This window comes from Microcebus murinus, chromosome 16, assembly GCF_040939455.1.
Source record: "Microcebus murinus isolate Inina chromosome 16, M.murinus_Inina_mat1.0, whole genome shotgun sequence".
Classification (NCBI taxonomy): Eukaryota; Metazoa; Chordata; class Mammalia; order Primates; family Cheirogaleidae; genus Microcebus; species Microcebus murinus.
This window is the reverse complement of record NC_134119.1, coordinates 28,998,495-29,120,390: the sequence shown is the minus strand read 5'-3', so window position 1 is coordinate 29,120,390 and position 121,896 is coordinate 28,998,495. Positions and strand designations below refer to the sequence as shown.

Here is a 121,896-nt window from a genome sequence, read left to right as displayed (position 1 = left end):
ACTTTATCAGTCTTTTCTTCTAATTTCTTTAACATATTTATAATAGTTACTTTAAAGTTATCTTTTAATTCCAACAGTGTGCCATCTTTGAGTCTGCTGCTATAGGTTTATTTTTATTCTTGATTATGGGTCAAATTGTCCTGCTTCTGTGCTTGTTTTGTAATTTTTTAAATTGTATATATGTCAGAAATTGTACTTAAAATAACTGTAAAGTCTAGAATAAATATTATTTTTTCCTCAGGGAGAGAACACTTTTTCCTCTGTTAGGCAGTTGGGACTCTTTGTTAACATACTTCTGCAAACCAAGGCAACAAAGTGCTCTTATTTCTCATGGTGCAAGGAAAGTTTTGGAATTTCAAAGTGATTACTTATTAGGTGATAACGAAAGCACAGAGATTAATAATATAACCAAAACTAATTTGTAAAAGAACCGCAGAGTTACCGAGAACAAACTAAGTTAACCTCTGAAAACGAACATACTTATATCTTAAGCCTCTGGACTTAAAGAATTCTAGAAACACAGGAGTACATAAGCACATATTTTGTTAGCTGCCAGAACTATGATGTCATCATATGTGGATTCCAGAAAATTCCACTATAGACTGTGAGAGAGCGCGATTTAAAAAAGGGCAAATAATGCTTTATTATGCAAACATCCCAAACCCCCTGAAAGGAAGTTCCTGAGAACTGCTGGGCAGACTGGCAGGCAGACACGGGTCATCCAGAGGTGTTTATTGGTAGAGCTCAGGCATCCAGCGGGGTCGGATTCAGGGCAGCTTCATCTGCATTTTCATGGCTTTAAGCTTCAAAGCACCTAAAATGACCAAGGCTTTTCTTTCGGCTGGTACTTGGGCTTCACACAGCACATTTTACTATTTGTGCAGTAAACATAGACCCTTTCCTTCCTGAAGCATTTATGGCGGCATCTGCCATGAAGATTCCAGCATCTTTGGGTGCCACCTGACACGAAGCAGAAAGAAGAAGGGAAACGGTGTCAGACTTAAGAAGAGATGGGCTCTGGGTTGTGAAAGGCTATAAAAGGATTAACACAGATACCATAGAGATCTCCAGTTTCCCTTCCTCTTCTTTCTACCCCTCAATATTTTACCTTTACCCCAGTTTTTTGCTTCCCACCCTACCCATGAATCTAGACTAAGCCACAAACCAGGACACTTTCAAAAGCTACCCTTGAAAGAGCTGTTCTGACTGTCACCAGGATGGGATTGTACCCACCATCCTGAGCAAGAGACAGGACACATGGAAGCAATGCCCAACTATTCCAACTGTAATTTGGCAAGAGTTAGACAAAACCTGCTACTTGAGGCAAACCAAAGGACATGTACCCTTCTTTTCTCTGTAAACACTCCCATCCTGCTTTGGCTGAGAGTGTTGCCTTGGTGGACGTCAGCGGAATGAAGCCTTTAACCTCTATTTGAGTCACTCACTGGTTCCTTCTGCCGGGTCTGAGACAGAGGGCCAAAACAGAGAAAAAGGGGTGGGGCACAGAGAGGGAGAGCTTTGTAGGGGTGATCCTCTCTGGACAACCAATCCTGATCCCTGCCCTCCATGGATGTCCCTCTCAGAGGATCAGGGGTGCATGAACTATTGAAGCTCTGGGAGCCTGGATTTGAAACCTGGCTCTAACAGGGGTCCTCAAACTTTTCAAACAGGGGGCCAGTTCACTGTCCCTCAGACTGTTGGAGGGCCGTTGGAGAGTGCGGCGGTGCACATTCCACACATGCGCACTGTGGGCCCCGGACGAGTTGGCTGCTAAGCAGGACAGGCAGTGGTGGCAAAAACACCCGGCAGGCCAGGCCAGATAAATGTCCTCAGCAGGCCGTAGTTTGAGGACCCCTGCTAGCACATGTAAACTGGGGGATCTTCAGCAAGTTACTTCCTTTCACAGAGCTTCATTTTTCTCTTATATATATATATAAAAAGGCATAAAATCACCTATTTCAGAGAATGATTGTGGATACTTAATAAAATAAAATCTACCAGCATTTAAAAAAATTCAGAAATAGGCCGGGCGCGGTGGCTCACTCCTGTAATCCTAGCTCTCTGGGAGGCCGAGGCGGGCGGATTGCTCGAGGTCAGGAGTTGGAAACCAGCCTGAGCAAGAGCGAGACCCCGTCTCTACTATAAATAGAAAGAAACTAATTGGCCAACTAATATATATAGAAAAAATTAGCCGGGCATGGTGGCGCATGCCTGTAGTCCCAGCTACTCGGGAGGCTGAGGCAGAAGGATTGCTTGAGCCCAGGAGTTTGAGGTTGCTGTGAGCTAGGCTGATGCCATGGCACTCACTCTAGCCTAGGCAACAAAGCGAGACTCTGTCTCAAAAAAAAAAAAAAAATTCAGAAATAAGGGGACAGAAACAATTAGGAATAAAGGAAAAAAATCTTTTCAGAAAAAATCTAACCTGAAAGAAATAATTTCAGTGGACAATGTTTTAAGAGAAATAGAAGATAAAAAAGAGGAAAAAATGTAAAAATTATAAGACACGGGACTTCTTTAGGCTGAGATGGAGTGACAGGGACCATATTTACCCTCTGGCTTTAAACAATAAGATAATAGGACAAAATGTATATGAAACCATGGTTTTCAGATACTGGGCAACACGCAGCACACGACCGTGATCCTTGAGAGAAGGGAAGCAATGGAGTGAGTCCTATGATTGCACCAGTTTACTGCTCAGAAGCAGTTTCTGGGTTATATTGCAAGAAAGGGGAGCCCAAACAGAGTCCAGTGGTCTTGCTGAATGGAGTGAATTGAGGAGATAGAAATTGATGTTCAGGGAGGCCAACTCAGCTAGAATTTGTGGTTCCTCGAGAGAGAGACAGAGAGAGAGAGCGAGCAAGTGAGCATGAATGAGTACCATGGAGATCTGCAGAGAGTATCCTCTAGTCTTTGAGTACTTATTTGTGCATGTGCTAGAGGAAACTATAACACCAAAGGCCTTGGAAAAAAACTGCCAAAAAGACGTTGGTAGAATAATTCCCAGTGACTTCGTAGGGCTGGGAATAGCTTGTTTTTTCACCTGCCTGAGTGGAAATACCTTGTAACATTTGCAGCACTCATTGTTCAGAAGGCTTTTTATTGCCTCAGTAGTGGGCTAAATTAGCCCTAGACAAGGATGCCCTGTACCCATTCTGAAAAAGCTTAAAAGTCAGTCTTGAAAATATTCATCTCATTCCAACTAACCTAATTGTATTACAGAAAAGAAATCCAACACTCTTTAAAGGAATACAACAAAATATGGAACCAAAAATGTAAAATCTGCTGGGTGTGGTGGCTTCCCTGGGAGGCAGAGGAGGGAGGATCACTTGAGCCCAGGAGTTTGAGACCAGCCTGGGCAACATAGTGAGACACTATCTCTACACAAACAAATAAAAAAAATTATCAGGGCATGGTGGTGTACACCTGCAGTCCTAGCTCCTTGGAGGCTGAAGTGGGAGTATTGTTTGAGCCTAGGAGTTCAGGGTTACAGTGAGCTATGGTTGTGCCACTGTACTCCAGTCTGGGTGACAAAGTGGAACTCCATCTCTAAAGCAAAAAACAATAAACAAAAGTAGAAAATCTACAGTGCATGGCATCCAAATATTTTCCAGGCATGCAAAAAAAAAAAAAAAAAAGCAGAAAAATATGGCCTATAATTAGGAGAAAACCAATCAGCTGACCCAGAAATCATAAAGATGATAAAACTGGCAAACAAGGATGTCAAAGCAGCTATGATGAATATGTTCTAAATGCTCAAGAAGGTACAGGGAAACCTGAGAAGGATGAGAAGAAATAAAGATGTAAAATTATTCATGTAGAGGCCGGGCGCGGTGGCTCACGCCTGTAATCCTAGCACTTTGGGAGGCCGAGACGGGCGGATTGCTCAAGGTCAGGAGTTTGAAACCAGCCTGAGTGAGACCCCATCTCTACCAAAAATAGAAAGAAATCAATTGGCCAACTAAAAAAATATATATATACAAAAAATTAGCCGGGCATGGTGGTGCATGCCTGTAGTCCCAGCTACTCGGGAGGCTGAGGCAGTAGGATTGCTGAGCCCAGGAGTTTGAGGTTGCTGTGAGCTAGGCTGACGCCACGGCACTCACTCTAGCCTGGGCAACAAAGTGAGACTCTGTCTCAAAAAAAAAAAAAAAAAAAACATTATTCATCTAGAAATACTTGAGAAGAAACACTAAATATTAAATGAAAAATATAGTGATATTAACAGTAGATTAGAGTGAAAAAGAGAAGGTAAATGAACTTGAAGACATAGCAACAGAAACTATTCAAAATGAAACATGGAAAGAAAAAAGACCGAAAAAAAAAATATAAAAGAACAGAGCATCATTGACCCAAGGGACAATATCAAGCCATCTGACATTTATGTAATTAGAGTATCAAAAGGAGAGGAGTGATGGAGCTCCAGTGGTGCAATCGGTTAGCATGTGGTACTTATATGAAAGGAGAGGATAGGATAGGAACAGAAAAAATATGTGAAGAAATAATGGCCGTAAAATTTTGTTTGATGAAAACTCTAAGCCCATAGAAAGGAGAACCCCAGTGAACTCCAACCAGTTGACTTCCCAGTTGAATAAAACCTAAAAGGAAGCATGCAAAGGCATAATCAAATTGCTAAATATAATGTTTACGAAAAAATCTTAAAACACCCAGAAGAAAAGACACATTACATAGGAAAAAAGATAAAAATAATAGAAGACTTCTTGTCAGAAACTATACACTAGAAGATAGTGGAGAGAAATCTTTAAAGTAATGCAAGGAAAAAAAGTCAGCCCAAGATTTTTTACACAACAAAAATCCCCTAAAAATGGAGAAATAAAGACTTTTTCAGATATTCAAAAACTGAGAAAATTTATCACTGAATGCTTTCACTACATGCAATGTTAAGGGAAGTTATTCAGGCACAAGAAAATGATTCCAGATGGAAATCTGAATGTCTACTTAAAGGAGTAAAGAGAGGCAGACTTGATGAATATGTGGTAAATGTAAACAACTTCCATTCTCCTTTCTTTAAAGGATAAATGCTTAAAGTAAAATAACAGCAATACATGTGGGGTTTATAGCATGGGCAGAAGTGAATGTAAGACAACAGCACAAAGCCTGAGAGAGGCCGGGCCCGGTGGCTCACGCCTGGAATCCTAGCACTCTGGGAGGCTGAGGCGGGTGGATTGCTTGAGGTCAGAAGTTCGAAACCAGCCTGAGCAACAGCGAGACCCAGTCTCTACTATAAATAGAAAGAAATTAATTGGCCAACTAATATATATAGAAAAAATCAGCTGGGCATGGTGGTGCATGCCTGTAGTCCCAGCTACTCGGGAGGCTGAGGCAGGAGGATCGCTTGAGCACAGGAGTTTGAGGTTACTGTGAGCTAGGCTGACGCCATGGCACTCTCTCTAGCTTGGACAACAAAGTGAGACTCTGTCTCAAAAAAAAAAAAAAAAAAAAAAAGCCTGAGAGAGTGAAATGGAAGTACACTATAGTGCTTTAATGTTCTTACACTACCTGTGAACTGGCATACTATAATTGGAAGGTAGACTGTGATAAAGTAAAGATTTCTATTGTAAGCCTTGGAACTAATTCAAGATCTGGCTTAGGAATTGTACAAGATGAGCCTAGACTATCTTGTCAAGATAGCCAGTCCGAAACTGTGAAACTGCTTTTGTTAACTAACAAAAGAACGAAGTGCTGAGAAACGCTCTTTTCTTAAGTCATGACTGTCAGAAACTTTGTATTTGAAGTCATATCAAAAGAAGGGAACATTATATTCTTCCCAGGGAAATGAGTCTTTTAATACAGAAAAGCAGTCTTGATTTCAGAGCCAGGTGCAAAGTGTCAGATAAGGGGTTTTGGGATACAAAATTTCATGTCTCTCTTAATTTTGTACTTTCCACGGAAGTGGGACCTTGAATCCATTTCTCAGCCTCCTCCGGACGTTAACCCCTTATGCACTGCCCTGTGGCCCTGCCTTGCCTTCAAGTCTATCAAACACTGCTTCATTTACACTGTACTTCGTCTCCCCTTCCCCTTACTTCTATAGTAACGCTATTTGTTTCTTCATTTGCTCAGGGAAGTTGCTGGCATTCTAGAGGAATTCTTTTTTTTTTTTTTTTTTTTTGAGACAGAGTCTCACTCCATTGCCAGGCTAGAGTGCCGTGGCGTCAGCCTAGCTCACAGCAACCTCAAACTCCTGGGCTCAAGCGATCCTCCTGCCTCAGCCTCCCGAGTACCATGTTTCCCTGAAAATAAGACTTACCCATAAAATAAGCCCTAGCAGGATTTCTAAGCACTTGTGCAATATAAGTTATACCCCCCAAATAAGACCTAGTGATGGGCGTGGCTACGCAGCGTATCTGCACAACCCATGCATTTCGTCAAGGAGCGGTAAAGAAGATGAGCAGCCCTTCTCATCTGCCCCAAGAGAGCTCTATTGCTCCACATGAGAGATTGGGGCCAATGATTCTAATGGAAATAGAGTCACAAGAAATTCAGGATGGAATTCGGGGTGTGTAGAGTTATGATGATGTTCCAGAATAAGATGACTTAACTATATTTGAATAATTGTAGATTGTTATACCGTACTTAGAAAAAATAACACATCCCCTGAAAGTAAGCCCTAGGGTGTCTTCTTGAGGAAAAATAAATATAAGACCTTATCTTATTTTCGGGGAAACATGGTAACTCGGACTACAAGCATGCACCACCATGCCAGGCTAAATTTTTCTATATATTTTTAGTTGGCCAATTAATTTCTTTTTCTTTTCATTTTTTGTTTTTGTTTTTTTTTTTGAAACAGAGTCTCACTTTGTTGCCCAGGCTAGAGTGAGTGCCGTGGCGTCAGCCTAGCTCACAGCAACCTCAAACTCCTGCACTCAAGCAATCCTTCTGCCTCCGAGTAGCTGGGACTACAGGCATGCACCACCATGCTCAGCTAATTTTTCTATATATATTAGTTGGCCAATTAATTTCTTTCTCTTTATAGTAGAGACTGGGTCTCGCTGTTGCTCAGGCTGGTTTCGAACTCCTGACCTCGAGCAATCCGCCCGCTTTGGCCTCCCAGAGTGCTAGGATTACAGGCATGAGCCACCGCGCCCGGCCAATTTCTTTTTATTTTTGGTAGAGATGGGGTCTCGCTCTTGCTCAGGCTGGTCTCGAACTCCTGACCTTGAGCAATCCACCCGCTTCGGCCTCCCAGAGTGCTAGGATTACAGGCGTGAGCCACCTCGCCCGGCCTTTAGAGGAATTCATATCTTCAGCACGGAGACAGACTATCATGGTGCCACCTGCAAGGGGATGAGAAATGGCTGAGGGAAGCGGCTGAACATCTCTCTCCTGTAGCATAACATAGATCCAGAAGGTCCCCAAGTTTCCTTGTTCCTGAGATAGGAAAACCAGTGACAAAATGCAGAAGCCAGTAAGGGAAGGTGTGAATAGCCTTAATCCAGGAACCAGATGAAAGATTTGGTTGAGATGAAGGGCTGAGTCAGTGGGGCCCTCAACATGGCCAAGAGATTTCATCAGCCATGGGGTCCAGTAGCAAAAGGACAGTTCAGCCACACCCAATGAGGGACATTATCCCAGAAGTCAGTGAGGGCCAGCACAGGGTCCTACCCCACCTCCTTATGTTCCTACCCCAGGGCCTTTGCCCTTGCTGTTCCCTCCAGCTTGGACGTTCTTCCCTCCACATCCACATGGCTTACCCCTTATGCTCCCTCAGGTCACAGTGAGCCATTTCATGAGCACCACCTTAAAAATGGCAAATCATCTCCCCCTGACACTCGCTGTCCTCCTTCCCACCTGTTCTTCTTATTGTATTGGTCAGCATCATGTAGCAGATGTTTCACTTATTTTTAAAATTCTCTGCATCTGGCCAGGTGCGGTGGCTCAGCCAGTAATCCCAGCACTCTGGGAAGCCAAGGCGGCAGGATCGCTCAAGGTCAGGAGTTCGAAACCAACCTGAGCAAGAGTGAGACTCCATCTCTACTAAAAATAGAAAGAAATTAATTGGCCAACTAAAAATATATAGAAAAAATTAGCCAGGCCTGGTTGCACATGCCTGTAGTCCCAGCTACTCAGGAGGCTGAGGCAGGAGGATTGCTTGAGCCCAGGAGTTTGAGGTTGCTGTGAGCTAGGCTGACGCCATGGCACTCACTCTAGCCTGGGCAACAAAGTGAGACTCTGTCTCAAAAAGGAAAAAAAATTGTCTGGATCTTCCAGCAGAATGTAAGCTCCAAGAGGACAGAAATTTTGCTCATCTTGTTTTGTTCTGTTTTGTTCACTGCCCTGCCTCTGGAACATGAAATCAATTCAACCGTATTGACTGAATGAAAAAATTAATTAACTGATGACATATCAACTCGCTTTTCCCTAAACCCAGATGCTTTCCTGGGAAGGAGAAGGGGGGATGGAAGAAAGAAGACATGCTGAAAAACCGAATATTTAGTCAAAAGAGACTGAATTAACTTGGAGATTGTTTTCACCCAGAAAAGACAGATATTTCACTGCTGAGTTTTGGCACAGCCCCTGTGTGCCTTCTCCTGCCCCTCCCTCCACCAACTCTCCCACCTCAGGTTGGAAGCTCCTGGGAAAGTTCAGATGAGTTATAGAAAATATACAAATTACATTGTTTTTTTGCTCACAAAAACTTCAGTGTAGCCAGTATTGTTCCCTTATCCAGATCTTACTACACATTTGATGTTGTCATAGCAGTTGACAAATAAGGAAATTGACACTCTGAGCAGCTGAGCTGCTTGTTGGGGGTCATACAGTTAGGAAATGGGGGATCAGGTTCTAACTGGGTTCTGGGTTTTCCTTTCTGCCCCAGGTGAGTGGTGTTTCAGGGCCACACGCAGACACTAGGACCAAGGCCAGCTAGTTTAGGAAATTCACACATCTGACTCTGTGGAAAGCTTGGTTAACAGCCTTGGGGCAGGCAGAAGCTTCTGCCAGATGAGCAGGATGGGGCAGGTAGCTCAAGCTGGACTGGTGGGATGGGCAGATCTGACCAGGGCCCTTTTCTGCTTAAGCCTTCCCACGGCTGCCTCTCCTGGGGTTCAAGGTCCAAACTTGGACTTCATATGCTCTCTCGGCTTTACCCCTTGCTGCGCCCCTAGCCCACTCCTCCGTTTTGTGCCCCTACCCTGAAGGTGCCATGCTTTCTCCCACGTCTGGACCTTTGCACAAGCTGACCTCTGTGCCTGGGAGGACACCCTTCCTCCTTCCATCTCTTCTCCTTGGCTTTCTACTTTCTACTTACTTCTCAGGACTTGGGGTATCCCTGCAGGAGAACTTGGGTATCCCTCCAGGAGGACTCTCCTGACCCCCAGGCTGGGCTGCTCCCTCCCATGTGCACCCTGCCCCCTGGCTTCCCTCTGTCACAGTGATGTCACCCTGGGTTATAAGCGCTGTTTAACTGTCTCCCCCAGGGCCATGTCATTTATCTCTGTGGTCCTAACTCCCAACACAGAGTCTGGCACAGAGGCAGCGGCAGTAAACATGAGCTTTTCTCTCCCACTAAGGTGGCTGCGATCTTTACAAAGCCTAGACCATTCTGGAGACCGTTCCACAAAAGCGCCACTATTGCCTCTCCTCTTGCCCACCGCTTCCACTCTTCCTCACACTGCAGACCGCCTGCACGTCTCCCTGGAACTGAGCAGGGGGAGGAGGGATGGAGTGCTGAGTGTAGTTGTAGTTGGCACTAACACCTGGCACCTGCTGCTGGTGAGGGCGCCTCCTAAACGTGGCTCGGAATGGTGACCCGCAGCCCGCCCTGCTGAGGTGCCCTGACCAGGCCTCAGTCTCCAAACTGCCCGTTCCCTGGGGGAGGTCCGGGTTACCTGGAGTGAGCTGGGACAAGAGCAGCAGCGTAGCCAAAGTCAGCAAAAGGAGCTTCATGGCTGGAGACCGCTCAAGGCGAAGCCGCAAATCGGATGCGACGACAGGGGCGTGCCTGGCCCTGGCTCCCGCGCCCTGGGATCAGCCGCGCGCGCCCGCGCTCAGCCGCCCCTGCAGCCCCCACGCCCCCGAGCGGACACGCCTCCTTTGGTCCTGTGGGTCAGTAGGGAGAGCGGAGCCAACAAGGTCCAAGGGCCGAGCCTCGGTCTGTCCTTCCGCCCGCCCTCAGCCGCCCGAGCCAAGGCACCGCGAGGGGGCGCCACAGACACGGCCTCCGGAGAGGGGGACCCGCGGGGAACGCGCCAGAGCAGGGTGCAGAAACGGCGTTCCAGGCAGAGGAATGTCGGGACAAAGGTTCATGTTGGTGTTCAAATCCAAAATATGACGTAGCTGCAGCAAACACTGGGAGGAAAATGGCAGTAAGAGATGCCACTCCAAGCGCCCGGCCCTCTGCCGGCACTGACAGCGCAGGGCACTGTGCCCACGGGTCACCCTTCTGGCCCCGGGCTGTGCCCTTTCCTCGGAGACCCGCGAACCCACCACCCAGCGTCCCTCCTCTGAACTCAGGGTTTGAAAACTCATTCCCTTTTCCTTATTTCCCTCGACCCTCGAGGGTGGGGGCTGCATCCTGGAGTTACTAACATCTGTTTCCTCGGGGACCTCTTTTTGTTCTCTCAGCCTTCCAAGAATGTGCACCAATTCCCTCTGTTAAATACCCTCTGCTCTGAATGCCTGTGGGGCGTCTGTTTCCTGGCTGGACCCTGCCGGATTCAGAGGTGGAGGGTGCAAAAGCACACGTAGGGGTACTCCAGGCAAAAATAACAGTGGGAACCAGCTCTGCAGGGGCAGAGAACCTATGGAATGGAGTTGCAAACTGAAAGGTAAGTGAACCAGTGAGGTCAGCAAGTTTAAATAATTCTTTCTGAAACCTTTACAAGGAAGCAAGGAAGAAACAGCATCTAGGAAGGGACTCGGTGCCGAAACCTAGCCACCCACCATTGTTGTGTTCTTCAATAATGTTTAAGGAGGCTCATTTTTTTCCGAACAGGTATTAGTTAAGAATCAAGGAAGCAGGACCACGATCAGTATTATGGAATAAAGAATTTAATGTAAGAATCAGGTACTAATCAATGTTGGGACAGCGAAGACCTGCAAAAGATCAGAGAAAAGTCGCCAGCCAGCCGGGGTGTGGGTGCAGGCGCCCAGGAAGCCGAGCTGTCCAGGCTGTGGTGGGACTGACGAGGAGCGGGAAGCACTGGGAGATTACTGGCTCTTCAAGGCTGCTGCCTGTTTGTTGGGTTCATAGGGAAATGAAGCTGGGCCCTGGGGTCCCTTTGGTCAGCAGGGCTGGCAGCTGAGAAGAAGAGCTGATGTGGAGCAGGGAGTGGAGAGGTGGAGAGGACAGCCCCGAAGCTTCGGGCACCCCGGCGTCTCTTCCCCATGCCCTCTAACCAACCGCACCTTTCAGAACACAAACGCTGCTGCTTCGCTTCTACCTCCCAAACCTCATCAAATTAAAAAAAAGTTTGTGGCAAGCTGTAACTCAATTCCATACGAGGAAGGGAGGGAGGTGCAAAATGTAGTATTATCTTAGTTTGGGTTGTTTGAATACCTGCCAGCCTATACTACAAAACATTGCAAAATGCAATTTTCTAAACTGGGGGCTAGGGGATGGGTGGGGGGTGGGTGGGTAGGATATACATTCTTTCCTAGGAAGAATGTGTGTTTTACTTTTTTTTTTTTTCATCCTTTATTGAGGGAAGATGAATGTGTGTTTTAGAATCTTTTCTCTCTAAAAGAAGAGATTTCTCCCTCACTGCCTAAAGTGCATGGATATATAGAGCTTTTTTTTTTCTTTGAGACAGAGTCTCACTCTGTTGCCCGGGCTAGAGTGAGTGCTGTGGTGTCAGCCTAGCTCACAGCAACCTCAAACTCCTGGGCTCAAGCAATCCTCCTGCCTCAGCCTCCCAAGTAGCTGGGACTACAGGCATGCACCACCATGCCCAGCTAATTTTTTCTATATATTTTTAGTTGGCCAATTAATTTCTTTCTATTTTTAGTAGAGATGGGGTCTGCTCAGGCTGGTTTCAAACTTCTGACCTTGAGTGATCCACCCGCCTCAGCTTCCCAGAGTGCTAGGATTACTGGCTGAGCCACCTCGCCTGGCCTATAGAGGATTTTTGTATTGAGGGTAGAGAGGCAGAGTTGAAACTATTCAGTGATCTAGTCCTTTTTGAGTCTCTACTTGCATCCTCTTGCTAAAGTCTCAGTGGCCTAAGCAGGTCACAAGGCTAGCCGAAATTTAAAGGGTGGGAAAATAGACTCCATCTCCTGATGTGGAGGAGCTGCAAAATATGGGGGACACCTTTGCAATCTATTACAGAAAGTACAAAAAAGTCTTACTTTTAGCTGATCAAATACACGTATAGAGTCAGAAGAATAAGCACAACTATTCTAAACCTCAGCATCAAGCTTCCTACTGCAAATCAGATGGTGCTTATTGACTGGGAATCCAACAGTGAAATTCCAGTGGATGGCTGCTATGGGCTGAATGTTTGTGTTCTCCCTGCCCTCCAAATTCATGTTAAAGCCCTAATTCCTAATGTGATAGTATTGGGAGGTGGGGATTTTGGGAAGTAATTAGGTTCAAATGAGGTCATGAGCCTCCACAATGGGGTTAGTGCCCTTATGAGAAGAGGAAGAGACATCAGAGCATCCTCTTCCTGTTATGTGAGGATAACAAGAAGGTGACCATCTGCATACCAGGAAGAGAGCCCTCACCAGACACCAAATCTACCAGCACCTTGATCTTGGATTTCCTAACCTCCAGAACTGTGAGAATAAATGTCTATTGTTTAAGCTACCCTTTCTGTGCTATTTTGTTATAGCAGGTTGAACTAGAAAATGCCTTTTTCTCAATAGTTCCAGCAAAAGGTTCAATATTTGACAAATTCTCATATTTGAACTCATTACTGAGATTCTAATTAGCTGCACCTGCTCATGTATCCACTGGGTCATGTGCCCACTTTTGAAGCCAGGAAGATGAGGACAGCCTCACCTGAACTCCATGAATTGGAAATGAAAGAAGGAGAGTTCCCCAAAGGAAAATGAAGGGACTGACCCTAGAAGAAGGTGGAATAAATGTTGGGTGAGCAAGGAAAGGAGGTGGCCACTACAGTCTCTAGAAACAGAATTCCTGGATTGCAGAGTGTGCAAATGTTAAGACCTTTGGTTTGCTTTCTTTCAAAAAGTTTACACCAACTTACACTTCTATAAGCAGAGTATGGAAATGCTATTTTCTTGATCCTATGAAATTCTGGGATTATCTTTATAAAAAAGAGCTTCGTGCCAATTGGATAGGTGAAGAATGGTAGTTTGATGTCGCTTTAATTTTTTTTTTTTTAAATTCCTGGTGAGATTTGGCCCTTTGATTCCTAATGCGATGGGCGGGTTGTGGTGTCTGGGGTATGTCCAGACGTACACAGGTGGAACAGGGTCTTCTCTGCCCTCTCATCAGTATCTAATGGATCCCATGCCCAAAACACTCTGGTGTGATGAGACCCATTCAAGGGTTCTGGGTAGAATATTATAACCAGAGCAAATTTTTGTGCTTTGACTATACAAGGAGCAAGCCTAAAAAATGTGGTTTGCAAGGACCATATAGCATATTGGGTGTAATTATCAAGGGAAGAGTAGGTAAAGAGAATTGGAGTCTGATAAGGGCAGCCCCAAGAATCCTTAGGTGTAAGCTTAATTAGCATGACCCGTGTTGGGGATGAAAAACTAGAGTTCAGCAGCGTTCCATTTTCTATGCCTTTTCAGCACCCGGAGAACCATAGTAAATTAATATTCTGTTGATCTCTACACTTCATCTTCTCCAATCTACTTTTTGGTGAGAATGAGGCTCAGAGAGGGGAAGTGACTCTCTCAAAGTCACACAGCCACTAAATGGAACAGCCAGGATAAAGAGCTAAATATTTTCAATTCTGCTGTCTCTCACTCTCAGTACCAAAGTCCTTCCTGAAACTGAGCATTTTGGGCAGCAGCGGGACCTCTTAGACAGAAAATAATCTCACAGACACATTCTCCCTAAGATCTTCTTTATTCCTCAGCTTCCAAATTGGAAAACTGCATTTGAAAACAGGAGTTTGCTTAATTTGCATTAGAACCATGATAATGATGGATGTCTGGAGCAGATAATGTAGGGCATTGAAGGGTATAGCAAAGATTGTGGATTTTTTTCTAGGTGTGATGTGGAGTCTTGAGGGATTTTAAGCTGGGTTTTAAGAAGGGCTGACATATATTTTAAAAGTATCCCTCTGGATGTTGTATAATTTATTCTTGCTGGTCCCTAAAAGGTGAAGGTGGACAAAGGGAGGCGTGTTAGCTCAGGTGTGTGGGGCCCGCACTGGGTGCAGGGGTGTTGGGATGGTGACTGAGCATGAGGAAGGCAGGCTGTCCCAGGGCAGACTGTACCCGTGGGCAGCTGGGGGCATGCGTAGGCAACACAGTTCCCAGTTGATTACAGGGAGCAGAGAGTCCAGAGCTCTCGCCTGTTTCCTGTCACTTTGCCAGACCGGAGACTGCTCTGTGGGCTACTTGAAGTCATGAAACCTTTTTGGCTAACTTTGGCTATGCTGTTGCTCTTGTCTCAGGTCATTCCAGGTAACTTAGACCTTTTCAGAGGAGGGGCCAGAGGTGGAGAGTAGGTCTTGGGCAGGGTATCCCAGGGTGCTCTGGAAAGATGGGCTGACAGGTGGCAATGTGAAATGTTATTTGTCTGGAGGGAAGAGGGAAGAGCCCCCAGATTCTGGATTAGAACCTGCCTCACCATTTGTGAGCTCTGTGATCCCACAGCAAGCCACTTGGTTCCTATGAGTTTCAATTTACTCATTTCTCAATTTGAAATAACAAATTAGGGGCAAGGTTCAACATTGAGGGGTCAACGTTGAACACATTGAAATTTTGATATGGAACAAATATAGCTTCTTTATGCCACGTTTATAATTCGTTTGAATGTTTCCAGGAGCATCCATCCTGCTGGTAGGAAAGAGTTGTAAAGAGCACAGGGGATGTATATAAACTCAGAAGACAATTGTATTCATCTTTTCTGATTTAAAACAGCCCCCTAAATTAATTCATTTTACTTTGGGTAAATGTTTAGTCTTTCAGTATGTCTACTTTCATCCTACACTTTCTCTTTCCTGTGCTGGCAGCTGAATTTAGGGGATAATGGACATGTCAGTTAAATTAAATAATTATTCATTCAATAAGTATTATTGAGTAGATTCCATGTGCCAGGCACTGTGATAGGTGCTGGAGATAAGGCAGTGAATCAACCAACCAACCAACTAACCAAGTAAACAAGTAAAATCCCCATCCTTTTGGAGCTTACAAGTCTCTTGGGCAGGACATGAGCAGAGTAAGCAGGGTGGGTTTGCAATTTTAAAAGTGGTGTTAAGGGAACGCCTCATTGAGAAAGTGACATTGCACAAAGACGTGAAGGGGGTGAGCCATGCAGATATGTGGGGAAGAGCATTCATTTATTAGTTGAGCTACTTCTCAAAGAGATACTTCCCATCATCCACTATTTGGTTACCTTGGGGTTTAGAGAGTTCAGAGAGGAAAAGCAGGATATACACTTGACTTTATCTTTGTTTATCAGTTATTGAGATAATGAATTAGTTTTCTTCCACCTCAGAGGTTGAGCAATAGGTTTTACTTAAATATTATTTATGTATTTATTTAATTTTTAGAGAGGGAATCTTGCTATGTTGTCCAAGCTGGACTGGAACTTCTAGGTTCCCTCCTCAGCCTCCCGAGAATATTATTTACTTTAAGTTCATGGTTCTAAGCCATGAGTTCAATCTATTGCAATTAATATCCTTATTGAAGTACAAATTGTCCTATTCTTGGCCTGTGGGAGCCTCTTCAATTTGGCTCATAAGTCTTCTTGATGTATCCCTATTAGTGTTTGAGAGCTTCCTGGGTATCCGGTACAACAGAAACTTTTTAGAGTCATCTTGTAATTTCCTGTGCAAGAACTGGAATCAGCCATATCTTCAAGAAGCCCTGGTTTATTTTATTTTAATGGCAGATAGTATTTTAAGACTATAATATGAATGCTAAGGATACTAGTTTCTACTGGTTTTGATTTGCATTTCTCGGTCGATTAGTGATGTTGAGAATTTTTTCATATACCTGTTGGCCATTTGTATGTCTTCTTTTGAGAAATGTCTACACATGTCCTTTGCCCCCTTTTTAAGGGGATTATTTGCTTTTTTTAATTGTTGAGCTGTTTGAGTTCCTCATATAATCTGGATATTAGTCCCTTATTGGACAAATAGTTTGCAAATATTTTCTCTCATTGGACAAGTTGTCTCTTCACTCTGTTGATTGTTTCCTTTGCTGTACAGAAGCATTTTAGTTTAATATAGTCCCACTTGTCTATTTTTGTTGTAATTGTTTGTGCTTCTGTGGTCTTAGCCATGAAATCTTTGCCTAGACTGATGTCTTGAAGTGTTTTCCTTAATTTTTTTCTAATAATTTTATAGTTTCACATCTTATGTTTAAGTCTTACATCTTGTGTTGATTTTTGTATATGGGAGAGATAGGGCTCTAGTTTCATTCTTTTGCATATGGATATCCAATTTTCCCAGTACCATTTATTGAAGAGGGTGTCCTTTTCCCAATGTGTGTTCTTGGTGCCTTTATCAAAAATCAGTTGGCTGTAAATCTGTGAATTTATTTCTGGACCCTCTGTTCTGTTCCATTGGTCTACATGTCTGTTTTTATACCAATACCTTGCTATTTTATACCAATACCTGGTTACTATAGCCTTGTGATATATTTCAAAGTTGGGAAGTGTGATGCCTCCAGTTTTGTTCTTTTGATTTTTTTCTTCTTTATTTTTGTTTGCTGTATTATTTTAAAAGACCAGTCTTCAAGTCTGAGATTTTTCCTTTTACATGATCTATTGTTGAAACTTTCAAATGTATTTTGTACCTCATTTAATAAATTCTTCAGTTCCAGAATTTCTGTTTGAGTCTTTGTCTCTGTGGTACATTTGTCATTCATATCCTGAATCGTTTTTCTGATTTCTTTGTATTGTTTTACGGAATTCTCTTGTATCTCTTTGAGCTTCTTTAAAATCAGTATTTTGAATTCTCTAGCTGGGATTTTATGAATATCTTTTTGATTGGGATCTATTGCTGGAGAATTATTGTGTTCCTTTGGAGGTATCATATTTCTTTGCTTTTTCATGTTTCTTGTGTCCTTATATTGATATCTGCACATCTGGTGTAATGGTCACCACTTCTGATTTTTTTGAATTTGCTTTCATAGGTGACTACTTTTCCTGAAGATGTATCTATGGTGTCAGTTAGGTAGGGCACTTTGGCGTTGATTTTGGGCACATGCAGTAGTGTATGCTCTGTATGATTTCTTTGGCTGTAAATGGTGTCGGTGGTATCTATGATTTCCTTGGTGTCTTGGGTGCAGTTATTAGTGGAGGCTGTGGTGAATTTTTGCTGAGGACTGGGATACCAGGTGGGTCAGTCTTGGGGCTCCAATGGTGGCAGTGGTGGGCTGAGCATACCTGCCCTTGAGCCCCAGAGCAGTGTATGCTGGCTCCAGTGTTAGTGGGTCCATGCAGGTGATTCTTGGGCTTCCAGGCAGCTTGTTTGAATGCTGGTAGTAGCAGAGGTTGGCTGGGCATGTGGCCTGGCTCTTGGTCCCTGGGCAGCAGATGTAATGCGGGAGATGGCAATGGCAGTGGTGGGGCAACCCACTGGAACTCAAGTGGTCCAAAATGGTGTGGCAGTGGCTGTGGTGGGTTGGACGGGCCCCTCCCCTGGCCCACAGCTGGCCTGTGTGGGTGGGCGCCAGCTGTGGAGGTATCAGCAGGTTCAGTCAGACTGCCTCAGACCCTAGTAGGCACACTCAGGTGCCAACGGTGTTGTACAGGGCCGGGCAATCCCTAGGGCCCTGGATGGAGTGTTTGAGTACTGGGACAGAACTAGGTGGCAGACTTGTCCTCAGGCCCTCCCATACTGTGTTCAGGCATTGGCTGTGATAGGCAGGGGTGGGGCAGAATGCTGGGGGCGGGGGCAGTGGAAGCTGTGCTGCAGGCTCCTCCCGGGGAGGGCAGAGCTGCTTTCTGCGGGGGAAGTGCAGGCAGGTTGCTGTGGGGTGACCAGTTTGCTGTAGCCCATGTAGCCTGGAGTGGCAGTGGTGGGGTTTGTGCTTGAGGTGTGTGAAAGTGCCCCCCGCTTTTCCTCCTGGCCTGGCAGCAGCAGTGCCAGTGTCAACTCCGGGCCATGATGTCGTCCTTTGGGGGCTGGGCTTTCAGAATGGCCTTCTTTTCATTTATCTCATCTTTCCCTTTTGATTAAAATATCCTCTTTTTCACTCTGTATTTCTGTCTTTTTATGTTTTTTCTTTGAGCCAGGCTCTTGCCTTGTTGCCCAGGCTAGAGTGCCGTGGTGTTAGCCTAGCTCACAGCAACCTCAAACTCCTGGGCTCAAGCGATCCTCTTGCCTCAGCCTCCAGAGTAGCTGGGACTACAGGTGCTTACCACCAATCCCAGCTAATTTTTTCTATTTTTAGTTGCCCAGCTACTCTTTTTTCTTTTGCTATTTTTGGCAGAGATGGGATTTTGCTCTTGCTCAGGCTGGTCTCGAACTCCTAAGCTCAAGTGATCTTCCTGCCTTGGCCTCCCAGAGTGTGCTAGGTTTACAGGCACGAGCCACCGCGCCTGGCCACTGTGTATTTCTCTTAAGCCATTATCAGTTTCATTTGCTCATGTGTTCCTTCTAGTTAAGTTTCTACTTATGAAATGATTTTTAGAATTTGGAGTCCTTTCTGAGGTCTCAATATCACTTCATATCTCAATTTATTTAATGCTAGTGATTTGCTTTTTAATACTATTTCATTTAATACCCACAACAGCTGTCTGAGGCAGGTGTTATAGCTCCTTTTTGGAAAAGAGGAAACTGATCCACTGAGAAATGAAGTAACCTGCTCAGGATCTCATAGTTGGCTTGTGGTGCAGACAGAGTCCAAATCCAAGTCTATGGGTTTCAACAGTCCATGGTCTTAAAAGAAAACAATCATGGAGGGCTTTGGTTGGGATGGAGTGTCAAGAGAGAATGTCAGACTATTTCCCTACCCTAAATATCTAGAGGTGACTCCTCCTTTTTCTACGGCCCCCTTTTTCTGTCTGGCATTCTGTTAGTCTTCTTAATCCAGGACCTGTTTCCCCTCACGACTGATATGGACTCTCTTCTTTTTTCTCTTTGTATTAGGCAGCACTGAATCATGCTGGGATTTTCGTGGCTCCTGCCGTAACAAATGCACCCGTAACGAAAGCGTGTATATTTTCTGCACGAGTGGTAAACTGTGCTGCGTGAAGCCCAAGAACAAGCCACACATAGTCACTAAAAAGAATTAGTGCTTTGAAGTCTGTGGCCACAAAAACAAAGATAAACTTGCCCTGTGTCTGACCTAATTAGTTTCTTGAGCTTTATTAAAATACCTTTCACTGACTTCTGCGCTTGTCTCTTACTATATATACTTAATCAAGCTCAAACAGAAGAGGTGTGGGTAAGGAAGGATTGATATATACAGGAGAGGAAACTGGACCTACTATGTGCTAGGTGTGTTATATCCTTTTCCTTTTTTCAAAAAGGAAATGTCATCTATTCCTTTAACAATTTTTTTTTTACATTTGTATTGAGGTATAACTCACACAAATTGTATATATTTAAGGTGTACAATGTGATGATTTGATATACATATTCATTGTGAGACGATTACTGCAATTGAGTTAATTAACACATCCATCATCTCACATAGTTATCTTTTTTTTTTTTTAACCATTGTGGTGAGAGCACTTAAGATCTACTCTCTTAGTAAATTTCGAGTGTACAAGACAGTGTTGTCAACTGTAGTCACTGCTATGGTTTGTATGTTTTTGTTTCCTCCAAAACTCATGTTGAAACTTCATGCCCAATGCCACAGTATTAAGAGGTGTGGCCTTTAGGAAGTGATTGAGTTGTGAGCGCTCGAGCCTCATGAATGGGATTGGGTGCCCTTATAAAAGGGCATGATATAAGGAGTCCATGTGTTTCAGTCCCTTTCATCCCTGTGCCCTTGAGGACACAATGTTCCTCCCCTCTGGAGGATGCAGCAATTGGGAGACATCTTGGAAGCAGAGAGACTCTGGGCCTTGCCACCCTTGATATTGGACTTCCCAGGCTCCGGGACTATGAGAAATACATTTCTGTTCTTATAAATTACTAAGCCTCAGACATTTTGTTATAGCAGTACAAATGTACTAAGACAGTCACCATACTGTACATTAGATTTCCAGAACTTATTCATCCTATAACTGAACGTTTGTACCCTTTGACTGACATCTCCCCATTTCTCCCATCCCCTATCCTCTGCCAACCACTATTTTACTGTCTGCTTCTGTGAGTCTGACTTTTTTAGATTCCACATATAAGTGAGATCATGCAGTATTTGTCTTTCTGTGACTGGCTTATTTCATTTCAGATAATGTCCTACAGGTTCATCCATGTTGTCACAAATGAGAGGATTTCCTTGTTTTTTTTTTATGGCTGAATAATATTTCGTTGCATGATATACCATGTTCTCATCTATCCATCTATGAGCAGATAATTAGGTCATATCCATATGTTGGCTATTGTGAATAACACTGCAAAGAACATGGGAATGCAGATACCTCTTTGACATAGTGATTTTATTTCCTTTGGTTATAAACCCAGTAGTGGGATTGTTGGAACATGTGGGAATTATATTTTCAATTTTTTTGAGGAAACTCCATACCATTTTTCATAGTGGCTACAGCATTTTACATTCCCATCCAAAGTGTGCAAGGGTTCCCGTCTTCACATCTTCACCAGCACTTGTCTTTTGTTGTTTTGATAACTCTGGCTTTTTGCGTTCTCAACCCATTGTAGAATCATACTTTTGGCCCTCTTGTGGTTGGAGAGGGCCACGTCACTGTGGCAGCCAGTGAGTTATGAGGTGGTTACACTTTACTTCCAAGCTCAGGGCATATAATGGCCCGTTCAAGGCTCTCCAAAGCTTTCTTTTCCTCTGCCATGGTGACCAGCAACAATCAAGTGGCCATTCCGTCAGTCTGGGTTCCACAGTGAGAAGGTGCGAGTAGCGTCCCCAGCCAACCCTCGATGCGCGGCATGAGGGGCAAATAAACCTTTGTTCTTTTAAGCCACCAGGATGCCTGCTTTCTTTCTCTCTCTCTCTCTCTCTCTCTCTCTTTCTCTCTCTTTCTCTCTCTCTCTCTCTCTTTCTTTTCCCTCCCTCCCTCCCTTCCTTCCTTCCTTCCTTCCTTCCTTCCTTCCTTCCTTCCTTCCTTCCTTCCTTCCTTCCTTCCTTCCTTCCTTCCTTCCTTCCTTCCTTCCTTCTTTCTTTCTTTCTTTCTTTCTTTCTTTCTTTCTTTCTTTCTTTCTTTCTTTCTTTCTTTCTTTCTTTCTTTCTTTCTTTCTTTCTTTCTTTCTTTCTTTCTTTCTTTCTTTCTTTCCTGCAGCTTAACCTAGTTTATCCTAATGTATAGTTAGCTATCAGAGGACAGTATCCTACACTCTTCTATATTCCTGGTGCTCAGGAGGGTAACCTGTACATAATAGGTTCTTAATCAAGATTTGACTTATTTAATCAAATAAATTAAAGAGGAAAGAGGTCAACATTTCCAAAACTCAGTGGCTTAAAACAGCACTCCTTTATTATGACTTATGTGTCAGCAGGTGTCTGGGGTTTGGCCGGATTGCTCTGCCCGAGGCTGGAGTGGCTGGGGCAGCTCCGTTTCTCACCGTAGATTTTCGGGTCATTTGTAGTGGCTCCACCCCACGTATCTCTCATCCTCCCTGGGCCACTGGGGTATCTTGTTCTCATGGTTATGGCAGAGGCACAAAAAAGCAAGTGAAAACATTCCTCACCTCTTACAGCTTAGGCTCAGAATTGGCACACTGCCACATCTGTCCCTATGTTGTTGGTCAAAACAAATTATGTGCCAAGACCAAAGTGAAGAGATAGCAAAATACATTCCTCCTAGGATGAAAGCTTGGCAAATGTATGGATTCAAATAGGGTTAAAGCATTGGGGTCAATAATGCAATCTACCACACCTCATAAGAAAGGCCACAATAGTAATAAATGGCTTTTCCTTTGTCCCCTTAGGAGGATGCCACCTGTTCCTATTAAATATGCACTATTGAAAGGAAGGGCTGTGGCTTCCCTGCTCATCTGCTCCATGAATGCTGACACTCTAGTTTCCAGTGGTGATGGCCATGGAGCTATTGGCCAAAATATTTTCCTCTATTCTGTCCTTCCTTTGGTATCTTTACAATGAACCACCAACATATGGGGCATCCTAAGATGTCCTTATTGTTGGAAAGAACCCAAGGCAAACAGAAGTATCAGTCATTTTCTGTCTTACTTGGTCTCTCTCTCTATCTTTTCTTGTTAATTAGAAATGAATTAATAATAACATTTTCCCCTTGTTGGCTCCCTGGTTGTGCTATAAAACTCTTCAAAGGCAAGGTTATATCTTCTCTTTATTAGCATCCCTTCTTCCTCTCCCAGACTCTTTAATCAATGTGGTTGATTACTTGCCCGCCTGTTTGATCTCAAATGACTGTTCCCTTTCTGGTTCACTGATCATGGCTCTCCCAAGCTCCTTGAGGCAATAAATACCAGTCTGGACTGCCCAGAATGGAGTCCTCTCCCCATCTTACCAGTCCAGAAGCCTCCTGTCCCTCCCTGAGCTCCCGTCACTCATGAAGCTCCTTCTCCTGGTTTTGATTGTTACCCTGCTCCCGGTCCAGGTAACCCCAGGTAACCAGGATCTCTCCCAAAGGGATGTGAGTCAGGGAACCTGAGGCACTTTCAGGGAACTCTGGGGGCTCTGACAGCTTGGGCTGGGAAGATGGCCTGGCAGGCTCCATGGAGTCCTTTGAATGATCTCTCTAGTCTAGGGAAAGTTTGAGTTCTCTGGTACCAACTGATCTGTCCTGTGCTCATCACTTGACCTCTCTGAACTTCTCTCTGGTCAGCTGTGGAAAAGTTGGACATGATGACCTGAGGCAAAGAGAGAGACTTGAGCATGGAGTATGGAGGAAATGGGGGCTTTTCCAAAAACATTCCTTGGGAGGATTTGAATTTTGATCTTTTGTTGCCTCTGTGAAAATGGCTTCCAAATTTCTGATTGAGGATTCTTTTTTTTTGAGACAGAGTCTTGCTTTGTTGCCCAGGCTAGTGAGTGCCGTGGCGTCAGCCTAGCTCACAGCAACCTCAAACTCCTGGGCTCAAGTGATCCTCCTGCCTCAGCCTCCTGAGTAGCTGGGACTATAGGCATGCACTACAATGCCCGGCTAATTTTTTGTATATGTATTAGTTGGCCAATTAATTTCTTTCTATTTATAGTAGAGATGGGTCTCCTTGCTTAGGCTGGTTTCGAACTCCTGACCTCGAGCAATCCGCCCGCCTCGGCCTCCCAGAGAGCTAGGATTACAGGTGTGAGCCACGGCGCCCGGCCTGATTGGGGATTCTGATTCCACTTTTTCATGCAACCCCAAATTATCTGGGCTATGTCAGGTTGTAGGTTCCCCAGAGCAGCTGTTCCTAATTCTCTTGGGTGGTTAAGACCAGTGGGAAGTCCTAGGATGTTGTGAAGAAGAAGGCAGTGTGATGTTCTTGAGAGTTTTACAGATGCCCCAGAAGACTCATGGATGTTCAAATGGGTTTATCTGAGATTGCTGTCACCTTTCATTGATATGGCCAGAGAAGGTACCAAAGAACAAAGGGAAAAGCTGGCTAATTGATACTGGGCACCTGGGTACCTTATAATATGGGAGAGATAAAACTTAGGAGAGAAGGGGCAACACTTGCCTCTTCCTAGGAGCTGGCTAATGAGTGGAAGTTGCCCAGAGGGCCCCATGCCACTGAGTGGGGAGGACTTTGGGGGGTCCTTTGGGAGGACTTGACAGTGGACACAGATGGAGAAAGAATGGATAGTGGTCTAGAATTTCCCCTAGACCTAGGGGATAGCTTGCAAGGACTTCTTCCCTGCAGATCTCCTCGTTTCCCTCACTAGCCTCTTCTCTTCTGGGCCTTAGCTTCTCCCTTCCCCAGCCATGTGCCTTCTTTCAAGACTGATTCTGCCTTCTTCTTCCCTTTTGCCTTCAGTCAAGAAGTGTTGGAGTAAGTTAGGCAGGTGCAGAACGACATGTAAACAGAGTGAAGTATTCTACATCCTGTGCCAAACTGAGTTTAAGTGCTGTGTGGAGTCCAAGAACGTACCTGTTAAACCAGAATTACCAAACACAGATGGAAGCCTCACGTCATCTTCTGCAGTCTGACACCTCCCTTCCAACCCTGAGTCTCAACATCATTGGATCCCTATTAAATCATTCCTGGCTGTTCCCTTTTTCTATCTGACAGTTCCACCTGGTTACACTTAGAGACAAGTAAATAAGGAAGGTGTATGTGTGTGTGTAGTGGTGTGTGTGTGTGTGTGTGTGTAGGTGTGTGTGTGTGTTTATGTATGTATGTGTGTTAGGAAGAACAAGTAGGTAGTAATAATCTCAGCCTTGCACAAAGCTCCTAGCCTGCTGGCCCATAGCTGGTCCCAGAGGATATAAAAGAAGGATGTTCATCCTATCCATTTGATCTTATTTTCTTCTAGACCAGCGCCGCCAATGCAACTTTCTGCAACGACGCAAACGTTCCATGTCTGTATTGTCCGCTATGACAGCCGCTAGCCACATATGGGTAATGAGCGCTTGAAATGTGGCTAGTGCCACTGAGGAACTGAGTTTTAAATTAAATTTAGGTTTAAATTTCTATAGCTAAATGTGGCTAGTGGTTATTGTACCAAACAGTATGACTTTAGAGTTTAGAGACATAAGGCTGAGGGGGGCTGTGGGCTCTGGACTCTGGGCATTTCAGGGGAGCCAAGGAGGCAAGCATGAGTCTGTGATGAACACACAAAATCCCATTCTTAGCCCACTGCTTCTCTCTACGTTCACACCACAGGCTTCCTCAATTATACCTGAAGGTCCTGCACTCCAGGGACTCCCAGATTATGCCGCTTGTGTAAGCTTTCCTCACTGTGGAGAGAGCTGGGATCAGGCCCTGTGGGGACCGTTGCTCCATCTCCTTCCATCCTCCCTAGATGGGGCCGTGGGACATTGAACCAATGGCTCATCCTTTTCCCGGATTGATCCAGAACTGAGACAACAGGGATTTTTACCACTTTCAGTGATAGAATGATGTCTACTCCCGAGAAGCCAACCCCTTTGCTTGTCCACATTCCATCTCCCCTGCCCTACTCAAGGACTTGACCTGCAACTATTCTCTTCATTCTCCCTTTCTCTGCCTGACCGTTTCTATCATACAAAGATACTATAGTACCTCTTATCTTAAAACAAAACATCCCTAATCCCATATTCCTGTCTGGACAATGCCCCATTTCTTTGCAGTTCTTAAAAAAACCCCAAAACTTTTCAAAACATTGTCCTCCTTCACTTTATCTGGTTTTAATTTCTTATTCACTTTTCAACTCAACTCAATTTGGCTCTGACCCTGCCATTTAAAACTTCTCTATAGTAAAGATCCCCAATTATCCACAATGTCCAAACCTGATAGAGGCAGCCCTCTTTTCCTCTTATTGACCTCTGAGCAAGTATTTGACATAGGGACCAAGACTTCCTCATTGAAATGCTTCCTTCTCTTGAATTCTAAGACACAAGACTCTCCTGGTTGTCCTCTGATTGCCTGACCATTCCTTTCCAGCCTTCTCTCCTGGCTCCTCCTTCCCTCCCCAAATGCTGGGAATTATTTCCAGGCTCTTTTCTCCACTCTTTTTTCACTAGGTACTTTGAATACCTTCTATGTGCTGATCATTCCCAAGGTCATTTATCCAACCCTGAACTCTCTGTAACCTCTAGACTTGTATATCTGTCCCCTCCAGTGACGTCTCAGCTTGATGCCTAACATATCCAGAAGGGACCTCCTGGCGGGGACCTCACCTCACCAGCCTTTTTACTGCCCTATCACTTCCCTTCTGAGTAAATGGTAATGGCATGTCCCCAGTGGCTCCAAACCTAGAAGTCATCCACCATTCCTCACCTTGCCTCACTTCATTCAATCTGTCAGCAAGTCCTACGGTTCTACCTTCAAAATACGTATCAAAACAATCCGTTTCTTTCCATCTATTGGCATCTTCGTCAAAACTTCTGCAATGGTCTCCTAACTGGTTTCTCTAATTAATTTTCTTCAAAGCAGCCAAAGGGTAAATTATATCCTGACAATGCTCTATCTAACACCAAACGAAGGCTTCCCACTGCACTGAGAATAAAATCCGGACTCCTCACCATAGACTGGGAGCTCCTGTCCGACCAGGCCTTGCTCACCTCTCTGGTCTCTTGCTGTCACACTCAGGTCACCCTGGCTTCCTTTCCGTTCCTTGATGTCCCCAAGCTCTTTCCTATCTTAGGGCCTTGCTGCATGCCATTCCCTGTGCCTCTGATGCTTGTGTGGTTGTTTGTGTCCCATCCTCCAGGCCTAATTTAAATGTCATCCTTAACTATTGTATCTAACAAAGTCCTTTATATCACTCTGTCAATTTATTTCTTAGTACTTCTCAAAAGTCAGTAATTATTTTGTCCATTTACTTGTTTTTTTTTATCTGTCTGCTTAAGAGAATTTGGATTTCATGATAGCAGGGTCCTTATTGGTTTCGCTCCCCATTCTACCCTTGGTGCCTGGTACACAGCAGGAACACTGTAAATATTTGCTACCCATATGAAGAGGGGAACTTCAAGAATGGTCACTTTCCCACTCACACGGGTCTTCCCTCCCAAGTTCTCATGCTTTACTATTGTCTGGGACTCAAGATGTTTTTTCTACCCCCATTTTACTCTCCATGACTTACTTAAAGCTCCTCTTTTCCTGATGTGGATGTTCTGAGGAGAGAGGGGTACCGAGTGAACTCAGGGGCCTTCCTGAAGGAAGGGAGTCTTACATATCCAAGGGCTTCTTTTTAAGATTCAAAATTAAGAAGATTTTTTAAAAATGTGGTTTCAAATGACTCTGATGGAGACCTTGAGGTTGAATATGGTGATAATCCTCCTTAAAAAGTTTTCCATAATGAAAACAGCTGGCCCCTGCTTGTGGTTAGGTGGGTAGGAGCTGGGAATGTGTACCCTGGGCTGGAAGGTGTTTATTCTGGAACTGGTTTCTGATGAACATTAGAATCAAAAGGAAAGGACTTTCCCCAATCTGGGCATTAAGGGATTTGAATACCTTATAGAGTACATCTAGCTATGGGGGTGGGTGGGAAGGGTGGGGTGGAAAATGCTGTTTGCACTCAAACTGGAGTTATCTAAATTCTGGTTACATTTACATTGTTCCGGCAAGTGTTACAGCGATTCACCAGGGAAAGAACCAAGCAGCACACAGAGGGTCAGAGAATCAGCTTTTATTTCGCTGGCGGGCTCTGAGGGGCATACCAACAAATTCTGAGCTCCTCTTCCTTATTTCTCTCCAGTCTTATATATTTCTTGGGTCACACACAACCAATCAACTATGAGCATGCACCACCAAATTATCCAATTAACGGTGGGATTAGTAGAATCTGCCGTAAGCTTCACATGTATCCAATCAGCAGTGGATTTTGCCTCAGGGCCCCCGGGTGGGGGCTTTTCCCTATCAACATTAAGACCTTGTTCTGTATTTGGAATCCACAAAGATCTGTCTGAATACCGGCAGTCTTTCAAGAACTTGACAGCAGCTGTCTACTGACTAGAAACTTACGACACTGGATGCTCTTCTTTTGCATTTGAGGTCTGTTGATTCTTCCTCTGCAGTGTTTTTGTGCAAACCTCACTTTCCTCACTATTTTCAGGGCTGCTCTCTCAGCTCAGTCCCTCGTTAGCAGCCTCCCTCCTCCTTCTCATGGTCCAGGCCTCTACCCTGACTTTTGCTGCTCTTTCTCTAATCTCCCAGCCAGGCCATATCACCCCACACCCTGGCACCCGGTCTCACAAGGCTTCCCTACTGAATAGGGCAACGCTCCCTCAACATATTTGAAGATGAAATGCCTAAATTTATTATTGAATGTAATGTTAGAGTTCATCTGAGAGCAAATAAAACAAACACAAAGGGCATTTCTTGGAAAGAAAACATGTAGCTCATAGAATTTACTGGAAGTCTAGAAACTGGCCTTGCAAGCACCACGGGAGAGTGCTCAGCAGAAACAGACTGCCAAGATCCTACCACCAGTGTAGCCACCAGGGCACCGGGCGTCAGAAACACACCTGGACTCTTCCCACTGCTGCTGCCACTATTAGAATATTTTCTCCATCTTCCCTGGAGCTGGTATTTAGTCCTTTAAGATTCAAAGTCCTTTGTTGGAGCATCTAGTTGGCTGAGCCTGGGTCATGCATCTGTCTGCTAACTCTAAGGTGGCGCGAAAGAACATTTGCCTTTTGTGCTTTCTGTAGAGGGAGGTCAGCCTCCACCAAGATTCAAAGAATAGAGAATAACTCCCACGTCGAAAGGGGCTCAGATGCTCAGTGTCCAAAGATGCAGCAAATAACAACTACCAGGGAATGTCCCCCCCCCCACTGCTATACCTGGAATGTTTTCCCTCCTATTATAACCTTTCTGATTGCCAGGGCCAGGACTAGAGGGAGGAGAGGGAGATGCTTAGCGAGCAACCCACAAGGAGGCACTCACTCTCAGAGTCATGCAAATGCCTCCTTAAATGTCACCCCTTAGTGCCTGTCTCACCTCACGCTGGACCCAGCCCTGCCATGTGCATCCTGCTTTGCAGCAGCACCCAGACACCTGTTCTTAACATTTGTTCAGCATCTGTCTTCATGATAGACTATAATTTCTGTGAAGACAAACAGCACGGCTGATTTATTTTCTGTCCCCAGAACAGAATCTGGCACAAATTGGGTATTCAACCAATATTAGTTGAGCAATGAACCAACTTAATGTGATATACATTTGGTTTAAAATAGACAGCCGAAATGGCCTCACAGTAAAATTTCTTCTTTCTGGTATATATTCCCATTGGAATAGTGTAAGTGTCTGATATTCAATGACCACAGAATGATACTAAACTACATATTGAAATTATAAGACAAGACACTTCACAGGGATGTGTGGTGGTCACATCCATCACTGTGATGGCCACTGGTCGATGCTTCCATTACTAACGAGTGTGAACGGTGTGCTTTGGTAAATCAGGCGACATCTTCTTTCACTGTCTGGTGTTCTTATCCTAAAAGCCAAATTATTATGTATTAATGAGATGAACTATATACATGTATTTAGTATTTTTTTTTTTTTGAGATAGAATCACACTCTATTGCCCGGGCTAGAGTGCCGTGGCCTCAGCCTAGCTCACAACAACCTCAAACTCCTGGGCTCAAGCAATCCTCCTGCCTCAGCCTCCCGAGTAGCTGGGACTACAGGCATGTGCCACCATGCCCGGCTAATTTTTTCTATATACTTTAAGTTGTCCAGTTAATTTCTTTCGACTTTTTAGTAGAGATGGGGGTCTTGCTCTTGCTTAGGCTGCTCTCAAACTCCTGAGCTCAAACAGTCCGCCCGCCTCGGCCTCCCAGAGTGCTAGGATTACAGGCCTGAGCCACCAAGCCTGGCCATATTTAGCATTTTTTTAAACAAACATTTCAGCAGGGTGATGTATCAAAAATTTAATGTAGCAATTACCCGATAACTTTTTTTCTCATTTTACTTTAGCAGGCATCTGCAAAAAGAGCAGCAAAAAGAGCAACAATATAATATTTTTCTACCGTGTTTTCAGAAAGGAAGCCAACACTTTGTGTTCTAAATCCTGGCCTTCCTTTTCTACTGGGAAACTGAGCACATGCATGTGTGCGTGAGTGTGTGTATATGTGTGTGTTTCAGGACCTGACATGCAGACACCCCCTCCCTGCCCCCCCAATTTTCCTTAGGGAGGCCTAGGGACAAGAGGGGAACTATATTGGATTATCTCAGGAGAAGTGGGATGAGGAATTTTTGCTTCAGGGGCAAGAGAGAGAAGCATTGTGGCATCTGGGAATGTTAAATCTCCCCAGAACTGGGAGAGGAGATACGCTTGGTTCCAGGAGTGTGTGATAAAGCACCCCAAGGTAGCAGGTTCAAGGCGACCACTGTAGAGATAGCCACTCTGGCCATGGCCCTGGGAGAAGCAGCAAAGGCCTCGATGGCTGGGCCGGTGGTTGGTGGAGCTAGCCACGGTGAAGAGCAATTCTTTAGCTGCCCAGAACTGCCCGGTGAACCGCCAGCGGAGTTCATCAGCGTACCCTGAGCACAGGAGCAAGGACAATGCAGACCATCATCATGAAACAAGGACTAGATCCTTCCCCATTTCCCAGAACCATGGGGTCCCAGTGGGATCAAGTGGAGGACGGCATGAAACCTTGGTAATAAGTGACACTGGTCATCTCACTAACTTCGGCAAGTGGTGTCTTGGAGCTGGATGTGGAATAAACAAGCAAACACAGCATTCTCTGGGCTTCGGTGTGGTGGAGCAGTGGCAGCTGGTGTGTGCCGATTAGTATTTCAATGCATTATGGGAGAAATACGCTCACTAGCATCTATTTCTTTCATGGGACACTGCTGGACAGAAGAGGCAGTTGGGGGGTCCCGGGGCAGAGGATTTCTCTGGAACCCAGCCCCTCTACAAGAGCCTCTCCACGCTTTGGTGCAACGTGGCCCTCACATTCTTTCTCTGAGTCGCAGGTCCTCACCTGCACACTAGTCCTGGCTTTCGGGGAAAGTGAGGGGATGGTGTGGGGAAGTAAAAGGGGTCCGCAAAACGCTGTGATTTTATGATTTTCATTTCTTTGACCTTCTTGTTGTGCTATTAAACTAACAGAGGTAGGAGTAAATGAGATAAGGTTAATGTGCCTGGCCTCTATGGGACCTTCCTGGGGAAATCATAACTGGTAGTTCTCTCCCCTCCTGACTGTGGGGTGCAGGTGGGAGGGGGTGGGTGGCCTTTCAAGGACTTAAAAATGCAACTGCACAGATTTGAGGGAGTGGGTGGTGCCCGGCCTTCAGAACTGGCCAGGCCGGGCTGTACCCGCGTGGGAGGCGCGTTGCAAAGGCTGAGGCTACAGTTTGTTCCAGGCATGGCGGATCCCAGGAGTTATCACGCAGTGATCACAGGCCGAGTTGGCTCTCCGACCAAGGCTCACCTCACCCCCATTTCCTGGCCTCGTGCCCCCCCACCCCCCGTGGCTTTGGCCAATGGCCACGTCCTTTAGCCTTGGCCCAGATCTCCTGGCTTAGTAGAAGAATCACCATGTAACTGTCCTGTTCCAGAGTCACAGAAGGTAGAGGTCTGAGGGGACAGAGGGACTGAACTGGATGGAGCTCTAGACTACCGCATTTGAAGATCCAAGAACAGACACATATGCACAGAGGTACTAAAAACACAAACACACACTGTTGCACCGATTACACATTTACATGCAAACTACATGAAGTATATATGTATGTATACATATACATTGAAGTGCTGACATATGTAAAATACTTATAAATAGTACATACAAATGAAATATCCATCAAACACACAAAATTTGAGCACACACACCTATGCACAAATTTACACATATACACATAAGCACAAACATAAACCCAGATACCCAAAGATAAAAGCTTCATAGCAATTAAATAATCTTTTTCAATTTCTTCTTATATCAGTCATGCCCATTTTCCTGAATCACCACAGTACTCTCCGGGCAGTCCTGCACATTCAGGGGTTCATAAGGGGGCTTGTGACATATTGGAAAGACCTCTAGTGAGGAAGGGCCTGGAATCTCCAGGTTGGGAACTTCTGGTCTAGTACAATAATAATGGCAGATATCTATATTGCCATCATTAAGTATCAGTAACTATTATTCTAAGAGCTTTATGTGTATTCATTCCTTTAATCCTCACATAAACCCTATGAAGTATTACTACCCCCATTTTACAGATGAGGAAACTGAGGTTCCAAGAGGTTAAGTAACTTTATAAGGTAATACAGCCAGGAGACTAATGCCAGAATATAGAGTCCTCCTTCTATGTTGTCTCATTCAATACTGAGTCCTGCAGAAGTTGAATGACATGCTCAAGGAGAAATGGTAAGTTGCACAGTCTTGGACCGAACTGAACGCCCAGTGTGTTCATCTCATTGCAGGATAACACCCCAACCGCCCAGACTCCCTCTTCCTGGTCAGCTGCAACGCATACCAAGCAAGTCCTTGTGAGTACCTTTAGTGACCTTAAACACCAAGACGTTTACACTGCTGCCCAGTGGAATTCAAAATAAAACAACACTTAACTCTAAAATCAAAGTTTACTCCTTTGAAATAATACAAAACCTTCCAGTACGCTGAAATGAAAAGGAGTTCTTTACGTTTTCTGACTTTATTTTTGGCCCATGCGTTGCGGGTGCCCTGAGCACGTGCTCAGTCTTCCTGTGGGGCCGCCCAGCCTTGCTCACGGTCCCGGCCTAGCAGCTCTGCGTCCAGTGGATCTCTTCCAACCCCCCCGGGTCTTCTCTGGACCGTACCCATTTTCTCCAAGCCCCAATCCCCCCAGCAGAGGAAGCTGGCTTGGCTTTCATGGAGGTAGTAGAGGCCAGACTCGCTCAAGGCTCCTAGTCCCTTATTCCTAACCTCAAAACAAAGACACTGGGACTAACACGTATTGAGCACTTTCCACCTGCGAGGCCAGGCAGTGTGTCAAACACCGGATAGGCACTTTGTATCATTTAAAGGTCACGACAAACCGGGAGCCAGTATCTTATCCCCAAATTGGTTAAACAACTTGCCTGGGGTCACTGCATCAATTACGGTTTTTAGCAAAGGAAATCTTTTGACTGTCTGGCAGTTCAGAGAATGTCCAGGGCCAGGCTTAGCAAATGGGTAGGAAGCAGGGAGGTGGGGAAGGTGGAGCCAGAGGGAAAAGTCGCCTTACAGACTTAGTCCAGACTTAGTCCAGCTGCCACCAAACCCCATTGCTTGGGATCCTGAACTCTACCCCCATTTGCCCGGATTCCCTGTGGTCCCTGGACACTGGATGTCACTAGGGCTCTTTTGCTGAGATAAAATCTCCACTGTTCCTCCTTCTGGGAATCAGAAGTCAATATGGTGGATTAGCAACCAAGATGGAGTTACTTCAACCTCCACCCAGTTGTTCTAGAAAATCCCCTTCCTTTCAAAACAAGATCTCCCTCCTTTGAAGTCTGATGTTTCCATTTAAATCTTTGACTCTGTCCTCTTCTCCTTACCTTGGCTCTTTCTCCATCCACAAACCCCTCTCTCTCTTTTGTCGTTTTCAAAATCTCCAATTACACAGTGTATTTCCCTTCAGCTTAAGAGAGCCCTGGGTTTGAATCCTGATGCTCTTCAGTCACTTCACCTTGTTGAGGTGCGGTTTCCTCCTTTGTCACACCCATCTCCTTGCGGGTATTAATCCCAGAAGATGCTCAATACACAGGTGATGATATTTTTTATAAACCCCAGTTCCAACACGGCTGGGGTGGGAGTGGGCAGTGACTACCAATGGGTATGAGAGATATTTTTGGGGTGATGGAAATGTTCTAAAATTAGACTGTAACTGTAGTTGTACTGTGTACTTACTAAAAATCATAGAATCGCACACTTAATGAGTAGGTTTTATGGTATGTAAATTATACTTCAATAAAGCTGTTATAAAAAAATGAAGGCCACAAGCAAAGATTTCTCCGATGTCACCCCCCACCTTCTCATTGCAGAAACTCCTCAAATTCTTCCAGGCAAAAATCACCAGAGGCTTCTTTCCAGCTGTCCTCCTCTCTTAGCTGGGACCCCTGCTCCCCCAATCAACTTTGAGGACAGAAGAGGAGACAGGTTCGTGGTGAGGAGCATTTGGGAGCCAGCTAGATCTGGGTTTGAATCCCGGAGTGCCCCATATGGTCATTTGGGCAAAATGTTCACCCTTCTGAATTTTAGTTTTCTCATCAGTCCAATCGTGGGGGAAACACTCTTTCCAGTTTTTGTGAGGGTGAAATGTGACAGTGCATGTGAAACACCTGTCACCAGGCCACCAGACCTAGGGGAAAGTGAGTGCTGATGAGCTGAGTCCTGCGATGACTTCCGCAGCCTGCCGGGAAGGGGGCTTCTCTGGGCTTCCAGCCTTCAGTGATGTGTACCTCCCAGGCCTTGTCATGTCTCCTGGGAACTCGAAACAGCCTCCTTACTAACCTTCCCTCTCTTGCCTGTACTGTGGCAATTATCTTCAGCTTGGGCTGTCAGGAAGATGTTTCCAGGCAAAAAAAAAAACTGACCATGTCATCATGGTCCTCTCTAAGAGATCTTCGGATCCCCCACTGCCTAAAGAGTGGATTCCGAGGTCCTGGGCATCACTCCCTTCTCGGCCCTCCCTTCTGTCCCAGACATTTAAAGCCATGACTGTCTCCTGCCCACTCTCCCGACCTTCCCCTGCAGAAATGGAATTTCTCTTTTCTGCTCTTCTCCCCACCTAGCAAGCCCTTGAGCACTTTGCCTGACTACGTCTCAATGTTGTCCTATGTGAGTTGGCAGTTTCTGATTCTCACTTCTCAGGATTGTTCTGAGAATAATAATAATGATAAAAATAAGATCATGACAATAATAACAAGAATTGAAAGTGACAGCAATAGCTAATAATTATCTAGCACCTAATATGTGTCAAGTACTTTGCTAAGCAATTTACAGAAGGTGTCCCATTCAATTTAGAGAGTTATGATTTGTATTTTACCATAGGTGACTCAGACAATTTGCCTTACTCGAGGTCAACAAGTAGCAAGAGTTAAGGCCAACAATCAAATCCAAGCCTATGTGAAACCAGAATTCATCCTTCAAGCTTGGTATGCAGTAGGTGTTCACTGAAGTCTCTTCTTTCTTTGTCTCCCTTCACAGTCTCTTGTTTCAGTCTGTCTGAGGTCAGTCCTTAAGGTTTGGCTGGAGGGGCATAGCCCACATATTCCCTCTACACTCTGGAAGATTTGCATTCCTCCCCACTAGATCACTTCTCATAGACTTACTCAACGTATAAATTATTTGTTACCCATAATTATCTATTAAAATAATATTTATTATTCATTGAGTCTACAAATATTAAATATCACTTAATATTTCATGCCAGGTATGTCAAGGATTGCTAGCTCTCCCCCAGTGTCTGTTCTTCCCTTCCTCTTAGTAAGACAACCCCTGAGTTTTAGCTAGCCATGATTGCTCAGAATAAAGAAAACATTTCCAGCCTCCCTTGCAGCTAGGCGTGGCAGTGTGAATGAGCTCCGGCAATGGACAGGAGTGGAGCAAGCATGTGACTTCTGAGTGGCGTCCTTAAAGGGAAGTGTGTTGCGCTTCCCTTCCTTCTCTTCCCCCATCCCTGATGGCTGGACAGGGACTTGATGGTGGGAACTGGAACAGCTCTTGAATCATCACGTGAAGCTGCCATCGAGGGTGACAGAGCGTCAAGTCACAAGGAACCAAGCTGCCCGCTGAATTGTGAAGCTGCCATACTTAACTGCAGAATCATTGTTGGTCTTTTGGAATCATTATTGTTGGGAGGGATATCTGTTAAAATAAGCTGAATTAATATCTTACTACACCAGGTGACGTTATGAGAACTGGGAGTATAAGCCAAGTTTCTCACATTCTAAAAGGAGGGACAAACATGTAAAATAAATTTCAAAGAACAGATGGATCTATGAACATCATAAAACAAATTTACTGCCATCTAGAGTGACTGTGGTTGGAGTTTCATTATCTAGGGTGACCAGGGAAACCTCTCTAAAGAGACATCTGAGATGAGATGGAAGGATGAGCAGGAGTCATCCATGGGAAGACTGAAGAAAGGGCTTCACACGGGGAACAAATGACACCTGCTAAGGCCCCGGAGTGGGAATAAGATTGGCAAGTTCAAGACTCAGAAAGACATCCACGTGTGTATCCTTCTGTTAGGAAGCTGAGAATAAGTAATTCTTAAATTAAATGTTTCTTGATATATATTTATGTGTTAATAGATTCCTTTGTGAGTCTCAGGAGGCCAAATGGCTTTAATTGGCCTGTGTCCTTACTGGCACGGAGGCCAGCCAGTTTCCCACACTCTCTTCTTGTGCTTTGCTGAGACATCTGCTACATACTGTCCTTTGGCCTGGCTGACCTCACTGCTATCCCCTCCTGTTCCAATTCGCTGCCCACGGCCCTGCCGATAAAAGAAAGGCTCATCCCTGCTGCAGGGAACTCTGCTTCCATCCCCTGCAGCCCAGCCGCCTCCTCTCGGGTCCTGCCAGCCATGAAGCTTCTTTTCCTGTTGCTTGCCCTCCTCCTGGCCACAGAACCAGTGATGTCAGGTAACTTGGGCCTCTCTCAGGGGTCTGGGATTCTGGTCGTGGGTTTCTCCTCTTTCCTCCCCTCTCCCTGTGGGTAGCAGCTGAAGCCTTTCTTCCTTTCATGCAGCTTTGGGAGGTTTGCCCAGAACCATCTCATGTTAACATTTCTCCTCGATTCTTTTTTGCTAAGGTGGTGTGATGACAGATGTTTGGAGCATCTGGCACTTAGGGGCTGGAGTGACATTCTGGTGGGAGCCTGGGAGAGGGCTTAGGGGTGGAGGATTGGGTGTGGGTTGGGGCGTTGTTGAGGACTTTGGGAGATTAGGTTGAAGGCTGGGGTCCAGTTAGGAAGGGGGAGAAAAGCCTTGGGTTGGAGGGATGGAGGAATATTACCACGATGTGGAGGTGAGGACCTGGGCTTCCCCGAAGGCTTGGGGTGGAGTTGGTGAGGAAATGGGATTTTGAGTGGAGCAGAGCTAGGGCTGGGGATTAGGCTGCGAGTTAGTGCCACTTGGTGTTGGGTTGATGGTGGGAACTGAGGTTGGTAACTAGGTTAGATTTGGGTTTGGTTTGGAGTTGGGGCTTGGGGGCAAAGGCTAGGAGTTCTAATTTAGGTTGGACCAGGCTTTAAGTTTGAATTGGGTGAATATGGGGTCAAGGAGGATTGGAGAGTGGGTTGGGTTGTGGCTACAGCTGAGGCTTGCTGGGCTTAAGTTAGACAAGGCCAAACTCTGGAAAGGAGCTGGGTCTGTTTGTTGTAGGGCGAGTGAATCCCTTTGGTTCCCTGACATTACAGGTGTTTGTTGTCCTTTTCCTGTCATTCCCAAGCTTTGCTAGGAGGGTCATTCATTAATGTCAGTTGATCCCAAAGTAAGGAGTAGGAAGTCAGGGGGTGGGAAGATAGAAGGGCAGGAAGTCTGAAGAAGGCTCGCCTGAAAATTCCAGGGTTCCCAGCTGGAATAAATGTTTCAGTTCTCTCCCCTTCTCAGGTCTCTTCTCTCCTTTCCTGGGACTGGGTCCAGCATTATCTACTCAACCTGCTTTCTTCCCTTATTCTCTGTCCTCCTGCTCCTCCTCTGCCTCCTCTTATCCCTCCACTTGAGGAATACTAGTGTCTGCTTAATGGCTGTTCCTATGCCCCCAAGGAGAATGTTGGATGGATGGATACTGCCGGTTGGTGTGCAAAAATGATGAAGACAGCATCTCACGCTGCCGAAATCGTAAACGTTGCTGTGTCCTTAGTCGTTATTTAACAATCCAACCAGTAACAATTGATGGAATCCTTGGCTGGACCACTGCTCACATGCCCACTCCAGCCACAACTAAGAAGACAACATAGGAATCATGTATAGAAATGACTTTGTTTCAGGCTCCTTAGTGTCCACATCCCATTAAACTCACAAATTGCTTTCTCGTGTCTGTTGATCATAAGGAATGATGCCCCAAATGCACTGAGGGTGGGGCAATGGCAGGGTGGGGCTTAAAGCGTAGTGGAGAGCGGTCCCTGGGGCTGGGTCGCAGCAGTGGGGTGGTGATGACTGCAGTCTTGGAGCTGCTTCCCCATTGGCCAGCCCAGGAGAGGCTATCGAGTCAGGAGTGGACTGAGGAGAGCATGGTGGGGCCTGAGAGATTTAAAGACACAGCAGATGCCTAGGGAGGGGGAGAATCCTTGCGCTGGGAGAGTTGGTCCATCTTGGGAGAGAAGGGGCTGGGGACGGATGGAGCTGAATAGAGCCCAAATCCTTGGGTTCCTGGGGAGATCAGGTGACATGCTTTCTGATGGTGAAGGGCCCACAGCCTCAGGGATCAGAAGGTTTCTAAGAACTAAAACAGAGATAAAACACATGAATTTACTCATTTATATATAAATTTGTTCATTATTCATTGTTTACATTCTTTCACTGATTTACCTATTCATCTATTCACCTCAGCTCTGCCACTTGCCACTGGCAGACTCTGCCTATAAACTGCTAAGAAATTCATCTTCCAGCTGGGCACGGTGGCTCACGCCTGTAATCCTAGCACTCTGGGAGGCCGAGGCAGGAGTATCGCTTGAGGTCAGGACTTCAAGACCAGCCTGAGCAAGAGCGAGAGCCTATCTCTACTAAAAATAGAAAAATTAGGTGGGCGTGGTGGCACATGCCTGTAGTCCCAGCTACTCAGGAGGCTGAGGGAGGAGGATCTCCTGAGCCCAGGAGTTTGAGGTTGCTGTGAGCTAGGCTGACACAATGGCACTCTAACCCAGGCAACAGAGCGAGAGTCTGTCTAAAAAAAAAAAAAAAAGAAAGAAATTCATCTTCCCCATCTGTAAGATGATTAGGATAATGGTAGATCTGTCTCAGGATCATGGGATCATGGTAAGAATGAAATGAGATGATGCAGAGCATAGTGCCCAGCACATAGCAAGCCCTCAATAAATGTCAACTGCTGCTATTGTTCATGCATTTCTTCACGCATTTACAGAATATGTGCTGTGTGTCTTTCTTCTGTGTTAGACTCTGAGGGAGACAGAAGTCTGTCTCATTTCAAGTGACAATTTATCCAGGGAGAAGACCAACTCACGGGGAACATGTCAGAATCCTGATTGGAATCCAGGGGACCGGCGTCTTCCCAGGCTTTGTTATCTCAAGTCCCATTCTCAGAGCCTCATTCGTCCAACACAGTCGTTCACCCCTGAACTGTATTCCTGCAGCGAGATCAGGGACCCAGAGTGCTTTGTAAAGCATGGTGCATGACACAGAGACAGACAGAAGGGGTTCACTCTGATCCAGGAAGACAATTTGCTCTCAATTCAATATTTCTGTTCTAAGACTCTGGAAAGAAAAGCACCCTCTTCTGATTGTGGTCTTATTCTGGGCTTCCTCTGGCTAAGTCCCTCCTCATGGGGTGAGGAGTGGCTGGGGGCAAGGGGATCATACCCACCTGGAGCCTCTGCCTGCCCTGCCCCTTGCTGGCCTGTGCTTTGATTAGCTGGCTCCTTGGATTCCCTGCCTAGGGAACCTGTGTCTGCTTCCAGGAACTGCACGGGCCTTTCCCCAAGGCCCACCCTGGAGGGTGGGGCCCGCTGGGTGTGCACCCCTAGGCAGGAGAAGTGCCAGGGGATGCTCCTGATTGCGGGGCTGTGGGCAGAGCAGGGGATGGGTGAGAAGAGAGGGGAACTTTGGGCTGGGCTGGCTCCCCTCCGGCTACCGTGTTCCTGCACGGAGCTCTGTCTCCTTTCCATCAATCCCCCCCCCACACACACACATATTAGATGGAAATCCTTAGGGGCTGAGAATCTCTTATATAAACATCTGTGTGCCTGGTGTTAAGTCTGGTGTTTGGCATGAATGGAATTTTGTGAGCGCTTCTTGGTGGAAGGAATAGATGCGTGATGAATTCAAGAGTGAAAGCATCAACGGATTTGGTGGGGGTACACATAACTGATTCCAGGTTCTGGGAATCTGGGTGGGATCCTTTCTGGGCTGGGGGAGCAGAGGACCACTGCATCAGGCAAACTTGGCAGTGTCAGAAAGGATGCAGAGATGTTCCTGGGTCTTGTTCACATAGGTTCTTATTATTCCTCAGTTATTTTGCTCTTAAAACACACAGGCTTCACAGTGTTGGAGGGAGTCTAGGAGGGTCTAAGGATTCCCCCAATACTTGGGGTTTGGCATTAACCTCTCCACACACAGCCATTCATGTCCCAATTTGAAATGTATTCATTACGAATCATTATCTATTCACTTGGTCAATAACATTTATCAAGAACACTGAGGAAAAGGTTCAGATCTCAACATTGAGCCATGGAGAGTTTCCAGAAGACACTTAAGTCTGTGTCTGAATCTCTGGACTTGGAGTTTGGGAATATGAAATTTTGAAAACGCCTTCAGATTATTCCTTTGGGAGATAAGGTGCCCAATTCCCCTGCCACACTTCCTTCCTTCCTTCATTTTTAAACATTTTTTTGAGACAGGGTCTTGCTCTGTAGCCCAGGCTAAAGTGCAGTGGTGTCATCATAGCTCATTGCAACCTTGAACTCTTGGGCTCAAGAGATCCTCCTTCCTTAGCCTCCCAAGTAGCTGGGACGAGAAGCATGCACCAACACACCTGGCTAATTGTTATTGCCTTTGTAGAGACAGGGTCTCTCTATGTTGTCCAGGCTGACCTGGAACTCTTGGCCTCAAGCGATCCTCCTGTCTCGGCCTGTCAAAGTGCTGGGGTTGCAGGCATGAGCCATCGCACTTGGCCCCACTTCCTTCATTCTTAACCACTGTCAAACTGTGAGACTCTCAGGCAGCCTCTCCCTGTCTTCCCATTTCACAGATGGGGAAATTGAGGCTCAAAGGGGAAAAGTGACCTATGTTCATAAGTATGCTCGAGACAATACCGGGATTAATAAGCAGGAATTCTCTGACTTCTGGTGAGAGGGCTGAGTGAACGTGGAAGATGACAAGAAGTGGATGTGGGTGCTACGTGCCTGGTGGTGCAGAGTGACATGAAACCAACAAGCAGGGGGGTGTTAGGAGCTACAGAGCCCCTAACAAAAGCTTTGGGAGTTAGTTTTGGCACCTTTGAAACCCCTTTCCGGGGCTGCTGTGGCCTCTCTCCAAGGAGAAAGCATGAAGCAGGCTGATCTAACTGCCCACCCTCCCGAATGTACAGTTCTGCCCGCTCTTCTTTGGGATGCAAATTGGCTCTCCTTCTCAAGGAAGATGGAAAAGAACCTTATCTCCCAAGGATGTGACAGAAAGGGTGTGGTTTTTGGTCCAGTAGGCTTCCTCGAATCTCTTGGATCTGACACTGGCTCTGGATAACGGCTGTTCAGAGGCCCCGACCTCCCCTGGCCAAGCCCTAACACGGAGAGAGCAGCGTGGCGCGTGAGAAAGGGCATGGGCTTGGAGTCACACTGAGTGCTGTCTGAGTCCTTGCTCGGCCTCTACTAGTTATGAGGCCTTTGCCAGAACACTGCTCCTCTCTGAGTCTCAGTGTCACAGTGCAAGAAAAGGAAACAAAAACATCTACTCCAGATGGCCCTAGGAAAGGTTCAATTAACGTATACCAGGTGGCTCATACTGGATACTCAGCAAATGGTAATGGGCATTATTTTTATTTTATTTTTTCAGTCAAAGGATCATTTTTGTTTTGGAGACCTCAATCCCAAGGGGAAATAATTATAATGCAAATGGCTAGCATTTCCTGAATGCTTATTTTGGACTGGGGAACATGTCTCCAGTTCCTATGTGTGAACAGCTTCCAAACAAAAACAAAAACAAAACACCTCTGGCTGTCACTGAAGGACTTCCGTCTGCCTAATCTCGTGAGAATAGTCTCAAGCTGTGTTCACAGGTGTAGTCCAGAAATGAATCCTTCAGCAAAGAAACCTTATGTGATAATAAAAGCAACAACAATAATAGTTAACATTTATTTAGTTCTTACTATGTGCCAGTCCCCAATTGCTTTCCATTTATGAAGCCATTAACCCTCACAACTCTAGGCATTAGGTACTATTACAGCCTGCACTGCACAGATGGAAAAGGGTAGAAGAGAGAGGTACAGAAACTTGCCCAAGACCACACAGCAAGTAAAATAGGAGCCAGGATTGGAACCCAGGGTTTCTTGATTTTAGATCCTGTTCTTTTATTCTGTCTATAGCCTCTTAGGTTATTTTATTTATTTATATTTTAACTTTTTATTTTGAAGTAATTATAGATTCACAGGAAGTTGCAAGAAAGAGGTTCTGTGTTCCCTTCATCCAGTTTCCCCCGATGGTTATGTATATATTTACATAACCATACCACAACATAAAAACCAGGAAACTGATATTGGTACAATATATGGATATACTTATTTTAAAAATATTTCTATTTATAATATTTATTACTTTAGTGTTTTATAAAATGTATGACACAAATATATGTGTATATTTCTGTGCCATTTTATCATAAGCAAAGATTTATGTAACCACTACCATGATCAAGATATACAGCTATTCCCTCATTCCATCCACCACAAAGATCTCCCTGCTGGTACTCCTTTAAAGTCATATCAGCTCTCTTCCCTGTCCACACCCTCTGTCACTATGCCTAATCCCTGGCAACCACTAATCTGTTTTCCCATCTCTATAATTTTGTCATTTTAAGAGTGTTGTATAAATGGAATCATGTGAGCTTTTGAGATTGGTTTTTTTCTCACTCAGCAGTATGCTCTTGAGAGCCATGCAAATTGTGTGTATCAATAGTTTGTTCTTGTTAATTCTGAGTATTTCTAGCCAGCTCATTAAGGCAAGAAAAGGAAAAAAATGTGTACATATTAGAAATGAAGAAATAAAACTGTCTCTATTTGCAAATGTCACAATGGTTTCTGTAGAAAATTCCAAAGAATCAACAACAACAACAAAAAAAAACCAGAACAAAAGAAATATAAAAGCAAAACACCTAAAATTAATAAACATACCTTCTTGCTAATACTTTAATGGTATAGATCTGATAATGAGTTCTCTTAGAAACATTACACTTAGTGTTCTCTGTTGCGTTATGTTTGATTTTAGATTGAGCATTAAGGGAATGCATTAATTGAGCATTAAGGGAACTCTGCCAGTACTTTTATCTAGAGGCCTGTTGCCATTTTTGTCTTCTATGAAATTTTCATCCCAAGAAAGGCAGGATTACATTTTTTCCTAACAGATTGAGTTGGTGTAGTGTATTCTTGGTTATCAAAATACTCACATAGCTTTGGGATTTTCGATTGGTAAATATTCATGATGTGTGAAAAAGCATGATGCATACTGTACTATCTCAATCCCATAAAACTGGATGTTGTGTATGTGTCAGGATCTAGAAGGACACGTCCAATTGTGAATTGCTTGTGATTGTGGATGACTTTGTTCTTTGGTTCTTGTGTTTTTCAGTTTCCTATATTGCATATATTAACTTAAAAAAAATAAAGGTTATTTTAAAAACTTGAAAAGAAAAGAAGTTCAGCAAGGTCACAGCATACAATATAAACATACAAAAATCAATTGTATTTCTATATACTAGCAATGAACATGTGGCCACTGAAATTAAAAATACAATATCACTCAGAATCACTCAAAAAAAAAATACCTAGGTGTATATCTAACAGAATATGTGCAGAAATCGTATGCTGAAAAGTATAGACTACTGATAAAAGAAAATAAGATCTAAATAAATGAAGATGCATGCCATGTTTATATTAATATTTTGTAATACTCAACTAGCAAAGACGTTAATTTTCCTCAAATGGATATATACATTTAATATAATTCCTATCAAAATCCCAATATGAGTTTTTAAAGATATGGGTAAGATTATTCTGTCTATACCTTGTCCAAAGAGAAATCTGCAAAGGAAAAGAATAATTAAAAAAAATTGAAAAGGAATGAAGTTGGAAGAATTATTCTACCAGATGTTAAGACATTAAAAAGCAAAAGTAATTGAGACTGCAGTATTAGTGGAGAGATATTAGTAGGTACATAGTTCATGGACCAGAATAGGGCACCCAGAAAAAGCCCTACACAAGTACAGCTAACTGATTTGTGACAAAGGTACAAAAGCAATTTGATGAAAGAAAGATATCCTTTTTATGAAATGATGCTGGAGCAATTGAAAATCTACAAGGGGAGAAAAAAAAGAACCTCCACCTAAACCTCACACCTTACACAAAAACTAACTCAAAGTGGATATAGGCTTAAATGTAAAAAATGTAAAACTATAAAACTTCTAGAAGAAAACATAGGAAAAAACCTTCTAACTAATGGCTTGGCAAAGAGTTTTTAGATATGAAAAGAACAACCTATAAAAGAAATAAAATGGATAAATTGGATTTTCCCCAAATTTAAAACTTTTCACTTTGTGAAAGATCCTGTGAAAAGTATGGTTGAAAAGACAAATCATTACTGGTCAGGGATATTTATAAGCATGTATCTGGCAAAGAACTTATATCTAGAATACAGAGACAACACTTAAAACTCAGCAGTAGAAAACAAACAATCCAATTAGAAAAAGACAAAAGGCATAAAAAAGCATTTCAGTGAAGAGGTTATATAAATAACATATGATAATATGTTCAACATCATTAGCTATTAATATTAGGGAAATGCAAGTTAAGACCAGGATGAAACACTGCTACATATCTATTAGCTAAGATTAAAAATAGTGACTTCCCCAACTTTTTCTGAATTTTGGCCCATCAACTATCCATTATCTTGTTGGCCTTTGATGCCTTCTGACAAATTTTAAAAAATTCGTCCATCTTTCTTCTGCCAGATTTTATCCCAAATTGCTGTTTTATTATTACTGGAAGTAGAAGGATACAAAACATTATTTTGGCCATTGTATTTTAAAATTTTCATATCATTTTATCCAAAAACTTCACCTATTATCACATCGATCCTCTTTAATTTATAAACTATAAGTATTTTCAAAAAGATTTCCTTTTGAGGGGGTTGTTAAATAATGAATCAGATGGTCTAAAACAATAACAAAAACAAAAACCAGAAAACACTGGAAATGTCCAAAATGCCCCTTAATCGGTGAATGGTTAAATAATGAGCGACTACATCTGTGCCATGGAATAGTATTCAGAATCAAAAGGAATGAACTACTGATAGACACGACTGGGATGGATCTCACGTTCTGTTGATGTGTCTTCATTCAAGCTGAGATTTTCCTGGTTCTCAGCATAAGTAAATTTTGCTGGAACCTGGACATTTTGGTATTATGTTATGAGATTCTGGATCTTATTTAAATGATCTTTGTAAGCCTGCCTCCTCTGACTGCTCTGGTGAGGAAAGCACGCATGTTGCCATGCGGGGGTGGAGGTCCAGTTTCTCCACTTGGCTCCCCTTGACCTGGAGGGAGGAGGGGGAGGGCTCCTCATTCTTGCAGGGCCAGGGTGAAAGTCCTCCTCTGCCACCACCCTATCAGGGAGCTGGAGGGATGCCTTCTTTTGCCAGGTAGGGGAAGTCGAGGTCTCCCACTTGGGCTTCTCTGATGTCACCCTGGGAGGTTACACCTCCTTCCTGCTTGCAGAGGGGAGAGGCCTAGACTCCACTCAGCCATTTTGGTGGAGGTGCGAGTTGGGCTGTAGTTGTGTCTGTGGCTTTTGACTGAAAGCAGAGTGGTTATTGTCCAAAATGCTCTGTCTTGCTTGGCTACACCTTTCCTGGTCCTTTGGCTAGAAAGAGCAGACTTTTCCAGGGACCTTTCAGGTATACACTCACTTGTGCTTCCAAATCCCCAGCTTTTCCATCACAAGTTCAAGATATACAAAAAGAAAACCCAGGAAGTTCATGGCTGTTTCATTCCTCAGGTCCCAAGGCCCCTGCTGGGTTTGCCTTCCTTTTCCCCCCACCCTTCAGAGTATTCTTATATTTGTTTCATGTGTTTTGCCTAGGGTTTTAAACCGTACTTAGCAGGACAAATAGAAAAAATACACTTACTCCATTTTTTCTGGAAGTGAAAGTCACTTTCACCCTTGAGGTTTTTACTATGTTCCCTGACTCATCATACCTGTGTCACTGCTAAGTGGAAATTAATTATTTATGTGTTGTTTTTTTTTACCAGCCAGACGTCGTGCTCTTAAATGCATGGGTAACAGTGGAGTCTGTAGAAACTCTTGCAAAAAGGATGAAAGGCCCTACTTCTATTGCAGAGGCTATCAACTATGCTGCCTCCAGTCCTACATGAGGATAAACCTTTCTGGCACAGATGAAAATAAGGACTGGTCCTATGACAAACGATGGCCAAAAGTACCTTGAGTGCTGGTGATCACCATTCTTAAGCTCTCTGGGAACCCAGACCTTCTGTCAAACTACCCACTCCCCCCATTAAAATTCATGCATATCCTACCTGTGTCTGTCTTTCATCCACTGCAAATCACAGTAAGAGATTGGATTTTGCGTGGTGACATCTCTGTCCCATTCTGGATACAGCCCTATGTGAGAGAAAGCTGGAAAACTGGAGTGACAATTAGGGAGATGCTAGACAAGCCAGTGAGGATGGACGGAGAATGTATTTGAACCCAGTGAAGGAGGGTTGAAGGGCTCAGGCAGCGTCATGACTTAATTTGTGCTGTCTTGGACTCAGAGGGGCACCAGAACCAGTGGGATGGGTGCACAGCTGGCAGGTGGAGGTCTTGCAGACAAATTTGGCTTAGTTCATGGAAGAATTTCTATGGCAGAACCAATAGGGCTGTTGTAATGTGGAATAAGCTGTCTTAATTTCAAGTTGTGGGGCTGAGGGTTATGTTTGGTGGTTATTGCCGAAGGAATTCGAATGTTGGATGCTGTTGTTGATTGTTAAGATCCTTGAAAACTTTAAAAACCTAGGAGGCTTCTGCCCCTAATTACAACCAACACTAACTTTTTAAATGTAAAATTCTAATTTTACTTTTTGTGTCTTACCTCCCACTAATATCTTATTTCTTTCTTTATCTTTGGTTCCAAATTTTGTCAAAAGTAGAGTAGCCTCACTTGCGCCCACTAGTTTTCTCTGTTTCTCTGACTCTTCTCAACTCATTACAATTTACTTTTGTGCTTATTATTCTATTGAACTGGCTCTGGTCAAGGTCACCTTTTTGAAAGTTTTAGGATATTGCTCAACTTGTATCTCAATCTGCCTCTGGGCAGCATTTCCCCCATAGTTTATTCCCTCCTTGAAAACCCGAACTTGCTAGGCTTCTGTGACCTCACTCTTCCTCTGTTTTCCTCCTAATGTTCAGGCTGCCCCTCCTCCATCATCTTTTGGGGTCCCTCACTTGTCATTTGTTCCACTGGCTTTCTCTGAGGTCACTCTTCTCTCCTGAGAATAAAAATGCTCCATATTCCCAGGAAAAGGCTGATAGTTCTATAGCCATGCCAACAAGTGAATACCTTGAAAAGTTTTAAACTTTTTTTCATTGATCCATGACAACTTCCTTCAGAGAACACAACTCTGAAAGCAGAAGGACAGCATTAGGCTCTGAAAGCCAGCCAATCAGCTCTCTGGGTTGACTTCCGTGTACAGGCTTCTAAGTTGTCATCAACCCATTCCCACATCTGTAACCAACACAACTCCCCCCAAGCTCTTCTCCCACATGCTATATAAGCTCAACACTTTGCTCTGCTTAATGAGCCTGACCAGCATAGCTATCCTGCTCTTAAGAAAGAATCATTCCAGCATTTTGGTTTTAGATATTGAGCAATGGTTTCATCCGTTGACTTCTTTTCTCTTTCCTTCAATGCTCTTACTCAGCCCAACCACAAAGTTTATGATCTGGAGAAAAGTGTTGGTTCTGGACCTCTGTTTCAGGAAGAATACTGGTCTTAGAAATTAGTCTGACCCTCCCACTGAAAACAACTTTTAAAAACTTAGTTAAAATACACAACAAAGTTTGTTTCTTTTCTTTTTTTTTTTTTTTTTTTTTGAGACTGAGTCTCACTCTTGCCCATGCTAGAGTGCCATATCGTCAGCCTAGCTCACAGCAACCTCAAACTCCTGGGCTCAAGCAATCCTCCTGCCTCAGCCTCCCGAGTGGCTGGGACTACAGGCATGCGCCACCATGCCCAGCTAATTTTTTCTATATATTTTTAGTTGGCCAATTAATTTCTTTCTATTTTTAGTAGAGATTGGGTCTCGCTCTTGCTCAGGCTGGTCTCTCTAACTCCTGAGCTCAAACAATCCACCCGCCTCGGCCTCCCAGAGTGCTAGGATTACAGGCATGAGCCACTGTGCCCAAAGCTTCTTAGTCATCCCTGACCTTGCAAGAAAGTAAGGCCAAGTATATTAAAGCCAAGTGAAAGCAGGCACTCTTCTGAAGGCAGTAACTGAAGCTTGTTTTTGTCTTAAAGGCATTTGTTGAATCAGGTGAACTTGAACTTTGGTTTCCATGGCTTTGGCAGAGGTGGGGGTTGGCAGGAGAGAGGAGATAGTACCTAGGATCTGCAAAAATATGTGTCTGGTAGGAGACCCCCTACATAAATCTCAGTCCTGAACGTGTTATATACCAGATACAATATTCCTTCTGTTTCAACAGATGTTTCCAAGGAAAATTGCCTGGTTTTGAACTTTGGTACTCAGTAAATAGAAAAAAAGTCTCCACTGAGAATTTATAACCTTAAGCTGGACCTCATATAGTCTTTTAGCCTGAATTCACATTACATGGGCAGGAAAATTGCTGCTTTCACCCAAGGTGTTCTATAAAGAAAGCCTTAGTGTCTTAATAGTTACTCTTATGGCTGCAAAGATTTAGAATTTTATTTCGACCACTTATGCTGCCATTAAGAGGCAGGACTAACACAAGGGATGCCTTTGATGTCCCAAGACACCTGTTGGGGAGACAGAAGGACACATCAAAAGATCAGTGTTGGAAGCCGGGCGCGGTGGCTCACGCCTGTAATCCTGGCACTCTGGAAGGCTGAGGCAGGCGGATTGCTCGAGGTCAGGAGTTCAAAACCAGCCTGAGCAAGAGCAAGACCCCGTCTCTACTATAAATAGAAAGAAATTAATTGGCCAACTAATATATATATAAAATTAGCCGGACATGGTGGCGCATGCCTGTAGTCCCAGCTACTTGGGAGGCTGAGGCAGAAGGATTGCTTAAGCCTAGGAGTTTGAGGTTGCTGTGAGCTAGGCTGACGCCACGGCACTCACTCTAGCCTGGTCAACAAGCGAGACTCTGTCTCAAAAAAAAAAGATCAGTGTTGGAATATTTAACTTTAGTGATCAAGGCTGTGCATAGGATACCAGCAAACGAGAAACACTAAAAATGGGTTAAAAATCTGTCGTGGAAATAATTTGACACTTCAAGGAGAGCATTGAAGAGTTTATCATTAGAAACAGTGAAAATCTGAGACTTCTTTACACAACTGTTTCTATCTAGAATTACACATGGGATTGGGGGAGGGTCACTGTGATGTTTTCAGTGCTTTAGCTCTGATTTGGTTCGTCACTCTGAGCTGTGATGAACCTTTGGGTGAGAGATCTCAGTTGCATGGACCTCCTCAGACTGGTTAACTGTGACTTCCTTGCTTGTTACGACAAAGCCGTATGTAGTGGGCACTGGTGTTGAAATCACATCAAATGGTGCTGATGATGGCAAATCATGTGAGAGTGTGGAAGGTGTCTTAGGAACTTGCCGGTCCCTTTTGCTTTCTGGAACGCAGCAGGCTCGATGATTCGTACACTTTTCTTGCATCACTTCTTCATCTATGCATTGTTTCCTGCAGTGCCCAGATTTGTTCCAGCATTTTTTTTCACCACTATAGGCTGGGTAACAAAAAGAAAGATCGCTAATTTCATCGATGCTCTCAATTTTACCAGCATGATTGTATATCTGGCATCCTGTAACCACACTGTGGGTCATAATTAGGCTATGGCTGCACCCCCCCCCCCCCGCGCCCCCACCTCAGGCCTGGTAAATACCATGTTTCTAAAAATATCAGTTTCCAATCTCCTACCTGCCTGTTTTTAACTTTTCTGAAAGTGAGATGAATCTTACCATCAATGAAAGGAAATTTGCTCATCATAAGGCATTGGGGCCGGTTATAATGAAGCTACCTGGGCACGTGTAAAGCTACCCACATAAAGAAAGTTCATCTTGCTGCTACTGTGATTAAGTTATTCGCGTTAGTCATATCCTATGTGATGAAATTTCTTTGACTACCTTCTACTGCAAAACATATATCCCAATGAGTACATGAAATATATTTGTGTAGTTTAAAGACTAATAATAAAATGAGTACCATGTGCCCATGCCCTGATTAAGAAATAGAACATTATTAGAACCTTAGAATAGTGCAGGTATTCTGATGTGATAGGCTTCATTTGCTCAGGTGTTAGGCCAGTGCTTCTTAAACTTTAATGTGCATGTGAATTATGTAGAGGCCTTGTTCAAAGGCAGACTCTGATTCAGTTGGTGGGGCAGTGTCCGTGTTTCTGGTTTTCTAATAAATCTCTAGATGATGCCAAAACTGCTAGACTGTGGACCACACTTTCTGTAGCAAGGTATCAGGCCATAAAAAAAACCTCAATAGGCCAGGCGCGGTGGCTCACGCCTGTAATCCTAGCACTCTGGGAGGCCAAGGTGGGAGGATCGCTCAAGATCAGGAGTTCGAAACCAGACTGAGCAAGAACAGAGACCTTGTCTCTACTAAAAATAGAAAGAAATTAATTGGCCAACTAAAAATATTTAGAAAAAATTAGTCGGGCATGGTGGCGCATGCCTGTAGACCCAGTTACTCGGGAGGCTGAGGCAGAAGGATCACTTGAGCCCAGGAATTTGAGGTTACTGTGAGCTAGGCTGACGCCATGTCACTCTAGCTTGGACAACAGAGTGAGACTCTCAAAAAAAAAAAAAAAAAAAAAGTAGACCATACTTTCTGTTCTTATGAAGTTTTCAGTCTTTTCCGGGGACAATAAATAAGCCAGTAAGAGAAGAAAGTAAATGGAGAGAAATGACTCAGGGAAGTGGGGTAGGAAGTGTGTGATCAGAAGGCAAGTAAAGACCTTATTGAGAAGGAAGGGAAAGGGTGAGCTCGAGACTAAATGGGGGAAGAGCTTACCAGGCAGAGGAGGCAGCAAGTGCAAAGTCCCAGAGGCAGGATCTATCTCTAAGTTTTTGAAAAACAATAAGGTGGCTATGGTAAGTGTAGAATAAATTAAGTGGAGAGTCATTAGAGAAGTATAATGGAGGCTGAGATCACATAGAGTCTTGCAAGTCACTGGAAGGAAGCCATTGATACACTTTGATTACAGGATAATAAAAGAATTGCAGGTTAAAATAGCAGTGTGAGATTATACCCATCCGACTAGTAAAAAGAATGTTGAGTGTTGGAGAGATTACGGTGATAGAAAAATCCTTTGCACTGCTGGTGGGAGGGTATGGTTATCTCCCTGTCCCTATAAATGTCATTGATTTTTATTTTTCTTCCTTAAAATAGGAGGGGCTGTCCAAGATAAAGTGTGAAGACTTTATGCTTCTTTCATCATCTCAATTCTTCCCTCCAATTAACCAATCTTACAAGAACACTCAGACTTGAAACCTCTGAACATGTCAATATTTCCTTCACTCTCCACTTGTCGAGTTTCTATGACTCATGGATTGCTTTTACAAAATCTTTCACATCTGTCTCTTTCCTAGTCTCCATATCTCCGCTAGAACTCAAAGCAGACACAATTGGTTCCATATGGATTACACAGAATTGTTCCCGATTGTGTCTGGAATTCCAACTGGAGAATTACTCAAAAGCCCGGAAGCTGGCAATTTCTGCAATGTCCTGAAAGATACATAAGGGAGGAATTAATGGAATAAATAATTTTAGATGTACCTTTAATTTGGTCATTTGACTTCTAAGAATCTAGCCCATATAAATCCTTGTCCAAATATGTAAATGTAGTTGCACAAGTATGTTCACTGCTGTGTTGTTAGAAAATTAGAAAACGTCCCAAATGACTATACATAAATTATGGTTTATCCTACAATAGAACTATATAACTTTATAAAGAACGAGACAAATCTTCAGATGGTGACATGGAAAGGCAGCCACAAAACATTAGATGAAAGAAGAATGCTGCGTAATTGCATCTAGTGTCTTTATTTTTTTTATAAAATGGAAATATTTAGATTTTATGAGAGTTTGATCATATATTAAAATGCATCTTAAAAGATATACAATAAAGACGAAAACAGGTTCTCTTCGGTAGCAATTTCAACATTCTGGCCATGACTTTAGATATGCTAATATAAAAAGCAGTGATTATTAAAAGCTTAGGCTTTCATTGTAGAAGGGAGAAGAAAAGCCCGTTTTCCCTTCCACATAATAGCTCTGCAGATATTTTCTTTTTCTTTTTTTGAAACAGAGTCTCACTCTGTTGCCTAGACTAGAGTACAGTAGCATCATCATAGCTCACAGCAACCTCAAACTCCTGGGCACAACACCCAGCTAATTTTTAAAAAAATTTTTGTAGAGATGGGCTCTCACTATGTTGCTCAGTCTGGTCTCAAACTCCTGGCCTCAAACAATCCTTCCACTTTGGCTTCCCAAAGTGCTAGGATTATAGGGGTGAGTCACCATGCCTGGCCACTGCAGATATTTTCTGACCTGTTCACCAAATTCTAGAATATTAGAAAACAAAAATAACTTCATTTACAGCTATAATGGGACTTTAGGGCCAAGAACATATCAGGAAGTGGGCTTTGTGAATCATTTTGAAGAGCTGGCACAAGCCAGAAAGGGAATTGAAGTGAGTCAAGCTTTCACCCAATTTCTTACGTGGCAACTTGGATTACAGAACCACGGACAACACTGGCTGTTGGAATTGCCCCTGTCTGTTAAGGATAACCTGTCCCCCCTTAGATTCCACCCCTGCCAGGAACAGAGTCCCAATATTGGAGCTGTGGAGCTGCCCAGGTTGGGGGTTCAGTTACACATTAGAATTTCCATGAGCCAGAGCTCATTATATCTCCATTTTTGCAGCTTACCTGAGTTCTAATTACCTGGGATCACTTGGGGTAGGAGCACAAGGATAGGAAGAGCCAGCAGCAGGAGTCTCATGGTCCTTGGGAAATAGGAGGCAGTAGATCCAGGAGCTTGGAACACTGTGTGCATGCAGTGTGGATCTGAACAAGAGTTTTATTGGCCTATCTGCAGTGGGGGCAGACTGGTGGGTTCTGAACCAGACACATACGTAAAAGCTTATCCATGCGAAACATCAGTCCATTGGCTGGTGACTGAGTGAGCATCTGATGAAGGCGCTGGGAGAGTCTGCAGAGGGCTCTGTCACAAGCTTTGAGGAGGTGTTTGCAGACATGGAGAGGGAGGAGGCACTAGGCCATCTTCCCTGGAATCTAGACCTCTCATCAGGGTCCAACCCTCCCTCGCAGTCCCTCTCCCTTGGGCATAAACCTGCTTTTGAACTGCCTACTTGCCTGTGTCTCCCTGCGCTGGGCTGTGCGATTCCTGAGAGTAGGGACAGTGTCTCTCATTTTTGAACCCCCAAAGCACAAAGCATGTTCTCAGTGAAGGTTTGTGGAACTAAAAGATAATGAACGCATGTCCCTCTATAGGCCAAGTACCTCTCTTACATATGTGCCACCAGGGACAGTGACTTGCCCCGGATAATGGGGCTGACTTGCTGTAGAGTGTGTGGGGAGATCATTTACATTATAATAAGATTCAAAGGAGAGTGTGTGGGGAGATCATTTATATTATAATAAGATTCAAAGGAGACTGCCGCCCAAGGTCGCCAAAAAATGCTCCCTACACAAGGAAGGTCTACAATAACTTTGGATGTTACTTTTGACAAGGGGGCAATGGGGGCCATTGGAGGTCTGAGTGTTGTCTGCAAAGACCTCAACATTTAGATCTGTCTTTGGGATGCAGAACCTAGATTTCACCCTGGAGTCAGCCTGGTTCCTGCCTTGCTTTTGTTGCTTTTTCACCCTGTTTCAACTCTTGCTCCCTCCTGTTTGCTTGGTTCTGAAGTTGTTGATCTTCCTCTTTTGGAGTTGATGGTGTCAGCTGTGAGATAGTCTATAGGAATCAGCAGGGTGGTCATGTGGTTAAACAGATTGTTCTCTTTTGGATGGAACCATGCAGAAAGCCTAGGACGGTGGTGGATGTTTCCACATTTAACTTCAGATTAATACGTTCTAACAGGCTGAACTCCCTTACCATGAAATGGTTTCCTAGACAGGCAGAGGGTGTTCTGCAACTGATTTTTCAAGCTGGGGCTAAGTGATTTAATATGAGGGATTTCTACAGTGTCTTTTCTAATCCCTTCCAGGCATAAAGATCCATGTTCTCAATTTTATGAATGCTGTTTTTTTCCATGCCCTGATGATGAGAGAGATCCTGACCCTTTCTAACCTAAAGAATTTGAGAAAAACCCTTTTTTGTTATGCCACAGAAAAGCAGGAAAATCTGGATTACCCCTCCTCCAATTTGTAGAGCCTGACCTCCAGTCTGAGATGGTGGTGGGGTGGGAATGGAGAATAGTTGTTTATAAAAAAAAAAAATGCCCTGAAGGGGAAGGGCTTATTACAGGGGAGAACATAAGTGGGTACAGTTCATGGTGTCAGAGCTAGTCCCTGGCCCAGGGACTAGCCTTCTTTACCCATCCTTGTTGAGGGATAAATCAAGGCCCTCTCCGTTAAGACATACACCTGAAGGATATTAGTTGTTGTTTATTTACCGGAGTTTTATTTTGCTGAAAGCAATTTACCCATACGCTCCTTTCCCCGCCCCCCTGCTTGATTTCTGATGAATGTTATTTACATTTGTACACATAGGTGTTGATTGATTAGTTCCAATTTAATGGTGAGTACATGTAATGAAGTACTAAATTTACTAAATTTTTATCTGTTGTTTTAAATTCTCCTTTGAGCTAAAGACTCCCATGTCCAATTGTATACTTGTCAAATTCACCTGGATTTGTCAGTTTCCCCCCACCCTATTTTACTTGCTCCCACTCCTGTCTTCTTCCTTTCAGTAAATAGCAAATTGGGAAAATTAGATAGCCATATATAGAAGATGGAAACAGGATCCATATCCCTCACCAATGCCAAAAATTAACTCAAGATGGGTAAAAGACTTATATCTAAGACATGAAACCCTGGAATTCTAGAAGAAAATGTTAGAAAAACTCTTTTAGATATCAGCCTAGGCAAAGAATTTATGAAGAAGACCCCAAGGGCAATCACAGCAACAACAAAAATAAATAAATGGGACTTGTACAGCCAAGGAAATAATCAACAAAGCAATAGACAACCTACAGAATGGGAGAAAATATTCACATGTTATATATTGGATAAAGGGCTAATAACCAGAATCTATAAAGAACTCAAGCAAATCATCAATAAAAATCAAACAACCCCATTAAAAAGTGGGCAAAAGATATGAACAGAAACTTTTCAAAAGAAGACAAACTAATGGCCAAGAAACATATGAAAAAATACTCAACATCACTAATCATCAGAGAAATGCAAATTAAAACCATAATGAGGCTGGGTGCGGTGGCTCACGCCTATAATCCTAGCATTCTGGGAGGCTGGGGTGGGCGGATCGTTTGAGCTCAGGAGTTCCAGACCAGCCTGACCAAGAGCAAGACCCCATCTCTACTAAAAATAGAAAGAAATTAATTGGCCAACTAAAAAAATATACATATAATATATATATTTATATATATATTATATATATAAATTAGCCGGGCATGATGGCGCATGCATGAAGTCCCAGCTACTTGGGAGGCTGAGGCAGGAGGATTGCTTGAGCCCAGGAGTTTGAGGTTACTTGTGAGCTAGGCTGACGCCACGGCACTCTAGCCTGGGCAACAGAGTGAGACTCTGTCTCAAAAAAAAAAACAAAACAAAAAAACCAAAAAACATAATGAAATATCACCTAACCCCAGTGAGAATGGCTTTTATCAAAAAGTCCCAAAACAATAGATGCTGGTCTAGATGTGGAGAGAAAGGAACACTTACACACTGTTGGCGGGACCGCAAACTGGTAAACCTATGTGGAAGATAGTATGGAGATTCCTCAAAGAACTAAAAGTAGACCTACCGTTTGATCCAGCAAGGCTATTGCTGAGTATTTACCCAAAAGACAAAAAGTCATTTTATCAAAAAGACACTTGCACTAGAATGTTTATTGAAGCACAATTCACAATTGCAAAGATGTGGAATACACCCAAGTGCCCATCAGTTCATGAGTGGATTAATAAAATGTGGTATATGTTGGAGTACTACTCAGTCATAAAAAATTGAATTAACACCTTTTGCAACAATCTAGATGGAACTGGAGACCATCCTCCTAAGTGAGGTATTGCAAGAATGGAAAAATAAGCACCACATGTACTGTGTTTCCCTGAAAATAACACAGGGTCTTATATTTATTTTTCCTCAAGAAGACACCCTAGGGCTTATTTTCAGGGGATGTGTTCTTTTTTTTAAGTACGGTACAACAATCTACATTTATTCAAATATAGTTAAGTCGTCTTCTTTTGGAACATCATCATAACTCTACACACCCCGAATTCCATCCTGAATTTCTTGCGACTCTATTTCCTTTAGAACCATTGGCCCCAATCTCTCATTTGGAGCAATAGAGCTCTCGTGGGGCAGATGAGAAGGGCTGCTCATCTTCTTTACCGCTCCTTGATGAAATGCATGGGTTGTGCAGATACGCTGCGTAGCCACGCCCATCACTAGGTCTCATTTTCGGGGGGTAGGGCTTATATTACGCAAATGCTTAGAAATCCTGCTAGGGCTTACTTTATGGGTAGCTCTTATTTTCGAGGAAACACAGTACTCACTATTAATTGAAACTAACCAATCAGCATTCTTACAAACAAATGGAAGTAAAACTCAACAGAAATCATGCAGATGGGAGGGGTGAGGAAGGGATGGGTGAAATCATACCTAACGAGTACAATGTATACTCTCGGGGTGAGGAGCACACTTACAACTTTGACTCAAGCAGTACAAAAGAAATCCATGTGACCAAAACATTTTTACCCCCATAATATTCTGAAATTAAAAAAAAGTAGCATACCCATCCAAGTTGTTATTCAGTCTGAGTCCCTTTCTTGTTCCAATTATAGTAGCAATCACAGCTTATTTATTTTTTATTTGTTTATTTTTTGCTTTCTTTGCTAGATAATCTGCTTCATTAGATCAAGCAACAAGCCTGTCATCTTCAATTTTATAGCCCCGGTGTCAACCACAATGTGTTTCAATATAGTGTTTAGAAAGTATTCTTGAATAAATGAGTGAAATTTTTGCCTGCCTCAGTTTTCTCATCTGTAAAGTGCTGATAATTTCTCTATGTTACAGGTTTTTTTTTTTTTTTTTGAGTGCTGCTATGTTTGAGTAGTGATTTATTCTTGGAATTAAAGTTTAATTGCTGTTGTTAAATCCCCATGAAGGGAAATAAAGCTCCTGATAGTCCAACATCTATAATTTAGAGAAAATCACATCAGCAGGGAGTTCATAATCATTTAGTAACAAAAACTAATCGGATGAGGGCCACTGGGCCAGGAACTTTCTGTTCAGACTGTGGCTAGTACCACTGGGCTTACCTTCACTTGATGTTATAAGCTTTTCCTATTTAGGACAAGATTTTCTTAAAATTTCCCACAACATGAAATCATCCTACACTGAAACCATGAGGGGAAACTCAAGGCTTCCCACCTTACTGAGTCTCCAAGGAGGTGGAGATGTGCAACGATCAAAACCAATACAGAATCCTTGGGGACTTCTAAGTGGCCCTTGGGGATGAACTTCTTAGTAGGGGTAACAAAAAATGTAGAATGGAACTGACATTTAGCTCTTTCCTCCCTAGGGGGCTTATGCTGGAACATTTATTTGAATCTTTTTTTCCTTGTTCTTTTCTGGGTCCTCTTCACTGAACACACACATCCTTAGGAAGATAAGTATTATCATGTAGGGTTCAGCTGCCTTCTCTGTAGGTCCTTGGATTGCCAAACATGATCAGAGCTTGGGTGAAGAAAATAAGCCCATGGAGCCAACAAATCAAGAAGGCTGTCCTTGTTGTCTAGTCTTTAAACAAAGGAAGGAGAAGCATTCCTCAGAGTATATCTCTGGCTCAGCCCCACTCTGGGACAGGACATCAGACAGAAGCTTAGGACCAAAGGTGAGCTAGTAATAAATAGCTGTACTTAACTGAAATGTCTTCTATTTCATAAACAAAATGCTTGGTGTCCTAATTCATAGTCCTAAACTATTGGCAAAAAAAAGAAAATAAAATCAAGGAGGTACTTGTATTGAACTACGAAGCAAATATAACACAAAGAATTTTCCAGAGTCTTCCCAAACCCTTTTTGGAAAGTCGGAGGCACAGATATAGAGAATAGTGCCAGGGACATGGGGCAACCACAAAGGAGGCACAAAAGCAATGGAAAAGTGTTTTTCTTGGGTAAAGTGATGTGATATTCGATGTTTCCAAAAAATTCTTTGAGGACGTTTTCATGGGAAACACTGGAAGTTTTCTAGATTTCCTTCTAACTTTGTTAAGTAGTTCATCATTGTTTTTGTTTAGAATTGAGTATATCTGGCGACAGGACATCATGGTATTTTTAGTGCTTTGGGCACCTCAAGATCTTAATCTATCCCTGTGAGGACAGAGATGAGTGACAGCAGAGAGGAGGTCATGTGCTTTAATGGACGCATGGAAGAGACACCAGAGTTGACAATTCCTTGTCTGAGAAGTCTCCAGTTTTTTCTGCTTCACTGTAAATTCTTATTGCTATTAAGGACTATTACTGGGAAATTTTCGTTTTCTTCTCTCACGTAATCATTAAAAGTTTTGGTAGCTGCTTCGTGTGGTCTGTATGGTTGAGGATATGTCTTGCTTGGAACACAGCAATAGTCACCATTTTTACATGGCTTTTTCACCTGTTCACCAGGTTTGCAGTTTTGCCTGCAATGTCCTTTTAGGATCCAGCAAAATTTTCGGCCCCCGTAGACTGAAAAGAGTAAGGAAAGGTAATTTAGATATCAATGCTCATAGTCTTAACAATTAGAATCACCACATCTGTAATCTTCACAACAACCCTGTGTTCATTAAAAGAATTATATAAGCAAAGTAAGGTTTGGTATATATATTTCCATATTTCTAAGCATCTTACCATCAAAGAAACTTGTTAGCCAGCAGGAACTGGAGTTATTTGGTGAGAAGTTGTGTGATCATGTGAAATTAGCTGTATAAAGTAGGTTAATTTAATCCCACCTAAGCTGAGTTACTTATATTTGCTATACCACAAGTATAGGAATTTCAATTTCAATTGAGTCCACAATTGTCACTCACAATGTCTTAAAAATGATTGCGCTAAGCAGAAGGAAGCTTTTAGAGGGGATAGGTTTATGGCATAGATTGTGGTGATGATGGTTTCATAAGTGTATACTTATCTCCAAACTCATCAAGTTGTATACATTCAATATATATAGCTTTTTGTATTTCAACTGTACCTCAATAAAGCATTTTTGAAAATGATTGTTCTATGAGGTAGCAATGAAACAAAACGAGTGTTTTAGCTAGAGAGCACAGAAACATAGCTGTAGTAGATTATTTATTTGTTCTCACACTTGAACATGCATCACAATCTCCCTTATTGGCTTGTTGAAATGCAGATTGCTGGGTCCCACTGAGAGTTTTGAATTCAGTAGATCTGCAATGGGGTGGGACTTGAAAATTTGCACTCTTAACAGGTTCCCAGATAATGCTGATGCTGCTGGTTGGGAGAACCACACTGAGAACCACTGCACTATAGAGTTTATAACATCTTTGCAAGAATATCCACACAGTAATACATTCTCAAGAAGCAACAACCAATTATTTTTTAAATTTATGAAATTGTGCATATTTATGGGACACAATATGATGTTTAGGTACATGTATAAATTGTGTAATGATCAAACTGGGGAAATTAGCATATCCATCACCTTAACCATTTATTATTTCTTTGTGATGAGAACATTCAAAAACCTCTCTTCTAGCTATTTTGAAACATACATTATTGTTAACTGCAGTCATACTATTGTACAATGTACCACCAGAACCTATTCCTCCTAGCTTTGTACCTGTTGACCAATCTCTCATTTTCTTCCCTGCCTCATAATCTCCCCATCCTCTTGTTACCACTATTCTACTCTGTACTTCCATAAGATCAACTTTTTAGATTCCACATATGAGTGAGATCATGTGGTATTTCTCTTTCCATGCCTAGATTATTTCAACTCAATATAACCTCCAGGTTCATCCATGTTGCTTCAAATGACAGAATTTAATTATTTTTAATGGCTAAATAGTATTCCATTGACCATATACATCACATTTTCTTTATCCATTTATCTGTTGATGAACACTTAGGTTTATTCCATGGTGTTGCTATTGTGAATAGTGCTGCAATAAAAATGGAAGTGCAGATATCTCTTCAACATACTGATTTAATTGCATTTGGATATATACCAAGTGTGGGATTGCTGGATCATAAGGTAATTATATTTAATATTTTTAATTTATTGAGGAACCTCTATACTGTTTTTCATAATGGCTGTACTTTCATTCTAACCTGCAGTCTGTAAGTGGTCCCCATTCTCCACATTCTTGCCAAATAAAACCACTGATCTTTTGGTATTTTAGTAATAGTCATTCTGACTGGAGTGAGGTCATATCCCACTGCAGTTTTGACTTGCATTTCCCTGATAATTAATGCTGTTGATTATTTTTCCATATATCTGCTGGATATTTGCTTGCCTTCTTTTGAGATGTCTGTTCTTATTTTTTGTCCATTTTTCAGATTGAGTTCTTTGTTTTTTTGTTGTTGAGTTGTTTGAATTCCTTATGTATTTTGGATATTAGTTCTTTATCAGATGTATAATTTGCAAATATATTCTCCCATTCTGTAGGTCTCTTTGCTCTTTTCTTCACTGTGCAGAAGCTTTTTAGTTTGAGGTAATCCCATTTGTCTATATTGGCTTTTGTTGCCTGTACTTTTGAGATTTTATCCAAAAAATCATTGCCTGGAGACCAGTGTCATGGAGCTTTTCCCCCATGTTTTCTTCTGGTAGTTTTGTAGTTTTAGGTCTCACATTTAAGTCTTTAATCCATCTTGAGTTAATTTTTGTATATGGGGAGAGACAAGGATCTAGTTTCATTCTTCTGCGTGTGGATATCCAGTTTTCCCAGCACAATTTGTTAAAGAGGCTGTCCTTTTCTCATTGTGTTTACTTGACATCTTTGTCAAAACTCAGTTGGCTGTAGATGTGTGAGTTTATTTCCGGACTTTCTATTTTGTTCCATTAGTCTATGCATCTGTTTTTATGCCAAAACTATGATATTTTGTTACTATAACTTTGTAGTATGCTTTGAAGTCAGCTAGTGTGATGCCACCAGCTTTGTTATTTTTGCTCAAGATTGATTTTGCTATTTGAAGTCTTTTGTGGTTCCATCTGAATTTTAGGATTGTTTAGTTTAAGGATGAAACATCCCACAAATAGACAGAAATCTATTTTTTATTTTTGAAAAATTCTTGTGAAAGTCTTGTTGATCACTTCACAGAAAACATGTAAGTCATAAAATTTACCAAGTCTCTTGGGATTAAGTACAGGTAATTGATAACTTTTACTTTTAGAGGCACCATCACTTAGAGACCCAACCATCTGTCAAAATCTAGCTAGATTTTCTAATGACACATACTTTAATTAAGAAAAAATGAAATAAATAGAGAAGTACCCTTGATATCATTGTCCATTTCATCATACTTTGATGTTGTATTATTAATCTTAAAAGTTTCCAAAAGGTCATAAATAGAGTTTTAAAAAATGCATTTGGGAACTTGATCCAGTGTTTAACTGACAATGGCTGAAATTTGCTACTCTATATTTTAATAACTTCATTGATACCAGATATCATTTTAAATGAAAAAAGGATATTCATGAATTAGGTTGAATGCTGAAAAAAAAGAACAGAAGAAGAACAGCTGAAGGAAATCTATATAAAACTATGTAAAATACAAATCTGGAAGCTATAAGTAACAAGGCCTGGGCTCAAGTAATTCTCCCACCTCAGCCTCCACAACAGCATGTCACTGAGCCTGGATAATTTTTTTTTTTTTTTACTTTTTATAGAGATGGGAATCTTGCTGTGTTGCCTAAGCTGGTCTCGAAGTCCTGGCCTCAAGTGATCCTCCCACCTGGGCCTCCCAAAGTACTGAGATTATAGGCATGAGCCACCATGCCTGGCCATCAATATGTTAATCTTAAGTGTTAAAATTTGGGTTAAAGATCTCCAAATACTATTGTTGACTTAACTATTTTTCTCTAAAATACATTTAGAGATCTATTTTGTTATTTTGCAAATTTGGAGGCTGAAATTATAGGTGCTAATATGTTCTTGTAGCATAATCATTTCTTTGCCAATATATAACCCACCTCTCTGTTAATCATTATACATTTTGTCATGAATCCTTCTATGTTGCACATTAAGATTGCTACTCCAGCTTTCTTTAAGAAACCTATATTTGCTTAGTATGGAACTTCATTATTTTAATTTTTCCATGCCTTTTAATGTCATGTGTGTCTGTGTCTTTTAGACAACATGTTATTTTAACTTTCTTTGTCTCGTTTGAGAGGGTAAGTCTTTATTTATTGAGTTTAACCCATTTACATTTATTGTAATTAAAATTATATTTGGACTTATTTCTGCTATTTTATTTTATATTTTCCACTTATTGATGTTTTTTAATGTATTCCCTCAGCTGATTTAAAAGGTACTCATTTTATTTTTATTCTTATGCTGTAAGCAACATAAAAAAACCCATGTCCATGATAATCTACCTTTATTGATTTTTTTTTTTTTTTTTTGAGACAGAGTCTCGCTTTGTTGCCTAGGCTAGAGTGAGTGCCATGGCGTCAGCCTAGCTCACAGCAACCTCAAACTCCTGGGCTCAAGCGATCCTTCTGTCTCAGCCTCCCAAGTAGCTGGGACTACAGGCATGAGCCACCATGCCCGGCTAATTTTTTCTATATATATTAGTTGGCCAATTAGTTTCTTTCTATTTATAGTAGAGAGGGGGGGGTCTCGCTGGTTTCGAACTCCCGACCTCGAGCAATCCGCCCGCCTCGGCCTCCCAGAGAGCTAGGATTACAGGCGTGAGCCACCGCGCCCGGCCCCTTTATTGATTTTTGAAATTTATCAATAATTATATCTTAACCTCTCAACAAGGTAAGTACTGCAGCAGTACTTTCATACTCCTTAGCTTTTTCTCCACTAAGCTTTGACCATTCCCTCCCTAACCATGTTGATTATCTAAAATTCATGGGCAATTACAGGATGCATTTTCCCTCTCTTTCTAGTCTAGATTTTGTTTGTTTGTTTGAGACAGAGTCTCATTCTGTTGCCCAAGCTAGAGTGCCATGGCATCAGCGTAGCTCACAGCAACCTCAAACTCCTGGGCTCAAGCAATCCTGCTGCCTCAGCCTCTCGAGTACCTGGGACCACAGGCATGTGCCACCGTGCCCGTCTAATTTTTTCTATATAGTTTTAGTTGTCCAGCTAATTTCTTTCTATTTTTAGTAGAGACAGGGTCTCACTCTTGCTCAGGCTGGTCTGGAACTTCTGAGCTCAAACAATCTACCTGCCTTGAGCTCCCAGAGTGCTAGGATTACAGGCATGAGCCACTGCGCCCCACCTCTAGTCTAGTTTTTAAAGTTAACTACAAAATTATAAGTAATTGATAATTCTTACCTTTCATATAATTTCCAACATCCTTATGGATTTTTTTTTTCTCTTTTTACTCGAGTTCTTCCTCCAAGGGCATTTCCAAAGTAGGTCTTTATATGGCAAACATTCTGAGTCCTTCTATGCTTAGGAATATTTCTGTTATGCTCTTATATTTGAATATCGGTGTAGATGGATATAAAATTCTAGGTTCAAAGTTCTTTTCCTTCACTATGTAAAATATTTATTTTTCCTTTCACACCATGTCACATGAGTAGTCACCACAACCCTGATTTCTCTTGGTTTGCATAAAGAATGTTCATTTGGGTTTTCTAAAGTTTTTGTTGTTGTTGTTGTTGTTTTTATGCCCTGGAAGGCAAGTAAATTCTTCCAGCTATGAATGATCCAAAGGAGACTTAGAAAACATGTTCATGAAAAACAAAACTATGAACTTACTCTTACCTAATGAGTTGACTTTTAGGAACTTATTTAGAAATTTTTGTCCAAGTATGTAAAAATATATATGCAAAAAGTTAAGTTGCAGTTTTGTTTGTTTTAGCAAAGATCTGGAAAGATCTCTTTTTAACACCAATAAGAATTAGTTGTATAAATTATGACTTACCCATATGATGGAATAGTATATGACTTCTAGAAGCAATGAAGCAGGTTTATATGTGCTAACAAGGAATGTCTAGGTACTCCAAGGGGAGGCAAAAGAATGGAAAAGAAGGTAAAAATACTGTGGAAGTATATCCACAGAGGATCTGGCTGTCAGGAAGCCTTCCTTGTCCCCCACTTCTACCTCCCACTGGAATGTTGGGGTCTCTGCTCATAGTCCCTCCCAGTCTATTCTAACACTTATCACACTGCATTGGGACCAACTGAGAACTCCTTGTCTAGCATGTATTGCTGAATTAAGAAAATCGGAGTAATGTAAGTTACCTTTTTGGTTAAAAAAGATCTATAGGTATGTACATATTTCTGTGAATTTATATATAATAGAAAAAATATCAGACAGAAGAGGAGAATTGTGCTGTGTCTAAAAATTATTCACGCCCTCATAAGCAGTAGTCTCAAAACTATGACCATTTGTTTGTGAAATCTCATTATAAATTATTAACAAAATCACAGACTTTCATGGTTGGAAAGGAGCAGAAAGCCTTGTACTTTCTTCCACATGACTGCTTTTCAGATACTTTCATGCCAGAGTAGGAGAACAGGGACTTTGTATGAAGTATTGATAGAACTTATGTCTAAGAAAGGCCTCAAGATTCACAATTTGGTAGAAATTGGAAAGACAGCTGAAGGCAAGCAGCTCCTCAGTTGAGTCATTGGGCTACTAATGTAAAGTACCAAGGGATATTTTGGATGCCGGGGTTACAGCTGAATATGGAAAGGAACTTCTCAGAAGACACCCTGCCCTACTCCATGACTCCAGGGACCTTGGCCAGATGCACATGCCCAACATGGGGCCTTGGATTTGTCCTGGGAGGAAAGCATTCTGGTAAGGTCAAACACGTATCACCCACCCCTGAAAAGCCTGTCTCAATGGACAAAAAGGCATTAAACCTTCCACGGGCAGTTCCCCACCCTAGATCTTTTTCCCTTCTTCCTTGGTTCTGTTTACCTGGAAACATCTGGAACAGGACCAAAAATACAGTAAGAGTCAGTAGCAAGAATTTCATGGTCTTTGAGAATGATGTGGCAGATCCAGGAGTTAGAACATTCTGCAATGGGACTCTGGACTCAGGTTTTTATTTGCCTCTGTGGGGTGGAGTCGAGGGGGTGAGTTATGGGTAATGATGCAAAGAGAGGTATAAGGGTATATTGGTCCTTTGGCCAGTAGCATTACCTGATTATTTGGCACTCAGATCCCTGTTCTAGGTCCTCCAAGGGGAGGCAAAAAAATGGAAAAGAAGGTAAGAATACTGTGGAAGTATATACACAGAGGATCTGCATATCAGGAAGCCTTCCTTGTCCCCCACTTCCATATCCCATTGGGAATGTTAGTCCCTCCCAGTCTATCCTAACACTTAACGCACTGCATTGGGATCAACTGAGGACTCCTTGGGGTCAGACATGGTCTCTTTCCTGTTTCCAGGGCCAGAGACTTAAACGTGGGTGACTCAGAAAAGAATATTTTAATAAAATGAATGAACACATTATTTTTTTTGAGGCAGAGTCTCACTCTGTTGCCCAGGCTAGAGTGCCGTGGCATCAGCCTAACTCACAGCAACCTCCAACTCCTAGGCACGGGCAATCCTTCTGCCTCAGCCTCCCAAGTAGCTGGGACTACTGGCATGTGCCACCATGCCTGGCTAATTTTTTCTATATATTTTAAGTTGTCCAGCTAATTTCTTTCTATTTTTTTTTATATTAGAAATGGGGTCTCACTTTTGCTCAGGTTGGTCTTGAACTCCTGAGCTCAAACGATCCACCTGCCTTGGTCTCCCAGAGTGCTGGAATTATAGGTGTGAACCACTGTACCCAGCCATGCACATGTTTTTATATAATGCATAATGTCTTGGGGATTCTTACAATCAGGGTCTTTGGAATCAAGTAGGCCAGACTTCCTTATTTTATACATGGGAACACTGAGGTCAAGAGAGGAGGAGTGAATAGCAGTCAGGAATGTTGGGGTGAGGACTCACAAGAGAGCCTGAAAGCCCTCTTCCCAAAGTAGGTAAAGTATAACAGGGGTGCTGTGCTGCTTCTGATACAGGCATCCTGGTAATGCGCACAGTAACTTCTATGAACACCCGACATACAGAGCTGACTTTGGACTAAGCTGTCACCTTGGATCCACCTCAGGCTTGTCTCTCTGAGGCTTCAGTTTCACCCCGTGTCAGCTCTTGCGGAACGAGTCATATAACCTTATGCCAAAAGGTCTGCTTGGCCACGAACTAATAAAGCTTGAGAGGAGGTGCCTAATGTTCTTGTCTAAATAAATTTCTCACTGTTTTATTTCTTTAGGTCATTTTATTTTTGGTGATAAATTTCCAATCTCGATAGACTATGGTCAGAAACTAGAAATTGGTAGTCTTTAGTCTGGGGCATTTAGTAGTGATTTCTTTTTGCCAAAGAACCTGGTTCTTTGGTGTTATATGGGACAAAGTCCTCTATTAAAGAAAGCTTTTTCGCTCTTTTTATCAATACAAATATTCTTTTTTATTTTTTATTTACTTAAAGTATAAAATACTCAGAGAACTGTATTAAAATCCCCCAAGTGTGATCAAGCATTTAATCAAGTTCTTATATTTCTAATAGTTTTTATGTTACATACTTATTTTGTTGCTTTATTTTATGGCGCATCAATTTTTATGACTGTTAAAGCTTCTCTGTAGATTGTGACATTTATTTTTAGATGATATTCCACCTTGTTTTGCTCTCAAATTCCACTTTAACTTTTTTTTTTTTGAAACAGAGTCTCACTCTGTTGCCTGGGCTAGCATGCCGTGGCGTCAGCCTAGCTCACAGCAACCTCAAACTCCTGGGCTCAAGCGATCCCTCTGCCTCAGTCTCTGGAGTAGCTGGGACTATAGGCACGTGCCACCATGCCTGGCTAATTTTTTCTGTATATTTTTAGTTGGCCAATTAATTTCTTCCTATTTTTAGTAGAGACGGGGTCCCGCTCTTGCTCAGGTTGGTTTCGAACTCCTGAGCTCCAAGGATCCTCCCGCATCGGCCTCCCAGAGTGCTAGGATTACAGGCGTGAGCCACCATGCCCCACCCACTTTAACTTTTGTGTTAACATAGGAATTGTACTCTGACTGTTAATCTGATTCAGCATTTGCAGCTGTTGCACTGCATTTCCTACTTTCAGAATTGCAGATGGGAAGTCTGAAGTTAGTTTGATTCCCTTTCCTTTATTGGTATCTTGTATCTTTTGCCTGGAAGCTTCTGATATTACCTTTTTATGCTAGGGATGTAGATTTCTTAAAAACCAATTTGTGTCTAGATATGTGTTTTTTTTCATAGATATGCCTGGGACTTGGTGAATTCTTATAATCTATAAACTCACGTCTTCTGTTCTGAGAAATTTTCTTCTATTATGTCTCAATTATAACTTCTATTCATTTTCTTTCTAATTCTTGAACTCATTTTTTTTTATACTACAATCCCATTTTTTTTTTTTTTTTTTGAGACAGAGTCTCGCTTTGTTGCCTAGGCTAGAATGAGTGCCGTGGCATCAGCCTAGCTCACAGCAACCTCCAACTTCTGGGCTCAAGCGATCCTCCTGCCTCAGCCTCCCAAGTGGCTGGGACTACAGGCATGCGCCACCATGCCCGGCTAATTTTTTCTATATATATTATTTGGCCAATTAATTTCTTTCTATTTATAGTAGAGACGGGGTCTCGCTCTTGCTCAGGCTGGTTTCGAGCTCCTGACCTCGAGCAATCCGCCCGCCTCGGCCTCCCAGAGAGCTAGGATTACAGGCGTGAGCCACCGCACCCGGCCTACAATCCCATTTTAATAAAAAGAATAGCCATGTATCCAGATACATACATCAAAATGTTGATAGTGGTAGGTCATGGATGATTATTTTATTTTATTGATAACTCTCTGTATTACCTGAATTTTTAAAATAACAGCATTTTTCATTTTCTGATTTAAAAATTATTTCCATTTTGAGAAAAATCTAGATATTAAAATGACCTTTTTTCCATCACAAAACTTTACTTGAACTAATTTTAGCATGCAGTATTTGATTGGACAATATTAGAAAGCACTTGAATTTCTGAATGCAAATCAAAATGTTGGATTATATTCATTTTGATGCTATTTCTGATTAAAGTGGACTTTTAACATAATGGTCATTATAAAATTTTCACTGATGTATAAAATTTATTATTTTATTTTTGATCCATAATTACCCATTAGACTCCTTTCTCCTCTTATCCACATTCTTATTTAGGATATGGAGAATGGAATAGACCTTAATTCCTTATCTTAACCTAATTTTTAGCTGAAGACCAAGAAAGTTTTGTTTTATGTTGTTTTTTGAGACAGAGTCTCGCTTTGTTGCCCAGGCTAGAGTGAGTGCCGTGGTGTCAGCCTAGCTCACAGCAACCTCAAACTCCTGGGCTCAAGCAATCCTCCTGCCTCAGCCTCCTGAGTAGCTGGGACTACAGGCATGCGCCACCAGGCCCGGCTAATTTTTTTCTATATATATTAGTTGGCCAATTAATTTCTTGCTATTTATAGTAGAGATGGGGTCTTGCTCTTGCTCAGGCTGGTTTCGAACTCCTGACCTAGAGCAATCCGCCCGCCTCGGCCTCCCAGAGTGCTAGGATTACAGGCGTGAGCCACTATGCCCGGCCAATCAAGAAAGTTAAAAGGGAGCAGACTTCTGAATATATAAAAAGTCTGCCTGCTACATTTAAAGTTGTTTCCTTATGTGATGGAAATTTGCAAAGGTGAAGTTCTTTCCCAACAAAACACTAAATTATTACCAAAATTCTAAAAGTATATCAATTTTAAACAAACACCTTTAATAGACTGCTTATAAAACTGTAATTGGGCATTTTTAAGATCAGGTTATCATTTTCCCTTTTAAAAGATGTTAATTTACATAAATAAAACATAGATGATATTTCTATACAGAGCTAGAATATACTCCTGGATATCTTAAAAGATAAGTATAATTGCACTTATACGACAATTAACATGATTGTAGGGAAATGGAAAATATTTTTTGTACACAAATTCCTTTTTCCAATTAAGCAGAATTAAAAAGTTTCATTTAGAGTCAGCCAAAACAAAAACAAAAACAGGGCAAATACTGTGTATATATATGCCTATCTGTCTTATTGTAACATTAATTTTGTTATTGTTGCCATTTTCAATCCATTGACACAAAGGCCTCAGCACCATAATGAGAAGTCACACTCTTACCGTGTCTTACCGATTTTGTCACAGAAGTTACACAATCCTTCTGCCTCAGCCTCCCGAGCAGCTAGGACTACAGGCATGCGCCACCATGCCCGGCTAAAATGTGATAGCCCCAGGAGAACAATTACACCATTATTCATTTCCAGTAAAAAGTCTAATAGAATAGGAATAAATATTGTGCCTTAGAACCTTACTCATATAATACAAATCATTGATAATACAAATTATAAAGATAAACGTGCTGGCACAGCTAGACTTTACATACTCTTTGGAAACTCAAAAAGTTCAAGAATAGATTTATCAATCTTCATTTCAGATTTAGTATCATAAGAGCTGGGTTTTCTAAGTAAGATTTCCACAAATTAGAGAAGAGTGACATTGTAGCACCATCAATAACTCTGTGATCAGCTGACCAGCTCACGTTCATTATCTGTGCCTTATACACTTCTCCTTTTTGGTTAAAACGGGGAAGGGCCTTAATTGATCCAAAGGCTCCCATGGCTACTTCAGGTGGCAATATCACTGCTTTGGCATAGGTACCACCAATTGATCCAATGTTGGAAAGATTAAATGTCCCTCCTGTAAGATCGGTGGTGCTGAGCTGACCTGCAGAGCCTAATTTCTGGAGATGATCCAGTTCCATGGCAATCTCAAATACAGAGCAGGCCTAAACGTTTTTCACATTAGGGACGATCAAACCCTGCTCAGTATCCATTGCTACCCCAATGTTATGAGAAGCCTTATATGTTATATTCTGACAGTTTTCATCCACAGAAGCATTAAGGATGGGAAACTGTAGTAATCCCAAGGATGCAGCCTTTAAGAAGGGTATAAAAGTGAGTTTAATTCCACGAGCTAAAGCAATGGGTTTTAATTCTTTTCGTAGCTTAACCAGTTCAGTAAGGTCAACCTCCTCACAATAGCCAAAGTGAGGTATCTTCAGGGCTGCAGACATAGTCTTGACCATTGCTTTTTGAAAGCCTTTTATGGGTTCTGTTTTGTCTTTGCTTGTGAATACCAGAGGTTTTGCCACTGGTATGGAAATAGTCATGTCTTTTGGTTTTGACACAGGTGGTATAATTTCAGCTTTTGGTGAAGGAGGTAATATAGCTCCTGTCTGCTTTTCCACATAGTTGAGAATATCTTCTTTAAGTATTCTGCCATCTTTTCCGGAGCCAACAACTTCACTCAGCTTAATACTGTTGTCCATTGCAAGGCGGCGAACTGCAGGAGTTGCCAGTGTTTTTTGGCCCTTTACCTCCTGGTGTGTGAGTTCACACGTGACACGGTGGGAGTTTCCACATCTTCTTCTGAATCTTTTAAAGCTTCCGTTTCTATGTCTACTAATGGCTTCCCCACATAGGCAGTATCATCTAGATGATAATAGGGCTTTTTAATGACTCCATCATAAAGTGGCTAGTGATGGTAACAGTAACTTTATCACTTTGTACTTCACGGATGCTATCAAACTGAGACACTGTATCTCCTTCTTTTACATACCATTCTTTAACAGTTACTTCTCTAATCCCTTCTCCAATGTCTGACGGTTTGAACTGAACAACTTGTCGGTGTAAGGCAGCAGTTGTTTTCAACAAGTTGATGTGGATGGCTATGCTTGAATGAAGGATAACTGAAGAAACACACATAATTTGGCTTCAAAACATGAACATTACCGAATGCTTGAAAATATCGCACACAAATCAGCTGCCTGGCTTTGCGGCTCCAGGTCCCCAGCGCTCGAGCTGCAGCCATCTTACCCCGGAAAGACCACTCTTGAACTCGTTATTTGTAAAGGTGGCATGGAAGTGTCCTTTAAAATGCTTTTCCTTCTTTGTGTGTGCAGCAGAAGTTTACTCATGAAAGCATAAGGAAAGTGCAGGAGGCATTACGCTGGCTAACAACTTTCTTTTCTTTTCTTTTTTTTCTGAGACAGAGTCTCACTTTGTTGCCCCGGGCTAGAGTGCTGTGGCGTCAGCCTAGCTCACAGTAACCTCAAACTCCTGGGCTCCAGCAATCCTCCTGCCTCAGCCTCCTGAATAACTGAGACTATAGGCGCGCACCACCACACCTGGCTAATTTTTTTCCTCTATTTTTAGTTAACCGGCTATATTTTTTTTTCTGTTTTTAGTAGAGACAGGGTCTTGCTCTTTCTCAGGCTAGTCTTGAACTCCTGACCTCAAGCGATCCTTCCACCTTGGCCTCCCAGAGTGCTAGGATTACAGATATGAGCCACCTTGACCAGCCAACAATTTTCATTTCATTGTATTTTGTTTCTCATTGTGAAATATCTCTTCCATTTAATCTTACAGATCACCAATTTAGTTGCTATTGTGACCATCCTTTATTTATTTTAATATAAGTTTAAACTGAGCATACTGCATTGAGTTCTAGAAGGTCTTTTCTGTGCTTTATTTTTTTCCTTGAAGTCTTCATTATGCCAAAAATTAAAAATTTCATCTGATTATTTTATTAGTTGCATCTCCAAGAGGATGGAGTAGGAGTAAACTGTTTTTGTCTGTACTCCATGACCCTTTGGGGAACTGTCTCTTTGTGGACCTGCCAATCACAGGACTAATAGCCTCATAACTTCTGGTGAGGGCACATGAGCTGTGATGAGTGAATTGATCTTGGAATTAGGATTTTGAGCAGAGAAAACACAGGAACTAGAGAAGGAGATGTGTGCTCTCACTTTGTCTCATATAACATGGAATTACCCAAATATAAGTCAGTGCAGATTTGGGGCATCTAGTACAGATGAATAACTACAATAGTGAATACACATCAGGCAAAAGCCATAAATCCACAATCAACAGCTTTAGCAACAACAAAAACCAAAAACTAAAACAAAACAAACACAACCTTTAAAGAAAAATTCCCAATGACTTTATAGTTTCCTGGGGAAATGTCTCTTTAGAAATGTGGTTGTTTCATACATTTGTAATGCAGTTAGAGTCTTTTGTTATAGTCTTCATTCCATCCTGGGATCCCCTGGCCTCCTAAATAATTTTTTAAAATTTTGCATAGCTAATTTGCATACTTTGTGCTGTAAAGTTCTATAGGTTTTGACTAACGCACGCTGTGTATTCATCATTACAGTGTCATACAGTATAGTTTTACCATCCTCAAAATTCCCTGTTTCACCTATGCAACCCTCCTTCTTCCCCCCAAATTCCTAGCAACCATGGATTTTTTTACTGCTTCTGTAGTCTTTGCCTTTCCCAGAATCACATATAATTGGAATCATACATTATGTAGCCCTTTTATACTGACGTTCACTGGGCAATATTCATTTAGGTTTCCTTCATGTCTTTGGATGGCTTGATAGCTCATTTCTTTAAATTGCTGAATACTATTTTCTTCTCTCTTCTGCCACAATTTATCCACTTACTTATTGAAGGAAATTTATTGCTCCCAGGTTTTGGTGATTATGAATAAAGCTGCTATAAATATTTCACATGCAGGGTTTTGTGTAGACATAAGTTTTCAGATCAGCTGGGTAAATACCAAAGAGCACAATTGCAGGACTATATAGTGAGATTGTGTTTATTTTTGTAAGTACTTGCCAAATTGTATTCCAAAATGGCTGTGCCATTTTGCATTCCCACCAGCATTCAACAAGAATTCCTGTTGCTTCACATCGCATGTATGTAATACCAGATGTATGGTAATTTTGGATTACACTTCAGGCATCTGAATATTATGATGTGAGACTCTTGGTCCCATTAAAATTTTCTGGAAAATGTTGACTTTTTTAAAAACAGGCAATCAACCTGGATAAATGCACCTGGCTCATTCTGTCTTACCTTCTGCGAGTGGTGGCTATAATGTCAGTTCCATTTTCAAAGACTCTATTACCCTGTTTTGCATTTTTTTGATCTTGATAATGTATTTTTTTCCTAATTTGCATTTGTTCTGCACATGCACTTTTTATAAGTTCTAAAAACTGGATAGTGTTCTATATCATAATTCAGTTTCAGCCTTTATTATTCTGCTTTGGGCCACGCCTGGGATTTGTGCCGATTCATATACAGTATTTGTGGATCCTCTTGTCTGACTCTTTCTCCTCCAGGATTTCCCCTCATATTATCTCGGTTTCAAGGATCCACTTTCAACAGTCTTCTGGCCAGAAAGACAGGTTACTCTTGGAGTTTAAGCTATCCATATTACTGCACAATTATGTGAAATTTAGGCCACCTTTGGGGCAAAATAGTGAGAGATTTCCCCCACACTTATTAAATCATAGAATCCTCTTCCCCATAGCTTTTTTGCCCAGAAAGATGAGGTTTTAAAATCAGGGTTTTAGGTGTGTGCACCTTTGTTACCATGGTTGCACTGCAGCTCCACAATGGGGCCTGCCCTTAGGGATGGATGGGGAAAGAAAAAAGAGAGAAAAGGTGGAAAAAAGTGGGTATCCCCAATCCACATATGTGCATTCTCTGGCTCACAGGGACCTGCTACTGGTCCTCTGGCCAGAAAGAGCTCCTCCTGAAGGTTGTGCTGCCCACATTTGCTGCCCACTGCTGTGCTGTGGCAGCCTTCTGATCAAAGCTGGAAGACAAAAGGGGAAAAATCACTGAGAAAATCATTATAAAGTCATTTTTTTAAGTTTTGACTCCCATCCCCAATCTACCTACGACTTTTAGCTCTTCATTTTCCTCATGTAGTTGATTTTGTATTTTGTTCAGAGGTATACATTTTGATCAGTGGAAGAGATAGATTTCAGTGGACTGACTTCAGCTTGGTTGGTACCTAAAGCATTAATGTGATACTGAAATTGTCGTAGCTTTGGCTAGTGGGCCAGAATCATGCTGATGCCTGTGTCCTTCTGTCTTAACTCCGTTAAATTTCAAAAGGTTCCTTCATAATGCCTAAATTAACAAATCTGTTTTATCCATGATATAACTACTCTAAGTTTTCCTTGTTATACAGGAAGATTATTGGTTTTTCCTTATTTTCCATATGAATGAAGGAAACAAAAATAAAATGATTTTCCTGTTTCTTATTTCTACAAAGTTTTGAGAGACTGTAGTCACTTAGATTAATAAATGATGCCTTGCAATATATTGGCTAAACCAGGTAGAGAATTTTGGAGCTGGGAACTATGAGCTTTCAAAAGAGAGGTAAGATTTATTTCCCATTTGGGATTTCAAAACACTTCTAAAGAGCTATTTCCCCAGGAATCTATAAAGCCATTGGGAAATTTTAAAGAAATGTTATAGTTTTTTTTTTTTTTCTTTGAGACAGAGTCTTGCTTTGTTGCCCAGGCTAGAGTGAGTGCCATGGCGTCAGCCTAGCTCATAGCAACCTCCAACTCCTGGGCTTAAGGGATCCTCCTGCCTCAGCCTCCCGAGTAGCTGGGACTACAGGCATGCGCCACCCTGCCCGGCTAAGTTTTTCTATATATATTAGTTGGCCAATTAATTTCTTTCTATTTATAGTAGAAACAGGGTCTTGCTCTTGCTCAGGCTGGTTTCGAACTCCTGACCTCGAGCAATCCGCCCACCTCAGCCTCCCAGAGTGCTAGGATTACAGGCGTGAGCCACCGCACCCGGCCTGTTATAGTTGTTGATTGTGGATTTATGGCTTTTGCCTAATGTATGTTCAATGTGTATAGGTAGAGTTTTATTCAAAAAGCCATCAGCAGTGGTCTCAGAGGAGGGGACAGCTTTTGTCCTCCTGGGATGAATGATCCTAGGTTTGAGTGTTGATTAGTGTAGAATTTTATCTGTTTCCAGGCAAATGAGCTTTTTTTTTTTTTTTTTTTACTTTGTGAGATTGTGCCTCAACTGTTCTGGAACTAAGCTTGGTGTACAAAAGAGACAAAAAACCCTTATCTTGAAAGAGTGTCTGTCCTCAGTGTCAGGAAACTGCTGCCCTCTGGAGGTCAACTTTCAATTCACGTGATGCTCAAAGCTGCTGGGTGTATTTTCTTTTCTGAACCGAAGTTCATTTTTCTTCCTTTTCTGTGGAAGGAAGGAGTCGCCATACAATTTACAGATAGACCAAAAATTTATAGTTTCTTCTGTTGTTTGACTTCTTCCTATGTGTGGGCCATGCAGATTAAGAGACAAGAAGTGGAGAATTCCAGAGGATACTAGAGAGGCTCTTTCTGATGCTACCAAAGTAGAGAATGGTCGCAGAAGCCTTATGTTCCTTGAATGTTGACATGTATATAATATTACTGAGAAAAGAAAAGAGTTTGCTTTAAAAGGTGTCTCTACATTAAATGCGTGCACCAGCCTCTGGAAGTTACTGGAAGAGGTGTAAATGTTTTATTAACTCTCAGGAAAAATATATTAAAAATTAAACTCAAACTCCTAATGCTTTAAATTTGCAAGCACTTAAAAAAAAAACCTCTGTAGGCTGGGAGAAAGTGGCAAGCTCTTGAGGAATCAAACCATCTATCAAACCTTATAACATGTGCAAATACATTAAGTAAGTTAAAGAAATATGTCTTCAGAGGACTGAATCTTATAATATTTTTCTCCTTTGCAAGTAAATAAGTTAAAGTACTGAATTGTTTAAAATCTTTCAGTTAAAAAGAATATTATACTTTTTATAATAGTATAGTATCTTATATATTTTATAATATATATAAAGGAAAATGTATGAAGAACCCTGTCAAAATCATGAAGATCTTAAAGATATTTTTAAGATCATGAAGATCTTAAAAATAATGGTATTCCTGTTTTCTAATATACTTTCACTTAAAAATGTTTTTTAATGAGAAAAGGGAAAATCTTATTTTAATTAAATGACCTCAGTGTTCCTGCTGAGTACAAATGAGGAACAAAAGATATGGAAATTAACTTTAGGCTTATAATGTGTAATCATTAAAAAAGCATTATAAAACCCCTCTGTAGAGTTTTTAATATTACTTGCTTGAGAGTTATAGCCAGTTCTCATTTATATTCCCAAGCAGAGAAAGTGTTACTATTCTTTGATAAAGTTTGGGTTAAAAGAATTCTGTACTTCTCTCTGAATTTGCCTCAGTGGAAGATAAAAATACAAACATCAGATTTTCAGTTTATCTAATACTTTTAATTTATTATTTTACAAAATGGTTAGAGTAAATACCTACTTTCTTATACTTAATCTGTAGATTGGATAAGTATTTATTAATTATAATAATATTTAAGAGTATAGAAATATAAACACAGGTCTTCAATTAAATTGAGCCATAATTTAAACATACGGTGTTTATAAATTTGGTTCTTGTAAACTTTAGACAGTATTCCATTTGTGTGGATTGGTAGTTTCACCACTTACACTAACTGGGTATAGGTTTATAAAGTCCTTGTTTCTCTGTCAAATTATTATTGTAAACTGCGATTTCATTGTCCTTTAAAGTAAACTTAAATATATTTTCTAAAATCCATCATTGATAATTAGAACAATTCAATATTGTGACAATGGGGTAGAAATCTTTATTTATCTTGATACTTTAAAGAAATTAAAATTTGGAGAGACAGAGGAAATAAAGGCTATAGTTACTACATCATCTTCACTTTTAAAAACCTATGTATTCTCATCGGTATAAATTAATTTGTTCTTCAAATCACCCAAATGAAGGTAGTTATACCAAAAGATTATGTACATTGTCTTAAAATATGTTTGATAAGATACTTTGTTTTAAACATTAGAACTTTCAAGCTAAAGTAGCATTGTTCTTTAACCATTGCTCGATTAAGAATATTGTATAAATACACATATGAACATATTAAGATATATTAAAACTAATGAAAAAGGAATTTTAAGTTAAATAGAGGAGAAAGCACTGATAGATCAGAAAAACGAAATTTGAACTCAGGATATGTATTAATAGTATGTTCTCAGTATAAACCAGCAATTATTTCTTTAGTTTCTATATATTTTGTACAGGTGGCAGACCTTTTCCCCTTGAGATATCAAGTGTGTTTTCTCATATCTCAAAAGAGTGTTGACTCCTCTTATGCATTTAAGGTATTTTATAACTTGCACAATTATAAAAATAATAAGGATTTACTTGCTTCTGGAGTAGCTAAAATTAATGATCCTTCTTTTATAATACATGTACAATGGTGATTATGAAATACCACGGCTCCGGTCATCCACACAGGCTAGACAGCAGCCGTCTCTTGATCTCATGCACCTCACCTGTGCTCCTGTGTCCAGTTGGCAGTGCGCACAGGTATCGCCCTTGTCTGAGACCAGAACTCAAACTTAGACCTGCAGAGAGTGACAGGCATCTTTTGCATGCAGACCAGCTTTAGCATTCACAGTTAGCTGCTCGTTTGCACCAGATTTGCTTTTTCACTGTCTTTATGTCAATTATGGCATGATACACACAGAGAAAGAAAGACAACGTGTTAGCAGTAATTAGACTTGACTAATATGTTTCAGATTATTTTGGAGTTACTCAACAGTGTTGTAAACACAATTTTATTTTATGGTATTCAGGTAAAGAGAGCAACTCTTACCTCCATTTGGAGACCTACTGTAACTATTTAGATGGATTTCTTTTTCTTTTTTTTTTTTTTTTTGAGACAGAGTCTCACTTTGTTGCCCAGGCTAGAGTGAGTGCCATGGCGTCAGCCTAGCTCACAGCAACCTCAAACTCCTGGCTCAAACAATCCTCCTGCCTCAGCCTCCCAAGTAGCTGGGACTACAGGCATGCGCCACCATGCCCGGCTAATTTTTTGTATATATATTAGTTGGCCAATTAATTTCTTTCTATTTATAGTAGAGACGGGGTCTCGCTCTTGCTCAGGCTGGTTTCGAACTCCTGACCTCGAGCAATCCACCTGCCTCGGCCTCCCAGAGAGCTAGGATTACAGGCGTGAGCCACCGCGCCTGGCCTAGATGGATTTTTATATGTGTGAAATGTGGTCTAGGTAAGTATGTTTTAATGATTTCGTGCCCTTTGTTAGGAAGGGTAGAACCATGCCCGTATGTAAAGATGTATGCAATGATGGCCTGTAGAAGGACTTTTAAAATACTTTTGTCTGTTGAAGGTAATTGGGCCACACTATATAAAACCATGCCTTCACTGTGAAATATTAATGGTTAAACTTTTGGTTACCTGTCCAGGGACCAGCCACTGGAGAAAAAGAATTGTGTTAGGTTGTTGCAAAGCACTAAGGAAGTATGTCAAGCAAGGTTGCTTCACAGGCGCTGAAGCCCTCAACTGATGCAGGTGGGCATGGCAATGACTATGCCTAGCAATGGATTTCATATCAAGTTTCATCAGTGGAGATTAGTGCTCAAGCCTCAGTGGAAGGGGCCTCCCAAGAGCTGACCCTTCACATGGTGTATCTAGCCCTGAGGGTGCCTATTGCAGATATCTGCCTCCCACTGTAAGAGAATGTGTTCCCCACCTACTTAACCACATCTTGCTCTTAACTCTTGTCCTTTTCTTAGCCACAGGGACCAATGACCTACTTCTCAACAGCTGCAGTTTCTAGGGAGTTCATGGTAGTGCCTTAAAATGACTTGGACAGCTGTAGACCCTCTCTGCCTTTGATCTCTTCACCACTAAAATACCTGAATTTCCCAACAACTTCTACACCTGTTACAATGAATTCCACATCAAAACAACTGCTGGAAATTTCCAATGACAGAGCACCCACTTTCTGGTTGATTTTGCTTTGGACTTCACTGGTTTGTTACTAAAAATTCGATTATAATTTTCCAACCTCCTCCCATAAATACACAACCCAATGTTCCTGGGTTGTGACGTTGTCAACAATGGCATTGTATTAATGTTGTCAACCATGCCCTGGGGTGCATTAACAATGCCATACATGCAGAATATAATGCCAGATTGTTTCTAGTGGAACTTCTAACTTTAAGAAAAGTGCTGTGGGTTCCCCTTATTATTTCCTGGAAGTGATGGCAGCTGTACACCAAGGTCATAAGTTCCCCTGCCATATTCCGCCTGCTCGGCATTGGTGAATCCATAACCAACCAATGAGCTTCTACCACATCATTCAGCCAAATGAGTTTGGCCAAACACCCGGAAGAGAGAGGCATCTCAGCAGTGTATACCATAGCCCAGCATCAGAGGACCTCTCCTTCTGTCTCTCCCTAGGGCCCTGGCTACTCCTTCCTCTCCACTTCTGCCATCCTGATCCTCTTGTCCTTGTCTGTTGTCTTTTGGGCCCTGAGCACATTTCTCTGGAAGCTTCTTGACTTTCTGAATGACTGAAATGTTCTTCCAGGGGATGTGTCTTGGGCCAGGTTTTCTGAAAGCACAAGGAGACAGACTTTTATGTAGAAGGTTTATACAACATCTGTAAGGAAATTAGGAAGCAGGATTGGCAGAGGAAGAAGTTTAATTAGAATGCAGTTGTAACAGGGGCCTCAGCTGGAGCTGGGATGGCTCGGTTCTTCCAGTCCAGAGTTCTCCCCAGTTAGAGCAAGGAGGCAAGGACTTTGTACCCCCTCTGACCAGACATTGGCTGTAGGGCTCTTCCTGGGGAAAGACTGAAACCTTGGATATGGCAGCTTCTTTCAGTAGAGGGCAATGACCAGAGAAAGATTCAGCTGTGAGCGGTTAGCAGCCAGCACTCCTGGCAGCTGGGGGAATGAAGGCTTCAGTTCTTACGGGGATATATTGTGCATGTACTGTGAGAGGTATAGTTTGAGACTTTTCTGGAAATGTCTTATTGTTGACCACTTAAATCTAATGGACATTCTGAAAACATTCTGGGTAGGTACAGTGGCCAAGACTTTCCTGTTGATGAGTCTGAAAGAAGACTATAGGCAGAAATGGATTCTCAAAGATTAGACTCTACTATTTTCTTTCTGAATTCATGAAGTGATTTATTAAGTAATAGTTTATTGGCTGAGCTGAGGATGTATCAGTCTTGTAGATGATGGGTGGGTTTTAAGCCTCAGTTTACAAATCCTCACCCAAAATGGGTGAGCAGAAAGAGGACGGAAGCTTTACATTAATTGATTGAACTAGTCTCTCATGCAAATTTGCATATAAAAGAGAGCTAAGCAGTGATATTTATCATTCAATTAAAAGACAAAGAAGTCTTCAGAAAGTCTGGAATGTAGAAAAGGGAAAGTGGAAAGTGAAAAGAGAAGTGTGAATGGGCCCCTATGGGAGGGGTGTGGAAAAAGGAAACTGTGTATAATTCTGAGTATTTGGAGACATAGAAAAAGAATTAGAAAAAAAGCTCAATACTTATTCAATTTGTATTTTCTTGTCTTTCAAATGTACAGTATTGTAATGACGCGGGAGAAAACCACTCATATTTAGCAGTGACAGCAATGGAATGCTGAGCAATTTGCAATCTTTACTAATAAATAACAAAAGTTCTCATATGCATGTTAAAGAGTAATGCATATTGGAAGAAGAAATGTGGATAAAAGGAGCTAAAACATCTTCTGCGAATTCAAGTCCAAGGTAAATTGTCACTGAGCAGCAACAGAGAAGAGCATTGTGAATGTAGACTATTACATTGCTCCATATTGTGTTTGTTAAAACTCTCTTATCTTTTTCTGTATTATAAGTTTTAATCTTGCATCTTCCTCCCCCTCTTAGTAATCATTAAGATTCTAGCACTTGTTGGTGAAATAAATTTCCACAAGAAGAAAATGTTCTCTCCTCCCATGCAGTCTGCTAGGAAAGCAGATAATATTCAGGTTGAGAAAGCTATTCTTAAGAAGATTAACGCTAACAAAGAAGTTTTGCAAATCACCTAGACTTCAAAGTGTGTTGCAATGTCCTGTGAAATTAACTTTAACCTCCCTGAGGTAGGTAGTTCCAATTGGCTATCATGTTTATTGCATTTGTCTATTTTATCTTGTCTCAAAGGTAAAAAGCCAGAAGGGACCACTGGATCTTCTAACTCCTCCCAGAAACACAGAGCAAACAAGTGAAAGGACCCCAGAGGTTTCTTATCTAAACCAAACGTTGGACACATTTAAATTAATAATGACTATTAAGAAAATACTGACACCACATTATCCGTTTATGATTATCTCTTCCACTGGGCTCCATGCAACTCTGTCTCTGTGAAGAAAACGTACTTTGTTCAAGACTTCAGATAAACCTGTTTTTCCATCCTTGTTCCTGGGAGCCGCGTGACTGTGGGAAAGTTAACACCCTTGCTGAACTTCCGTTTCCGTATCTGTGTCTGTGATTACAGTGCTGTTGTCTAGAACACAGCCTAACACACAGTAGTTGCTTCCTGCCACCCTCAATGTTTACTCCCACCTCCCTGCCTGTTCCTCTGTTCCTGTGGTGCCCAGCACGAGGCCGGATGCGTGGGACTTGCTCCATAGCTTCCACGACTGGGGAGCAGGACAGCTTATTATTTTAAGGGTTTTTCTTAAATAACTTTCCATTACTATGTGTGCCTTACACAAAAGGACAAATGGGTTTTTTTGGGTGATAATGAAATTTATTTTTTCGACTTTATATGGAGGTTTAATTGACAAATAAAATGTATATATTTAGGTTGTGCAGCTTGATGTCTTGATATATGTATCCATTGTGTGAAATGATCACCATCATCAAGCTGATTCACGTATCCATCGCCTCACATCGTTACCGTTTTCTTTTCTTTTCTTCTGTGGTGTGAACAATTACAATCTACCAGCAAATGTCAAGCACTGCACTGCATATTTCATCTTTAGAACTTACTCATTTTGCATAAACTGAAACTTTGTACCCTGTGACCAACATCTCCCCATTTACGCCCCAACTCACCTCTGGCAACCACCATTCTACTTTCTGCTTCTGTGAATCTGACAATTTTAGATTCCTCATATCCAAAAAAAATCATGGCCAAGGTTAATGTCAAGAAGCATTCCCCCTGTGCTTTTTCTAGTACTTTTATAGCTTCAGGTCTTATGTTGAAGTCTTCTATCCCTTTGAGTTGATTTTTTGTATATAGGGTGAGATAAGGAGTCTAATTTCATTCTTCTGCATGTGGATATCCAGTTTTTCCAACACCATTTGTTGAAGATACTATCCATTACCCAAGAGTGTGTTCTTACCACCTTTGTTGAAGTTCAGTTGACTCGTTGTTTGGGCTTATTTCTGAGATCTCTATTCTGTTACATTGGGCTATGTGACTGTTTTTATGCCACTACATACTGTTTTCATCCTGTAGACTTGTAATATATTTGAAATGAGGAAGTGAGTTGCCTCTAGCTTTGTTCTTTTTGTTCAAAATTGTTTTGGCTAGTTGGGGTCTTTTCTGGTTCCATATGAATTTTAGGGTTCGTTTTTCTGTTTCTGTGAAAAATGTCACTGGAATTTTAATAAGGATTGTTTCGAATCTGTAGATCACGTTGGGTAGTGTGGATATTTTAACACTATTAATTCATCCAACCCATGGACATGACATGTCTTTTTATCTGTGTCTTCTTTAATTTCATTTATCAATGTTTTATATGCCATACATTTTTTTACCTCTTTAATTAAATTTATTCTTATGTATTTTGTATTTGTATTCTTATGTATTTATCTTTAATTAAATGTATTCTTATGTATTTTGTGTTTCTTATTATCATTATAAATGGGATTGTTATCTTAATTTCTCTTTCAGATAGTTTGTGCATAGAAACACCTCTGATATGTATGTGTGTATATATATATATTTCTTTCTTTTTTTTTTTTTTTTGAGACAGAGTCTCGTTCTGTTGCTCTGTCTAGAGTGCTGTGGCATTAACCTAGCTCACAGCAACCTCAAACTCCTGGGCTCAGGAGATCCTTCTGCCTCAGCCTCCCAAGTAACTGGGACTACAGGCATGTGCCTCCATGCCAGGTTAATTTTTTCTATATATTTTAAATTGTCCAGCTAATTTATTTCTATTTTTTTTTTTTTTAGTAGAGATGGGGTCTCACTCTTGCTCAGGCTGTTCTTGAACTCCTGATCTCAAATGATCCACCCTTCTCGGCCTCCCAAAGTGCTAGGATTACAGGCATGAGCCACCACCCTCGGCCAACATCTCCGATTTTCGTATGTTCATTTTGTATCCTGCAACTTTACTGAATTGGTTTATTAGAGCTAACAAGTTTTTATTATTGCTGTATCCTTATGATTTTCTACATGTATGATCATGTCATCTGCAAACAGGAATTATTTTACTTCTTCTTTTTCTATTGGGATGACTTTTATTTCTTTTTCTTGTCTAATTGCTCTGGCTAGGACTTCCAGTGCATTATTGGAAAGAAGGGGCAAGAGTGTGCATACTTGCCTTGTACCAGATATTAGAGAAAATGCTTTCAGTTTTCCCCCATTGATTATGATGTTATCTGTGGGCTTCTCAGTGTTGAGACTCAGTGTGGTCTCTCTTGTGTTGAGGCAAATTCCTTTTGTACCTATTTGTCTGAGAGATAGTTGATATGATTTCAACCTTCTTAAATTTCTGAAGACTTCTTTTGGGACCTAACATGGGATTTCTTCTGGAGAATGTTCTAGGTGTGCTTGAGAAGAATGTGTATTCTCCTGCTATTGGGTAGAAATTTCTACATATGTCTGTTAGTTGGCCAAGTCAGCTGTTTCTTTATTGATTATTTTTCTCTAGATGCTCTGTTCATTATTTGATAGAGGGCATTAAAGTCTTCTACTACTAATGCATTGTTGCCAGTTTCTCCCTTCAGATCTGTCAATGTTTACTTTAATTACGTGCTCAGATGGTGGGTATGTTTTATTTATGTGTTATATCTTCCTATTGAATTCATATTTTTATCATTATATAATGGCCTTCTTTGCCCCTAGAGATAATTTTTTCCTTCAAGTCTATTTTGTCTGATATAGGTGTAGCCACCTCTGCTTCTTTTGGTTACCTTTTACATAGAGTATTTTTTCCATCTCTTCACTTTTAGTCTATGTGTGTCCTTAAGTCTAAAGTAAGTCTCTTATAGACAGCATCTCATTGGCTTTTGAGTTGTTGTTTTTTAACCTATTCATGCATTCTGTGTCTTTTGATTGGGGAGTTAATTCATTTACTTTAAAGTAATTATTAATAGCTAGGTTTTTTACTCACTTTCTGAAAGAGCAAATGATTTTTAATACAACTTGCTTTTACTAGAATGGAGAAGCCACTTTTGTTGTAGTTTTTGGCCAGTATCTCACTCTCCCATTCTAATGTCTTTCTAAGGTGTATGTTAAAGGTTGTCTATCTTCTGTGTTAGAACTTCAGATAAGTTGCTTTCCTCTATGCTTCACTGACCAAAAACCTACCATGCCTCAGAATCGAATAAACTTAGAGTTCAGCCTTGCTGCAAAATTATTTTTCATCCTTCATGAATCAACCATCTACTTCTCCTGGGACCCTATAGCCATGGAGTTTCATATCCTGGTAATCATCAGCATTTGTAATCTGGTCCATGGAACTCCAATAATATATAGAACTCTCGCAAATGTACTGGGGTTTGAATATAGCCTGTGTATGAAATAAGATAAAAATAAACGTTTTATTTTAATAAAATCTATACATGAAAAAAACCAGTAATATAAAATAAGGTGTTAACTGTGGCAATCTCTAGGTGATAGTAATAGGGTGTTTTTTTTGTTTTTGTTTTTGTTTTGAGACAGAGTCTTGCCCTGTTGCTGGGGCTAGAGTGCCATGGTGTCAGCCTAGCTCACAGCAACCTCAAACTCCTGGGCCCAAGCCATCCTTCTGCCTCAGCCTCCAGAGTAGCTGGGACTACAGGCATGCACCACCATGCCCAGCTAATTATATATATATATATATTTTTTAGTTGGCCAATTAATTTCTTTCTATTTATATTAGAGATGGGGATCTCACTCTTGCTCAGGCTGGTTTCAAACTCCTGACCTTGAGCGATCTTCCCGCCTCAGCCTCCCAGAGTGCTAGGATTACAGGCAAGAGCCACCACGCCTGGCCAATAGGGTGTTTTTATTGTTTCATTTTTGCTTATCTATATTTTAATATATGATGAAATGTATTGCTTTTATAATAATATTAGTTTAAAAATTAGGTAAGCATTAAATTGAGATGTTAGAAAAAGATCAAGAGGAAACCTAGAGAAACCAAGAGAAAAGAACACAATTAAGTTCGGGCACTTGACTTTAATCCAATACAAATCAATGGAACAGAAATAGACTACAACAAATACACTAGAATATATTTTTATTTTATTTTATTTTCTATGTATTTTTAGTTGGCCAATTAATTTCTTTCTGTTTTTAGTAGAGACAGGGTCTCGCTCATGCTCAGGCTGGTTTCGAACTCCTGACCTTGAGCGATCCTCCTGCCTCGGCCTCCCAGAGTGCTGGGATTACCGCGCCCGGCCAACACTAGAATATAAATGACAAGACTGGAATCTTCATTCTTGCTAAAGAGAAATAAGATAAACATATTTTTTGGTAATCTTATCAAGGAAAAATGAAGATAGAAATAATTAAAAGCAGTTGAAAAGCTAGGAACAACTGTAGACATGACAGAGATTAAGAACAATAAAATATAATGAGCAAATATACATAATAAATTTGAAAAATACTTCAAAGAAGAACAATCTATCAAGAGTAGCACTGGAAAAAATACAAACCTGAAAAGATCAACCAAGTATGAAGACATTGAAATGGTACTGAGAGGCCTCTCCTCCCACTAAAATCCCAGACTCATAAAGTATTAACGTTGAGTTCTAGTTTGTTTTGCTTGGAAGAGTTCACGCTCTTTTGCCCTGGAATAATTATTAATAATACTCCCCCTTTATTCTCAAATGTGTTCTGTCTACATAAATTACAGATGAATTTGGATGATAACCTTAGATCTAGCAAACTTTGAAGGAACAGTTAATTCCTGTATTACACAAATTGTTCCAGAAAACAGAGGAAATGTAAAAGCTGCCCAAATAATTTTAGGAGGTTAGTGCTATTTTGATTTCAAAGACAGATAAGAACTATATAACGAACAGAAAACAGTAGGCCGTGTCTCCTCTGTATGTATATGCCAAAATCCAAATAAAATTGTAGATAACCGAATCTAATGTTAAAAAATGCTACTTGTATAATCAGTTAGGCTATATCTGAAAAATGTGAGGATAATATAATATCAGAAAGTCTAATAATGTAACTCTTTATCTTAATAGACAAAAGGTGAAGAGTCATATGTTTATCTTAAATGATTGAGAGAAAATATTTTATAAATTTTTAAAAACAAGAGGTGAGAACTGCCAAACATGCTAAAGATTAAATGCCAAAATCTTGTAGCAAATGTTAGATTTATTCAAGGAACTTTATGTATATTCCTTTTAGAATTGGAAGGAAAACAAAGACTCGTACTAATATTGTGAATATGTATTATAATGGAGGGCCTGGTCCACGTTATTAGGAAAAAATAAGAAATAAGTACAAAGACTGAAAAGTAGGAGCTAGTTTTATAGCTTGTGGAAATTAACAGACAAGTTCAAAGATTTATAGAAACAAATGGGCAAAGAATATCCAAGATAATTTTGAAGAACAATGTTATAGAATTTAAATTCCTGGGTATTAAGACTTTTTATAAAGCCATAGTAATTGGAAAGATGTTCTACTGATGCAAAGATAAATAAACCAAGGGAATAAAATCGAAAGTCTAGGAATAGATCTAGCTATACATGATTACATGAGAAAAGTGGCACCATGGAGTAATGGCAGAAGGATAGTATTAATATTTTCAAGAAATGATTCTTTATCAATTGGCCTTCCCTTCACTCCTAAAATCAGTTCAGTGTGGACTGGAGATCTTAATCATAGTGGTAAAACAATAAAGTTTATGGAACAAGAATAGGCGAATATGTTTATGATCTTGGGGTAAGTAAAGATTTCTTAAACATGACACAGCAAGTACCAACTAAAAAGGAAGAGCCTGATAAATTGGACTTCATTAAAATTAGGAACATCCGTTGAACAAAAGATGCCATTAAGAGAGAAAAGACAAGCTATAAAATTGTGGAAGCTATTTTCAAAACATATAACCTACAAAGATTTTGTACCTTGAATACATAAAGGAGGCATCCTCAAACTACGGCCTGCAGGCCACATGCAGGTGTTTTTGCCCATTTGATTTTTTACTTCAAAATAAGATATGTGCAGTGTGCATAGGAATTTGTTCATAGTTTTTTTAAAACTATAGTCCGGCCCTCCAACGGTCTGAGGGACAGTGAACTGGCCCCCTGTTTAAAAAGTTTGAGGACCCCTGACATAAAGAATTCTTAAAAATCATTAAAAAAAACCCAAAAAACCCTCAGGTACACACCCCGAGAGCAAGAAGCCAAAATCTTGAACAGAACATCCAGATGATCAATAAACATATGAAAATGCTCACAATCTCACTGGTCATTAAGGAAATACAAGTTAAAACCACAATGAACTACCATTACATACACACAGATAGCTAAAATTAATGAAGATGGACAATATCAAATATCAGTGGGGGTGAATTAAAATGGTACAACCATTTCGGTAAACTACTTGACAAGAGCTGATCACATCTATCAATTTCCCCTATAGAAATGCCTATATATGCGCATAAAAAGACATAAACAAGAATGTTCATAGTTGCATTTATAATGACCCCAAACTGAGGGGAAGCTGATGTTCATGATCAGTAGTATGGATAAATTAATTATGGCAATATAACACTATGCCATAATAAAAAGAGTAAACAATTGCTAGCTTCACACAGCAACATGGATGAATCTCAAATACAATGATGAGTCAAACCGTCTGAAGACTATAACCTTCCCAGGGGGATTCTTTCATCATCTGTCCACACGAGGGCGTAATGAGCCTAGTGAAATAAGCGCTAACTCTATATCTGATCGCCTTTTCCATCGTCTCAGGTAAGAGGATAGGTTTAACTGCCTAAACACACAGAGCATCCAAACATTAGCCCAAAGGGAGAAATACCATGCATGCTAAAGGGAGTTAACCTTAATTTTCACAGAACCAGTGCTAAGGCTCTGGGTCTCTGGAAGCCGGTGGCTTGATTTTATTTAGCCAAAGAATTCTTTCGAGTAAGGTTCATTTGTTTCATTTGTCCAGAAAACTGAAGATGTTAAGAAATATAAGTCATTGGTATTTGTGGGGTTTCACAGAGCCCCTGATTTACCACAAACTGACTGCCCATATCAGATTCTAGATATTCAGGAATTCCAAAAATTGGGATGATATAATTCTGTAAGGCTCTGATTACCTTGTGAGCGGCTACTTTAGCCAAAGCAAACACTTCTGGCCATCCAGACATCATACTAAACAATATTTCTTAATTTCTGATGGCAGAAGCTCTTTAATGGTCATTTGTTACCAGGTCCTAGGTAACATTGGCCTCAGTGGGCTTCCTTGGCTGACCTTAGGTGTTTCCTGTAAAGAAATTTTCTGACAGACACCACAAAGCTTGTATTATTTATTGAATTATTTGGTCTTGTTACAAAAATGGTAAAATTCCAAGATTTTCAGTGTATTTCTTTTGTTGAAATGATATTGCTGGTGGGATGGCATGAAAAGCCATCGAAGTATACAACTGGGGTATTGAAATAATATCATTGGGTAATCCCGCATTCTTATGGCTCTCTTTAGCTCCCCTGGAGCAAAATTTTCTAATTTGGGGGCAGTTTCATATTTCTGAAACTGTAATAGTGAATTAAAATATTAACTGTTTTATCACTATAATACCACTGTTTGTTGCAGTAATATTCCTTTTATTTTCTTAGACTCTAGGGTCTTATTAACAGAGCCACTTTAGCTCTCTTATAGTTACTGTTTGCATAGTATATCTTTTCCTATTCTTTTTCTCTCTATTTGTCTTTGAATTTAAAATGCAGCTCTGGCCGGGCGCTGTGGCTCACGCCTGTAATCCTAGCTCTTGGGAGGCCAAGGCGGGCGGATTGCTCAAGGTCAGGAGTTCAAAACCAGCCTGAGCAAGAGCGAGACCCCGTCTCTACTATAAATAGAAAGAAATTAATTGGCCAACTGATATATATATAAAAAAAAATTAGCCGGGCATGGTGGCGCATGCCTGTAGTCCCAGCTACCCGGGAGGCTGAGGCTGAAGGATCACTCGAGCCCAGGAGTTTGAGGTTGCTGTGAGCTAGGCTGACGCCACGGCACTCACTCTAGCCTGGGCAACAAAGCGAGACTCTGTCTCAAAAAAAAAATAAAAAAAAAAAAATAAAATGCAGCTCTGTAGACAGCTTGTGGGTGGATTGTGATTTTAAACCCAGTGTGAAAACCTCTTTTGATTGATGGTGTTTAATCCATTTAAATTTAATGTCTTTATTCATGGGGTTGGTTTCAGGTGAGCTATTTTGCTATTTGTTTTCTGTTTGTCTCATTTCTTTTTTTTTAAATTTTTAAATTTTTAAAATTTTTTTTGTTTCAGCATATTATGGGGGTACAAATGTTTAGGTTACATATATTGCCTTTGCCCCACCTGAGTCAGAGCTTCAAGCGTGTCCATCCCCCAGATGGTGTGCATCACACTCATTAGGTGTGAATATACCCATCTGATCCTCCCCCCCACCTGCCCAACACCCAACGAGTGTTACTACTATATGTGCACTTAAGTGTTGGTCAGTTAAGTTAGTTAATACCAATTTGGTGGTTAGTACATATGGTGCTTGTTTTTCCATTGTTGTGATACTTCGCTTAGTAGAATGGGCTCCAGCTCTATCCAGGATAATACAAGAGGTGCTAGATCATTTTTTTGTTCCTCCTTTGCTGTGTTATTTCATGTTAAGCAAGAATTTTTGTATACCATTTATCTATTTACTTTTTTAAATTTCAGAATATTATGAGGGTACAAACATTTTGGTTACATTTTATGTCTTTGTCTCCCCCAAGCGAGGATTAGAGGCATGCCCTTCCCCTCTACAATGCTCACCGCATCCATTAGTTGTGAGTTTACAACTCATCCCCCAATCCCCTAATCCCTGGAGAATACTACTACCATGTGAGCACCACAGTGTTGATGAGTCAGTGAGAATTTGATGGCAAGTACATGTGGAGCCCATTCTTCTGATCTTATGTTACCTTACTTCAGATAATGGGCTCAAACTCTATCCAGGAAAATATAAGCGGTGCTAGATTACTGTCGTTTCTTATAATTGAGTAATATTCCATTGTACACATTTACCAAATTTTAATAATCCACTCATGAATTGACAGGCACTTGGGTTGTTTCCACATCCTTGCAATAGTGAATTGTGCTGCCATAAACATTCAGGTGCAGATGTCTTTATTATAGAACGTCTTTTGCTCTTTTGGGTAGATGCTTAATACTGCTATTGCTGGATCGAATGGTGTTTCTATTTTTAGCTCTTTAAGGTGTCTCCAAATTCTTTTCCACAGAGGGTGCACTAATTTGCAGTCCCACCAACAGTGTAAGAGTGTTCCTGTCTCTCCATATCTTTGCCAGCATTTGTTGTTTTGGGATTTTTTGATAGAGGCCAATCTCACTGGAGTTAGGTGATATCTCATTGTGGTTTTGACTTGCATTCCTCTAATGCTTAGCAATGTTGAGCATTTTTTTATATGTTTGCTGGCCATTATTCTGTCTTCTTTGGAAAAGTTTCTGTTCATTTCCTTTGCCCATTTATTGATGGGGTTGTTTGTTTGTTTGTTTGTTTGTTTGTTTGTTTTAGACAGAGTCTCACTCTGTTACCCAGGCTAGAGTGCTGTGGCATCAGCCTAGCTCACAGCAACCTCAAACTCCTGGGCTCAAGCAATCCTTCTGCCTCAGCCTCTCGAGTAGCTGGGACTACAGCATGCACCACCATGCCTGGCTAATTTTTCTATGTATTTTTAGTTGTCCAGCTAATTTCTTTCTATTTTTAGTAGAGAACGGGGGCGGGGGGTCTCGCTCTTGCTCCGGCTGGTCTCGAACTCCTAACCTTGAGCGATCCACCTACCTCAGCCTCCCAGAGTGCTAGGATTACAGGTGCGAACCACCACGCCCTGCCTTGTTTGGTTTTTTTTTTTATTTTTTATTTTTTTTTAATTTTTTTTTTTTATTTTGGCATATTATGGGGGTACAGATTTTAAGGTTTCAATAAATGCCCATTTCCCCCTGGTTTTTTTCTTGTTGATTTTTTTGAGGTCTAGATAGATTCTTGTTATCAGCCCTTTGTCGGATGTATAGAGAGCAAATATTTTCTCCCATTCTGTAGGCTGTCTATTCGCTCTAATGATAGATTCCCTGGCTGTGCAGAAGCTTTTTAATTTGATCAGATCCCATTTATTTGTTTTTGTTGCTGCTGTGATTGCTTTGGGGGTCTTCTTCAAAAATTTAACTATTTACTTTTTAAACTACATTTTCTTGAAACTTTTTGTTGGTTACTCTAGGAGTTAACAATATACATCTTTAACTTATCACAATCTACTTCACATTAATACTACCTTACTTCCTGTAAAATACTGGAACTTGGCACCGGTGCTGTGTAATTTTCCCCACTTCTTTGTGCTTTCATTGTTTCATGTCCGTATATCTATGTTTAATGTATGCATATATATGTATATCTGTTTATTGTCTATCTATCTGGATATCTTTTGCATTCACCTGAATTTTTACCATTTTTGGTGTTCTTTTTTCATTCCCGTGCATCCAAGTTACCATATGTTGCTATTTCTCTTCAACCTGAAAGACTTCTTTGAGCTCTAATCTATTAGTAATGAATATTCTCAATTTTTTTCTGGAAATACTTTTATTTCAATTTTATTTTTGGAGTATATTTTTGCTGTATATAGAATTCTTAATTGATAATTATTTTCTTTTAGCACTCTGAATATGTCCTTCCAATATCTTCTGACTGCCTTTGCTTATATATGCATTTCTCAGGGATATTGTGGGGTTGGTTCCAGACCACCACAATAAAATGAATATCACAATAAATTGAGTCACACAATTTTTTTTTTGTTTCCTAGTGCACATAAAAGTTGTGTTTACATTGTACTGTGTCTATTAAGTGTGCAATAGTATATGTCAAAAATGTACATACTTCCATCAAAAATACTTTATTGCTAAAAATTGCCAATAATCATCTGAATCTTCAAATGAGTCAATGTTTTTGCTGGTGGAGGGTCTTACCTCAATGTTGATGGCTGCTGACTGATCAGAGTGGTTGTTGCTGAAGGTAAGGGATGGCAGGGGCAATTTCTTAAAATAAGACAACAATGAAGTTTTTCACATCAATGGACTCTCACTTTTGACAAAAGATTTCCCTGTAGCATGCAATTCTCTTTGATAGCATTGTACTCACAGTATAACATCTTTCAAAATTGGAGTCGATCTTCTTAAAACGTGCTGCTGCTTTATCAAATAAGTTTATGTAATATGCTAAATATTTTGTTGTCACTTCAACCAGATTCACAGCATCTTCACCAGGAATAGGATTCATCTCAAGAGACCACTTTCCTTGCTCCTGTATAAGAAGCAGCTCCTCATCCGTTAAAAGTTTATCATGAGATTGCAGCAATTCAATCACATCTTCAGGCTCGTCAATCACATCAGCAATAAAGATGGTTCACTTTCTTATCACTTATGTTCACTGGTGTAGCATTTTTAATTTCCTTCCAGAACTTTACCTTTGCATTTGCAAAATGCAAATTAACTGTTTTGGCCTCTCTTGGCATTCAACATGTCTTCTTCACTAAGCTTAATCATTCCTAGCTTTTGACTTAAAGTGAGAGACAAACGATTCTTCCTTTCATTTGGGCACTTAGAGGCCATGGCAGGGTTATTAATTGGCCTAATTTTAATATTTTTGTGTCTCAGGGAATAGAGAGGCCCAAGGAAAGAGAGAGAGATGGGGGAACGGCTTGTCAGTGCATCAGTCAGATCACACACAACATTTATTGATTAAATTTGTTGTCTTATATAGATGTAGATCGTGATGCCCTAAAACAATTATAATAGTAACATCAAAGATCACTGACCACAGATCATCATAACAGATATAAAACTAAAACATTTGCAATATTGTGATCTAATAATTACCAAATTGTGACACGAAGACATGAAGTGAGCACATGCTGTTGGAAAAATGGTGCAAATAGACTTGGATGCAGGGTTGCTGCAAAGCTTCAATTTGTAAAAACTGCAATATCTGCAAAGCACAATAAAGTGAAGCAAAATAAAATGAAGTATGCTGGTAATGGGAACTCAGCTGCCAATTGTATCATCATTTCTTTGTGTATGAGATATATTTATCATGCTGTTTCAAGATTTTCTACCTTTAGCCTTCAGAAGGTGGACTGTGTTTTTCTAGGTGTGATTTTCTTTGGGTTTATTTTGCTTCTTGAGTTTGTAGGATATTTTTCACCAAATTTGCATTATTTCCCTTTTGATGATATTTCTCTTTTTAAGTAAAATAACTGTATTTTGTTACAATAAAATAAATATCAAAAGATTGGTATTGTGATTTTGTCCCAGTGTGACATCACCGGCTAGGCTGCAGGACTCAGTTCCTGCTGGCTGGTTCCTCTTGAGTGACCTCATTTACCCCAACCTCAGTTCATCTCACTTTTTTATTGGTTGGTTTGCCCGTATCAGACAGGTTCCTTTATTATTTCCCATGGCATCTCTTCCCTCCTCAAAACCCTTGCTGAGGCCCTAGCTCATGCTTGGGATCTCTTCCTTACTGTCTGTCAGGTTTTGTTTGTTTGTTTGTTTGTTTGTTTGTTTTTTGAGACAGAGTCTTGCTTTGTTGCCTAGGCTAGAGTGAGTGCCGTGGTGTCAGCCTAGCTCACAGCAACCTCAATCTCCTGGGCTCAAGCGATCCTGCTGCCTCAGCCTCCCAAGTAGCTGGGACTACAGGCATGAGCCACCATGCCCGGCTAATTTTTTCTATATATATTAGTTGGCCAATTAGTTTCTTTCTATTTATAGTAGAGACAGGGTCTCGCTCTTGCTCAGGCTGGTTTCGAACTCCCGACCTCGAGCAATCCACCCGCCTCGGCCTCCCAGAGAGCTAGGATGTTTGTTTGTTTTTTAAGTTTCAAAATATTAAGGGGGTACAAATATTTTTGTTACATGGATAGCTTTTATAATGTTTAAATCAGGGCTATCAGTATGCCCATTACTCAAATAATGTTCATTATATCTGATAGGTAGATTTTTACCCCTCCCTTACTCCTCCCCCCTTCTTGATTTCCAATGACTTTTACTTCTCTCTGTGCCTGTGTGTGCCCATTGATTAGTTCCCAATTATTACAGTACATGTGGTGTTTGTTTTTCCATTCCCAAGATACTTTACTTATGATAATGGTCTGCAGTTCTATCCAGGTTGCTGCAAAAGTCATTCCTTTTTATGGCTGAGTAATACTCCATGTGGTATCTATCTATCTATCTATCTATCTATCTATCTATCTATCTATCTATCTATCTATCTCTATATATCACATTTTGTTAATCCACTCATGAATTGATGGGCAGTTAGGTTGATTCCACATCTTTGCAATTGTGAATTGTGCTGCAATAAACATTCAAGAGCAGGTGTCTTTTTGATAAAATGATGATTTTTCTTTTGGGTAGATACCCAGTAGTGGGATTGCTAGATTGAATGGTAGGTCTACTTTTATTTCTTTGAGGAATCTACATACTGTTTCCCATAGAGGTTTTACTAATTTTGGTCCCATTAACAGTGTATAAGCATTCCTTTCTGGCTACATCCACGCCAACATCTATTGGTTTTGAATTTTTGAAATGGCCATTCTGACAGGGGTAAGGTGATATCTCATTGTGGTTTTAATTTGCATTTCCTTGATGATTAGTGTGATGTTGAGCACTTTTTAATATGTTTGTTGGCCATTTGTCTATCTTCTTTTGAAAATTGTCTGTTCATGTCTTTTGCCCACTTTTTAATGGGGTTGTTTGTTTGTTTTCTGGCTGATTTGTTTTAGTTCTTTGCAGATTCTGATTAGTAGCCCTTTATCAGATGTACAATTTGTGAATATTTTCTCTCATTCTGTAGCTTGTCTATTTATTTCTTCAAATTTTTTTAGTGTTCTTTTCTGTTTCTATGCTCCTTATGGGACTCCAATTATATATGTGTGTCATTTCTTAATATTGTTCTACAGGTCTCTGAGTCTCTCATTTTTCTTTTTTATTTATTTATTTTTGTTTTTCAGAGTGGACAATTAATATTTATTTATCTTTAAGTTGACTGATTCTTACCCTTGCCACCTTAAATATGCTGTTGCACCCATGTAATAAAATTTAAAATCACATTTATTGTACTTTTCAGCTCTAAATTTCCATTTGGTTCTTTTTACATTTTCTATTTTCATTTTAATTCACTCTTGATATGGTTTCATTTAATTCTTTGAATATGATTTCTTTTAATTTTATATACATATATATTTATAATAACAGCTTTTAAGCTTTGCTAAATCTCATATATGGGCCTACTGAGAGTTAGTTTTTCTTAACTTCTTTCCCCCCAATTATTGGTCACTATTTCTTATTCTTTTCCTTGTCAATTTCTCCTTGCCAGGCCTCAGGTCTTGCTTTGTATGCAAGCACCTTAATTTTTTAGCCAAAGATTCAAGGGACCTCGATGAAGATTTTTGATTCTTCTTCTCTTCCCAGTATCTTTGCTGTCCTTCTTCAATTCCAGCCACCTCAGTAAACCTAAACTCTGATCTTTATTCAATTGAATAACATCTTTATGTCCTGTTTGAGCTCTCCCTCCCTGTACTACCGTTTGCCTCTCTAGGCAGAAATCTGGGGCAATTTTAAGATTTATCTTGTTTGCATTCCTCCTTTAGAAATCATGGTCCTACTCTGATTGTAATTCAGTGTCTGAACAAGTTATGCTCGATATTTTATCCAGTTTTATAGTTGCTTACCGTGAGAGTGTGAATCCAACTCCTTTTACCCTATCATGGAAAGACATGAAAATTCTATCCTAGACTTTTGAAAGAGTCTTTTCACTCATTTTCAGACTTCCATTCAAATGACTGCACACCACTCACCCATCTTCCACATGATTCACTGGAGTAAAAAAGTCACTACGGCCACCTCTGAAGCATTCTTTTATTTCCATTTCCTGAGGATGAGCACTGAGTTCCTCAGATTAAATTTATTGTCTTAAAGAGTGATTCGTTTTTAATTGTTAGCAATTTGATTACAGCTTTGCCAACCTATCATTCTCCACCCTTCAACTCACAGGAAGAATGAAAATCATCCAAAAATATATACCGTCAGACAGGTATGAGTTCTAAGCTAGACTCTATGCTTCAATAGACGTGTGGCCTAAAAATGTCACATCATCTCTTCGAACTTCCTCACCCTCATCTTGGAGTGTTATAAATACTACTTAGCTTTACAGGGTAGTAGTAAGTGTTCATATCTCTAATAGTATTTAGTACAGAAACTGACACATGGTCAAGTCATGGTAAATATGAATTTCCATTATTTTTGTTTTATGTCTTTTCCTCCCTTCCTCCAGCTATCCTTCCCCTTCAAATTTTCTTCACCATCTTCTTTGTTGTTGTTAATGTATGATGCCTACTACAAGATTGGGTATACAGTAAGTGCTACTGACATAGGGGGACATTCTACTGTCTAAAAAAGTTTTATTTTATTTTAATTGACAATGTATATATTTGTGAGGTATAATATGATACTTCAATATATGTGTACATTGTGGAATGATCAAATTGGGCTAACTAGTATAGCCACCAACTCAAATATTTATCATTTCTTTGTGGTGAGAACATTTAAAATTCTCTGTTTTAGCTCTTTGCATTAAGTAGAGACAATGGAATACTATTTAGCCTTAGAAACCCAGGAAATCCTGTCATTTGCAACAACGTGGATGAACCTAGAAGATATGATGTGAAGTGAAATAGCCAGGCAGAGAGAAAGAAATAACTAAATGATCTTACTTATATGTGGAATCTAAAAAAGTTGAGCTCAGAAATACAGAGTAGAATGATAGTTACCAGGTGCTGGAGGTGGGGGTGGATGGGGAAAGGGGAGACTTTGGCCAATGGGTACAAAGTTTCAGTTAGAATAAATTCTGGTGTTTTATTACTCAGCACAGTGACTACAGTTATAAGTAATTATTTCTTATGATTATGTATTAATTTTCTCATTGCTTGCTTGATTCATTCATTCATTCAAATTTGTCTCACACAAACTGCCAACTGGTTCTTTGTGTCTTACTGGAGCGAAAGGTCCACCTTGGCGTGAGTGGTCCTGGCACAACTCCCACACTTACACAGAGCGCCCAGCTGAGATAATGTGACACACGTTATCCTTCTTCCCGTCTGATTTCAGGTATCTCCCGTCCCTTTTAGTTCACTACAGACAACACTGGCCCGTTTCCAAAACCAATAAAGGCAGAGTTCTTACCTGCTTCAACGATCTCTATTCAGTCACCTGCAACACAGCCCTCCATGCTCTTGGAACACGTCAGTCATGAAGCCCTGTTTAATGACCACTGCCATCTTTCTGATCCTGGTTCAAAGGACCTCAGGTAACTCAGGCCTCTCTCAAAGGTTCTGGGGTCTTGCATGTGGTACAGATATCTTGGTGACCTCTGAGATGAGACCTACTCACCTATAGTAGGCAACACCTAATGCCTTTTCTGGTCTCAGATAGGTTGTGGATGTTACCCCCAAGGTTCATTTCATGTCAAGATCTCCTCTCGTTCTGCTCCACCACCAAGACCAATTCAAGAGGTCGCCGTTCCGGGGATAGTGGAGAGTCAAAGGATGGAGCATTTTTGATAGTGCTGTCATTGGGATTGGAACTTGACTCATGGGTTAGATGTGAGAAATTGACTTTACGTTGTGGAACTATAAGAGGAAGAAAGGGCACTTTGGGGTTGGATGGTGAGTTGTGGCAGGGAGGTTGTAATACCTTAGGGATAGAGTAATATGGAAAAATGCATAGGTATGACCATGGGGTGAATAATTATATTTGTAGAACTGGGATGGACTGATGTTTTGGTGTAGTCTGGAGAGAGAATGATATTTTTGTTGAATGGAGCTGGGGGTAGAGTTGTGTGCAACTGGGAGTTGTGGTAGAGAGAGGTTTGTAGTTGGCTGAGTTTTGAATTGATGCTATGAATTGGGATTGGGTGGCTTGGATAGTGTTATGTTTGTGTTATGTTTTGTAATTTGGCTTTGGGTAGTTATCAGAAGAAATAGGATGGGCATACCTTTAGCCAGGACTCAAGCATTGCAAAAGTAATCCATGGAACCTAAAACATATGTATCTTTAATATTTTGAAATTAAAAAAACAGAGATAGAGTTTGTCTTAGAGTTAGGTGTTTGACTTAAGTAAGTATCTTATTCAAGTAGGGTGTGTGTGAGGTATAGCTGTGCAAGCTTTGGCTTAGCCTGGATTTGGAGGTGATGAAGTTTGAGTAAGACAATTGGATTCATCATCACAGAGCTATGACTATTGAAATAGGGAAAATATTAACCCGTTGCAGATATATTATTTGCAAATACTGTTTCCCATTCCTTAGGTTGCCCTTTCATTTTGTCAACTGTTTCCTCTGATGTGTAGAAGTTTTTAGATTGATGTAATTCCACTTGTCTATTTTTGCTTTTGTTACCTGTGCTTTTGGTGTCATATCTGAGAAATCATTGCTAAGAATATTGTCAAGAAACTTTTTCTCTCTGTTTTCTTCTGAGAGTTTTATGATTTCAGGTCTTAGGTTTAAGTCTTTAATCCATTTTGAGTTGATTTTTGTGTATGGTGTAAGATAAAGATCCAATTTCGGGCTGGGCGCTGTGGCTCACGCCTGTAATCCTAGCTCTTGGGAGGCCGAGGCGGGCGGATTGCTCAAGGTCAGGAGTTCAAAACCAGCCTGAGCAAGAGCGAGACCCCGTCTCTACTATAAAATAGAAAGAAATCAATTGGCCAACTGATATATATATAAAAATTAGCCGGGCATGGTGGCGCATGCCTGTAGTCCCAGCTACTCGGGAGGCTGAGGCAGAAGGATCACTCGAGCCCAGGAGTTTGAGGTTGCTGTGAGCTAGGCTGACGCCACGGCACTCACTCTAGCCTGGACAACAAAGCGAGACTCTGTCTCAAAAAAAAAAAAAAAAAGATCCAATTTCATTTTTTTGCACATGGATATCCAGTCTTCCCAACATTGTTTATTAAAGAGACCATCCTCTCATGAAAAAGTCCTAGAGATCTGCGCTACAGCATAGTCCCTATAGTCAACAATACTATATTCTATATTTTAAAAATTGCTAAGAAGGTAAATCTTAACGTAAGACTTGATAAAGAAAAATAATAAATAAAAGAATGGGAGAAAACTTTTAGAGGGGATGGATAGGTTTATGGCATAGATTGTGGTGATAGTTTCATGGGTGTATACTTATCTCTAAATTCATCATGAGGTATAAATTAAATATGCACAGCTGTTGTGTGTCAATCATACCTTAATACATTGGTTTTAAAAAGAAGTAAATAGAAATGAAAATATCCAGTATTATTTTCAAATTCTTAAAAAGCTTTCTTGAGTGTGATTTTCAAGGGTGCTGAAGAACAATAGATGTGACCATAGGATAAATGAAATCAGGAGACTAGAATGTTCTCGAGTGTCTTCTGTAGGACCTGGACATGTACAGAGAGATATGGCAGTAGCCTTATAGCAAACCACGACTGTGTTCAGAGTCATCATTCTAGAGTTTTCTTCTCTTTCTCCTTTTCCTCTTCCCTCTACTTTTTCTCTTTTCTTTCCTTCTTCCCTTTCCTCTCTTCCTCCTACTTCACATTCTCCTTCCCCCTTATTTCTCACCTTATTCCTCATCCATTTTACTCAAGAGAAACTTGTTCTCATGCTCAGTAAAGCTCAGTTCTCATGTTGGAATAGTGGTAGAAACCACAGGTGGATTTGCAAAGAATAACTACAAAAAATGAAGACAGTACTCTACGCTTCAAGAGTTGTACATAGTGCAGCTTCCTTAATAACTATTAATACTTTCACCTGGCAGAATTTATGGGTAGGAACTATTCCAGACAACATCTTGTACTAGGACAATCAAAGTCATTTTCCCATTTCATTGCCCCAAACATATGCATATGAAATGGAGCTATTTGAAAGACAGAATTCTATCTTTTAAATCTATGTATTTCTGGTGTTGATCTGAGTGCTTTGCATAGAGTAGGTTTTAGGAAATGTTTATTGAATGAATGAATATATAAATGACTATGGCTAATGTATGTACATGGATAAGAAGAATCTTAGAAGTTCTATTGGGGGAGGAATCACTTTGGGTGCATAGGTGATATAGAAATAATGTATAACATTGATTTGGGCTCTGGATAAAATTGTTAGAATCTAGAGCATATATTTTGTTTTTTGATTTATGATATTTTAATTTGCTCTGAAAAAACTTCCAATGTGAGAAGATGAATTGGACAATGTCTATAGCTGAATGTGAGAAGACCAAGCCCATAAGTATTTTCTGGGTAGCTTTTGCATACTGCCTGGGCTCTGGCATCTCGCTAGATATATTGAATCAGAGATTCTAGAGAATTGGTGTGAATACACTTAACAATTCCCCAGGCTATTACAACGTATGACATCTTGTTAACCTCCTCCTTCACAAAAACAGTTGAGGTTTTCTGATCTGGTGCAAACTCCCCATTCCCATTTCTCCCATGCGAAGAGTAGGTCCAGAGAGTTAAAACTGAGTGTTGTACAAAGGATCGGAGGCTCACTGGAATTCAAAAGCAGGTTCCCTCTGACTTTAATTTCAAGATGGAGGGATCATCAAAGGTGACGTTAATTTTTTGTGGATATTAATGTTTGTTGTAATGCAGGGCTACATAGGGTTAGAAAGGCTGAAGGAGTGAGAAGCTGTATGTGTCTAGGATAGAAATCTTTATTTTTATTTTTTAAAAATTTTATTTATTTATTAAGCCGCTGCAGGCAGAATCCTCTTGGGGCAGCCTTGACCAACTTTTCACGTGGATAGAATGGGGAAAAGGCAGCTTGCCTGGTCCTCACTCTTGGTCTCCATGTCCCTATCCATTCCTCTGGTGAACACACGGAGGAGATCTTGGGTCCCCTGGCTGGTTGATGCTGCGGAAGTTGGACGCCTTCTCTAGGTTTCTGAGGCAGCTCACACACACACCAGCACCCAAATGCTATGGGATGTCAGCCACTGAGGCGTTTTTACTTGCTTCTTTTTATTCCCTCCTATTCTCCAACTTCACAGAAACTTGGAAAAAGTTACTTTATCTTATTAAAAAATTGACAAAGTGTTCCTTTTTTTCCCTGCAGAAAATAACATCAAATTTGCTTTTCTTATTAATTTAATAATGTATTAATTTTTTTGCAATGAGATCATGTCTTTATTTTATTTATATGAAATCAAATCTGACTCAGAGGCAACACCTCAGAAGCTGCACCCACTGTGTTGGGTCAGCAGGAAATTGAGTCCAGTGGGCCCCCCCACACCTTCCCCAGGGTGGTACTAGAATCTTATGTGGTGCCCAGAAAATGGAAAACATGCCCCTAATATTCAGCTTATCATTGCTACTAATATTCTCACCATCCAGATCGTCATGATCCCTAGAAGATGGGTGGCTTAGAATGAGGTAAAGAAAAATATGATGACAACAAAATACAAATTAGAATATCAACAAATGATCCTGCCACAGGAGGATGCAGGCATGGTCTTGATGATTCTCCTGTCCAAACTGTTCCTGGCAGAGCAAGGTTTTGAACTCAGGTAGTTTGACTCCAGAGTCCATATGGAATGAACTTATTTGTGTATTCAACAACAAATTAATTTTATTTATTAATCATAGACCTCTACCTGCTTAGCACTGAGTGCACGGCCTGGTACAGATGAAGTGTTGATAAATGGATATGGAATGAGGGGATGGGTAGGTGGTTGAAAAGATCCTTGAATGCCAAGCTAAGGATTTGGACTATCTGTTGAAAGCTGTAGAGGGTCCTTTGCTTGGAGACATGATGCAGGATGATGGCAAACTCTCCCAGAAATTCTAACACAGAAAGGCAGCGTGACACAAAGAGGAAAGAGCATGGGCTTGATGGTATGTAGACCTGAAACTTGTACTTGGTCAAGTATAAGCTACGGAAATGTGGACAGAATAAGGTACCTCTTTGTGCCTCAACGTCTTCTGCTAACGAATGGCGATAATAGCAGGTTTTTATGAAGGTTCAATGAGATATTTGTAAAATGCCTGACGGTACCATAACAGATGGTAGTTATTGTTAATGTTATTTTCTTTGAATGGCTCCTTTGTCTTTGGAACATCCAATAGGTAACTAACACAGTTGATTAGTAATATTTATAGAATGCTGACTGGTGTCAGGAACTTTGTCATTGGGATATTTTCAGGCAAAGAGCTTATATATACATGCACACATCTGGATAACTGATGCATTGCTATCAAGATGGGCATTAGCCATATGTGGAAAGTGCGTGGTAGAGGCTTGTACAGTGAACACACATGCATGTGCTCAATTTATGTAAGGATGTGTATCTGTGAATAAAATGAGTTGTGCCTGTGTCTCTGTGTACATGCCAGTGTACTGTCCATGTATGCACAGTCCCTGTTTCTGTGAAACCAATGTATGAAGAGAGACATGTGTAGTACATGTTTACCCCTATGTTTCAAAGCATAAAGGCATGCATGCACATGGGCTCAAATATGTGTGTCCTGTCCCAGAATAGATCCTGACTGTCTCTGATGAATGATGTGTGAGGAGCACATATCTCTGCACACTTGGGGACACATCCACTATGTACTCATAGTGACAGCCCTGGACTTTCAGGAGACTTTCATATCAACACTACCATCTAACATTCAATTACTTATTGTGTGCTGGGGGCTTTTCTGAGCATGCTATGTATGCTAATTTAATAATTACAAAAACTTCAGGAGCTTGGCTTTATTATTATACCCATCGTGGAGGTGATGGAGGATAGGAGAGCTGAAATAACTTGTTTGAGGAGGGAGAGCTAGGAAAGGACAGAGCCCAGATTTGAATCCAGGCAGTTTTGATTCCTGATCCTGTGCCCTTAATACTCTCTGGGCTTGTTCTCTTTAAGTCATATTTTCTCACAACTGTTATCACTGCTGCATGGAAACTAAACATAGCTATGTCTTCCCCAGGTGGCCTGTTCGGATTCCATAACTACAGGAGCCAAGAGCATTGGAATCCATGTGAGCTCTACCAAGGCATGTGCAGGAACGACTGCAGGAAATATGAAATTCAGTATTTAACCTGCCTAGATGATCAAAAGTGCTGCTTGAAATTTTCTGCAAAAGTAACCAGTTCTAACGATGAGAACGAGGATTATGATTCCAATTCCAACTTGTCAGTTGCAAACACATGAAGCCACTCTCAAATTTGAATATCACCAACATCATCCCCTCTTGTAGTGATTTCTCCTCCATTCTGGAGCACTTTCCCCATAAAAATGCATGCCTTTTCATGTGTGTGTCTTTCATCTGTGAGCAGTCACCATTGGAGAGGAGAGGTTAGGCTGGGAGCCAGGAAGCCATGGAGCATAGGAAAGGACATTGGCCAAACAGCACATGGGATACCGGCATAGCTCAGTGTGGGGACAGGGTGCTGAGAAATGAGGAGATCACCTTTCTGCTGTGCTTTGGCACCATTCTGGAGGCTGCATAGCGAAGGTGACAACTGGATTGAGTCTGGATGATCCAGTGAACATGCAGAAGAGATCATTAAGTCCTGTAAAGAAACACTGCAGGTTCAGGATAGGGACCAGAGGGCCGCCTTTGATATCAAGAGAACTGACCTGGTCTGTTTGGCATGATGCAATATCTTCAGAAGAACCAGAACCAGATGGATGGATGGAATTGAACATAGGAATTTGTTGGACAAATTAGGGTAAAACTTTCTAAGTGTGAAGCTATTGGAAAGTGGAATGAACTGACTTGTCACTGGGCCTTCTAGTTTTGGGGTCTGGACAACATTTCTGGATGTGAGACAGAGGCGATGGTTATGGTGTTAGAGAGGGATTGTGCACAGAAGCTTACACTGCACTTGATGCCTTTCTTTCCTGAGAATTGAGGAATAAACTTAGTTAAAACTACTATTTGACATGCTATAAAATTTTTATTGTGTTATCTATACTCCTCTTATAGGGCTAATGTCTCATTTCTCCCCCTCTGTGGATCTAAACTTCTAGAACTTGTGTTTCCAGCTAAGTTCTCTAAGTACTGGATTCCCCATTTCTCCTCCACTATGAGAAATCTGGGTTTTATGCTCGTCAATCCATTGAAATGGCCCTGGTTTTGGTAACCAATGGGTTCCTTTTTGAAAAATTAAGCATTCTGTACATGTTACCATTTACCTTGCCTTGAGCTAGTGTTTTGCAGCATTTCTCAGTCCTTGCTTGAAACTGTTGTTTGTCTTGGCTTCTGGTTCCTGGGTGTTCTTTCTTAGTTGTTTTTGGAGTTTCTTCTTCTGCCACCTGCCCCATAATATTTCTTTGCCATTTTCAGTTACTTTTCTCTTTCTCTCTTCATCATACAGACTTCACCTAATAACTCTCTTATTATTTCTTAGACAAATGACAATCCCAGCCCCAATCAATGGATCAAAAGGAATGAATTAAATGCCCAATTTATAGTTGACTTCTAATTTGCATGGGGCTTAGAAGTCTGGTGCGGAAGTTTAATGTTTGTGTCTCTCCCTGACATTCGGCCATGTTTGTTAGACAGGGGGTGGGGTTTTGGCAGAAGCCAGGTTTCAAGGAGGAATGCAGAAATTTGCTGGCATAGCAGCATGATAAATAAACAAATTTTAATATTTGGAGGAGAGTATTGGTCCTGGATTGAGCACAGTAGTTGAGATATGATGTTTCTAGACTTTCCACTTTGGCAGTATTTGGAGAGGAAAACTAGTTGTGGAATTTCAGGCTTAAGGCGCCAATTCCTATTTCTCTGGTTTCCACAACTTAGGCAGAGAAACACGAATATGGAGTCGGAAAGATTTGTCCCTTGTTCCCCATCACTGCTCAGTAGCCATTTGATGTTGGGCGAATCCCTATTCATGTATTCCACCCGGACCACATCTCTGACTCACATACTGAATTACACATTTGTTATATTCTCTTATATTTCTCAGCCAACTCAGACTCAAGATGTCCCAAAATGAACCCCAAATCTGTTTACCGGGACGTTCCTTTGTCTTCTTCTCCTCTGTAATTAGCACCTACAATTCCTCCTGTTGCTCAATTCAGAAACTTGGAACACATTCTTGTTTCCTCAGTTTATCCCAAGTCACCACATTCAAGCCATTAAAATGTACTTTCAGTTCCAACTCTCGAATATATCTCAATTTAATGTTGAAATCAGCATTTGCATAATTAAAAATAGAGGATTTACTATTATTAAAATGAAAATTTTTAACGAATTAAGAAACCCTTAGTGTTTTATTCCTCCAAAAGTACATTTTTATACCTGTGGGGATCTTCATCTTTGTTCTTCTCAATAAGGAATTATGATTCCTTTTGTTTTAAAATCTATATTTTTCTATATTTGATTGTTATTAGTACTCCCATCAAAAAGCATCTTTGAAATTTGCTATTTTGTAAGATCCACCCTCTTCTCCCCAGCACAGTATCCGTTTATCTCATTTTTCCTTCTCAAGTTTCACTGTTTCCACTGTTCATCTACACAAATCTTATAGGGATTTTTGAGTATGTTAAGTTATAAAATAAAGCCTGTAGTTTTGATGTGTTAAGCAATGGAGGTGAAGTGGTTCCCAGTCCTTTTTCCTTCCTGAAAAACAATTTTAATAAATGGAAAACACTTATTTAAAATTGTTGAGTCTGGTCATTCTTATAAAAGAGTTTGGCATAGTTTGTTAGATCCTAAGAAAAATGGAGGTGGGGTAAAAGATGTGGACTGAATTCACATGTGGCTTTACTTTCGAATCCTCCTCCATATCTTCCTTCTGCTGCCCAAAGATACCATGGCTCCACACCTGAGCGCAGAAGTGCTCTGTATTTCAGGTAGAGATTATAAACTGAATCGGACTGTGTTTTCTGCCTGTCTGTTAACCCTTACCTGAGAAAAATCAGATCAGTGTTTCAGAGGTGAGACCTCACTCTGTGGGGTCCTCAGTCAAATGGTCAAGAAGAAGTCCCTCCCTGATTATTTTAAACTACTGTGGTAGTACTTAATATAATTTGGAATTGGTGACCAGAGATTACCCCTAAACTAGTGTTTTTCCCCCTGCTGTATCTTGAGGGCAGGATGTCCCAAAATATCTAAGAGAAAAATCTGGAAATCTTCAATTTTGGCCAGGAAGCAGTCACAGTATTTGTGGAAAGAAGAGGCTTACACAGGAAATCAAAATTCTAAATTCTCTCCTTCACAGATAGGCCTATGAAAGGTTGAAAAGCATCATCAATAAACCCCAAAGAAAAATCAAAACACCTGATGGCTTCACTGATGAATTCTATCAAATATTTAAAGAATAACTAATACCAGTTCTTCTCAAACTCTTCCAAAAAATTTGAAGATGAAGGAATATTTCTAAACTCATTTTATAAGGGCAGCATTACCTAAGACCAAAGCCATACAAGGATACTACAAGAAAAGACAATTATAGGCCAATGTCTCTGGTGAACACTGATAGAAAAAGCCTCAATAAAATACTGGCAAACTAAATTCAACAGCACATTAAAAAAATCATTCATTATGATCAAGTGAGATTTATATCAGGGATGCAAAGATGGTTCAAATCTATAAATGCAATACACCAGATTAACAAAATGAAGGACAAAAATCATATGATCATCTCAATCGACGCAGAAAAAGCATTCCAAAGAACTCAACATCCATTAATAATACAAATGCTCAACAAATTAGGTATAGAAAGAAGTTGCCTCAACACAACAGAGGTTATATATAACAAATCCACAGCTAACATCATACTCAACAGTGAAATACTGAGAATTTTTCCTTTAAGATCAAGAACAAAAGGATGCCCAATCTTGCAACTTTTATTTTATTTGATATAGTACTGGAAGGCCTAGCCAGAATAATCAGGCAAGAAAGAGAAGTGAACGGCATGCAAATCAGAAAGAAGTAGTAAAATTGTCTCTGTTTGTGGATGACATATGTATTTGAATTCTAGAAAACATTTCCATAGGAAAATCTGCCCCAATGTATAAAGATATATGTATAATACAAGCCAATTCTTCATTGAGTTTTGGTGATATTGAAAATTTATAAATGAATCAAACAACCATTAATTTTGACTATGAAATAGCAATTTTGGCTTATTCCTACAATGATACAATATGTAGCCATTAGAAATAAGAAAGGAAACCTATATATGCTGATATGGAAGAATATCTTTCATATATTGAGTAAAAAAGTCAATTTGATAAACACATGGTGTAGTTTCACTTTTTTAAAAACAAAAAATGAAGTCTAAATATGGTTGATTCTCATTTTTTGTAGTAGGTAGTTATATTCTGTAAAATCATCGTGAATACTAAATTAGCAAATACTGAACCATTGCTCCTAAAGGATATATTGGTTTAAGTTCCTGTGAGCCTCTGATCACATTTTCATCAACTAATCAATACATAACCTTAATTTTTTTGTTTCTATTTAAGGATGACTTATTTAATACATATTGTTGATTCATTAGCATTGAACTCATGACCAACAGCACTATAACTCTTACCTGAATAAAGTTTATCTAACACACGTATTTTCTCTGTATGGCACATCACAGCCTTCTGGCACTTAGGAACACTAGACAGAACTTCTGCATTATGCTTGTGGACCATTGGAGATGGCAAAATAACCAATAAACAATACAAAAAACATAAAAAATGTGGAACTCAATATATTGCAAAAATGACAGTTATTTACAGTATGAGAACTGAAACAAGAAGGCAGAGTATAACCTTGTTTGACCTCAGCTGGGAAAGTGCGTGTTGGGTGATCCAACGTTTGCACCTCTCTGCACGTGTCTAGGAATGGCCACTTAAGTGCCATGAGTGTTGATTTTGGGTCTGCAAGTAAATTTTAGTTAATAGGTGACTTCCTAAATATGGAATCTGCCAATAATGAAAATCTTACATGAGTTTACATGTGGAGAATATATTCTAGAAAGAATCCCTGATTGGGAAAAGAGGGTGGCACATTTTCTAGAAAATTACTCAGACTCTAAGAGTAATTCAAGAACTCTGGGCATGTATTTTGGTAAGTTCTTTGTGTAAAGCAATTATCATAAAAATCTAAGACTTTCATGGTTGGAAGGGTACAGAAAGGCCTGTTCTCCCCTCCACATGAGAGTTCTGTAGATATTTTCTAATCTGTTTACTATATCATAGCATATGACAAATATAAGTCTTGTCTGAAGGGGTAAGAGTACTCGACATTCAAGAACAACTGGGGACGCCTAGCTACAGTACTCATCACTCAATGTTGGCACAGGCCGGAAAGAAAAAAGCAAGACAGGGTTTGGACACAGACCTACTGGAGGTCCCGTGGATAGGACCTTATTCAAGTTTTCCATTTCTTGTTCTCATGAGTCCTGACTATACAGGCTTGTCTGGGGCAGAACCACATGGAACATGGCCAAGAGCAGGAATTTTGCGGTCCCTAGGAAAGAGGAGGAAGTGGATCCAGGAGTTAAGAACAGTATCCCTGATCTTGGTTGGTTCCCAGGTATTTATTGATCTTTCTGTCACAGGGACAGGAAAGTGCATTGTATTCAGTGTATCAGAGAGGTATAAGAAGTCTTATTCATTAATAACACCAGCCTATTTGCCAGTGGCATTATTTGCTTTTAAAAGCCCCATAATAGAACTTTAAGGGAACTTAAAAGAATAGGAGAGAAGACACAAATGTTTTCATATTTGGAATGCTGTTATGGAGAGGAAGGGTCCATACTTCTGGAAGCGTTCCCTGGCTCGCTCTCTCTCTCTCTCTCTCTCTCTCTCTCTCTTTGAGACAGAATCTCACTCTGAGGGCTAGAGTGCCATGGCGTCAGCCTAGCTCACAGCAACCTCAAACTCCTGGGCTCAAGCAATCCTCCTGCTTCAGCCTCCCGAGTAGCTGGGGCTACAGGTATGTGCCACCATGCCCGGCTAATTTTTTCTATATATTTTTAGTTGTTCCCCTAATTTCTTTCTAGTTTTAGTAGAGACAAGGTCTCGCTGTTGCTCAGGCTGGTCTCCAATTCCTGATCTCAAGCAATCCTCCCACCTCAGCCTCCCAGAGTGCTAGGATTACAGGCGTGAGCCACCTGGCCACTGGCTCTCTCTTGACTGATCTTTCAGTTTGCCCAGGCATCTCACCCAGTCGCTGTGACCCCCTCAAGGATAGGGGTGACCTCCTCAAGGATAGGAGCAACCTCCCCCTTTTCTTTAATACATATATATGTGTGTGTATATATTTTGAAACATATATGTGTGTGTTTGTATATTTGTATGTACACACACAAACACATTTATATATTTCAAAAATATTTGTGATGCACCCATTATATATTATGGGTAATATATGTATTCCATGTATATTACATAATATGTAATATGTATTTATATATAATATGCAACATATATTTATATGTAAAATATATAACTTCTTTACATATCCAGTTGTCCCTCTGTATCCATAGGGGGTTAGCTTCAGGCCTCCCCCGCAGATACCCACCCAAATCTGCAAATGCTGAAGTGCCTGACATGTAAAATGGACTAGTATTTACATGCAACCGATGCACATTCTTCCATATACTGCAAATCATCTCTAAATTACTTATAATACCTAATACAATGTAAATGCTATGTAAGTAGCTGTTATACTGTTTTGTTTAGGAAATAATGACAAAAAAATATTCTGTACACTTTCAGTAGAAACTCAGTTTCTTTTTCCTGATTATTTTTTATTTGAAGTTGATTGAATCCACAGATGCAGAACCCACAGATACAGAGAGCTATTATATGGTATATAAATATATTTAAACACATAGGTATATATGTTTACATAACATATATACCTATATATGATACATAACATATGTTTATATATTTAACATATATTAACCTGGCCATAAGTTTATTTAGTATTTCAAAAATCCTTTGTGGGGTACCATTATATGTTATGGTACCGTTATATGTTATGTTATGTGTACGATAAATATATATCATATATCATATAATATATTCACATGTAAAATATTTATATATTTTATAATATCCTTATTATATTCATATTTGTAAATTATTATCTATATCTACATATCTCATACAATGAATGCACAGCAAAGGATTTTTGAAATAGTAAATGAATAAACTCCTGGTCAGTACAATATCTAATAAATAGAGACATGTTAGCATCAGAATCTTAGACATCATATAAGCCAAATCCATTCAATTTAGGTGTTGGAAAACTAGGCCCTTGAGAGGGCAAGTGGCTTGCCCAAGGTCATAGAGCTAGCTAGCAGTTGTGTTGGGGTGAAAATCCTTATCAAATATCCCATACCACCAATAGTCTCCAAGGGCAGCTCAGTGACAGTCTGAGAAGCTGTTTCAGACATGGACATTCTGAGGGATAGGAGAAGACCAGGGGTTTCTATGGCAGCCTATGATTGGTCCAGCATCCAAAGGTGACTTTGGGACTCAGTATCCAGTGACCGTCCTCAGACCCAGCCATGTCCTGTATCTCTTAGTGCCATTTTCCCTGTGCACAAGGGCTTCTAGTATCAAGTCCCCAAACTTTACACACTTACCTACTTGGCCCCAAAAGACCCTGTAAGGACTCATAAGAGGTCCCTAATTTTCTTATTCTAAGATATGGCAAATAAGTCTGGGAGAGCTGTCTGCATGTATATTAGCAGAGCCAATGTGTGAATGAAGAAACAGATTAGTTTCCCACAGCCCTAAAGAGATCTACTCAAAAGAGTAAAGGATGAATAAGGATGTTCTAATAGGAGGTGCTGTTATCACTATGCAATAGTCCAAAATGTGTAAAAGTATTCTGTTTCTTGTGTAACAAATTGCCACAACTTAGTGACTTAAAACAACACAAGTTTATTATCTCACAATTTCTATCAGTCCAAGTCTGGGTGTGGCATGGCTGTATTCTTTGCTCAGAGTCCCATCAGGCTAAAGTCAAGATGTCAGCAGGGCCGTGGTTCTCATCTGAGGCTCCAGCCCTCTTCCAGGCTCACTGGTTATTAGCAGAATTCACTTTCTTGGTTGTAGAAATGAGGTGCAAGTTTTACAGCCAGCTGATGGCCAGGACCACTGCCAGCAAATGGAGACCACCCTAAGTTCCTTGCCCCTCCCTGCCACAGGTGCTGGCTTTCTTCCAGGAAAAGCCAGCGCACACCTTTCTGACTTCTACTACTAGCCAGAAAAAAACTGTTTTTAAAGGGCTCTTCCATTTAAAGCAGACTCACTTGGATAATTCCCATATTTTAAGGTCAACTAATTTGAGAGCTAAGTATATCTACAGAATACATTCACAACAGTACTAAAATTAGTGCTTGATTGAATAACTGGGGTAATATTTGTGTAAATCAGGAGCCAGGAATCTTGGAGTTTCATCTTAGAATTCTTCCCACCACAGGGAGTGGTCGGTCAGAGTTTTGCTACCGGAAACATTCAAGCTGAGGTAGATAATGGTTTGTAGAACAGAATAGGTAGAAGCCATATGTAGGGGAAAAGTAGTCATTCTGGTTCCTTCCATGCATGAAGATCTGTGGTTTTTCATTTTGTGATGAGCCTCCTTTATGCCCTGCTGCCGACGTAGAGCTACTGCCCTTCTCTTTACATCTTGAAGATGCTTCTTCCCTCCACTTGTCAGATATGAAATTATGGATTATCTCTGGAGGTATCTTGTAATTTGGCAGGAATGAGGAAGGGACATTCTTGGTAAATCATGTCCCAGAGGAGTAGATCCTATGACAGGGAGAAAAGTAGCCTGTGGGTGAAATGAATTTGCCTTTTTGATGTCAAATCCAAGAAATCATAGTAAAGACCACTGTCAAGAAGGTTTCCTCTTATGTTTTTGTCTAAAAGTGTTACAGTTTCATGTCTTACATTACAGTCTAATCAATTTTGAGTTGATTTTTATGTATGGTGTAAGAAAAGGGTCCAATCTCATTCTTTTTCATGTGACTATCCAGTTTTCCAAACATAATTTGTTGAAGAGACTATTCTTTCCCCATTGTGTAGTCATGGCCCACTTGTCAAACGTCATTTGACTGATTATGCATGAGCTTGTTTCTGGGATGTCTGTTCTAGTCCAGTGATCTATGTATCTGTATTTATGTCAGTATTGTTTGATGACTGTAGCTTTGTAATGTATTTTGAAGACAGGAAGTGTGAGGCCTCTGCCTTTGTTCTTTTTTTCCAAGATTATTTTGGTTGTTTAGGGTCGTCTGTGAATCCATATTAATTTTAGTATTTTTCCTATTTTCCGTTTTTTCTATTCTTTCTATTTTTTTCAAAATATATCATTGAAACATCACTCTAACAAGTATGTGCAAAATTAACGAGTCCAGAGAAGACTAGAAATTTAGAAATAAAAGAAAATTCTATGGGCTAAGAAATACTTTCTGAGAAAGGGTCTGCTAATTTCATTGCCTATAGGATAAGGTCAAAAGTTCTCAGACTAGAATTCACTATGCATACACTTCCCCATTTACATCTACATTCACACATCTGTATGATCTTTTGCTCCTATACCTACAAAAAGAATGTCTATCCCTTAAATGCTGGTATGTTTCCTATACAGGCTCTGCTCTTCACTAACTGTATGACTACAGAAGAGTTAATTCCCTCTCTACACTTCCTTGTCCTTGTACAGCTATGATACTATGTAAATCTACTGAAGATTAAATTATGTATGTTCGTTAGTATTTAGTGCAGACATCCACAGTGGAGCCAGAAAAATATTAATTGACTTTTGTTTGTTATATTCTATATTTTTTTCCCTTCACCAAACCTCCTCTTTTTATTGGACCCATTTTTTCCCCTTTCTTGTATTCATCATGACTAGTAAAGGACCAGATACACAGTAAATGCTATTGATTAATAGGATATACCGGTACTCTTTTTTTCTTGATTATTTCAATTTCATGGTGTTTTTTAATAGTGAGTGTAGATAGTAAAAGGGCACATGCCAAGGATATACTCTTGACAACAGAATGAAAACAAATATTTTTTAAAGTTTCTTTGTTTCTTCTGGTTATTTATGAGTTTGCTCATTGTCTAATTGATTGATTGATTCACTTACCCACTTTACTTTATCTTACATAAAATATAAGCTGCTTCCAATTTTACTTTGTTTCTTACTGGAAAGGAAGGCTCACATTGGCGTGGGTGTTGGCAAAGCACCTACACTCACACAGAGTGCCCAGTTGGGATATGCAATACGTGTTATCCTTCTGCCTGGCTGACCTCAGGTATATCTCATCCCTCTAAGTTTACTGCCCAGAACTCTAGGTTACTTCTGAAACTAATAAAGACAGCGCACTTCCCTGCTGTAAAGATCTCTGTTCAGTCCTCTGTGTGTGCCCTTCATTTTTTCAGGACCTGTCAGTCATGAAGCCCTATTTAATGACCATTGTCATCTTTCTGATCCTCATTCATAAGATTTCAGGTAACTCAAACCTCTCTCAAAGGTTCTGAGGTCCTGCATGAGGTATTTCGGTTTTGATGACATCATGTCAGGCAACATGGGGATTTTACCCTCAGGTTCATAGCATGTCGATATCTTTTACTGGCTTTGTACTTCTAAGACACAATTGAAAATTTGGTGCTTTTGAGTGGTAGAGTGGTGGAGAGGATTGGCATAGGGCAATTTAGGGTAGCAATTTAGGGTAGCATTGAGATGAGAGCTTGGGGTATGAGTTAAGTGTGAGAAATTGAACTCAAGCTGAGGATTTATAAAATGAATCAAGGGGTTACTTGGAAGGTTATGGGTAGTGAGTTATGGTGCAAACAGGTAGGACTTTTGGGTTGGGGTAATGGTAGAAACAAACAGTGGTGAGCTGGAAGTGAGGGATTATATTTATGGAGTTAGGTTGGGCTAATGGTTTGGGATAGGCAGGGTTGGGAATTATATTTGTGGTTGAATGGATCTGGCAGTGAAATTGGGTGAATCTGCAAATTGGAGATGATGGAGTTTGTGGATGAATTGGTTGTTGGGTTGAAACTGGGTATTGGTTTTGGGTGGTTTGACTAGTGTTATATTTGTCTTGGGATTGGGGCTTGGGTGGGCATAGTTCAGAAGTAGAGCTGAGATTGGCATTGAGTTTTGTCAGGTGTTTGATTCAAAAACAGTGAAGGTAGGGTTGATATGGACAGTTTGGGTTAGACTGGGGCAGGAGCTGTGATGCACTCGAATGTCTTATTCAAATCTAACCAGCCTTTGCCCTGTCTTATCCAAGTCTAGCCAGCTCCTGCCCCTGACTAACTGTCTCTGAGTTTCTGTTTGTATGTACTATGGCATCCGAATGCCATTCACTTCATTTCTTTCCTTTTCTCTGTCCCTACCTCATCCATGCTAAAACAAATTTACATTATTTGTTCAGTGGAGAAAGGATGAAAATTCTTTATAAGGAAATCACAGTCAAGAGTGATAGACTTTAGAATTTCTTTGGGCTAATTTTTATTAGTGTGGGTGGCATTGGAGGCCTTTGTATCCTTAACCTGGTACAGAGTGGGTAATGATAAATAGGTGCGGAATGAGGAGATGGATGGGTTATGGTAGCTAAGCTGAAGAACAGTCTAAGGAGTGTAGATTTTGTATTGAAGACAGTGAGAGCTCCCTGTGCCCTATAGACATTATTCAAAGTGATAACAGCCTCTCCCAGCAATTCTACCAGACAGGGAGGAATGTTACAGACAAGACAAAATATATATTGTGAGTCATTATATTGATTTTGTACCCTGAAACTTTCCTGAATTTACTTATTAGTTTTAATATTTTTTTTGGAATGGAATCTTTAGGATTTTCTACATGTAAGATCATGTCATCTGTAACAGAGATAATTTTACTTCTTCCTTTCTAATTTGAATACTTTTTATTTCTTTTTATTGCCTAATTATTGTGGCTAGGAATTCTAGTACTATGTTGAATAGAAGTGGCGAAAGTGGGCATATTTGTCTTTTTTCTGATCATAGAGAAAGCCTTCAGTTTTCACCATTGAGTATGATGTTACCTGTGGGTTTTTCACACATTGACTTTATTATGTTGATGTAAATTCCTTTTTTCCTAGTTTGTTGAGTGATTTTATCATGAAAAGGTGTTGGTTTTTGTCAAATGTCTTTTCTGCAATTAGGATAATCCTGTGTTTTTCCCCCTAATTCTGTTAATGTGGTGTATTACGTTGATTGATTTTCAAATGTTGAAATTAATATCCTTTGTTTAAGGAATTTGGTCATGGTGTATAATCCTTTGAATTTGCTGGTGAATTCTGTTTGCCAGTATTTTTTTTTTTTGGAGGATTTTTGCATCAATATACATCAAAGATATTGGTCTGTTGTTTTCTCGTCTTATAGTGTCTGTGTCTTTGTCTGGTTTTGGTATTTAATGCTGGCCTTGTAAATTGAGTTTGGAAGTATTCCCTTCTCTTCAATTTTTTGGAAGAGTTTGAACAAGATTACTGTTAATTCTTCTTTAAATGTTTGGTATAATTCACCAAGGAAACCATGTGATGCTAGGCTGTTGTTTTTGTTGTTATTGGGAGGTTTTTGATTACTGACTCAATCTCTTTACTTATTAAAGATCTGTTCACAATTTCTATTTCTTCCTGATTCAGTCTTAGTAGGTTTTGTGTTTCTAAGTATTTATCAATTTTATCTAGGTTATCCAATTTGTTGGTATACAGTTGTTCACAAAGTAGTCTCTTATAATCTTTTTTATTTCTATAAAATTGGTAGTCATGTCCCTCTTTTAGTTATTCTTGCCTTTTTTCTTATTTACTTTAGCTAAAGGTTTTTCAATTTTGTTGAACTTTTGGAAAAAACCAACTCTTTGTTTCATTTGTTTTATCTATTTATTTTATTTCTGTGGTTATCTCTACTCTAGTCTTTTTTTTTTTTTTTTTTTTTTTTGAGACAGAATCTCACTTTGTTGCCCAGGCTACAGTGAGTGCCGTGGCTTCAGTCCAGCTCACAGCAACCTCAAACTCCTGGGCTCAAGCAATCCTGCTGCCTCAGCCTCCCAAGTAGCTGGGACTACAGGCATGCTCCACCATGCACTGAGTAGAGGGTGGGGCAAGGGTGAAAAAAACACCACATACGTTTCTATTGTTTTGAGTGTGGCTTTTCTGCATTAGGTGCTTGTTGGTTGCTACAGCTTCTTAACTGCTTTCTAGAGCTCCTACAAGCTACTTTGGTACTGGTGTGGATGTTCATTTGGTGTTTCCATGCACAAATGAGGGCATGGAGTTTCCTAGTCTACCATATAGCTGATGTCACTCAGAATTGCAAGTCATGTGGATCAGAAATTAAATCTTGGATCTCCTTCTTACCAATTTGGGGACTTTAGGAGGAACGTGGTATTTCTTTGTACCTTGGTTTTCTTATCTGAGAAATGAGATAATTACAGGTTGTTGTAAGCTTTCGTTGAAGTAACATAAAAAAATTTTGGCATGAGTAGTGCTAAATGTTTGATAGTAGTTATCATTTTCTTTTTTAATGATCAATAGAGGATTTATTTAAGCAAGAATATATACAGTCATCATTGCCAGACTTAATATGAAATGTTAAATGTTCTATCCAATTTTCCTTCCTGGATAAGTTTTCTTCCCTCTCCCTGTCAGTTTTGAAAACATAGTACCAGAAGAAGAGGGGCCCAATTCCACAGAGAGCTCCTGAGAGTGAGTTCTTGGGAGCGGGTCTGAAATTGGGGTAGATATTTGCTCATCTTGCATGGGTCCAACGAATCAAGGCAGGATCTTCAATGAGCTGTTGGTGGTTGGGGTTGTTGCACTGAAGCAGGTGCTCCTGTCTAAGCCAGGCTCTTCTGCAATTGTTCAGCTTGCCCCCTCCAGGTTTCCAGAGATATTTGGCTATATTTGGCTGGATTGAGGGTGTGGGGCAGAGTGGCTAGGCTCAAGGGGCATATACTTTGGGAATGACATGTTGGTGACTCGGCACACAACTGCACCTCAGTTACGATTTTCTTTCCAAAGGACTCTTAAAAGACATAAATATTACTAATGATTAATGTTTTTAGAATGACAATTATATGTCAGGAACTGTATCACTAAAGTATTTTCAGGCAAAACACTTGCTTACACACGTATATTCCTGAGTGACTGGTTTGTTGGCATGTATATTTTTTTTTCTTTTTTTTTTTCCTTTGAAACATCACAGAACTGAATGTTGGCATGTATATTGACACATTGTTATAAATGTACACCTATGAGTGTTCACAGGAAGTACATGTGTGCATGTTCACTTTGTGTATGATTATGAGTCTATGAATAAATTGCATTGTGCATATGTGTCTGTGTCCATCAGGATGAATTTGACCCCAGCTCCTATGCACTAATTTCTATGTCCTCTGTTGTCACAATTGCATAAGACTAACATAACCATGTATTTCTCAGGAGTCATGAAGCCATACTTCCCAAGACGGAAGTCACCGGCACCTAGAGTTACATGTGAGAAGGATGTAACTCTCTGCCAAGGAATATGCAGAGTGAAGTGCCAAAAACTTGAAGATGATGTACGCTACTGTATAAATGGCAAAAAGTGCTGCCTAAGTTCATCTGCAACCACTGCTACTAATACAAGAGAGAGTGTTGACTGGAGAAAAATACTGATCACCACAACAAGCTCATTTGGTTACTGAAGATTACCAAACTTTTCTGCTTCTGGAAATCTTCTATCTCAAATCCTTTCACTATAAAAATGTATTTAAACCTTGTGCATTTGTCTTTTATTCTATGAAGAGTCATGGTTGGAGGAGGAAATGGGTGGAAACCATAGAATTTGGAAAAATACTCCACCCAAGAAAGAAATTTAAAAAAAAAAAGCCAAGATAGCATAGTGCAAAGGAAAGGAGATTATATTTTACTGATTTCTTATCACAGAGTGAGAAAAAATGTGAAAAAATTGGGTGTCTAAATGACTACTAAACATATGACAGGGTGTCAATACTTACCAGCTATTAAGGAAAAACAGATTTAAAGCTCAGTGAGACATTACTCAATATATGCCAAAATAACTGAGCATATGACAATTCAATATGCTGCCAAGGATGTGCAGTAACTTGAACACTTATATACTGCTGATAGGTATATAAATAAAAAATTGAATATATGTGTTCCACGTGCTTCACCAAACCCACTTGTAGGCATACACAAAAATGAGTATATATATTTATCAAAAAGGCATGTACAAGAATGCTCATAGAAGCATAATTTATCTTAGATCTAAAGTTCACCAACAAGAGAATAAATATATTACATTTCAATGAAAATGAATAGACCGTTTCTCCATACAATAAGTAAAGAAAGCCATAATTCTCTTTTATATAAAGTTTAAAAAGGAAAAGGGGTCCACAGGTCGCTCCTAGGCAAGAAAAAAAAAAAAAAAAAAAAGGAAAAGGGGGTTATATAGCATTAGAAGTCAGGATAGTGATAACCTTTGCAAAGAGAAATGAAGCAAAGTTCTATAATGCTGGCAGAGTTCTATTTCTTGACTTGAGTAATAGCTACATGGGCTTGTTCATTTTGTGATAGTTCATAAAACTATATACTTATGATTTGTTCACTTTTCTTTAGACATATTATACTTTAATTAAAATGATTATTTTTTAAAAAGTGGCCTGAGAGACTGAGGGTTATGGCCAGAATACTCTGCAAGGCTGTGCACAACATGTTGATCTCTGATTGTTATAGCCTTATCCTTTAAGGGCCCAATTTTTCTGAAACTTCTCAGTATCAAGTGAGACATTCTATCCAGGAGAGGGAGGCTTTCTCCTGCATCTTTCAGGTTGAGCCAGACTATGCTGAGAAAACATACTTTGAAATCTTAATGTATTATCATAAAAAAGATCCATTTATCATTCAAAAATTGATGTAAGTTATTAATAAAAATAATGAATTTATTGAAGTCAAGGAGATCTATAAAGAAAATTCTCCGTGAATATCAAAAACTATAAAAGGGTGAGAATCCTTCCCCTCTCTGCACCAATGCCCTTATGTGGGCTGCTGTAGACCCTTCCATTAACAGCTAGAACCTTTTGCCACTACTTCACTGTGGCCTTTGCCAAATGCTACGGTTTGCATGTGGTTTGTTCCTGCCAAAACTCACGTTAAAGTTTAATTGCCAGGGTGGCAGTGTTGAGGGGTGGTGCCTAGTGGCAAGTGTTTGGGTCACGGGGTGGATCCTCCCTGAATAGATTAATGCTGTCTTGAAGAAGCGAGTGAGTTCTCACACTCACAGAAATGGATTAGCTCCCGCAGTCCCTTTTCTACCCGTGCCTGCTCCCCCTGTGACCTTCTGTCATGTGAGGATGCAGTACAAAAGCCCTTGCCAGAGGCCAGCACCATGCCCTTGAACTTCCCAGCCTATAGAATTGTGAGCTAAATAAACCTTTTTTCTTTATTACTTACCCAGTCTCAGGTATTCTGTTATAGCAACATTAAACAAACTAATACACTAGGTAACTAACTTAGGCCAATAGGATGTTAGCAAAAATGTTGCAAGCATAAACTTGAAAAGTTATCATGCATTGAGCTTCATCTAATTGCAGCTACTAAGGAGAGCAGGGAATTTTCATAGGGGGAGTTTAGAATTGAGTCACGTATGCATTGTATACCTTTTAAAGGGTTTGAGAAGAAAAACACAACTGGTAGATTTTGACTTTATAGATGTTCTTCTGGCAACTGTATGGAAAGACCAGAGTGAGTCAAAGCTCTGAAAAGAGAAAAAGAGACAAGTAGGGTGCAAATGCTATAGTATGTCTGTATCAGTCTGCCGGGGCTATGATAACAAAGTACCACAGACCTGGTGGCTTAAACAACAGAAATTTATTTTCTCACAATTGTGGAGGCTCAAAATCTGAGATCAAGGTATCAGTAGAGCTGGTTTCTTCTGAGGCTTCCCTCCGTGGCCATCTTCTCCCATGGTCTTCTGTCTGTGTGTCATAATCATATGCAAAATAATTATGTCCTAATCTCTTCTTACAACATCAGTCATATTGAATTAAGACCCACCCTAATGATCTCATTTTAACTTAATTACCTCCTTAAAGACCCTATCTCCAAATGCAGTCACATTCTGAGATACTGAGGGTTCCAACTTGAACATATACATTTTTTTTCAGGGTGGGGGAGAAGGCAACAAAACTTATTCCATAGCAAAGGGGCAAGAAAAGAGTATGGCTAAACTGAAATGGCAGAGACAGGGTGGACAGCAGGTGCCATGGCTGCCATGGTGTGTGTGTGTGTGTGTGTGTGTGTGTGTGTGTGTGTGTGTGTGTGGCACGAAGGGCAATGAGGAACAGGAAGGTGTCTAGGCTGTATTTTAGCATTGTGGTTGTGTACTCAGATTGAAGGCCACCTTTCCTATTTCCCAGTCTCCCTCTTCATCTTCCACGCCTTTGCTCTCTACGGTGGCATCTTATGAAGTCATAGATAGAGAGTGGGATTTTCACCATAATTTAAAGAATGAAGAAGGCCTTAAGAGTCGAAAGGTGTACAAAGTTTATAACCAAGCCTAACACTTTCATTTTGAAGATGGTCAAACCAAGGCCCAGAGTGGTAAGGTGACTTAGCTGTACCCTATTTGGGCATATGAATTTTCTCTGCACCCTTCTCACTTCTCAACTATGGGCCTGGAATCATGTTTACACTGCTCTCTAAGACTCCTGGGTCCATGTGTGGGTATAATTTCTCTAACCAAAAAGTATATACAAACTCCTGATTCAGGACCATTGGTGTGGTCCGGGTTGAAGCTGAAGTATTGATTGGAATCACTGTGCCTAGGGAATCTGGGACTCAGTCTCTGAACCACTTTCCGGATACCCCAAGGACATCTTTTAAGGTCAGGACATGAATGCTGCCCCATAGTATTATGGTCAGGGAAAATGAGAAAACTGACGTGAATGTACCTTGAGAAACACCTTGAAGGGTTAGTGGCTGCCATTATTGTGATGATTGCTGTACCTTGCCTTCAGGCTGTGTTCTCCAGGTAATCGTGTCAATAGAGGAGAGGGATAATTTATAACTTTAGACCTGACTGGCATTGAGCTCTGAACTGAGACTGTCTGCAAAATCGCAGCCACTTCAACCAGGGATAATCTCTATTTGTCCTTAGTGATCAGTCAGGCTGGGTTCGTTACACATTTTGCCATAAGAGGGCGCACAAAGCTATTCCTTTCTCCACACTTCCTACATTAATAATTTGGGGTGGGAAGAGTAAAGTGAAACTTTTCTGACTGGAGCCATCTTTTTCCACTTTGAGGAAGCACAATGTCCAGGCATTGTGGGTTCAAAGTCCAG

General features: G+C 40.7%; 5 protein-coding genes and 1 pseudogene across 5 annotated transcripts; 3 read left to right on the top strand and 3 right to left on the bottom strand.

The window, feature by feature from the left end:
* Nucleotides 1-425: 425 nt before the first annotated feature.
* Nucleotides 426-10,118, bottom strand: DEFB123 (defensin beta 123). The gene is made up of 2 exons (XM_020281967.2): nt 9,849-10,118; nt 426-960 (listed from the first exon to the last, which is right to left on the bottom strand). The coding sequence occupies exons 1-2, from the start codon at nt 9,904-9,906 to the stop codon at nt 815-817; spliced, it is 204 nt and encodes a 67-aa protein (XP_020137556.1). The 5' UTR covers nt 9,907-10,118; the 3' UTR covers nt 426-814.
* A 12,611-nt stretch (nt 10,119-22,729) lies between these two features.
* DEFB121 (defensin beta 121) lies at nt 22,730-24,310 on the top strand. The gene is made up of 2 exons (XM_020281796.1): nt 22,730-22,787; nt 24,138-24,310. The coding sequence occupies exons 1-2, from the start codon at nt 22,730-22,732 to the stop codon at nt 24,308-24,310; spliced, it is 231 nt and encodes a 76-aa protein (XP_020137385.1).
* Nucleotides 24,311-36,305: 11,995 nt separating this feature from the next.
* On the top strand, nt 36,306-46,102 carry DEFB119 (defensin beta 119). The gene is made up of 2 exons (XM_020281975.2): nt 36,306-36,363; nt 45,909-46,102. The coding sequence occupies exons 1-2, from the start codon at nt 36,306-36,308 to the stop codon at nt 46,100-46,102; spliced, it is 252 nt and encodes an 83-aa protein (XP_020137564.1).
* Nucleotides 46,103-49,269: 3,167 nt separating this feature from the next.
* Nucleotides 49,270-52,876, bottom strand: DEFB118 (defensin beta 118). The gene is made up of 2 exons (XM_012754646.2): nt 52,819-52,876; nt 49,270-49,589 (listed from the first exon to the last, which is right to left on the bottom strand). Exons 1-2 carry the CDS (start codon nt 52,874-52,876, stop codon nt 49,270-49,272), a joined length of 378 nt encoding a protein of 125 aa, XP_012610100.2.
* A 16,885-nt stretch (nt 52,877-69,761) lies between these two features.
* Nucleotides 69,762-71,206, bottom strand: LOC105865807 (lipoamide acyltransferase component of branched-chain alpha-keto acid dehydrogenase complex, mitochondrial pseudogene; annotated as a pseudogene).
* A 26,622-nt stretch (nt 71,207-97,828) lies between these two features.
* On the top strand, nt 97,829-103,756 carry DEFB116 (defensin beta 116). The gene is made up of 2 exons (XM_020282047.2): nt 97,829-97,886; nt 103,533-103,756. The coding sequence occupies exons 1-2, from the start codon at nt 97,829-97,831 to the stop codon at nt 103,754-103,756; spliced, it is 282 nt and encodes a 93-aa protein (XP_020137636.2).
* The last annotated feature ends 18,140 nt before the right edge of the window (nt 103,757-121,896 follow it).

Bases quoted from the DNA above. Each gene is read 5' to 3' on its own strand.
- DEFB123 (XM_020281967.2), bottom strand. From the start codon at position 9,906: ATGAAGCTCCTTTTGCTGACTTTGGCTACGCTGCTGCTCTTGTCCCAG. The intron at 961-9,848 runs GTAACCCGGACC...GCTTCGTGTCAG, and splicing joins CTTGTCCCAGCTCACTCCAG to GTGGCACCCAAAGATGCTGG.
- DEFB121 (XM_020281796.1), top strand. From the start codon at position 22,730: ATGAAGCTCCTTCTCCTGGTTTTGATTGTTACCCTGCTCCCGGTCCAG. The intron at 22,788-24,137 runs GTAACCAGGATC...TTTTGCCTTCAG, and splicing joins CCCGGTCCAGGTAACCCCAG to TCAAGAAGTGTTGGAGTAAG.
- DEFB119 (XM_020281975.2), top strand. From the start codon at position 36,306: ATGAAGCTTCTTTTCCTGTTGCTTGCCCTCCTCCTGGCCACAGAACCA. The intron at 36,364-45,908 runs GTAACTTGGGCC...TTTTTTTACCAG, and splicing joins CACAGAACCAGTGATGTCAG to CCAGACGTCGTGCTCTTAAA.
- DEFB118 (XM_012754646.2), bottom strand. From the start codon at position 52,876: ATGAGACTCCTGCTGCTGGCTCTTCCTATCCTTGTGCTCCTACCCCAA. The intron at 49,590-52,818 runs GTAATTAGAACT...TTTGTTACCCAG, and splicing joins CCTACCCCAAGTGATCCCAG to CCTATAGTGGTGAAAAAAAA.
- DEFB116 (XM_020282047.2), top strand. From the start codon at position 97,829: ATGAAGCCCTGTTTAATGACCACTGCCATCTTTCTGATCCTGGTTCAA. The intron at 97,887-103,532 runs GTAACTCAGGCC...TGTCTTCCCCAG, and splicing joins CCTGGTTCAAAGGACCTCAG to GTGGCCTGTTCGGATTCCAT.